General features: G+C 40.7%; 13 protein-coding genes and 1 long non-coding RNA gene across 19 annotated transcripts in view; 7 read left to right on the forward strand and 7 right to left on the reverse strand.

Annotated features, from left to right (window-relative positions):
* Positions 1-2,308, reverse strand: part of LOC143005252 (myosin heavy chain, fast skeletal muscle-like) — an 11,105-nt gene extending 8,797 nt beyond the window's left edge. The window contains exons 1-8 of the mRNA XM_076156525.1: positions 2,293-2,308; positions 2,065-2,104; positions 1,433-1,645; positions 924-1,067; positions 685-841; positions 455-482; positions 231-336; positions 22-114 (exon numbers count right to left, since the gene is read on the reverse strand). Of these exons, the coding sequence (XP_076012640.1) occupies positions 22-114; positions 231-336; positions 455-482; positions 685-841; positions 924-1,067; positions 1,433-1,633 (729 nt within the window). The 5' untranslated portion in view covers positions 1,634-1,645; positions 2,065-2,104; positions 2,293-2,308. The remainder of the gene's footprint in view (positions 1-21; positions 115-230; positions 337-454; positions 483-684; positions 842-923; positions 1,068-1,432; positions 1,646-2,064; positions 2,105-2,292) is intronic.
* Positions 2,309-6,896: 4,588 nt separating this feature from the next.
* LOC143005253 (myosin heavy chain, fast skeletal muscle-like) lies at positions 6,897-19,213 on the reverse strand. Its single transcript, XM_076156526.1, has 39 exons — positions 19,025-19,213; positions 18,779-18,922; positions 18,540-18,696; positions 18,366-18,393; positions 18,160-18,268; positions 17,975-18,067; positions 17,720-17,783; positions 17,544-17,642; positions 17,346-17,449; positions 17,131-17,269; positions 16,820-16,938; positions 16,566-16,715; positions 16,222-16,392; positions 15,825-16,134; positions 15,561-15,625; positions 15,120-15,207; positions 14,808-14,925; positions 14,610-14,733; positions 14,379-14,515; positions 12,876-13,131; positions 12,541-12,783; positions 12,283-12,459; positions 12,044-12,189; positions 11,866-11,956; positions 11,325-11,714; positions 11,106-11,232; positions 10,872-10,990; positions 10,578-10,774; positions 10,295-10,478; positions 10,038-10,203; positions 9,755-9,879; positions 9,202-9,510; positions 8,907-9,110; positions 8,700-8,825; positions 8,347-8,517; positions 7,952-8,056; positions 7,353-7,448; positions 7,091-7,222; positions 6,897-6,917 (listed from the first exon to the last, which is right to left on the reverse strand). The coding sequence occupies exons 1-39, from the start codon at positions 19,208-19,210 to the stop codon at positions 6,897-6,899; spliced, it is 5,790 nt and encodes a 1,929-aa protein (XP_076012641.1). The 5' UTR covers positions 19,211-19,213.
* An 8,215-nt stretch (positions 19,214-27,428) lies between these two features.
* On the forward strand, positions 27,429-38,432 carry LOC143005249 (myosin heavy chain, fast skeletal muscle-like). Its single transcript, XM_076156521.1, has 39 exons — positions 27,429-27,629; positions 27,878-28,021; positions 28,507-28,663; positions 28,814-28,841; positions 28,935-29,043; positions 29,136-29,228; positions 29,425-29,488; positions 29,566-29,664; positions 29,808-29,911; positions 29,992-30,130; positions 30,253-30,371; positions 30,454-30,603; positions 30,742-30,912; positions 31,010-31,313; positions 31,431-31,501; positions 31,616-31,703; positions 31,785-31,902; positions 31,990-32,113; positions 32,209-32,345; positions 32,446-32,701; positions 32,885-33,127; positions 33,209-33,385; positions 33,468-33,613; positions 34,130-34,220; positions 34,338-34,727; positions 34,918-35,044; positions 35,165-35,283; positions 35,394-35,590; positions 35,668-35,851; positions 35,936-36,101; positions 36,363-36,487; positions 36,604-36,912; positions 36,997-37,200; positions 37,305-37,430; positions 37,524-37,694; positions 37,783-37,887; positions 37,978-38,073; positions 38,160-38,291; positions 38,412-38,432. Exons 1-39 carry the CDS (start codon positions 27,429-27,431, stop codon positions 38,430-38,432), a joined length of 5,805 nt encoding a protein of 1,934 aa, XP_076012636.1.
* Positions 38,433-39,676: 1,244 nt separating this feature from the next.
* Positions 39,677-43,666, forward strand: p4htmb (prolyl 4-hydroxylase, transmembrane b). The gene is made up of 9 exons (XM_076156413.1): positions 39,677-40,469; positions 40,628-40,709; positions 41,065-41,255; positions 41,342-41,438; positions 41,786-41,948; positions 42,057-42,242; positions 42,459-42,549; positions 42,704-42,827; positions 43,173-43,666. Exons 1-9 carry the CDS (start codon positions 40,137-40,139, stop codon positions 43,388-43,390), a joined length of 1,485 nt encoding a protein of 494 aa, XP_076012528.1. The 5' UTR covers positions 39,677-40,136; the 3' UTR covers positions 43,391-43,666.
* Positions 43,667-43,996: 330 nt separating this feature from the next.
* Positions 43,997-48,489, reverse strand: slc26a6l1 (solute carrier family 26 member 6, like 1). Its single transcript, XM_076156737.1, has 17 exons — positions 48,379-48,489; positions 48,128-48,303; positions 47,875-48,039; positions 47,536-47,688; positions 47,082-47,164; positions 46,832-46,979; positions 46,651-46,764; positions 46,381-46,458; positions 46,144-46,239; positions 45,944-46,050; positions 45,797-45,866; positions 45,629-45,721; positions 45,414-45,524; positions 44,905-45,333; positions 44,621-44,675; positions 44,376-44,521; positions 43,997-44,237 (listed from the first exon to the last, which is right to left on the reverse strand). The coding sequence occupies exons 1-17, from the start codon at positions 48,485-48,487 to the stop codon at positions 44,211-44,213; spliced, it is 2,160 nt and encodes a 719-aa protein (XP_076012852.1). The 5' UTR covers positions 48,488-48,489; the 3' UTR covers positions 43,997-44,210.
* A 2,621-nt stretch (positions 48,490-51,110) lies between these two features.
* On the forward strand, positions 51,111-53,719 carry kbtbd12 (kelch repeat and BTB (POZ) domain containing 12). The gene is made up of 5 exons (XM_076156884.1): positions 51,111-52,183; positions 52,436-52,706; positions 52,878-53,028; positions 53,257-53,454; positions 53,550-53,719. Exons 1-5 carry the CDS (start codon positions 51,111-51,113, stop codon positions 53,717-53,719), a joined length of 1,863 nt encoding a protein of 620 aa, XP_076012999.1.
* A 3,872-nt stretch (positions 53,720-57,591) lies between these two features.
* cunh1orf159 (chromosome unknown C1orf159 homolog) lies at positions 57,592-61,940 on the forward strand. 2 transcript variants are annotated; one of them, XM_076156901.1, is made up of 9 exons: positions 57,592-57,785; positions 58,142-58,221; positions 58,311-58,395; positions 59,203-59,298; positions 59,391-59,447; positions 59,560-59,694; positions 59,906-59,931; positions 60,099-60,123; positions 60,422-61,940. In XM_076156901.1, exons 2-9 carry the CDS (start codon positions 58,150-58,152, stop codon positions 60,523-60,525), a joined length of 600 nt encoding a protein of 199 aa, XP_076013016.1. In that variant the 5' UTR covers positions 57,592-57,785; positions 58,142-58,149; the 3' UTR covers positions 60,526-61,940. The 2 variants fall into 2 exon arrangements, with proteins under 2 accessions (XP_076013016.1, XP_076013017.1); XM_076156902.1 differs by having other exon boundaries at positions 57,592-57,781.
* A 466-nt stretch (positions 61,941-62,406) lies between these two features.
* perm1b (PPARGC1 and ESRR induced regulator, muscle 1b) lies at positions 62,407-67,303 on the forward strand. The gene is made up of 4 exons (XM_076156758.1): positions 62,407-62,560; positions 63,249-66,307; positions 66,392-66,508; positions 66,632-67,303. Exons 2-4 carry the CDS (start codon positions 63,274-63,276, stop codon positions 66,691-66,693), a joined length of 3,213 nt encoding a protein of 1,070 aa, XP_076012873.1. The 5' UTR covers positions 62,407-62,560; positions 63,249-63,273; the 3' UTR covers positions 66,694-67,303.
* A 129-nt stretch (positions 67,304-67,432) lies between these two features.
* rereb (arginine-glutamic acid dipeptide (RE) repeats b) lies at positions 67,433-77,494 on the reverse strand. Of its 2 annotated transcripts, none has more exons than XM_076156622.1 (17): positions 77,316-77,494; positions 76,446-76,494; positions 75,910-76,034; positions 74,166-74,265; positions 73,955-74,053; positions 73,757-73,837; positions 73,202-73,355; positions 73,002-73,094; positions 72,632-72,828; positions 72,361-72,525; positions 71,934-72,044; positions 70,540-71,675; positions 70,027-70,231; positions 69,240-69,942; positions 69,002-69,136; positions 68,724-68,898; positions 67,433-68,450 (listed from the first exon to the last, which is right to left on the reverse strand). In XM_076156622.1, exons 1-17 carry the CDS (start codon positions 77,339-77,341, stop codon positions 68,417-68,419), a joined length of 3,588 nt encoding a protein of 1,195 aa, XP_076012737.1. In that variant the 5' UTR covers positions 77,342-77,494; the 3' UTR covers positions 67,433-68,416. The 2 variants fall into 2 exon arrangements, with proteins under 2 accessions (XP_076012737.1, XP_076012736.1); XM_076156621.1 differs by having other exon boundaries at positions 71,934-72,047.
* A 940-nt stretch (positions 77,495-78,434) lies between these two features.
* Positions 78,435-84,251, reverse strand: eno1b (enolase 1b, (alpha)). Of its 2 annotated transcripts, none has more exons than XM_076156647.1 (12): positions 84,139-84,251; positions 82,670-82,764; positions 82,403-82,498; positions 81,827-81,882; positions 81,632-81,707; positions 81,385-81,518; positions 81,034-81,256; positions 80,458-80,655; positions 80,046-80,247; positions 79,548-79,656; positions 79,157-79,215; positions 78,435-78,804 (listed from the first exon to the last, which is right to left on the reverse strand). In XM_076156647.1, exons 2-12 carry the CDS (start codon positions 82,752-82,754, stop codon positions 78,738-78,740), a joined length of 1,305 nt encoding a protein of 434 aa, XP_076012762.1. In that variant the 5' UTR covers positions 82,755-82,764; positions 84,139-84,251; the 3' UTR covers positions 78,435-78,737. The 2 variants fall into 2 exon arrangements, with proteins under 2 accessions (XP_076012762.1, XP_076012764.1); XM_076156649.1 differs by lacking the exon at positions 84,139-84,251 and adding an exon at positions 82,945-83,124.
* A 1,994-nt stretch (positions 84,252-86,245) lies between these two features.
* On the reverse strand, positions 86,246-91,991 carry LOC143005460 (sodium- and chloride-dependent GABA transporter 2-like). Of its 2 annotated transcripts, none has more exons than XM_076156875.1 (15): positions 91,886-91,991; positions 90,830-91,022; positions 90,598-90,732; positions 89,973-90,113; positions 89,793-89,874; positions 89,580-89,712; positions 89,348-89,482; positions 89,160-89,263; positions 88,916-89,040; positions 88,722-88,834; positions 88,473-88,610; positions 88,001-88,103; positions 87,740-87,840; positions 87,159-87,329; positions 86,246-86,956 (listed from the first exon to the last, which is right to left on the reverse strand). In XM_076156875.1, the coding sequence occupies exons 1-15, from the start codon at positions 91,976-91,978 to the stop codon at positions 86,795-86,797; spliced, it is 1,929 nt and encodes a 642-aa protein (XP_076012990.1). In that variant the 5' UTR covers positions 91,979-91,991; the 3' UTR covers positions 86,246-86,794. The 2 variants fall into 2 exon arrangements, with proteins under 2 accessions (XP_076012990.1, XP_076012991.1); XM_076156876.1 differs by having other exon boundaries at positions 90,598-90,652; positions 91,886-91,976.
* A 920-nt stretch (positions 91,992-92,911) lies between these two features.
* On the forward strand, positions 92,912-94,685 carry ppil1 (peptidylprolyl isomerase (cyclophilin)-like 1). The gene is made up of 4 exons (XM_076156617.1): positions 92,912-93,131; positions 93,377-93,531; positions 94,101-94,169; positions 94,403-94,685. Exons 1-4 carry the CDS (start codon positions 93,076-93,078, stop codon positions 94,621-94,623), a joined length of 501 nt encoding a protein of 166 aa, XP_076012732.1. The 5' UTR covers positions 92,912-93,075; the 3' UTR covers positions 94,624-94,685.
* A 2,598-nt stretch (positions 94,686-97,283) lies between these two features.
* Positions 97,284-108,153, reverse strand: LOC143005299 (sodium- and chloride-dependent GABA transporter 2-like). 2 transcript variants are annotated; one of them, XM_076156615.1, is made up of 16 exons: positions 107,695-108,153; positions 105,269-105,348; positions 104,617-104,798; positions 104,364-104,498; positions 103,783-103,923; positions 103,082-103,169; positions 102,681-102,813; positions 102,228-102,362; positions 102,007-102,110; positions 101,787-101,911; positions 101,015-101,127; positions 100,750-100,884; positions 100,501-100,603; positions 99,899-99,999; positions 99,544-99,714; positions 97,284-98,442 (listed from the first exon to the last, which is right to left on the reverse strand). In XM_076156615.1, the coding sequence occupies exons 2-16, from the start codon at positions 105,274-105,276 to the stop codon at positions 98,266-98,268; spliced, it is 1,851 nt and encodes a 616-aa protein (XP_076012730.1). In that variant the 5' UTR covers positions 105,277-105,348; positions 107,695-108,153; the 3' UTR covers positions 97,284-98,265. The 2 variants fall into 2 exon arrangements, with proteins under 2 accessions (XP_076012730.1, XP_076012731.1); XM_076156616.1 differs by lacking the exons at positions 97,284-98,442; positions 107,695-108,153 and having other exon boundaries at positions 99,561-99,695; positions 105,269-106,599.
* Positions 104,083-104,739, forward strand: LOC143005301 (uncharacterized). The gene is made up of 3 exons (XR_012964023.1): positions 104,083-104,194; positions 104,336-104,512; positions 104,604-104,739. It is a non-coding gene; the product is annotated as an uncharacterized LOC143005301 (long non-coding RNA).
* Positions 108,154-112,828: the final 4,675 nt, after the last annotated feature.

The raw sequence follows: 112,828 nt of genomic DNA on the forward strand, positions 1-112,828 counted from the left end.
CAGATGAGTGTTACCACTTACAAAGCGGGAAGAGTTGTCATTCCTCACAGTCTTGGCATTACCATAAGCCTCCAGCAGGGGATTGGCTGCAATGATTTGATCCTCCAGTGATCCCTTCATTAAGGAAACAGACACACAGCAAATATTAAAAGTGTGTAAGCAACAGATCACAAACTGACTTACAATATTTACAGCTTTGTGCAAACTTTTCCTTCAAAAAATTATTTTACCTGCATCTTGCCAGAGTCAGCTTTCTTTCCTCCAGCCACTGCGATTGTTGCAAAGTACTGGATGACACGTTTGGTGTTGACAGTCTTTCCTGCACCGGATTCTCCTCTGGAGAGGTAAACAGATCAGTGTTTGTAAGTGTGTATGTTTGTCTGTTTGCTGTTGTGTATGTTGTACAGGCTGATGGCTCATGATGACATCAGTTATTCAAACAGTGTAAACTTACGTGATCAGGATGGACTGATTCTCACGGTCTGTGGAAAATAATTTGTTTGTATTACTTACATGACTGGTTTGTTTTGTGTTCATTTTAGTATCACTCTTGCCAACGCATATGATACACTATGTAATAGAAGGAGTTATGGCCTTAGATGTGTTTCACATACATTCATATATGGTTCCATCTCAGATTGTTCTTGTTTTATCTGTGAAGCTTGTAAACAGTATCTGAAGTACCTGTGAGCATGAACTGATAGGCGTTATCAGAGATGGAGAAGATGTGGGGTGGAGCCTCAATCCTCTTCTTGCCTCTGTATCCTGACACAACCACTGTATCGTACACTGGAAGCCACTTGTAGGGGTTCACAGTGACGCAGAACAACCCAGAGTAGGTCTGTAACACAAACAGATGTTACTCCTCCTCAGTTCACTCTCAACTACTGATGTTGCCATTTGCTTGTTGGGGTCAAACTCACGTAGATCATCCATGCTGCGTAGCGCTCTTTGAGGTTATACAGCACAGAAGGCTCGCTGAGGTGGGTCATCATGGCCATGTCCTCAATCTTATCGTACTTTGGAGGATTCATGGGGTGGATTTCATCCTCTTTCACTGTGAGAGACTGTCAGACAGACAGTGAGCAGGAGTCAAGTTCACAGGATAGATCAATGCAGTGGTGGTGTGTTCTCATTTATACTATATACTACTATAACTATATCCAGTTTTAGGGGTAAAAGACCCCCAGTTTACTTTTCCTTATTACAGAGAAAACTCTGCCCAACATTTTGTTTGGTCCATCACAAGATGCTTTATTTACAACAATGATTTAGAAACAACTTTGTGTTAAATCTTCAATGAGACGAGCACCTAAGTGAGATCACACCAGTGTCACCGTAAGATATCGTGAAGAGCTTGGACATTACATTTCATTCTGAATTCAACATTGAAAAGTGCATGATGCTTTAATTCCAATGTCTTCATTCTCACCTTTCCACAGAGTGTTTCTACAGTGGCTTTACCACCCTCTCTCTTTATCAGTTTCCCCTTGAGGTACATCTCAGCTGGCTCTGTTACAAAGTAAGCTGTTTTAGCATCAAAGGGAGTGGTCTGGGCCTCAATCCTCTCCTTCTCAGGCTTCCGGAGGTAAACGGATGCCGGGCCGAAGCACTCCATCTCTGCGTCCCCCATGATGGCACTTTACTGCAAGTGATAAAACATGAGAGTAATCATTCAGTGTAGTCATTCATTCATGTCAGCATGATGTATGTGCTCATGATTGAAATGTAACAACTGGAGAAGGAAACGCTGTAAATTATAATTTACTCCAGTGTAAAGATTAAAATGAACATCATACTTTTCATAATCATGCAGAGTCAGTGACAGCTTAACTACAAGTAATGTTAAATGTTGCATTCACTCTGTATTATGTTTCTTGATTCAACCTTCCTGATAGAAAGTTCTAGATTTACTGATAACGGAAAAGAAAATAGATAAAGTGACAAGATATGTATTATTTGTAATTAATTGCAAATTGCTATTGTTAGTGACACATCAAATGCACACTGAGCACACAGCCTGCATCGGTTTAAGTGAACACAATGAGAAGTAAAAGAATTTACCTTGATCCTTCCCCTCAGAAGAACAGATGGTGATGCTGGTCTATGAGGAGAGAAATAATTGATTTAATCGCTGTAATCCAAAGTATTCTGATTAAAGATTGAAGTCCTGTCACAAAGCGAAGAGTTTTGTAATCTCTGTCTTGTATCTGGCAGTCCGTGTTCATGCCCTGCATTGTTCATTAAGCTGTTGGCTCTGTCCCTGCTAATAAAAGACTGTTAGTCACTCACCTTGAGTCGATGCCTGTCAGTCCTTGGGGGGCGTACAGCATGGCTTCTTATATACAGAGATCCAAGTCACTCAGCAGATGTGACGCGCTTTATTTGGTCATGCACTTTTATGCCATTTGTCCATTTATTTTTGCCTCAGATCTGACCTCTCTCATCTTTTATCACCAGACAGCACAGCCGGCGTTCATTTATCACAGGTTAAACTCACATCAGTTATAATTCGTTAATCGTTAATTCATAATTGCAAATTTCATTTAGTCTTAAGAATTTAAATGGGAAATAGATTGAAAGACTGTAAGCTGCAGATTAACAATCATTGTTAGCTGTGTCAGACGCTCTTCATTGCTGTCATCACCAGACCAACAAAAAGAGATCAGTATGTCCATAGGGACTGCAGCATATGGAGCGATGATATCTTTGTGTTATTCTAGATTTTACTACAAGGCTCACAACAGAAACCCTTTTAAATTTGAACTTGGACTTGAAATTATATAAATAGATCAAGACACTTTCAATCCAGCATTTTTTTAACCTCGTGTAAATATTGTTCTGGCAGGCATATCGGTTACTGGGGTTCAGACATTGTTTTGGTCTTTGCACTAATCTCCTTAATGCACCACGGCACTGTAGAGGATCCGACTTTAGCCGTGGAGAAGCTCTCATATGTCACTGGTATTTTGTTGCAGAAGCCTGGCAAGTCTTTCCTGTGACAAAGGAGCAAAACAGTTGCTAATCTAAGAACTTGTGGAAATGATGATACCTCATGATAGCAGGAACACCGGCTGAGGTCTGTGATTTATGAAATCCCAAAGTTAATTTGATTTGTTCTCTACCAAGGAAGGACAAAAAAACTGAGTAATATTGGTATTTATAGCTCTGTCATTTCCCTGCCTTCATTAATGTATATGGAAGATGTAAGTTTAGCAACATGCTTGTTACATTTGCATATATATATATATATATATATATAGACAATTGAGGAGGACTTTATTGATCCCAGAGGTCAGTGGTGATCATGTGGCCTATGCACAGAATCGACTACGCTCAGCCCTTTGGAGAACTGAAGGAAAGACCATCAAAATATATTGAGACCAAATTTCATATATTGATAGTCTACATGGGTAATATGCCTGATTTACTTTTAGTTTGGCATATACATTTTTGAAGAAATTGACAACAACAACAACAACAACAACAACACTACTACTACTGCTACTACTACTAATCCTTTGACCAGTCCCTTGACCTCCATTCATTCACATGGCAATGCGGAATTCATGCCAGCACAGCGTCACAGCAGCCTGCCATGAAAGACTCATTAATTAAATCCTAAAGAAAGGTCACTGCACGACTTAGGAATGTATAATTAACACAGGCTGCTAATTACAGGCAGGCTGGAAAATATTTGGATCTGAGCCTAAAATTGAGTTAATGTGATACATTACTAGAGTGATGTCAAGGACACACACACACTGTTGGAGTACCGTGTGACATATTTTGAGTACATCATGCTGTGGGCAATGATTTGAGATTGTATGACTTAAATCAGTGGTGCTCAAACTGCTGTATGAGTACCAGCGGTTGTACTTGAAGGGCTCATTGGTAGTACAGCTGACAGATACATGTCTGCAGAGAATATGATTGAAATCTATGGAAATTCACAAATTAATTAGTTTTAGATTAGATCAGTTTTGGTTCAAATTTGTATTATCTTTATACAATAACACGTGCTTGTGTTACACTGTTAAATTGTTTTTCTGCCATTTTGGAGTGGCCATTTCCTTCCAGACCTTGCCACTGCTTGGCCCCCTGCTGACTTCTGCGAGGATGTGCAGAACGCTACATAACATCTCTGTTTCAATATCTCTTTTCACCTGTGGGAGTCCTCCGGAGGGTGTAATACACTACAGGCTCACATTATCACACTTTACATTCAATAAAAAAAATTCTTGGAGAGCAAATCACATTCATCAACTTATTTTAAAAGTAGTCTTGTTTTCAGACTAATATTTAACATTGTTCGTAACCACTGTGGAATAATCTAAGATCCTTGGCTATATGCAGTATACTGGCTTGATAATAAAGATGGGCTGCTTTCTATTTTTATACATATACTTCACATGTCAGCATCAAGTGACTTTGATTAGGTTTGTGTCATGTGACTGTGAAGGACCCACATCACCTGAAACACATCTACTTTTCACACTTGAAGCAAAACAATACAACTAGAATAGAAAGTATGGATTTGATTGAAACTGTATTGTGAAAAAAATCAGGTCTTAATTCAAGGTCATAAGTGGTGATCATATTCTTGCTGACTGATCTCATATACAGTGTACATTGTGTATACATGACTTCTGTAGGACTCTTTGCAGGGCAGGGAAACAGTGTCAGGTTTCTATAAGTCGTTTGTAGTGACAGACCTCAGTCTACTGTTTCACGCCTGCTGTTGGAATTTTTGTCATATACCTTACATACATAAATGTCTACTGAGTCTAATGTTTGTGACACCGTGATAATACTGACTGATGAAACCAAAGGTGTACATCTTGGGCTTAATCTGGGTGAGAGCTTGAGATCATTTTCCGGACTTGGCTGGGACTGCTTGGCTTCAGCTGGAACAGGACTCCAGTGAGGAAAGATGGGCTACAAATAACTATCAAAACATTTTCTTTGGCAGAAAACTTGCTTAACTCCAACAGATATATCCAAGCCAACTAACATATCAACTCCAAAAAGGAATCTAAATGTTTCGGAAAGGGAAAGTCTCATTCCCATTGAAGAACCTTGTGGAATGACCTAGGATGGCACTGCCGAGCAACTCAGCAATCAGCATTTGAATTTGAATTTGACTGGGTTAAAACTGCAGAGAGTCACAGCAGTATTACGAAGAAATGTCCATAATTTTTGTTAAGTAGACTTCATATGCACTGTAATTGATTTAGTGAAACAAACTGGACTGGACAGTCATCTTTGTTACTTCTTCTTTCCAGGAAATCATGAGCAACAAGAAGCCACTGACACGCTTTTAGTGGGCGTGGCTAAAGAAATACATTGAAATGTCCTCAGTTCAGCACCTTTTCAGGTCACTTTTCACAACACAAGTTGTTCTTCAATTCAGCTTCAGTTTTACTGCAAGAATACTCCTCAGAGTTAAAATGGCTGATTTACCCAAATATGTCCCAGCATATTCATAAAGTCCTGTGATAATATAACCTGTCAGTCAGTGTCCTCAGCTATTCTTTGTAAATTATAGTTTTATAGAATGTTTTGTTTGTGGGACTGTAAACTTAACAAGTCTATATTGTCACATGTGGAGTCTGCAGTGAACAGGTGATTCTCTGTCTCCCAGGTTGTGTGATGCAGACACTTGTGTTGTCTCGCGGGTGCAGATGTATTTTTAAATCCTTTCTTTACATGGTCTTGTTCTCTTGTGCATTCTGACAGATGAACTGAAGACAAGGCCAGCCATGTCGCTTGACCTTCCCTCAAGTCAAGTGTTTGTTCCCCATACGCTCTGAGAAGGGATCATGTTATATGATGTGTGGTAGTTGGCATTCTTTCCTTGTTGAAAGATGACCCTCAACTGGCAAAGATGGGCAGACGACATTGGGAACTAAATACCGAGGACTTGGCACCTCAGAGAACAGGCATATATATTCAATAAAATTTTGATACTGGATCTCTTCTGCTCCACGGTGGGCTTTATTAGGAAGAAATACAAATATAGCCGTCTCCTCAGCTATGTCCTCAGCTCGCCTCAAGTCTTATTGTGGAACAACCTTTGATATAAAACTGTCACATACTTAGAGGTCATAGCCTTTGTCTGCCTGAGGGGAACTGCTATTGACAGCTCTGATTCAATTGAGTATAGGTCAAACACCTCACAAATAAATACAGATGCTTATATCAATGTAAGGTCACAATGTTCAAACGTCATCTTATTGTCATTTCTGCTGATACAATTGTAGTAAGCTGACATATTCGATACTATTATTTTGTTATTGAAACCAAATTTTAGCTCGAAAATGTGATCAAGAAATCTGTGATAGGCCCAATCTGTATATATGATAAATGTATTCTATAATAAAATAAGCAGTGGTAGTTGTTCACTAATGGGTCTATTTTTATAACCTAGTGAGTAACATGAGTTTTGAAGCACACATGAAAACCATAAGGTCACCAGACGGCCCACATCATTAACACCACTACTGGAAGATTTGCACTTATCTTAACCTGGTGAGCTCCTATGTGTTAACAGCCACAAGTTGACAACCAGGTTATTTTAAACAGTGAAAGTACAGAGCTCACATTCAGACTGATTCCTAAAGTCTGCTACTGATTATTCTGTTAGATAATAAAATAAAATATGCACAAAATACGCAAAAACAATCATTATTAATGAATTAAAATCAACCACCATGAACATGTTTTTTTAAATACTTGTTAGATTAGATTGTGTTCTAAATAAAATGAAAACACAAATTTGATGGACACCATGACTGCCAGTTGCTTGCAAATTTATTTCTGGTATCCCAGCAGTTGCGTCAGACAGGGAGATCATATCGTATGATATTGTGACGATTTGTCACTTAGGCCGACGCTCATTCCTCGGCTTCTTTTCCCTTTAAATGAATACAAATGTGACAGTGAGAAGACAGCTGGAAGAGATACGGATCTACATTCAGAGACAACCACTTAGTTCTTGCTTTAGTATAGTAATACTACTACTACTACTACTACTACTAATTATAGCGTATAATCCTTAATGAATGGAAAGAAATGAAATGTCTTGTACCCGGACGATTTCACGGCCCTTTGCCCTCAGCTTGTTGACCTGGGACTCGGCGATGTCGGCCCGCTCCTCTGCTTCCTCCAGCTCATGCTGAACCTTCCTGAACTTGGACAGGTTGGCGTTGGCCTGCTCCTCCTGGGAATGAACATGACCCAAAGAAAGTCATATAATAGATTATTATGTTGTCACCGGTGTTAAAGAAAGTCCAGGTTATGAAACGTTATTATTGGTATGTTGACCAAAATGAGCCACAAAGATCACTCACAGTCTCCTCAGCTTGTCTTTTGTAGGACTTCATCTTCACCTGCAGCTTATCCACCAGGTCCTGAAGCCTGGCAATATTCTTCTTGTCCTCTTCGGTCTACAGGTCATAAACAGTGTAATCTCTTACAGATGGTCACTAAGAACAACACATCGTACCTCCTTTTCCTGCATTTTTTCATTTTTAGTATTTGCAGAATGTCTTAATCCTGCTGATCCTATATGTGTGCAACACATTATGTCATCTGTCATTCATGTTCACCCCTGAGAACGGAATGTCCACAAATTTTGGTTCTCTCCATTTACATTTTCATGGTGAAGACGTGTGAAACATCTCTACGAATGTCAAACATTGCACAACCATAACAAGCACATATGTGTGTTTGTATATTTATAGCTGCTATGGAGGAATGTGTTTGATCTTCTGCTCTGCTCTATGTCACGCTTGCAGTATGTTTATAGTAGAGCCTTCTCATATCATGGTGATTCATGCCCCCTAGGGGTATAAAAACATCTTACATTTAGTTTGTCTTCAGCTGCTCATTGTACGGAGCCGGATTACATCTGATTATTAGTGTGATAGTAACCTGAGCTTCTCTGTACCTGATAAGTCAGCTCCTTCACTCTGCGCTCATATTTGCGAACACCTTTGATTGCCTCAGCGCCACGTCTTTGCTCAGCTTCCACCTCTGATTCCAACTCACGGACCTGAGAGAAAAAGAAATGACATATGTGATCAGTGAAATGAAGAGACTTTCAGGAGCGGTTTGTGTTCACATGGTTATTGTAGCTGCACAGACAAACTGCAGTCCACACTAAATGATCCAAAATAATTGCAAATGAGACAGTGTGACAAAAGGGGAACTGACAACATGATCAGGCGAGGCAAGTGTGCATGAAGTGCATTGAACTGCATGAATGTATTCTCTCTGCAGATATACAAAATGATATTGATTATCTGCTTGTGTTCCTGTAACATAAAGATATTGCAGCCATACCCTGGCCTCCAGTTTCTGGAGCTGCTTCTTGCCGCCCTTCATGGCCAGATTCTCAGCTTCTTCCAGGCGATGCTGCAGGTCCTTCACAGTGACCTCCAGGTTCTTCTTCATTCTCTCCAGATGAGAACTGGTGTCCTGCTCCTTCTTCAGCTCTTCTGCCATCATGGCAGCCTATGCATATACATACACATTAGAGAGGAAACAATCTGAATAATCAAACCCGGACACTCAACTGTCAAAAGCAAGCACAAGAGCTGACGGAAATATGTCCTATATTCCAAATTAGACAAAACAGACATTTTAAAAGCTGGCTTTACTTTCCAGGCTTTAATAGTGCAGGAAAATGTGCTCACATCAGTGATGGCCTTCTTAGCCTTTTCTTCAGCATTTCGTGCTTCCTGAACGCAGTCTTCCACTTCACCTTGGATCTGGACAAGGTCGGCCTCCAACTTCCTCTTGGTGTTGATGAGGTTTGTATTCTAAAAGATTTAGACATATAACATGTTTTAATGTGTTTGCCTTGATTTCTTCATGATTGAAATAAAATATAGGACCGCTACCTGAGAGTGCAGCAGCCCCACTCGCTCGCTGGCATCAACCAGCTCTTGTTCAGCCACTTTGCGGCTTCTGTCTGTCTGCTCCAGAGCAGCTCTCAGCTCCTCAATCTCAGCCATCATCAGGTTGTTCCTGCGCTCCACCATGGCTACCTGCTCCTTCATGTCCGCCTGACCTCTGAGAGCATCATCAAGGTGCAGCTGGGCATCCTGAATTGAGAGAAAAATACACATATATGTAATAATGGACGTATATCTTTATAAGCATAATTATGACACGTATTAAATGTTACTGCTTTACCTTCAGTTGGCCGTGGACGCTCTTCAAGTGTGTCTGGGCTTCAGCAGCCTGGCGGTTGGCGTGACTGAGCTGAATCTCCATCTCATTGAGGTCTCCCTCCATCTTCTTCTTGATTCTTAGGGAATCGTTCCTGCTCCTGATCTCAGCATCCAGAGTGCTCTGCATGGACTCAATCACTCTCTGGCTGTTCCTCTTGATCTGCTCCATCTCCTCATCCTTTTCTGCAATTTTGCGGTCAATTTCATTCTTGACTTGGGTGAGCTCCAGTTGAACACGCATGATCTTGGATTCTTCGTGTTCAAGTGTTGCCTACAGAATGAAAGATCAAAAAGAAAACTAAAAATCAAGTTATTCAAAAGCTGTTTGAATAACTTCTCATATTTGCGTAATGCGTTATGTCATTTTTTACATTTAGGTTTTTCACATTATTTTGAATTAAAAGACTTTGGCATTTCTCAAATGATAAAAACTTCAGGTAATGTTTATTAATATCTTTCTCTGTATTGCTATTAACACATTCATCACCATCTTCTCCTTTGTTTCTGTTAAATACCTCTGCCTCCTCGAGGGCTGTTTGGATTTCGGCCTTCTCAACCTCTGCCGTCTTTTTTCCTTTTTCCAGCTCATGAATTGTCTTTCCTGCCTCACTGATATGTTCTGTCACTTCAGAGATTTCCTCTACATGAAACAAAAACAGAAAAATGTTTAGGGCAGATTCTTTCCTTCAATAATTCCTTTAAATTAACTTGATTATGATATGAAGTGGTGTTTTGTGTGATCTAACACACAAAAAAAGTCCTTTGTTATACAATCACAACCAAGATTGGCTGTCGTACCCTGCAGGTTCTTGTTCTCCCTCTTCAGGGTCTCCATATGGTCTATAGCTTCTTCATAGGAATTCTTTAGCTTAAACATCTCAGTGCTGAGAGAGCGAGCCTCTTTCTGAGCTCCTTCCAGCTCTGCCTGGCTCTCCTCGTACTTCTGTTTCCACTCTGCAAGAACCTGTAAATATACAAAGTGTTTTAGTTTCATATCAGGCATCTGTTGGCTGTCAACACTTTGTTAACCTTGTGTTTATACAAAAATATCTAACCTTGTCAAAGTTCCTTTGCTTCTTGTCGAGGGTAGCAGCCAGAGCATTAGCTCTCTCCACGTCGATCATCAGGTCCTCCACCTCACCCAGCAGTCTCTGTTTAGTCTTTTCCAGAGAGGCACATTTTGCATTCACAGCCTCAATGGACTCCTCAGCATCCTGGAGACGCTGGGTAAGCTTTTTCCTGTAAAAAACAACATTCTAACTTAGTCTCCCTTTATTTTGAACAAGATTTATTTTTGTATAACGGTATTCTTAAATGTAATAATCATTCCATCATTACTTGGCCTCCTCCAGCTCCTCAGTGCGCTGGATGGCATCAGTCTCATATTTGGTTCTCCACTGAGCCACCTCGCTGTTGGCCTTAGACAGTGAACGCTGCAGCTCAGCTTTGGCCTCCTGCTCCTCCTCATACTGCTCTCGCAGCAGGTCACAGTCATGACGAGATGACTGGACAGCATGAGCCAGGGCGTTCTTGGCCTAATAATGACACACAGTGATGTTACAATGTTATGGTTCACAAAAACAAATCAGTCATCCATTGCTAATTAAATCAGAAAAGAGTGTGACACAATACCTTCACTTCCTCCTCAAACTGCCTTTTGAGCTCTTCAATTTGGTGAATGTAAGCCTGTTTGCTCCTGGTCAGCTGTGAAACGAGGGATTCCTTTTCCTCTAACTGACGACTAAATTCCCCTGATTGAAAAGAAGCACATTTCTTCACTATTTCTGGTGAATGATTTGTGAAAATTGCCTCATGAGGCCTTATCCACTGTGTTAGCCTCTATCATGTTTCTTAAGTTACACTCACCATTCTCAGTTGTCAGTCTTGCTCTTTGAACATTAATATCATTTAGCTGACGCATATGCTCCTCACTCTTTGCCTTTAATTCACTCAGCTGATCTTCAAGGGAACGACACATTTTCTCCAGGTTTGCCTACCAACAAAAATCAAACAATGTAGGTCAACAGTTCAACCATTGGTTGTATTGATTATTCATATTTAATCAAAATGAGAATTCATCGTTACTTTTGACTTGGCAACAAATTCCATATTGCTTGCAAGATCATCGATCTCCATCTTGTATTCACTCTTCTCTTTCTCCAGCTTCTGCTTGACACGCTGAAGGTTATCCAGCTGTTCTCCCAGTTCAGCCACGCTGTCAGCTTGCTTCTTTCGCAGAGCTGCAGCGGTGGCCTCATGCTGCAGAGTGGACTCTTCCAGATCACGGCGCATCCTTTGGAACTCAGCCTCGCGCTTCTTGTTCATCTCGATCTGAACAGATGTTGCTCCGCCAGCTTCTTCCAGCCTCTCACTGATCTCCTCAAGTTCCCTGGCGAGATCAGCCCTCTGCTTCTCCACCTTAGCCCGAGCTGCACGCTCAGCCTCGATCTCCTCCTCCAGCTCCTCAATACGAGCCTGTGATTCACAAAGTGTACATAGTCAAATGTGCTGCATGTAAAACTTTACATCATATGCCTGTTATGAGTAATACAAGAATAGATGTGACTTTTGGGACTCTAACCAAAACTATAAAACTATAATCTTTAAACTCGCTTTGACAAGTTACCTGCAGCTCCTTGATTTTCTTCTGGAGCTGAATCCCAATTGCCTGTTCATCTTCTATGTTGCTGAGGAGCTGGTTGTTCTCAAAGTCTCTCCTTTTAGTGGTATAAATAAACAAACTTTACCAACATGGACATTATCAGTGTGGGAATTGTTGAGACAAGACATTTAGTTATACATACTTCTTAAGTTTCTCATCAGATTGCTGCTTGTCATTCTCCAGATCCATTATGGTTTCATGAGAGAGTTTCAGATCTCCTTCAAGCTTCCTTTTAACTCGCTCAAGGTCCATGCGAAGCTTCTTCTCTTGCTCCAGGGAACCTTCAAGCTTTTGCGTAGACATTAAGAATTATTTTTTGTTTTCAGTTTACAAAGAGACCAAGTTCACATTATGTTTATATATATATATGTCATTACATACATCATCCACTTGCTGCTCCAGCTTAGTCTTGGCTTTGGTCAGAGTGTTGACTTTGTCTTCCTCTGCTTGAAGATCATCAAGAACCTGCTGATGGGCCTCCTGGAGGGCTTTCTTCTCCTTGGACAACTTGGCAACAGTCTCATCTTGAGCAGCCAGTTCCTCAACCAGGTTTTTAACCTATGTTGGCCACATTGTTAAAAATATGTTCAAAGAATGCCATCATTCAAGAAATTACGGGATTATGAATCATATACCAACCTTGTTTTCAGTGGCATGTTTCTCCTTCTCCACTTTGGCCAGGGTGAGCTCCAAGTCATCGATGTCTTTCTTTAACTCAGAACACTCATCCTCCAGCTTCCTCTTCTTTGCAGTCAGCTCAGCATTGACCTCCTCCTCGTCCTCCAGTCTCTCAGAGGTCTCTTTGACTTTGGCCTCGAGCTGAATCTTACTCTGGATGAGCCCCTCACACCTTTCCTCTGCATCAGACAAATTCTCACCTTCCTACATTTGCAATTACACAAAGTTGAAGGAAGTTAGTGAGCTGTAAAAAGTCCGGAGCCGTGAAATCGCAATTTCGTCACAGTTCAACGTACGGATTGAATATGTAGCTCCAAGTCGTTCTTCTCCTGTAGGAGCGTCACCATCTTCTCCTCCAGCTCTTTCTTCTTAGCCAGAGCCTTTGCTAGCTCCTCTTTGGTCTTTTCAAAGTCTTCTTTCATTTGGGCCATCTCTTTTTCAGTCTCTGCACTCTTAAGAAGAGGCTTAATCCTGAAGTAAAGCTTCATCCATGGCCACGTTTTGACATTCATGAACGAGCGGATGTTGTACTGGATGGAGTAAATTGCCTCCCTGATGACATAAGACAGAAAATAATGGTTTTCTTGACTATTTTTTCTATAAGGTACAAGATGATAATTAGATAAGACACTTAGCAGGTTAGGTTCAGCTTAAACTATTTCTTACTGCTTGAAAAACTGAAAAAGTAAAGATCTGAGCAGGTGAATATAACCTTGACAATTCATTGGGCCTCCCTAAAGGTTGCAATAGAACTGTTCTAGAGCCTTAATGGAGGGAAATTCACTGAGACAACAACCTTTGCAGTTATGAACCCATAGACTTGTAGGTCAAGGCCTTGTCAAAACCAGAACCGTCTCAACATCTCTGTCTATATGTCTGTGTTCCTGACTTGTAGAGGTCTGAGGTTTTACTAAGCCCAACTCATTCATCGCTTCCTTTAACAGGCCGATGATGATATTAAGCAGCTTCATACACCAATGTTCACTCCAAGGGTTCACTCAGGGCTGTCATAGCAAAAGGACTTTCTCCTAGAGAGGCCCCATTACGTACTGACGCATTCCTTTCTCTTGTTGCTATTTTAAGAGCTCAAAGTAGGTCAGGGAGAAATTAAGACCATCGGAAACACATGTGAAGGTCTCTGCAGGTGTCAAACAGATAATTAGAGAAGTATTTGGCCTTTGTTACTTTCCCCAGTGGCTGCAGTTACCACAGTGCTGGAGGTGGGTGGCAGTAGAAGGCCAAAGTAACACAACGCCGGCACACACTTCATATTATTCATTCTTAGGATTGAACAATCGCAGCACAAGCATCCGGATTTTAAAATAATCAGTGCAATACCGATGAAGATCATCAAAACTTTTGTTGCTGTCCATACATATACTGTTCTCTGCAAGGCAAGAAGCACAGAATCGTATGCTCTCTGGATCTCATTAGGAAAGCAGGCATGTTCTCTTCTTCTACCAGTGCTACAGGGCCTAAACTTAACGGTGATTCACTGAAACTTTGCGCGAAGAACTGCATGAATAATAGAAACTCTGAAGCATCCCCGCATAACCCTGGATATCATCTCAGGCACTGTAACAGTGTGAGTCATCCAGTAAGTGCTGTACTCCCATGTGCAAAAACCAAATCCATTATGCATTTCTTTTCATATTTTCATTTTTCATTTCCTGCATGACCACAAATCAAAGCTTTGGCAATATTGTGACATTCAGATATTAGAAATAACATTTATGTGAGAATAGCAGACATTTTCTAATCTACAGTACATTTATAGATTTAGAAAAGCGAAAATGTACCTTCTCTCCATCATCTTCACAAACTCTCGTCTCATGAGGGAAGCTCTGCAGAGAGCCTGAGTCATGGTCACCAGCTCAACCAGTTTCTCATCTCGCATCTCCTCAAGAACGCCCAGAAGACCAGCTTTGAAGAACACCTATTTAAGGATTTGATAACAATATCTTAATCAAACCATTCCCTCTTTTTGTAGCTTTAAAGTTCTCTTGTAATAATATAATCTGTTGATATACCTTGGTATGGCCGAACCTGTACTGTGATTTGTCCACACTTATGGATTCCAGCAGTTTCTCTGAGGCCTTCTTGTTGTCGATGAATTGCCCCTCGGGGATGACACTAGCATTCAATACTTTGTATCTAAAAAAAAGCAGATAATCATGAATAAACATCATTGTGCTATTCTATCTTTAGCACAGTCAGAGCTCCAGTACCTCTGCTTGAAGTCAGCATAGAGGATTCTGCTGGGGAAACCTTTCCTACAGATCCGGATCCCTTCCAGGACTCCGTTACACCTCAGCTGGTGTATGACCAGGTGGTTCTCCATGAGACCTTTAACAGAAAAAAGAACACACACACACACAAACACACTCAGTGATACAGATGTTCAGCAATGTTGCAGAGATACCGTGTGTGGATGACACCAGCTCCGCATCACTCAGATCCTTTAACAGTGTAAAGTGTTCCATTATTATTCACTGTTTTCAGAACATATGACAGAATGAATACATTTACAGGAAACCTACCAGGTGTTTTTGATTCATTAGGGATTAAACAGCGCACAAAATGTGGATGAGTGCTCCTTAGGTTGGTCATCAACTTTCCTAAATTTTCCTGTGATGGGACAAAACACATAATTTCCATTTGTAATAATATCTCAATTGTTTCATTACATGTCAGGAGGTCTAAATTCATGAGCATGCAGTTTCTATTTGTTTTTAAATAAACATTCAGCAATGATTTCATGCTGCATGAGGATACAATTGTGGAGTGGTGCATTGGCATATGAGAAAATGTTTGTGCATTTTTTCTGATAATCTGAAAGAGGATTTGTGAAGGACAATTTTAATGATACAGCAGAGTTCTATACTAAAGCTTGGCCATGAATGCTTCAGTGAGTCTCTCTAATCAATGTGCAATGCTCGTGTTTCAAAGTATTTTCACATATTTTTAGAACAAAGCTTTACCCTGAAGAGAGCAGACACTGTCTGGAATGAGCCACCCTTCTTCTTGCCTCCGCCTTTCCTTCCACCTTTTGCATCTGTAAAGTGCATTTTCTGTTATTTTCAGTCATAATTTAAATCAATCCCAAATATGACAAATAACCTTTGACACTGGATATGGATTTATTTCTGTTTTTGCTTCTCTACCCTGCTACCCTGCATCTGTTGCTATCTTACTTAAATGATCAACATACAGGCAGTTCAACTCTCAGACAAAATATAGAAAACTTCTACCTTCTCCTGCATGACATGCAAACAGCAAGGCCAACAGCTTCACTGAAGACTTTTGGTAGAGCTGGATCACAGAATCATTCAGGGGGTCTTTGTTCTTGTCTAGCCAGCCACTGACATTATAATCAACAGTGCCAGCATAGTGGACCAGAGCAAAGTGAGCCTCAGCTTTCCCCTTTGCTGGTTTGGGTTTCTCAAAGCTCTTGTTTTTGCCTAGATGCTGGTCATATAGTTTGTTCTTGAAGGTCATGTCTGTTGCCTTGGGGAACATACACTCCTCTTCAAGGATGGATAAGATACCCATTGGCTGTTAATGACAACGCACACAAAGTTACAATTACGAACTGCAATACTGGACTTAAAGTGGTATTTTCGGTTTTGTTAAAAATCCCACCTTCTCAATGAGCTCAATGCAGGCAGCCAGATCCATGCCAAAGTCAATGAACTCCCATTCAATTCCCTCTTTCTTGTACTCTTCTTGCTCCAGGACGAACATGTGGTGGTTGAAAAACTGTTGCAGTTTTTCATTGGTGAAGTTGATGCACAGCTGCTCCAAGCTGTTGAACTTGAGATCAGAAAAGTGATACACTGCTAATTAGATGTATGCATCTTTTTAGTGGCCGATACAATCCATAACTCCATACATTATCAATGAGCATATGGAGTACAGATACATTTTAACCATACAATTTTCAACAATGTTTTAGTCTTCCACACTGCCATGTGCTGTTTACTTACATCAAATATTTCAAACCCAGCAATGTCCAGGACACCAATGAAGAACTGTCTAGGCTGCTTTGTGTCCAACATCTCATTGATTCTGACGACCATCCACAAGAACATTTTCTCGTAGACAGACTTGCTCAGTGCCATGACAGAATTATGCACCTAGATTTAAAGATTCAACACACAGTTTTGGTTATTCAGGATCAATTGTACCAAAATTATTTATTATCAATTCATATTTATACATGTGATTTAATGTTACTTGCCTGTGGCACATTTTGACCTTTAACCACCATTTCATTCCCAACCTTCACTCGTGGGTAACATAGAGCTTTGAGCATATCAGCTGAGTTCAGGCCCATGAGGTATGCGATTTTATCAGCCTCTGACAAAGAAAGATATCATAAAAGTTCAAACACTGATATTATTGCCTTTCTACAAAGCTGGAATACATGGCCGGTGTGGTGTTGTGGATGGTCCAATTGATTCATGAAGAGAGAAATCATCAATGCCACATGTTTTGACAAAAAAATACTGACTCAACTATAAAAATAAGATATTTAATTCCAGAATTTACCCTCATTGCCATCAGGCTCAGCCTGCTCCTCCCGCTGCTTCTGCTTGAACTTCATGTTGCCGTGATGCATCACAGCTCCAGTCAGCTTGTACATGCTTACCTTCTCTTCTGCAGTGAAGCCCAGGATGTCAATGGCAGTCTGTGATTTGAAGAGTGAGTCCAACATGAACATAAACATAAACATGTTGACCAAATTAGGTGAAATTGCCACTCACATCAGTGGCAATGAATTCTTCAATGTCATCGATACTCTTGACAGCTATTTCACCCTGACTGATCATGTGATAGTCGTAAGGATTTTTGGTGATCAGGAGAGCATCTGGAGAAAGAAAATACATACACATACTGTATGATCTGTACACATGGAAATGTAAATAGAATATGTATGATACTGTCATAAAGTTATGACACACCTATCAGCTCAGGTTTGTGGCCTGTCATGAGTTGGTAGAAGATGTGATAACTTCTCTCAGCAGACAGCTGGAAGGTCACACGAGATTTCTCCAGCAGATCTAAAAATCAAGGCAAAAGTGTCTGAGATACGTTCATCTATTTAATCCCTCGAGATATTGACTGGCTGGAAACTTACATGTTTCAATATCTGCTGAAGCCAGCTTTCCAGTTGTTCCAAAATGGATTCTGATGAATTTACCCTGTAATAGAATTAAGCAGTCAGTGTGTGGTTTTCTTTATGATTCACTCTGCTAATGCAAATTCCATATGCATCAATTACAAAATACATACATAATGTGTTACCTTCAACCAACCAATCTTAATACTATAGATGCAAACTGTAAACTGAACTACAACACTGTGGTGGGAACATTTGTGAAGAAATACTTACAAAACGAGACGAGTTGTCGTTCCTCACAGTTTTGGCATTACCATAAGCCTCAAGCAGTGGATTGGCTGCAATGATTTGATCTTCAAGCGATCCCTTAAAAAGACATCACACAACATGGGCTTGCATATTATCATGTAGAGTTTCCTGCATGTACTGTAGTAGTCAACTGTATATACTGTATTTACCTGAATTTTTCCAGAAGTCTCTGCTTTCTTCCCTCCAGCAACTGCAATTGTCGCAAAATACTGGATGACACGTTTGGTGTTAACGGTCTTTCCTGCACCGGATTCTCCACTAGAACACACATAAGTGAAAGACACGTAAGTTGGTATAAAGTAAGTAAGACATAATGTTTAATGGACCTCACGAGTGGTCTCTAGAACTGACTTACGTAATCAAGACTGACTGATTCTCACGATCTGTTGAGAGAATGAAATATAAACACATACACAGTGTTATTACATCATATTTTATATATACCACATTATCAAAAATGTCTGTCCACTGTATATCCAAGTGCACCTATAGCAATCAAGCCATATTAAAACTTATAAATGATTGACACCTTGGAGCATGAACTGATAGGCGTTATCAGAGATGGAGAAGATGTGGGGTGGAGCCTCAATCCTCTTCTTGCCTCTGTATCCTGACACAACCACTGTATCGTACACTGGAAGCCACTTGTAGGGGTTCACAGTGACGCAGAACAACCCAGAGTAGGTCTGTAACACATACAGATGTTACTCCTCCTCAGTTCACTCTCAACTACTGATGTTGCCATTTGCTTGTTGGGGTCAAACTCACGTAGATCATCCATGCTGCGTAGCGCTCTTTGAGGTTATACAGCACAGCAGGCTCACTGAGGTGGGTCATCATGGCCATGTCCTCAATCTTATCAAACTTCGGAGGGTTCATTGGATAGATGTCTTCCTCTTTAACGGTGATGGTCTGCATGTATACAACAAGGAATGTGCAGCAATATGTTTAGCATTATGATGCAGTGATAATTTTTGTTTTTTAATTTGTATTTTATGACAAATGTCCACTTACCTTGCCACCATTAGTTTCAACTGTGGCTTTGCCACCTTCCCTCTTTACAAGTTTCCCCTTCACATACATCTCAGTTGGCTCCGTCACATAATATGCTGTTTTTGCATCAAATGGCAGGTTCTGAGCCTCAATTCTCTCCTTCTCAGGTTTCCTGAGATAAATGGCTGCAGGGCCAAAACAAGCCATGTCTGGTTCCATGGCACCTCTGCTTCAGGTAAAATACAATTGACAACATTCAATCTTTAACATTTGATGGCAAAATAATGAATTTATACATTTGAGGGACCATCATCAGTTCATCAGCGGAATCTTGTTATTAAGCAGTTGCATGAACATCATTTACCTTTTTGATGCCAGCTGATGCAGTTGCTGGGTTGATACTCACTAAAACAACAGAATTCAACTTTTAAAAACAGGCAATTTTCATTAAAGCTGAAATATGTTAGCTTCTGGAGGAGAGTCAAGTTGTCTCATGCAGAGGAAATAAAACGTACAATCTTAGTAACTTAAAAATCTGTCACCCAACAAAGATCAGAAGAATTTCCCAATAAAACAATACGGAGGACTCATCTCACCAAGAATGCACTGATTGTAGTTTTTCACCACACTCCGCTAAAACAGCAAAGGTATGGCAGATGTCTTACCTTTGGCGAGCTGCCCTTCAGTCCAAAGCCTCGAGGTGCCTGGGAGTGCTTCATATATACTCACATCTCTGGTCACAACGCTGCAGCAGCCTTCCTGTTATGGTCATTAAGCTCCACATGGATGGACTGGGGTCTCAGATGGCTCCCCAATACCATCATCACAACTGCTGTCACCGTATACTGAATTATGAAAACAAAGATTAGATGAAACCTGAGACAATAGTGGAAGAAGTTGTCCAAACTAAGCAGCATGGGTGGGATTTAGAATGTGACTTAAGGAATTCCAAAACTTTATCAGGTCTCATTGCTCACTTTTGTTTTTATAAGTGGAATACTAAATGCTAATACTATAAATACTATACTATCTATTATGTGGATTCTATATATCTTGCTGAAAGAAATGGTAATACAAAAGACATAAAGTCTATACACAATAAATCACCATCTGAATGAGAATATGAAAGCCTGGTATGGGATCTCACAGACTTCAGACAGTGACATAGTTCCAAACATATCTTCACAGACAGGGCAAAGTGTTTGGCTTAGGTTAATTTTAATATGCATTATGGTCCATTATCGCACTGTGTTTTCCCTTTCCAAAGGATGACACTAAAGAGGGTGCATTTAAAGAATTCTCTTGTGGTATGATTAGGTTGCAATAATAGGTGGAATTCGATATGTCTGGCCTTTCTTTGTGAACGAGGACCGAAAATAAATATAGCCACCACTTTACTCATTCCCAAGTTCTGACTATTATCATTGTTGACAAATGCCTTGAGCACTTCTGTTAATTCCATGTCAGATGCAACTGAGCATCCTGTTACAAAGCATCTAAGAAAGAATTCCAGGCTGTGAAGTGACTTGTTTCTGATTCAGACCAACACCACCGAAACAAGCGCATAAACTCATCAAGTTCTTTTCAGGTAGCTTCTCTTTCTGGGTAAGTAGAGATCTATAGTTGTTGATGATGTTTGTAAGTTCCTCTGTAGTTTGAAGGATAGTGCATGACACAAGCATAGCTAATTGTTTGGTTCCAGGAAGGGCCTCTAGTGTTGCAAATGTATGTATTGTATAAGGTTTTAAGAAAAATGTGCCACTTAAATGAGCTTGTGTTTGTGGTTAAGAGGAAGAAGACTTGGAAATATGATATTCTTGATTTTAGTTGTACCGTAGCCTATGGGTGCAACAGAATATGTGTGTACTTTGGATATTTTGGGGAGAGCAAAATTCATCACCATTTTCTGCAGAGTTGGGTAGAGCTCTGGTGTAACATTAACTTCACTATAGCAATGTCTAATACTAATAGGGCTTAAATACTGTATCTCAAGATCTCCCTGGGGGCCTTGAATTATGGGCTTTCGATCGCTTGGTTTGCAACACTGCATTTGGCGCATAAACATCAGTAGGATACTTCCCCCAGAAAAACACTTAACAGCTGATATCATTTTTTTATTGTCAAGTCTGAAGGATGATCAAAAATCTTTTTTTAATTCCACAGCAGCTATTATTCCCTTGTGTGCAATAAATAAGTCACCACCGGGGGACTGGGGATTGCAGGCACCTTTACTCTATGCACAGCATGTGTGCGTGCGTGCGTGCGTGCGTGCGTTGAAACTAAGTGTGTTGACGCTGAAATATTTAATGATGATTTTTCTATTGGAAGTAAAAGGTTCATGTAAGGAAACTGCTTCTATTGGTTTCCCCTTAACTTAAGTTTATTGAAATTATTAATTAATGATCAAACTATATACTATATATTCTTTGAATTCTTCAGCAATTAACATCAACATATTATCACTATGTATGAGTTGCATTTTTAGAATGAATTATACACCACATGCCAAAAAAGTACACAACATAATGTATTATACACAACATAATGTTGTGAATGTGCTAATGTGTGGGGTCGCTGAATCTCCTGGCCTGTCTGACTGTGAATGCTTCTTACATAGTGTGATACCTTTAAGTAGGCAGCGGTGTCACTCTTAGCCAAGTGTTTACACAACTGCACTACAAGTTTCTTTGATTTTTAATTGGCTCACAATAACTTAACTTTGCACTTGTGATCTTTTGTAGGGAGAAAAGGCATGAACACACTTCCTGTATTTCATGAAATTCTGGCAAACTAAGATGAGTAACAGTAGAGGGCGAAGTAAGAAACTTGGTGTCTTTACATTCCAGCATGAACTTTAAACTGTCAATACATGCTCTACAGTTGCATTTCAGAGTATCCAGTTGCTGACTGACATGAATCAGGCAAGGGTGCACTGATTGAGTGAAGTATATTGACACAGCTGTTACTGTGTTAAAATCAGCCAAGGATTCTTTTGGTAGCCTATTAGGAAGAAGCATATCGTACATTTAAAAGGGCTTATGGGGTAGGAAGTAAATTGGACTGGGACATAATAAAAATTTAGTGACCTGCCAACTTACTGCATAGTGATTATACTTCATACGTTCTTGATTATACTGCAGACGTACTACAAAATATATTATCTGTTTGTATTGCATATGGCACTCCCCACTGCTTTTCCCTTGCTGATTTCGAAATGTGTAATGTCAGCCATCACATGTAGCTTTGTTTTGTTAAAATACTTTATATATATAATTAAATGTTTGGGGAATTCAGACTAATTTAGAAACTAATTTCTAATTATTCATGTATGTTCTTGTGTATTCCAATTTGTGTTCAACACCAATAGTGAACATTTCTGTGTATTTTCTTTCTTATTTACATACTTAATATGTATTTTGTTCTCCATAGGTATGTGTTTCCCTACAGCGGAGGAGAGAGAGATGAGAAATCAAAACCAAATGTGTCCATGTTACACAAATATTCATTCAACAAGCAATATTTCAAATTACACATGTAAGATCACCAATTATGTTGTTCATTACATTGGCTGTGTGTCAATCATGAACATTTTATTCATACCTCACAAAGAAGATTCTGAAAGTTACAACGTTTATTTTGGTTCACACTATTTATATAATGTACATTTTCTTAGCACACAGCCTGATGGTGTGAACTTATCTTAAAACCTTGTGTTTGTCATTCAAGTTGAGTCCACTTACATCAAATAAATAAAGCATGTTCCTCACATAAATGAAGGAAAGATCTTACAATAGCTTTAAGTCGTTAGATTTGTACCTGCAGCTTTGCTCAGGTTTGTCTTTTATGACTGTGACAGCAGCTGTTCCAACTGACTCAGGCCTCCTATTTTCCATCTTCTTGATGGCTAAACCTCAGTGGAAATTAGCCCCATGGCTTTGAGTAACTGCAAACAAAAAGTTTCAAAACGTTTAAAACTGGGTACATTTAATTTACATTTAGACATTATAAATAGTTTCACATGAACATAATCGCTCAAATTTAAAACCAGAGACACACAATATGGTGTAGAGGTCAAGGTGCAAGGTCTGGTAATCTCCCCAATAAAATGTAGTTTGACAGAAGGGTATTCAAGGTTTAGTCTGGCCATGGAAAGAGGGCATCAATGTGGATAGACTGTAATGTGTTTTAAAAATAAAGGCTCAGGTTAAATGCTTAGTTAAAAATGTAAATGCTGGCCTGACCATGGTGCTGTAGGAAAGGCCCCCGACTCAATAGATTTGTTCGTCAAAGAATGTATACGTACAATACTGCAAAATGTACTGTATGCCTGATTGAGTAAAAACTAAAATCTAAAATGCACTTTTTAAAGCATTAACCTAATCCAATCTTAAACTGAGACATGAGTAGCCAAATAGGAATTTAAAGTTTCAGTTACAAACATTACAATAGTTACAAATGACTGGAAGCAACTCGTAATCCCAGTCAATCACAATTAAAAAACAATATGGATCATGATTTATGAAGTTTATGAAGACATTTAACGAAAATGCTTTTATATTGCAACTGGACCAGTCTACAAAAACCATGCAATATATAAAGTACCAAACAATCAAACTGCAGCAACTACTGTATACGGGACAGTGGTTGTAATTCTTAACTCTCAGACACGTGCCAAGATGGATGACAAGAGGGGCATTGGAACGCAACCCAATACGACTCAACTGCATGAAGTGTGAAGTGTTTGAAATGGTGATGTAATTACTTCAACACAAAGGTCATTTTACGTCTTCAGTGTTGACATAGGCCAACCGCCTGTCATTCCCAGGCAACAATACATTAATGCCCCAGAATCAAAGTTTAAACGGGCAAATATTACATTTTTAATTCAACCTTGAATTCCATGTTCATAAGAAACAGAAATATATTTACACTGCAAAAGGCACGAGCACAGACTGTGAGGTACAGTGATACAAGTCGGAATATTTGGAAACATGAATCATGACTTGTAGACGTGTGAATGCGTCTCACCATATGTTCAGATGGTTGCAATGAGCTGTTGGTTCTCGACTTCTGCCCAATGCATGCTGGGATGAGCTTATCAACACCACCTCACGGCCCTAAATAGGAATATATTGTTTCAAGAACAACAGTGAATGTGAGCCTAAGCAGAAGTATGCATTCAAAGTGCTTCCAACCTGGATCAGACTGATTAAAAACAAATCACTTGCTCTTTAGCACCAGTGGCCTAACTTTCAACTACACTTTATGGAGGTATGATACATTCTATTTAACAAAAATGGGATTGGAATTATTACCTACCTTGTCTATATGATGATATTCAAACAGATTCTATGAGCGGTTTCATTCTATCTCCAGACTCAGTGAAGGTTGGTTAAGTGGTGTGAAGGGGTCAGGCAGTGTAATGTTAGGGCAGCAGATGATGAGGAGAAGAGCAGGCTGTAACATTATCAGCACGTTTGCACAGTTCCAGTGTGAGGCTCCCTCTGGTGTTTATGATATGCTGACTGACACACACTCACAGAGACACACACACACACACGCAAAGACACGGAGACACTTCAGTGTTTACATCTTGACGACATGATTAATCCTAACATAAACAGTAAATGATACATCTATTTAACACATCACATTTATTGTAATACTACATAGCAAATGCACCCGTTTTGCCCTTAACCAGTCATCAGCAATCCCGAGCGACCCTTAAGACCTGTATAGAAATTTAAAAGTAATTTATTCAGTGCAAAAAAAAAAGATGCTAATTATTCCTCAACTTTGAGTCATATCCTGTATGACTAATGCACTGATGGGACAGATCCACTCATCCCTTCCCACCTCCCACCCTCTCACATCCCCACTCATCTCTCTGGAGTTGTACTTATCCAGGAAAGCCTCAAAAACGTAACTTTTTTGTTAATAAAAAGCAAAAAGTTTGACACTCTTTAGATAGAAGACAGAAACATTTGAATTCAATAAAAGTTGACTACATGAGTAAAATTAGATCGATGCATGCAAACATTCATTATATTCATTCTTACATACATTCAAGGAAGCTGAATGGGCAGGTTTTGTTTTATTAATTACATCTATAATTTCTTAAAGGCTCAATATTCAATACCATAACTGACACATATTGTGATACATATTACATTATGAACCACATTGAGTGCAAAATCAATAGTTTAATTGATTACCAGGTCACAACTTCTATACATCACTAAATTATATATTCAAACTCTAGGATTAAATGCAAATCATTAGACAACCAGCATATGTAATGACTAGTGCAGAGTAAACACACATTTCTAGGGTTTTAACTTGAAAATTCAATGACATTGTTGGATCTTAAATAAACTTCATAAAACGTGAAAAATGTTTGAAACACACAGAAAGTAAGCATGCCCACAAAGTTAAATATAGACAATACTGCTACTGTAAATGTAATATCCATGCTCTTTGTGGTCAGTGTGTAGGATTGGAATGTTACTCAGCACTCACCTTGATTTGTTATCCTGCGCACAGTTGTTGCTGCTTGACAAATGAAGAAAGTGACAGACGGAGATCAAAGGCCATAAAAACACAATAAGCCTCTTGAGCATGTGGCATTTGGCTTGAAGATCAACACAAGGCTGCTGCTATATTTGAGTTTTGCCATAATAAGACATAAGATTTCAGAGCAGGTATCGTGTGACACATGTTTATTGAAGACAGGAGCCTATTATATCTCGTGGGTAACCACTTCAGAATTTCTTCTTCTTCTTCTTCACTGTCCTGAGTAGATCGACTTTCCAGTGGCAACAGTGCTGAACGACTGTCTAACCAACACACACACACACACTGCCTGTGTGCCACATTCTTGGCAAAACCGCAGGGGTGCAGTGATATCCTGGACAATATCTACCATCTCATCACAGACAACATGATACACATACGACGAACTAAACAGCTCACAATGGGAAGCTTATAGCAGTGTGAAGGACACAACAAAGTTTGACCGACACAAAGCGCGATTTGTAAAGCTTACGGCTTAAAGGAAGTAAAATTGGAATCCATCACTCAGTCACTCTGCATTTGGAAATTGTCTCAGTCTGCCTTGTGCGTCCCTGAAGAGCCCCTATAAGAGCAGCTGTTGGCACTGTTGTGAGAAATAATCTCTTGGCAATCTTTCCTTTTTTTCAAAGCTCGTTGGCACTCATTTCATTTTTTAACAATTCCTGACGTGTGAGGACTCTGAAACAGAATATCAGTGACATTTTAAAGCCGTCCAATGCATTACACAGTGGCACTGATGTTTCAGACAACATTAAAAAAGACCCATTAGTCAGATCTTTGAACTTTGGGTCTGTAACTACTGAACTTACCTTGCCGAAGGATTGAATCAGTTTCACATCTGGAGTTTATATCAGCATATAGAACAACAAAGCCAAACAATGAGTTAAAAAATAGAATGGAAATCTTTTTAAAATACTGCCCCCTACCTCACAAGTGTGGAAATCAAATGAAGCATCCTTTGTATTTTCAGTGATAACGTAAGGCATTTTCTTCTTCCGAAACAACACAGTTATAAATGTATTAGTTATTGATTGTGATAGTGATAATCTGACAAAAATAAAGAGTAGTTTAAAATAGATTAAAAAACGAAGCTACCATTCCAATTTCCAAATCAAATTCTGAGAGGGTCAAAGATCTGGCCCGGAACATATCACACATGCGGTGTCAATATGACAGCTAGAACTACAAGCATAACAGGAGGCGACATGACCAAATAGAGTGAGACATGTGCAGTGGGCTTCCATATAAAAGGCAGAGCAAACCTCCACCAGGGGACAGGCACCCAGCAAAGGTAAGCATCTCTCCACAGACATACACATGATGCACAGCAGTCTATCAAGACACCATAACTTGTAAAATAAATATGTATATGAATGGCATATTTTTAGTATGTTTGAAAGCCCTACCTACATTTAAAGAAAATAAATCTTATCACAAAAATAAAGTTTGTTACAGTTAGGGCAACATCTTCATTCCTTTTTTCAGCAGTCTGCACTGAAGTCATCCAGAAATACAGTTCTCCTTACCTGCTGATCTTCCAGGTAAACTTGGTGATATATAAATATATACTGTTTAATGTGCGGCTTGAGAAAAAGTCAAGATCAGATTGCGGTTTTGAAAAGCATTGTTTTGTCTTAAGCAAAATGCAGGTGTTACAGTTAGTGAGCTTGTGTAGTTCAAGTCAAGTCAAGAATTAGCAATCTTAATGGTAAGATGTTTATTGACCACAGTTATAGTTATATAGTTATATGGTCTTTATTCTGTCACTACTTATGTATCGACTATATCTAGAAACTTTTTTTTTTAAACTGATGACTATGTTTTGCTTCCTTATTTGCAGTAAAGTGCCATCATGCCGGACCCAGAGATGGAGTGTTTCGGCCCGGCATCCGTTTACCTCCGGAAGCCTGAGAAGGAGAGGATTGAGGCCCAGAACACTCCCTTTGATGCTAAAACAGCTTACTTTGTAACTGAGCCAGCTGAGATGTACCTCAAGGGGAAACTGATAAAGAGAGAGGGTGGTAAAGCCACTGTGGAAACACTCACTGGAAAGGTGAGCATGATCGCACTGCAATTAAAAATGCGATAACACTTTGACTTTGATGATGACAATGCATGTTGGGACATCAAATTAAACTTCTTATGCGCTTTGATGTGGAATTTGGAATAGAGTCCAAATTACACTTTCTACTGCTTCTGTTTCATCATGTGTTTTTCTTTCTGTACACATTCTCATGCACAACTAAGATCTGTCCTTGCACTGTAGCTGAACTCATTTCTGTGCCTTTATCTGTCTGACAGTCTCTCACAGTGAAAGAGGATGAAATCCACCCCATGAATCCTCCAAAGTACGATAAGATTGAGGACATGGCCATGATGACCCACCTCAGCGAGCCTTCTGTGCTGTATAACCTCAAAGAGCGCTACGCAGCATGGATGATCTACGTGAGTTCATTTCTAATGCAGACTCCTTTAGATGCCAATTTCTGATTTGAAAAGCAAGAACCATCATTTAAGATAAAGATGGCCAGATGCCAATCAGTGACGCCCCAGATATTGTGTAAAAAATACAGTATGTCACTGCAGGACATCTGTGATCACTGCTTTGCGATATAGTGGCCGAGGTTAGACCGACAGCTCACTTGACACCCTTGCGTCCAGACTAAATTGCCCTCAGAAATATCATAATGTGATCATTTGATCCAGTAAATGATCAAAAGGCACAAAAAGTATTAACATTTTACAATCATGTAAATCGTGTGAGAGAGCATATGGCCAGGCAGAGCCAAGGACAGAAGCCTTGTTAATGCTTGATGGACACTGAGAATCAGTAAAAGGTTTTTAATGTGGGCAGTTTTGATTTGAGGATCAGGGTCCATATGAAAGACTACAAACAATGCAATAATGAATCCTATTTGACACTGTTACAGACCTACTCTGGGTTGTTCTGCGTCACTGTGAACCCCTACAAGTGGCTTCCAGTATACGATGCAGTGGTTGTGTCAGGATACAGAGGCAAGAAGAGGATTGAGGCTCCACCCCACATCTTCTCCATCTCTGATAACGCCTATCAGTTCATGCTCCAAGGTGTCAATCATTTATAAGCTTTAATACGTCTTGATTACACTGACACTATGTTGGTGAACATACAGTATACAGACATTTTTAATAATGTGGTATATTTAAAATATGATGTAATAACACTGTGTATGTGCTTATATTTCATTCTCTCAACAGATCGTGAGAATCAGTCAATCTTGATTACGTAAGTCAGTTCTAGAGACCACTAGTGAGGACCATTAAACATTATGTCTTACTTACTTTATACCAACTTACGTGTCACTTATGTGTGTTCTAGTGGAGAATCCGGTGCAGGAAAGACCGTCAACACCAAACGTGTCATCCAGTATTTTGCGACAATTGCAGTTGCTGGAGGGAAGAAAGCAGAGACTTCTGGAAAAATTCAGGTAAATACAGTATATACAGTTGACTACTACAGTACATGCAGGAAACTCTACATGATAATATGCAAACCCATGTTGTGTGATGTCATTTTAAGGGATCGCTGGAAGATCAAATCATTGCAGCCAATCCACTGCTTGAGGCTTATGGTAATGCCAAAACTGTGAGGAACGACAACTCGTCTCGTTTTGTAAGTATTTCTCAAGATGTCAAGCTGAACTTTATCTCATTCTGTAGCTGGGTAACAGTTTGCATCTATAGTATTAAGATTGGTTGGTTGAAGGTAACACATTATGTATGTATTTTGAAATTGATGCATATGGAATTTGCATTAGCAGAGTGAATCATAAAGAAAACCACACACTGACAGCTAAATTCTATTACAGGGTAAATTCATCAGAATCCATTTTGGAACATCTGGAAAGCTGGCTTCAGCAGATATTGAAACATGTAAGTTTCCAGCCAGTCATTATTTTGAGGGATTCAATAGATGAACGTATCTCAGTCACTTTTGCCTTGATTTTTAGATCTACTGGAGAAATCTCGTGTGACCTTCCAGCTGTCTGCTGAGAGAAGTTATCACATCTTCTACCAACTCATGACAGGCCACAAACCTGAGCTGATAGGTGTGTCATAACTTTATGACAGTATCCATCTTTATGTGACTACTGAGTCACATAGAGCAACTGCTAATAATTGCTAACCATATTCTATTTCCATTTCCATGTGTACAGATCATACAGTATGTGTATGTATTTTCTGTCTTCAGATGCTCTCCTGATCACCAAAAATCCTTATGACTATCACATGATCAGTCAGGGTGAAATCACTGTGAAGAGTATCGATGACATTGAAGAATTCATTGCCACTGATGTGAGTGTTCACATTTCACAACTGAATTTGTTCAACAAGTTGTGTTTATGTTCATGTTGGACTCACTCTTCAACTCACAGACTGCCATTGACATCCTGGGCTTCAATGCAGAAGAGAAGTTAAGCATGTACAAGCAGACTGGAGCTGTAATGCATCACGGCAACATGAAGTTCAAGCAGAAGCAGCGTGAGGAGCAGGCTGAGCCTGATGGCAATGAGGGTAGGAAAGACAAACAACAGGAGTTTTTGTGTAGTACAGCCATTTCTATCACCTAAAGAAAGGCAAAGGGGTTTAGAATATATTGTGTTTTAATCATTTACCGCTTGTTTTTCTTATTATAGAGGCAGATAAAATTTCCTACCTCATGGGTCTCAACTCTGCTGACTTGCTTAAGGCGCTATGCTACCCCAGAGTGAAGGTCGGAAATGAGTATGTGACCAAAGGTCAAACTGTACCTCAGGTAAAGAAGACAATCTACAAAACGATTCTAATACAAAAGAATGTCCTCTGCCATCCTCATGTCTTACTTCCTTCCTTGTTAGGTTCACAATTCCGTCATGGCTCTGAGCAAGTCTGTCTATGAGAAAATGTTCTTGTGGATGGTCGTCAGAATCAATGAAATGTTGGACACAAAGCAGCCTAGACAGTTCTTCATTGGTGTCCTGGACATTGCTGGGTTTGAAATTTTTGATGTAAGTGTGTTTGGAAACTCTTGTGGCTTCATTAAAGTCATTAAGCATAGCTACAATTACAAGCACAAGTTAAAAAAGCAAGGTGCAGTATAGAGTGTTGGATATGATTGCAAACCCTCCATATCTTATTTTCTTCAGTACAACAGCTTGGAGCAGCTGTGCATCAACTTCACCAATGAAAAACTGCAACAGTTTTTCAACCACCACATGTTCGTCCTGGAGCAAGAAGAGTACAAGAAAGAGGGAATTGAATGGATATTCATTGACTTTGGTATGGATCTGGCTGCCTGCATTGAGCTCATTGAGAAGGTATGCTCTTTCCCATTAAATGGCATATTTTATGAAAACCTAAATTACAGCTTTACTGTACGTTCATGCACTGAACCATTCTGTCATGTCATTTTAGCCGATGGGCATCTTCTCCATCCTTGAAGAGGAGTGTATGTTCCCCAAGGCAACAGACATGACCTTCAAGAACAAACTGCATGATCAGCATCTTGGTAAAAGTGCTCCCTTCCAGAAGCCAAAAGTTGTCAAAGGCAAAGCTGAGGCTCACTTCTCTCTGATGCACTATGCTGGCACTGTGAACTACAACATCACTGGCTGGCTGGACAAGAACAAGGACCCACTGAATGACTCAGTGGTTCAGCTCTATCAGAAGTCTTCAGTCAAACTGCTGGCTCTCCTCTATGCATCACATGCTGCAGAGGGTAGGATTCATATTTCATAGAGCAGAACTGTAGACATGTGTTTATGTATTTCGACATTTACATTTGATTGGAGTAAGGTGGCAGTTTAAGGATTCAAATGTAACCTTCATGTCACAGGTGAGGCCAGTGGAAAAAAAGCTGGTAAGAAGAAGGGTGGGTCTTTCCAGACTGTGTCTGCCCTGTTCAGGGTAAGCAACAGGTTTTCATCCACATTACTACAGTACAGCATGTACACCAACAGTTCAAGGGAAGGGTCTTGTTGCCCCTGAATATCAATCAAGTTCTTCTTTTACACATTTCAGGAGAATCTGGGAAAGCTGATGACTAACCTAAGAAGCACTCACCCCCACTTTGTACGATGTTTGATTCCAAATGAATCAAAGACTCCAGGTGGGCCTGATATCTATATGAATCTGGGTATTTAGTCTGTATGATTACACAATGCAGGACTGAATTGTACATGTCTTGCAGGTCTTATGGAGAACTTCCTGGTCATCCACCAGCTGAGGTGCAACGGTGTGCTGGAAGGGATCAGAATCTGCAGAAAGGGTTTCCCCAGCAGAGTCCTCTACGGTGACTTCAAGCAGAGGTAGCTGATCACTATGATTTATCAACAATTTATTGATAAGCCAAGGATCAGTTATTGATTGAAAAAAATCAATTTCCCTCTGATTAGATACAAAGTATTGAACGCCAGTGTCATCCCTGAGGGGCAATTCATCGACAACAAGAAGGCCTCAGAGAAACTCTTGGGCTCTATTGATATTGACCAGACACAGTACAAATTTGGACACACAAAGGTAATTTTTCTATTATGGACTTTTTAAGTACTAAATCAACATAACAGTAAACTCTGCAATTGCAATTATGTAAACTAATGTGATGGTACACTTAGGTGTTCTTCAAAGCTGGTCTCCTGGGTACTCTAGAGGAGATGCGAGATGAAAAACTTGCTATCCTGGTGACAATGACACAGGCTGTCTGCAGAGGTTTCCTCATGAGGACAGAGTTTGTCAAGATGATGGCGCGGAGGTATACATTAAGATTTATACATGGATTTAATCCTGCACAATGTAAGTGACTACTTGGTTGTGACAAATATTTGTTATTTCTTTAATGTCTGTTACTACAGGGAGGCAATTTACTCCATCCAGTACAACATCCGTTCATTCATGAATGTCAAAACATGGCCATGGATGAAGCTTTATTTCAAAATTAAGCCTCTTCTCAAGAGTGCAGAGACTGAGAAAGAGATGGCACAGATGAAAGAAGACTTTGAAAAAACCAAAGAGGAGCTAGCAAAGGCTTTGGCTAGGAAGAAAGAGCTGGAGGAGAAGATGGTGACGCTCCTACAGGAGAAGAACGACTTGCAGTTACAAATTCAATCTGTAAGAAACAAGAACAGAGACGTTTTACTAAATAACTTTAAAGTCCCCAAAATGTAGGTCTTTAGACATCTTAAAAACTGAAAACTTCATTTGTCTACCTTCAGTATACAGTGTTCATTAAAGTATTAGTATAGTAAGTATTGGGGTTGCGTTAAACCTGCATTCTGCATTTATGACTTTTAGGAAGGTGAAAACCTCAGTGATGCAGAGGAAAGGTGTGAGGGGCTTATTAAAGCAAAGATCCAGCTCGAGGCCAAAGTCAAAGAGACGTCTGAGAGACTGGAGGACGAGGAGGAGGTCAATGCTGAGCTGACTGCAAAGAAGAGGAAGCTGGAGGATGAGTGTTCTGAGTTAAAGAAAGACATCGATGACTTGGAGCTCACCCTGGCCAAAGTGGAGAAGGAGAAACATGCCACTGAAAACAAGGTTGGTATTTGATTCATAATCCCGTAATTTCTTGAATGATGACATTCTTTGAACATATTTTTAACAAAGTGGCCAACATAGGTTAAAAACCTGGTTGAGGAACTGGCTGCTCAAGATGAGACTGTTGCCAAGTTGTCCAAAGAGAAGAAAGCCCTCCAGGAGGCCCATCAGCAGGTTCTTGATGATCTACAAGCAGAGGAAGACAAAGTCAACACTCTGACCAAAGCCAAGACTAAGCTGGAGCAGCAAGTGGATGATGTATGTAATGATATATATATATATAAACATAATGTTAACTTGGTCTGTGAACAAAAAATAATTCTAAATGTCTACTCGAAAGCTTGAAGGTTCTCTGGAGCAAGAAAAGAAGCTTCGCATGGACCTTGAGCGAGCTAAAAGGAAGCTTGAAGGAGATCTGAAACTCTCTCATGAAACCATAATGGATCTGGAGAATGACAAGCAGCAATCTGATGAGAAACTTAAGAAGTGAGTGAGACTGACAGACCCTTTAAACAACTTAGACTAACCCAGTGTCTGAGTGGACAAAATCTCTCCAGAAGGGAGTAACACCACTGACGAGGTGCCCTTGAGCGAGGCACTGTACCCCTAACACTGCTCCACGGGCGCCGTATAATGGCTGCCCTGCACCCCCTCTGTGATGCATGTGTTTGTGTGTGTGTGATATGAGGGGGTGCAAGATAAATTTCAATTACATGCCATTTGCTGTGAATTGCATGCAAAATGACGATAAATAAAGTATCTTAAATCTTAAATCTTAAATCTTAAATAAGATAAGATAAAGAGCTGTATTAATCCAATGGAAATTGTTAAGGATCTCCAGCTAATCAGCAACTCTGCCAAAAACTGTTGCTGAAAAATCTCTTGGTCAGGTAAAATATTAAGTCTTTCAAACCAATTGTGAAAGCTGGATAATCATCACAAATTCATAAGAAGTGACTCCTCGGCATTCATCTTTTTCCTATACATCTTTTCCCTACACAGGAAGGAATTTGAGACAAGTCAACTTCTGAACAGGATCGAAGATGAGCAATCACTTAGTATTCAGCTTCAGAAAAAGATCAAAGAACTTCAGGTTGGTACAACAAATGTAACAAATGTGTCAGCATGTCATTCACGTTGGAGAGCCCAAGAGAGCCCAGGAGAGTTGGTTGTGCACTTCATCTATTGTTTGTAAACTTTTGAATGCCAGGCTCGTATTGAGGAGCTGGAGGAGGAGATCGAGGCTGAGCGTGCAGCTCGAGCTAAGGTGGAGAAGCAGAGGGCTGATCTCTCCAGGGAACTTGAGGAGATCAGCGAGAGGCTGGAAGAAGCTGGCGGAGCAACATCTGTTCAGATTGAGATGAGCAAGAAGCGTGAGGCTGAGTTTCAGAAGCTGCGTCGTGATCTCGAAGAGTCCACTCTGCAGCACGAGGCCACCGCTGCAGCTCTGCGAAAGAAGCAAGCTGACAGCGTGGCTGAGATGGGAGAACAGCTGGATAACCTTCAGCGTGTCAAGCAGAAGCTGGAGAAAGAGAAGAGTGAATACAAGATGGAGATTGATGACCTAACAAGCAATATGGAAGCTGTCGCCAAAGCTAAGGTAATGTTAAATTTTAAATATAAACATGGTCAAAACTATAAAACTCTGCAATGCCAATTAGAGTTGTTTTCTGATAAATCAGTTTAACATGAAAATGTCATGTGCCATAGCAACATATTTATTTGCCTCTGAACCACTAACATTGTGGGCTACATTCCATTTCCTTGGACCAACCCTCTGTTCATTTTAGGGCAATCTTGAGAAAATGTGCCGCTCTCTTGAGGATCAATTAAGCGAGCTGAAGACCAAAAACGAAGAACATGTTCGTCAACTTAATGACACTGTGGTGCAGAGGGCAAGGCTTCAAACAGAGAATGGTGAGAAATTACATTTTTTGTACCTCTTAATGTTATATCAATGTTAAACTCGTAATTAGCATGAGCCAGTAGTTAGATCAGTGGCATTAGACATTGATACATGTTGATATATCTCCAAAGGTGAAATAAGTCGGCAGCTGGAAGAGAAAGAGGCACTTATCTCTCAGTTAACAAGGAGTAAACAGGCTTATACCCAGCAGATTGAAGAGCTGAAGAGGCACTTGGAAGAGGAAATCAAAGTATGTCAGCAATAACATAACAATAAGAAACAGTGTTGTTTAGTTGAATTTCCTACGTTCAAAACTTGAAGATGGCTTTTACATTACAATGTGTGTACTTTCTTTGAAAGTCCAAGAACGCCCTGGCTCATGCTGTCCAGTCATCTCGTCATGACTGTGACCTGCTGCGAGAGCAGTATGAGGAGGAGCAGGAGGCCAAAGCTGAGCTGCAGCGTTCACTGTCTAAGGCCAACAGCGAGGTGGCTCAGTGGAGAACCAAATATGAGACTGATGCCATCCAGCGCACTGAGGAGCTGGAGGAGGCCAAGTAAGTCAAAGTCAATGTGTAGATTAAGTTACATACCAGTAATGTACTCATGTTCCTAAACAACATATTCTTCACAGGAAAAAGCTTGCCCAGCGTCTCCAGGATGCTGAGGAGTCCATTGAGGCTGTGAACGCAAAATGTGCCTCTCTGGAAAAGACTAAACACAGACTGCTGGGTGAGGTGGAGGACCTGATGATCGACGTGGAGAGAGCTAATTCTCTGGCTGCTACCCTCGACAAGAAGCAAAGGAACTTTGACAAGGTTACATTTTCAGTTATGCTTTGTCTAAATAAATGTCCATACAATGAGCAGGAAGAAATACTGATTTCTGCATTGCGATTTCAGGTTCTTGCAGAGTGGAAACAGAAGTACGAGGAGAGCCAGGCAGAGCTGGAAGGAGCTCAGAAAGAGTCCCGCTCTCTCAGCACTGAGATGTTTAAGCTGAAGAATTCATATGAAGAAGCTCTGGACCATCTGGAGACTCTGAAGAGGGAGAACAAGAACCTACAACGTATGCAAAGTTTTGGAAAACCTCATTAAGACAGACAGTGATTTGGTGGTTTGTGATTTGACAGACGTTTATGCATTTTACAACTGATATATAGTAGCATTTTGCAAGGGGCTAATAGGCTTGATGTGTCTAGGTGCACAATTACAATCTAATTTCACCAACATCACCAAAGATGAAGCCATGTTAAATTATGTTAACCAAATGTTAATCAAAATAATATTGGCAATCTACTATCTAAAGTGATTTCTATGTCTCTTATAGAGGAGATCTCAGATCTAACTGAGCAAATTGGTGAGAGTGGTAAGACCATTCATGAACTGGAGAAAGGAAAAAAGACTGTGGAGTGTGAGAAATGCGAACTCCAGACTTCACTCGAGGAGGCAGAGGTACAGTTTTAAATCTCTTACCAAATATTACTTTAAGTAACACTTGATCAACCAATATATTGTTTTGTTTTTGTTTTTGATCCACCAATATATTGTTTTGTTTTTGTTTTTTCAAGGCTACCCTGGAGCACGAGGAATCCAAGATTCTCCGTGTTCACCTGGAACTCACCCAGCTCAAAGGTGAAATTGACAGGAAAATTTCAGAGAAGGATGAGGAGATTGAGCAGATCAAGAGGAACAGCCTGAGAGTGATTGAGTCCATGCAGAGCACTCTGGATTCTGAGATCAGGAGCAGGAACGATGCCCTGAGAATCAAGAAGAAGATGGAGGGAGACCTCAATGAGATGGAGATTCAGCTCAGTCACGCCAACCGCCAGGCTGCTGAAGCCCAGAAACAGCTGAGGAACGTCCAGGGTCACCTTAAGGTACAGCAGCTTTAATTAGGAAACTTCTGCGAGTGAAGTTGAATTCATATGCATTGCTAAAAGTTATTATTATTATTACTTTAGGATACACAACTGCATCTTGATGATGCTATAAGAGGTCAGGATGAGATGAAGGAGCAGGTAGCCATGGTGGAGCGCAGGAACAACCTGATGATGGCTGAGATTGAGGAGCTGAGAGCTGCTCTGGAGCAGTCTGACAGAAGCCGCAAAGTGGCTGAACAGGAGCTGGTTGATGCCAGTGAGCGAGTCGGGCTGCTGCACTCACAGGTAAATAACATGGATCCCCACATCAAGTGAATCACCGGATAGTGTATTTTCAATAGGATATATTGCATATAAAATATTCATACTACCAACTATTATTTCTGCAGAACACCAGCCTTATCAACACAAAGAAGAAGCTAGAGACTGACCTTATTCAGATCCAAGGTGAAGTGGAAGACTCTGTCCAGGAAGCACGTAATGCTGAAGAAAAGGCCAAGAAGGCCATCACTGATGTGAGTAGTGATTTAAAAATAAATCTTTCCTTCTTTAGTCTCAATATATGAACGGACACGATTTGCTGAAGTCCTGTTGCATCCATATTGTAGGCTGCCATGATGGCAGAAGAGCTGAAGAAGGAGCAGGACACCAGTTCTCATCTGGAGAGAATGAAGAAGAACCTGGAGATCACCGTGAAGGACCTACAGCATCGCCTGGATGAAGCTGAGAATCTGGCCATGAAGGGCGGCAAGAAGCAGCTCCAGAAGCTGGAAGCCAGGGTATGTTTAGAGACAATAAGTTATCATACTTTCTGTGAACAGGAACAGTATTTTGCATTTGAAAATCAATGCCATCTTTTTTATTCAGGTTCGCGAATTGGAGGGAGAAGTTGATGCTGAACAGAGGCGTGGTGCTGAGGCCATCAAGGGTGTGAGAAAATATGAGAGAAGAGTAAAGGAGATAACATATCAGGTACATTTATTGTATTATCAATAATAAATCATTTAAAGGGTAAGTTTATTCTTTTCTAGCAACATTCTATAATTTGCTGTTTAAAAACAGGCCGAGGAGGACAAGAAGAACATTGCCAGACTTCAGGATTTGGTGGACAAGCTACAGCTGAAAGTGAAATCCTACAAGAGACAGTCTGAGGACGCTGTGAGTTCACTCGACTCTTATAATTATGGTGATAATGAAAAGGTCGAAGCCCAAAAGTTTTGACTTCACACTGTCTTACACTGCAGGAAGAGCAAGCCAATGGTCACCTGTCCAGGTACAGGAAGGTTCAGCACGAGATGGAGGAAGCTCAGGAGCGAGCCGACATCGCTGAGTCCCAGGTCAACAAGCTGAGGGCAAAGAGTCGGGAGCTTGGCAGGGTAACATAATCCACAGAAATCAACTTTGACGAAAATGTCCTTTTGTGTAAGAATTCACTTTGAAAATGTGTTTCATATTCAGATCTTCTAACTTACTTCATGTTCGCTTTGTAATTCCAGGGCAAGGAGGCAGAGGAGTAACAACTTCACCATCAGACAGCAACAAAGTTGTCATACAATATGACTACTTTGTTACATTGTTTACTTAGCATGTTAACACCAACAATTCAATAAAGCTAGCTAGTGTCCTGCATATAGTGTGTGTGACGACCTTTCATTTCTGTATGACTCCTTCACTGATTTTCTTGAAACTGACGTAAGAAACACTTGCAAATTATTTTTGACAGGTTTAAGACTTTTAAAAGATAAAATTTTAGTTTTCCCAATGCAGAAATACAACACAGTATTCATAATACTATGTTATCTTGAGTTACAAGTAACTGTGGCAGCAGAAGACATTTTATCAGGTAACCACAGCTGCTCTGCTAGCTTAGATCGCTTCACTTAGTCTAGTATTCCCCCAAGAAGTTACACGTCATGCACCTAAATTGTTATAGATAGATGGATAGATATACTTTATAGAGAAGAATCCATCCAGTCATTTATACCAAAAACATGGCTCCCTGGGTATCAAAGACGGGTCTAACTATACAAACAAACGCCTCAGACGCATGGTATCAGTTTGGTATTAGTAATCGATGTGTCCTCATGGCAACCTGACAGAGTCTCAGGGAGGACAGGCTGAGAAACAAGACACACACAGGTTCCAGTAACATGTATCATATGTATCAGTTACTTACATATCATTAACTACCTCCTCTTCTCGATGCATCACCAACAGAGACTATTCAATGCTGTTTTTACATATTTACAATATGCTCATTTTAGTTTGGACTGTAGCGAATTTGAAATGGTGTAAAACCTGGTCCCATACCGCCATCTTGTGGTGATATGTAGTAACACAAAACGCTGTCAAAGAAATACAAACAAAAAATTGATTAGCATTCAATCGCGTCACAATTTCTAAATTAATCATGTGTTGATCATGATTGGCCCCTGTGAAAAAAAACAAAAGTAAAACTTTTTCATTTAAGATGAACATTTAGGACATGGAATGCTTCACTAAATCGGTTGGAAGAGTTGTTTTGTGAAACGTGAGGAATGTTTAGGGCAGACGGGGGTCCTCCCTCTGGTCCTCCCCGTGCCCCTGGGTGTTTTCTCCTGGTTTACTCTGGTGTTCTTCGATCTCAAGCTTCACTGCGGTGCGATGGGCGGCTGTCTGGTTGGATTGAGGATGGTTGGATGTTTTCCAGGGAGGAAGTCGTTATGGTTTTAGGTCAGCAGAGGTCAGCATTGCGCCTGCACTAGCATCTGTCACTGGAATAGCTTGTGGAAATGGTGTGTAAACAGCAGAGTGTCGCGGGTGGCCGAGATGTTTTTGCTCTCTTCTCATCGTTCATCGCTGGTTTTTATGGATGATTAATGTCGGTGTGTGTCGGGTGTATCTGGCAGCTCTTGGAGATGCGTTCAGGAGGCGCAGTGCGTTTCGCTGCTGCCGCTGCTGACTGGAACTGCCGCAGTAAACAAGACTGACCGCGACTACAGCAGCTCTATGTGGGTAAAGACACTGCCGACGGTAGCTTTAACTTCTAAACTCCGTCCTAAATCTTCTTTAAATGTCCAATAACTGCTATGGTGCAGATGAGAAACTGGTCGAGGTGGTCTTTGAGGATCCCTTCTCACCAAGCTGGATGTCTGTCAGTCAACACATGAACTAAATATTATTGTCAGCGACCAGTACACGTGTAATATACCAGATTTATCGCCGTGATTCTTATTTAAAGCATGACTGAAAAGCAGAATAGCGTCGATGCAGAGGAGACCGCTGCGCCCGCCAGACCGACCTTGCGGCTCCGCCAGCCGTCCGAGCGCGCACCCACTAAGAGTAGCGTGTGTTCCCGGTCCTACTTCGTGGTGGTGATGGTGTTTTTTCACATCTACATCATTAATGTCATAGCACTGCTTCTTTACGTGCATTACAACAACGGAGAGGCAGGAGACAGCGGCCGGGACCATGAAGCCCCGAGCAGTAATCCGCGGCTCGCCGAGTCCCACCGACCCCCATCAAAGTCAGAGTTTCTGCGTGATGTTTCCCTCACAAGACTGGAGGGTATACGGGTGAGCTCTCTCTCTCTCTCTACCTCTCCCTGTCTATCCCTCTATTGCTCTCTCTCTCTCTCTCTCTCTCTCTCTCTCTCTCTCTCTCTCTCTCTCTCTCTCTCTCTCTCTCTCTCTCTCTCTCTCACGCAACACAAAATTCTACATTTATTTTCCAGGTTGGACATGTCCAGAAGGTGTCACTGGTGCCAGATAAAGTGCACAAAATGAGGACTTTAAGTATGAAACCTCTGCTGTTTGGTAAGAGTCAGCAAACACACATATGGTACATGATGCTACATCCAACTTTGAACTAGAGTCTGAAGTCATATGAAGTGAACCTCTCTCTCTCTCTCTCTCTGTCTCTTTCTGCCTCTCTCTCCCTCCCCATGTCACTGTCCCAGCTTTACTCTTGCTCAATTAAAGGCTTAATACTGACTAACCAAGGAGCAGAAACAAGAGTACAGCTCTCAGTGCATCAACTTGTTTTCCCCTGAACTGACTTTTGCAGCAAATCTATAAATATTGTTGGAAAAAAAACAATAAATCGTGGTTGTTGTTGGTTTTGTTTTAAATGCCATCATCAGCCTGACTCTGTCTCTGTTTATTTCTGCAGAGATTCCCAACTTCCTTTCAGAGGACGAATGTCGTGTTGTAATGCAGCTTGCGCAACTTAAGGGTCTGATGGAGAGTCAGTTAATGGTGCAAGATGGCCAGGAAGAGCTGGCAAAGGAGCTCAACCTCAGTCCAGAGGAGATCTTCAACCTTCTTGACATCAACAAGGATGGGCAGTTGCAGATGCATGAGGTGTATATCAGTTATTGTAGATTGTGAGCACATTGTGTGACATACAATCAAAAGTGGTCTAACTGATGGTTTCTCTCGCACCACAGATACTGACACATTCTCGAGTGAGGGACGGCATCTGGCTCACACCGGAGAATCTGCGTGAAATCTATGCCGGCCTTCAAGCCGACAAAGATGCTAATGGTGAGAAATTAAGTAAATTCAGTATTTTATTTTTTTAGCCTAGATATCCTCTGAAGTTACAAGGTGTCTTTTTTTGTTCCTGTTCATATTTGCAGGGATAATGATTCAACAAGGCTCCAGTATTGAGTGTTAGATAATGTTGAACAATTTTGAATGAGCTTAATTGTGAGACAGTAAAGCTTATAATGTTGATAACGATTTATTTCAGTGTCATATCTGACTTTACATTCACGGTGCACAAGTTGTATTGGCAACAGTGTTGTTTTGTTTTGTGTTTTGACCTGCATGTGGCTACGTGAGGCTCCAAACAAGCTCTCAGTCTATGCACATTCTTATGTTTCATGCAGGTTTACTGAGTTTAGAAGAGTTTAAGCTTCTAAGCAATGATGCCTTCCAGCGCTTCCTGTTTCAGCGTGGGGTGAAAAGTAGTCAGCTGGTGCGGAACAGCAGACACACCTGGCTGTACCAGGGCAGAGGAGCACACCAGGTCCTCCAAGATATCAAGACCAGGTAACAGGGGACACGCCACCATTACGTCTTTGATACTTACAGTGCTGTCTTGTTTTGCTCAGCTGTGAACTGCTATCGCTCACCTTTCCTTTACCTTTGCCGTCAAAGGGTGACCCGCCTCACTCGGCTCCCTTCTTCAATAGTGGACCTCAGCGAGCCGCTCCAGGTGGTTCGCTATGAGGAGGGTGGCCACTACCATGCCCATCACGACAGCGGCCCGGTCTATCCTGAAACTGCATGCACACACACGCGCCTCGCAGCTAATGCCTCCACTCCTTTTGAGACGTCTTGCAGGTGAGATCACTGAAGTCCAAGCGGATTGGTCTGGATAAACTTTTAATTCATCTGTCCAGTGTGACTACTAAAAAGTGCATTGACATTCCATTGTGACATGTGTAACTTGACATTTTCAACTGGGAATGATTGCTTGCTAATTGTTTGTGTGTGCTTGTGTAGGCATGTGCACTTCATACACGTCTGTGTCATTTTAAATCTGTGTTGCACACTTAGGTACATCACAGTGCTCTTCTACCTGAACTCTGTTGAGGGGGGCGGGGAGACTGCATTCCCTGTAGCAGACAACAGGACCTATGATGAAGTGGTGGGTAGTCGTGTGTGGGTCTGGAGATGTGTACAGAGTATTGTGTACATACTGTGCATGTCTGTTATATCAGTTTTAACTCTGTTGTTCGTCAGGGAGTGCATCGGCCTGATATTAAGCAAGCTGGCTGTCTGAGTTCGATTGTGTGTTTTAGTCTCTGATACAGAATGATGTGGATCTAATGGACACCAGGAGGAACTGTGACAAGAGTAACCTCAGGGTGAAACCTACCAAAGGGACCGCTGTTTTCTGGTACAACTACCTTTCTGACGGAAGAGGTAAACTTTGCAGCACATGCATAATACCACAGTTATTCAAATGATCGCAATATTGAGGTGTAGAATGCACAGTCAAAAGTGGTGTTTCGTGGATTCAAACTCATATCTTGATTGCCGGGAGAGAGCTAGGCTGATACTGCATTTAAAGGTTGATTTCTGATTTCCCAATTGAGGTCATTTGTATTATAAGTAAGGAGAATAAAGCTCTTAACAATGTGGATTTAGGCTAACAGATAATCAGAAGGAGGATAAGGTAGATATGTGAAATTGTTAATGAAATAAAACCAAAATGACCCTTAAACACTTGAAATGAGATGTATGACTTTGATCTCTTTTTGTCTGTAGGTTGGGTGGGGGAGCAGGATGAATACGCTCTGCATGGAGGCTGTATGGTCACTCGTGGCACTAAGTGGGTTGCAAACAAATGGATCAATATTGACCCTGATTATCAGAGACAGGCTCAATACCAACACTTGGTGTCACAGCAGCTTGATGATGAGGATGATGAAGGTCTGACATTGAACCCTGACCTACACCATTCTGACATCCATCAAGACTTGTAACTAAACCAAATACTTAAAAAAAGGACCTCCCTAACCTTCCTCTATCCTGCACAATCTCTCTCCCCTCACTGTGGCCAGTATGTAGAGACAAGTTACATTCAGGGAATGCGGTCACAGCAGGTTTATGCAATGTTAAATTGTTAAGTATTGCTTGGATTTTGAATATTGTTATCCTTTTTTATCTACTGTAATTCCCTATTTAAAGAATGTTGCACTAGAATCTTTCAGCACACAAGAAAGCTTCCATTTGCATGAGTTAATGTCACCTTTTGCAGTTCCTATGAGCAACACTTGCACTTGAAAATTGAAATGGCAGACTGTAAACATTCCCCTTCGACCTTTCTGTGTGTCATTACCAAAAAAGGGCACACAAGCTTTCAGTCTGATGCATGTTGCCTTGACTTTGTTCCTTGAATTCATATGTTTTCTGATTTTGTTCGTGTTTTTATTTACCGAGAACAAATGCACTGTATCATTCCACACTCTTCACACTGGAAATAAACTTTAACGTGTTGTCAGAATTCAGTGTTACATCTTTCTTTTACATAGCTATAACATATTTATATTTTTAGTAAACTACAATAACAATTTATTATATTACCCTACAGTACATTAACACCATATTGAAGGAGGAGTGTAAAAAAATCATGGTAACAATAATTCAAATTTAATTCTGTATTTATTAACTTTAAATTTACTTTAATTATTTTACCCTTATTTACAAGTAGATTCTGTTGTCGGTATGATTAATATTTATACTTTGTGACAATCACATTGTCCGTCTTCTTTGCTGACAGCTTGTTCTCGTTTGCAAAATTCCTCAAAGTTTTGTGTTGCTCTGCATATCCTGAAACAAATAGTTCCATAAAGTAAAGATGGCATATTGCTCATACTTGTTTGGATTGTACAATGTTTTTCTACTTTCACACAGTAGTCAGTTGAGCGCTGGACACTCCAAATTGAGTAAACATTAGAGCAGACGTACCTCTGATGGCTCATATCTAGAGAGAGATGACGCCCCACGGTGGTTCATGCAGTACAGCACAGCGTCGTGAATGGAGGCAAAGAGACGACTCTTTGTTATTGACTCTGAGAAGAAGTCACCGAGCTCTAATTGTTCCACCACAGAAGCTGAGAAGAACATAGTTTACAGGTAGCAGCAGATGAGATAAACCCCTTCAGGAAATGTCAGATTTATAATGTCAACATGATGTGTGGCTCTTCACTTACCTTGACATCCAGCCATGTAGATATCTACGTCTATTTCACTGAAGTCCTGGAAAATCTGTCAATAGAATGAGTAATAAATATTTCTATTGTTTTTTTATGGTTACCTTTTACTCTCTCGTGAAAGGTTAACACTGTTTCATGCTCATGCTTCTCAAATTACACAACTCTGTGTACTGAAGACTCGATAAGCCCTTAAAGATAACAAAACAAAGGTATATAGATATTATATTCAATGATTTAAGTGATCAAGCCATTTTAAAAGATATTTGTCCCGTAATACTTACATTTTTCATAGTCTTGATAGCTACTGTATCAATGAAGTTGGCTGTGGAGAGGTCCAGAACGATGGAGTGAATGTCCCAGGTCCATTTCCCCAGGGATCCCAGGGAGACCCGCTCCAAGTCTCTACTCAGGGTGTCATCACTGCTGGAGCCCAGAGTGGTAGTGTCCCCGTCCTGCAGCTCGGACATCCACCCTATGCTGGTGTTGTCCTGATCTGCGCCTTTCAGGTACTCCCATCTGCACTGGCCGTCTGGTGTTCTGGGTGAGGTCGGCACCACGAAAACGGTTCCATTCTCCCTCTCGCTCCAGGCCTGACCCTCCTCTGCTGCAGCATTCTCGTCCATGCACGTGTCCCTCCAACGACCGGCCTCTTCCTCCACAGAGAACACAGGTGCTCCAGGTAGCGTTGTAGCTGCCCTCTGTGCTCGTATCTGCACAGTGAAAGCGATGCTTCTTACTACTTCTTACCTACTACTGAAATTAGTTATGTTGCACTTTTTCAGCACATTACCTCTCTTTTAGCTTGCCTTCTCGCCCTCCTCTCAGCCCTCCTCTGTCTACGCTTCTGTTTAGCCTCTTGCCTCCTCTTGTAGATAATCATTTTACTGATGTCTAGTCCACTCTTAAAACATGAGACAATGCAACAAATGATCACCTCACAACAATTCGAACCAAAAATTGTGAAATCTGAGAAAGAGAGGATGAGATTATTTGAAGACAACAAACCTTGTCTTTCAGGGCCTCAAGGTAGAGATCAGCATTTGCAAAATAAACTGTAGCAGAGGATCGGAATATTGTAACACCTGGAACTTCTCTTGCCTGCCGAATAGAGAGAGCATATTATCTTTCACACTGTTTTATTAATGGCATTCTCCCTCTTGCAGCCATTTTTACCTCTCTGTGGGTCTCCATGTCCACATAGAGCTCTGTACCTGGAACGTTTCCCAGAACAGAGTATGTTGGCCTGAAGAATAAGACAAAACACACATTTTGGACATTGCTGTGAGTAATGCATGATGCTGAATTGCAGGGGAGCCTTACATCTGAGTCCTGAAGATAACAGTAAGCAAAGCAAAGGCGATGGACGCGGCAAGACCCATATCCAGATTGAACAGCAGCGTTGACACCCAAGTTACCACCCACACCACCTGGGGAGAGCCGCATCAACGTGTTGTAATTATCAGTGGTGACTATTGGAAGGAAGCATAGCGGGATTTATAAATAGCAATTTATCCTCTCACCAGATCAACCTTGCTCCTCCTCCACAGCGTAACAACATCAGAGTGCTGCTTGAACATGCCCTTTAGATTTACAAAGACGATCGCTGCAAGGACCGCCTGAAACAAGTGCACGATTCATCATTCATTATAACGCAATGTTAAAGCTTGATTGTGGAACATAATAAAATACAATCACGTCAAACTAAAAAATGATCAACGTAAACTTCAATGTAAAGGCGTTCAGTGCAGCGACACAACCTTTGGCAGCTCCTGGAACAGTGGCCCCAGCTTCAGTATAGTCACCAAGACAATTACAGCTGAAGCCACTCCAGCCATCTGAGGACACACACAAACAGATAGATCAAGTCCCTGATTCATGCTGTTTTAACAGGAGTAAGCTGTTACCGAAAAGTGGTCGTGATCTTGCTATCGTCCTGGTCTTTCAATACAAAATTATTTAGATTTTAACTTTTTTCAATTTATGTTTCCTGTTGCTAATGTTATACTCGTAGTCAGTTTTCCTCTCACCTGTGTTTTCCCTCCAGTGCTCTCCTGAATGAGACTGCGGGACATGGAGGAGCAGACAGCGTAGCATTGGAAAAAGCCTCCCACTGCATTACTAAGACCAAGAGCCACCAGCTCCTGCATCAGAGAAGTAACAGTTATCTAAGAAACACAGCATGTGGTTACAGTATGGTGGATGTATCACCTGGTTACTGTCCACTTTGTATCCATGTTTCAGGGCAAATGTTTTTCCCAGTGAAATGGATATGGCATATCCTACAATGGCCAGTGCAAAAGCATCGCCGATGACTTCTCCAAACAGGCTCACATCTGGTGTACTGGGAGGGCTTAAACTGGACCACAGTACCAGTTTACACAGCAGAGGACAAGAAGGTTATTAGTTTGTGTCACTCATGTTAACAATATGAGTGACTTTGTGAAATTTGTGAGCTTACCCACTTGGGATTTCTCCAACCACTGAAATAGTATAGTTGCTATTCAACTTGCCAAAAGATGATATCAAGGTGGCTGCTACAATCTGCAGTAATCAGAGACATACGTTTCACAAATACAAACCTCACACACACACAAACACACACACACACACACACACACACACACACACACACACACACACACACACACACACACACAGAGAAATCTCATCCTTGACCACTCAACCATAATCATTAAAAACCTGGTAAATCATGTGCTTGGCGTGGCCCTAATCATTAGCCTTAAAAATGATGTTTTTGCTGTGAAGGTTCCGGAAACATCTGCTGACTGAGCCCTTTGGTTCCACTGAGTGCACTGACTGTGTTTTTTAACTGCTGCTGTATCAGCATCAGCAGTGCAAAAATGTGATAAGATAAAACACCAGAGAGTGTGTGTGTTCTAGTGTGGACTGACTGTGATGAGCTCCACAGGGATTGGCACCGGCAGCTTTGGGCTGAGGAAAGAGTTGAGCTCCTTTGCTGCAATTAGAAACAGCATGGATACAACACTGACCACCAGTGTGGGAGGGTGAGTCCTTGGCAGCAAGGAGCAAACATCCACTAAGGTCTGAGAATGAATAATAATAAAGATGTCAACAGCATGTGGTTACGGACAGGAACATTTGCTTCTACACACAAAGAAACACAACTACACACATACATCACACCTTCACATAACACAAATCACAATGAAAATGGAAATCTTATCATATCAAACCTCACTGAAACAGACACAGAAATCAGTACCACTCACATACACCAGTGACAGCGGACCACTGAAACGTGTGGGTGACACTCCAAAGATATACTTTAACTGGGCCACCACAGCATGGGCAGCTGCAGCTGTTGTGTAAGCCCTCACCAGTGGCTCAGACAAGTACGTCCCAACAAATCCAAACTTCACCAAACCTAGTACCACCTAAACACACAGACAGACAAGTTTTCACAACCTGAAATAACACAATAGGAGAGCATTATTGTCCTGTGGGGGGTTCTGTTTTGCACACCTGAATGAGTCCTCCTAGGACAGTCGTAGCCGCTGCTACCTGCACCCTGTATGAGTCCCTGGCAGTAACGTCCACCTCTTCGGTCAGGTTGGTCCCATTCGTTTTAAGGAAGGCTGCATCAGGAGCCAGTCTCTCCGTCACACTCCCCACCATAATGCTGAGCACAGCAAAGGTACCTGAACACACCGTATGAGTGCTGTGTTATTCCAGAGGTTGTAACGTGAATGGTGCAGTACAATCTGTTTACTTACCAATGGAGATGTGGCGTGATGTTCCAAAAAAGAAGTATATCAATGCTGGATAGAGGGATGTGTAGAGGCCGAATACAGGAGGTAAGGAAGCCAGCAGTGCATATGCCATCCCTGAGGAAAGCAAAGACAGATGTTACAATTCTCCCCAACTGTTTCTTAGGTTTAGGTAACATAAAACAATAATTAATTTGTATTTAATAGTATTTTGCTGGTGTCAGACAATAAACCTAAATCTGTTTTACAGTTTTAACACCTGGAAAGGTTTTGACCTACAAGTTATGAAATACATAAAAACCCACACGACCCCTGTCATACCTTGTGGCAGGTGCATAATGCCCACACTTATGCCAGAGATGAGGTCTGGCATGCCATAGTCCCACACCGAGTATTTAGGCAGCCAATATAATATCGGGAAGCTGCTCACCACACTTTGTTTCAGTTTAGGGACTGTACATCTGGACAGGATTTGTAAGACACAGATAGACATCCAAAGATAAAATCCACAGTCATCTTTAAGCCACAAAATGGAGATATTGTCCATTCAAACAAACGTTGATGATGATCTAACTGAACTACCAAATCAATGATAAAGTTTGCCTTACCTCAGAGAATCTTTCAGACGTTCCGTTAGAGAGCGATGAGCGTCAGAGTAACTTTTTCTCTGCGACACTTCTTCCAGTCTCTGCTCGTCCAGCACGTCCCTCTCCACCCTGAATTTCCCAAGTCTGCATGTTGAAGCCATGGAGGCTGAATGTGTCAAATGTATTTATCCTCTTAATTGCTTTTGAACAAATTACAGGAACGCTTTCTTTCTTCTAATATATAGAATATGAGTATATTATTCCAAAGACTCTTATTGCAGATATGTTTGGGAACTATAGTAAACTGTCTACCTCTTCTCTTCTTATACTCGTCAGAGACTACCTGTACATGTACACCAAAGTCCCTAATGGTTAACCACAGTCAGGATGTTGTGGGTAGAATATTGTGTAGTCTGCTTTTTGTGTCAGTGATAGCTGACCAGGACAACCAAAGGTTGTAATTATGCTCTTAAAGAGGGAGCAGATTAACTTTGTTGAACAGTAATGGAAACATGTTCTGAGAAGGTCACCATTTCCATCCATGCTGTTCCAAACACTAGCAGAAATGAGGCTAATGACCCATGAAATGTCTTGTTAAGATGAAACCACACTAGTTACCCAATGTTCAGTGCTTCACATTGAAGTACAAAATGTGGTGTAAGGTCTGAACATTGCTGACCGCTCCTTTAAGAGTGACGTCATGACATCTGAATCCAAGCTCAGAGTTTTATTTCAGTCATTCCAGAGCTGCAAGCACGTAACAGAGCAAAACATACAGCGAATGAAAATGATCCAAAACAGAGTGTATTACAATAGTAAAAAAGTCACACAATATGGGAAATAAAAGAATTTACAGTATTTGTAGAGGTTACAGCTTTAAATCAAACTTTTACTGGTCTCCCAAACCGCCTGACCTACTTGCTATCTGCCAAAACACAGTCTATTTTTGGGTTAGCAGCTCAGAGGGCCTCGGCAGTTGGGGGGCTACATAGCTTTGTCTGTGGCAATTGCTCAGACTGTTTTTTTACAGTCAACAACGTGAGCAACACATGCAGCCCGATGAAAAACGTGGACATATACTGGTCCTTCTAGGCCAACAACTGCAGTATCAAAGCAAGAGGAGTTAAGGAGTTTGGCAGGACAAATTCTTTAAAGGTACTGCTGCATGATATGGAAGCTACAATGTTAACGCATGCAAAACTATATAAACAGTGGTGTTATTTAGCTTTATATGTGCAGTTTCTAACTCTTTGATCAAAATGTCAGACGAAAGATTTATCCACAGAAATATGAAGACAGTTTATGACAACATGCTGACAGGTTGCAGGATTGACAGGATGCAATTTTATGTCATTTTAATTTAATTTAATTTTGAGGACTCTTTGATCCCCTGAAGATTTGTAACTCATAAGTACTAAGTTCTGTGCATCAAAGAACTGACTTTAAAATTGGGTGATGTGTTGAATGTGAACAAGGAAATCAAATGTACTTTTTTTGCCTAACACTTTTTTAAATCTTTGTTTGAAATAAAGTGCTCCCCACTGTACTGATGCCAACTGTGAAGAGGTTAAGTATAAGATTAGGTTGCGAGCTGGTAAATTGAAAGTATGTATTTTGCAGTCGAAACTGTTATTAAGAAGTTCAACAAAAGCTGTAATATTTTCAATGTGAAACTGATCCTTTATGGTAATAAAATTACTCCTTGATGTCACATTTTGAAAGCAATGGGTAAAACTAATGAATTAAAGAAGGCAGCTATAATGTGAATGTAATTCACTGACATTTTTATTTTTGTTATTTTTTTTAATATCTTAAATGATAAATTATGCACCTTGGCATCCATGTGATTTCCCAATTTGATCTGAAATCTATCCAAAAGCTGAGACTAAAGTGTGAGTCAAAGATTTTGATAAACATGTAAAAAGTTTCCTTTTTTCACTGATGCATTTGTTTATTTATTAAGTGTTGGATTTCTCTATTGGTTGCTGTGGGGTCTTCCCCGAGCATAACCAGCATATTGATATGGGGTGGGTCAACTTTGTTTTTGTTTTTCAGAGACAACCTCCTGACTAGTTGCTTCATAGTGCATACAGAAGCTTTCCCTGTCATTCTCAGTGCATATACTATTGCTGCTTCTTAAAGTGGAACAAAATGGATCCCACAGCTAAACACGGGCTGGTGCTGGTCAAACAGCTGAAGAAGATGAGGGAGAGTGAGCATCTGACAGATGTGGTGCTGGTTGCTGAGGGCATCAGCTTTCCCTGTCACCGGGTTGTTCTTTCTGCATTCAGCCCATACTTCCATGTAATGTTCACATGCGGCCTGCGTGAGTGCAGCAACAGAGAGATTTTCCTGCAAGACACCCCTGCAGACAGCCTGGCTCTGCTCCTGAACTATATGTATTGCTCAGATCTTCCACTCACTAATGATAATGTACAAGGAATCTCAATTGCATCGTTCCTCCTGCAAATGGATGATGTTTTCACTCGTTGCCAACAGCACATGACTGAGAACATGGATGCATCCAACTGCCTTGGTGTGTATTACTTTGCCCGTGACCTTGGTGTAGAGGAACTGGCAGACCATGCTCAACGCTTCCTGCAGCAGCACTTTGTTGAAGTCTGTCATAATGAGGAGGTGCTGGAGCTGGAGGCCCATCAGCTGGGAAAACTCCTAAGTTCTGATGACCTAAATATTTCACGAGAAGAAACCATTTTGGATGTTGCCCTCCGCTGGGTCAATCACATGACGCTGGTGGATGGAGAAGCACGTACTCCGCATCTCCCAGAGCTCCTGAGGAAGATCCGTCTGCCACTGATAAGCACCGACTACCTTAGAGAGACGATAAAGAGAAACACAGCTCTGCTGGCAGATGCTGAATGCCTAGAGATGCTGAACGAAGCCTTGGAGATCACAATGATGCACCCGTCAGCTGCACCACGAAGGCTCAAGCTGCGGTACGGAATGGAGACCACAGATCTGCTGCTCTGTATTGGTAACGACGGTGGTGGGATTAGGTCACGATATGGCAGCTATGCTGAGCGCAGCTTTTGCTATGCCCCGTCCACAGGCCGCACCTACTACATCACTTCACCCCGCTATGGAGACGCTCTGGGCTATGTGTGTGCTGGGGTTGTGACTGAAGGGAATGACATTATAGTGGCAGGAGAGGCAAGTGTGCGCAGAATGGCCCGACAGAAGGACATGAATGTTGAGATTTTCAGGTAAGAAGGATATGATGACAAACTCAAGCAGACAATGTTTCTTAACCAGGTTATATCTATTCCCCACATGAGTTCCATGATTTATTTTCGCCCTAATGTCACACCCAAAGGGCCATTTTGGTCAACCAAAATACCATTCTGATTAGCTCAAGCATTATTCTCATGTTACATTACAGCAGAAACAAACTGTGATAAAGTGATACATGCATTTGCCCCACAAAGATGGTAGCGATTACTGTTTGGGGTTGCCAGGTACAACGTGCAGGCCCAAGGTAGCTGGGAGTGCCTGACGTCAGCAGAATACCGTGATTCTTATGGTCTGGCATCGCTGGGTGAAACTCTATACCTCATTGGTGGGCTGATGAAGCTGAAGAACCAGCACCTCATCACAAACTGCGTGGAGCGATGGTCTCTGCAGGGAGGACCTTGGCGCAGCGCAGCACCCTTGCCTATACCTTTGGCCTATCACAGCGTGGTCAGACTGAAGGATCGACTTTATGTGATTGGCGGTCGAACCCCACAGGTAATGTGAATACATCCACACGCCTGATCAATCTGCTGTGCATTCATTTGACTGTAATTATTCAAAAATGTTCTGTGTAGCAGAGGGACGTTCATGTTCTGTGTGTTCTGCTCTTCTCTGAATGCACCTGCTCTGCTTTGTCATACACCCCAACTCCCCCCAACCCTCCAGTCATACCGGGTGGATGATGAGCCGGACCGTCTTAGTAACCGTCTCCTGGAGTATAACCCAGATACAAATAAGTGGACAGAGCTAGGGCCCATGAAGTACTCCAAATACCGTTGCAGTGCTGTGGCACTCAATGGGGAAATTGTTGTGATGGGTAAGACTTTGTTTCTTGATACAATTTGTTATAGAGTTTAGAGGTGAGGAATTTTATAAGAATAAGAATTGTTTTAATTTGTAAAAATAGAATCGGAATCTTGAATTTAATTTTTGCTTTGATTTGCTGACAGTCAGATATATTTTACATTATAGACCTGAGATGCCCTCGACAATAACAACGGCAATATTAATGCCATTTGTTAATAAACCTCACTTCCGCCCATAGGTGGCATTGGCTGTGAGGGTGGGGACTGTGGCCAATCACGCCGCTGTCTGGATGCTGTGGAGATCTATAACCCAGATGGGGACTACTGGAAGGAAGGGCCCCCTCTCCCGTGTTCACAACTGTCACTGCGCACCTATGCCTCAAACGCAGGAGTGGTGGGAGGCAAGCTTTACGTGTGTGGCTATTATAAAGGAGCAGGTAATGACATCATTTTCACTATGAATAAAAAACGTTTCAAAGATGTTGAGTGTTGATTATTGACCGCAACATTTCTGTTCCTTAAAAACTCCTAGATCGACACGATGATGTAACAAAGGATATCTTGGAACTGGATCCATGGGAGAACCGGTGGACAGTGGTGTCTCGGAATGCTCTGATGCATGATAACTACGATGTCTGCTTGGTGGCAAATCTGAACCCACGGGGGCTCATGTCCCCACCTGGAGACTTAGTGAATCAGTAATACAGCTGTCAAATCACATCAAAGTCTGTGTGGGAAATTAGCTAATGCACTTATTGCTGGGCCAAAGGCACTTGGTATTATACGCAGAAAAGGTCTTAGTGCTCTGCATGAAATAGAACCTGACGTTAATAATTTGCACATTGACATATAAGACGTAGAAACACAATTTGTACATATAGTTTTCTTTCTTTTTTCTATCTTAATGTGCTACAAACACTACCCTGAACCCTGCTGCTGCTGCTGCACCATGTTGAATAGGTGAAATACACAAATTATATATTTCAGTCTCAGCCACAAAGTTGGAAAACTGATACAAATGTTTTATTCAAAGTGATCGTTGTAAGCTTGTGTTTGTCTGTCTTTTCCTAATAAACACGCATCTCAGGCATGTTGTTGAGTATGATTAAAAAAAGTATCAATGATAAATGATCAATGGTGTGGAGGAGTTACCTCAGCTACATGGTAGAGTTGCATGAAGAAGTCTCAATAACAATCAGGTGAGATGTTTTCTCATAAGCCCACCAAATTCCTCGCTAAATTACCATTCTTTTATTGCTATTTTGGCAAGTATGCATTATATCAGGAGGAGGAGGCAGTAGCTCAGTGGGTAGAGCTTCTGCTTGGGAACCGGAGGGTCGCCGGTTCGAGCCCCTGCTGAGGTGCCCCTGAGCAAGGCACCAAACCCTCAATTGCTCCCCCCTCTGCGAAGGGTGGTAATGTAAGTCGCTTTGGATAAAAGCGTCTGCCAAATGCTCGTAATGTAATGTAATATCATGAAATGACAGAAATGATTTATGTTTATTTCCAATGAAATTTAAAGAAGAATCTAAATACAACTATATATTGATTCAAGAATAACATATAAGTTTACATGTTATACAGCAGTCAGCCTCATCAGAAAAAAGATCTGGAATAATGAACACAAATAACAGTGTAGCTACTTTTTGCGAGTCAAAAGAATTCAACAAATGTGTTTCATCATTCAAACTGAAGTGTGATGACTTCAAAACTTACAGGATCAAAAGACTCGTAACCACATTTGACTTTTTGTATTCATGCACAATAAAACTAAAGCTACTGAACTCAGTCCTTTACTCGTCTTCTACAAGGCCCAAGTCAGAATCACAATCAAAACCAAACAGCTGCCAGAGGCCTTTAGGTTTCTCTGTGTTGACTTCAGCTGACAGCTTCTTTAAGATGGGCTGGAATCCTGTGATGCTCACAGAGTTTTCGCTGTCCTCGGACCAGCAGCTGAGAGGAGTGATGAAAGAGCCCACATCATTGCTGGTTCTGCCTTCTTTCCTCTGTACTTTCAGACCATTTGATTTGCTGTGCTTGGTCCCAATACGAAGCTCACTGACAGGAACTGAACTGTGGCAGTTTGAGAGGGGTCGGCTGTTTTTGTCTACGGTGTTGGTCTTACTTGACTGTGAGAGCACCAGTGGCCTTTTATCGCGCCTTCTGGGACCTTGTGTAGTGGATCTCCTCTTTCTGATCAGGCAGCTGGTATCCTGAAGGGTAACTTTAACCACACTGCACTGGCGGCGGCGTGATGAAAGCTGTCTATCTCCCAGCTTCCCTTTCTGCTGCACGGTGGTGACCGGCTGTAACAGCTCCGGTGCGGTCTGGACGGCGCTGTCTGTTACTCCCTCAGGGTTGGGCTTGGGTAAATGCTTTGAGACTAAAGTGTTGAGCAGACCCAGGGCCTCTTGAAGCATGTTCTGCTCTCTTTCCCTTTCCTCTCTCAGAAACGCCAGGTTGTTCTTTATGCTATGCATATTTGAGCCAAGTTCTATCATGCCATCTTCAGTCTAAAAAATACAAATCAAAAACATAACTAACCAGAACAATTACCCGTCATTAAATTCAAACTTCAAATATACTGACCATACCTTATGTACCCTGTCATCCATTTCTTTCAGGGTCTCTGTCTGAGACATCACTTTACTCAGCAAACTCTCAAACTGCTGTAAAACATCACTCTGAAGACTAGCAAGATTATTTTTCACTGTAAAGGACGAATTAAAGAACAGAAAATGAATACAACCCCTTAATGGTTAGTGAGAAAACGTGAGGGACCAATCTTCACAGAGAAGAGAGCACCATCTGCTGGTGGTAAGAAAGTGTGTTGGCTCACTTCCTTTCCATCTGCTCTGCTGTTAGACTAACATTGACATAAATAAACAGTTTTGACAGAGCCGAGTAGGGAACTTACAAGTTAATGCAGAATTGCTTAAGTCTTCAAGAACTGTTTTGCTTTCAGCGGTATTCTTCACTGAGCCACTTATCAACGGTTGCATCTGAAAAAGTTGAGGGACATTTTACTTCTACAAGACATGAATTCTAAAATCAAGAGTAAATAGAATAGAATCACACCTCTCATCACTTACACTAATGAGCATTTCTTGAATCTGTAGGCATTCCTTGGCTAAAAATTCACTGTGAAAGCAAACAGGAAGTGATGCTGAGTGCGTCTTCATTCTGATCTGATGCATCGTGTTCTGTCACAGTACTCCCTATAGAGAATAATACCTCTCAATTTTTTGTTTTGCCCTTCTCTTGTCCTCTTCAAATGAATCCAGTATGCCACCAGCTTTGAATTTGTCCTTACTGTCTCCAAACAGGAGAGGTTTGGAGAGGTAATTGCTTAAAATCTTTGGGTCGCTTCCCTAACAAAACATTACATTTTAAGGTTAAATATGTTTAGGCAGGTTAGAAACAAATTTTTAAATCTAGATCTAATGTCAGTAATATGCAGATATGAATCCGTCAACAAGAACCAAGAACATGAACAGTGTCAGGGGGATAAACCTGCAGTACCTCCTGTGAGCTTTGCTGGGACGTCCTGGAGGATAAGCTCATATCCTGAGATAAACTCTGAGAATTGTCAGGCCAAAACTGAAACTGGGTGTCTGTTAAACTGGAATAACCACTGGTAGCTGCATTCTTGCTGGTGGTTCTGTTCATATGCACATAAACAGAACACATGCTCTTAGATTTATGCAGTGAGACAGAAAGAAGTTTGTAGCTAAAGGTACAAAACAATGTCCCGTCTGTTACCATGTTTACATTACCAATAGCAATCTCACATTTGGAGAGAGGCCACAAGAAGTAGTAGTAGTAGTAGTAGCTAACTACCTGACTCCCATTGGGATGTTCATGACTTCCTTTATGTTCCACACATTAGGATTCATTTCTTTGGATTACCTAATAACAATGAAAGTTAATTCCAATTCAGCATGATGGTAACAAAAATGCTAGCAGGTGAAGCTTGTGTTAGCCAATTAACCTCGTCTTAGCCAAACCAAAGTGGTTTGGTTAAAATGGTCGTGTTAAGCAAAGAGTAGAGAACAGTTGTGTTACCTTGGATACAGTACTTTTCCCCTTAAATTCAATTCCTTACTGACCTGCTAAAATAATACAAGATGCTCAAATTTAAACCTCCCGCCATTTAAACTTAGAACGAGGCTATACTGTGCTGCGTTCAGGCATCATAGTAAACAATGAAATGGGACCTAGAGGGTGCGCTCATGTTGATTTTCCTGCAGTAAATATTGTGGACAATAATCTAGCATATAGTGTAAACGTATACAAAGCATTACGCAAACTAGTAGTAAAAAGTAAACATGTTCACCAGGATATATATGAAAGTAATGACAAGGACTCTTCTTGAAATAAATGTTTTGACGGAAGAGGATAAACACAAATGTGTGGCAACTAAAAGCTGTTAAAATAAATGATATACTTATATGATATTTATGTGTGAATGGCTTGTCAATTGGTTGTTTATTTATGTACGTTAAAGAAGAGTTAAAATATTTCTTCACTGAGAAGTCTTCCTCAGACATTTTATTTTGAAAAGCAAACCCGGAAGTTCTTGTGCCAAACCAAAGCAAGCTGCTGCGTACTATAGCAGGACCATCTTTGACAGAAAGGCTGTGTTATTGATGACAAATCTGACACCAGATGCATGTTCTTCTGCACTGATTCACCCGTGACTGCTCAGACCTTAAACGTCAATAACAACAAAGTGCTGCTGGTCAGCGCGCAGCCTGCTGTTAGGTTGGTAAGTCAACTTTTTGCTGTATAATTCACCAATGTACAGCTGCTGTGTGTGTGTGTGTGTGTGTGTGTGTGTGTGTCTGGCAGCATAAATCACAGGACAGATACAGTCAGAATGATCTCGTTCATGGTGGAGTCGCTACCTGAGGAGTCGCACAATAACTTCCCCGCAGTGGCAGGTGCTAGCTAGCTGCAATCACCTTGGCTCTGTCTCACAACAGATTTTTAACCCATTGTGTACAATTTATATGACAGGTTTTTAAATTACAAACATGATCCCTGCTGGGTAAAACATAGGTATTCAACATGTTGTTTCTTTGGCTAATGCATTTCTAATTCAAGTCTGTTTGATCTCAAAAGGTTCGACTATGGCTCTGTCATTCCTTTTAGTCATGGCTGCTACTGTGATTCTTATCAGACCTGAAACTCCTGTTACTAAGGTAAGAACAATGGATGTAGCACACCCCCAAACAAAGTAAGTTTCAGGATGCGTGGATTTATTTATCTGTGATTACTATTCTGTCTGTAGGCCCTACGTCAGAATTCACTAGAGTGCTGTGGTGATAAACAGAGAGTGAACGCTTCATGCTCTAATGACACTCACTGTGAACCAGGTAAACCAACACCCATCACACAACACAGGAAGTGGTTTGATCATTTGTAACACAATCATAATCATAGGAAACAGATTGGGAAAAGTCAAATGTGTTTGGTTGGGTAAAGTCAAAGTGTGGGATTGATTAATGTATTACCTACTTAAGTGCAAACCTCCCATTAATACAAAGGCAAGCTGGCCTCAGAGATAACTGACCAGTTTGTCTGAATTCAGGTCTGATGATGTCACGTTTACTGTCTGTCAAAAAATAGCTGTTAAAACACAGGTTAGGTAGCAGGAAGCAAAACACTGCTATATCTCCTTTGTAGACTGTGTGGTTGTGGGTTTTGCAATATGCAACAAGACCACACACAATCAGCATTCAGCATTCAGTAATCACTGGACAAGAGAGTGAAAGAGTTATTCTAAACTAAACACAAGCGGTGTTACAATGGATACATCTCTGGAAAGAAACAATGGAGAGACCATCTGAACGAAAGAAAGAAGACATTGTGAATGATCTGAAAAGAGAAAAAACAAGTTTGACAAGTTCAGACTGTAAAAAAAAACCTCTTTAAATGTGACAAACACCTCATGCTGTATTTGGGAGGGACTTCCCAAAGAAACATATGCACTTTTCTTCCATTGCATAGCAAGATAATGTTAAGTGTGCATGTATATGTTATAGTTAATCTATAAGTCTGTATCTGTAAATCTGTAAATCTATACCTTTCATTAAAATTACATTTTTCTGAGCACAATGGCACCAAAGCGTAAAGCTGCCAAATCTGTAAGATGAAACATATCCTTGCTTTTATTCCTTCAGGATGTTTCCTGCACCTCCTTGAGAACAGCAACACAGTTTGCATATTCTGTGACTCAGCCGCTGCAGATGTGGAGAACTTAACCGCATGCACCTACAGTAAGGATCAACCACCATTTACTTCAGATGTGGATTACTGACATTCTTCATGTGACTTTGTATATCGGATTTCCCCTGTTTGTGCTCACCAGACTACACAGTGGAGCGGAAAAATCACACAACAGTGACCACAGTCATTCCTAAAATAGGTAAGATACAACATGCAAAGTCCCAATGGCCTGTTTTGTAGTATTTCACATACATCCACTTGAACTCTGTAGCTTTAAGCAACCATTTTCTGTTTTGTTGTGTTTGGAGCAGGAGGGCCTGGTGTGGCTGCCTCTCTTCTGCTGGGAACTTTGTTAATCAGCCTGTTCCTGATTCTCTCCGTCGCCTCTTTTTTCTACCTCAAACGCTCCAACCGACTCCCGAATATCTTCTATCGACGCAACAAAGGTACAGTAAGCGGCGCTGCACGACTGAGAAGTGCCTGACATCAAACCTTTGTGTGTGTTTGAAGTGCTGAGCTCCCGAGATCCCCCCTGTTCATGGTGTGATCCACCACATCCATTAATCCCTCTCTAATGAAAACATTGGAGGAACAAAGCAGCATGTGTGTTTTGCTGTCAGCAGATGAGTAAATTAAACTTTTTGTCTACTTTCCCAGCTTTCATATTCCAACCGAGTGAGACGGTAAGTCAGTTTTGTTGTTTCTCTCAAATCAATCATTTAAGTCAATACATCTGCAGTCTGCAGAATTTGTTTTAAAACAATATTTGCCTGTAGTTAAGACAATGCAAGTTGTAAAGGTTTGCATCTGTAAGGGATTATTACCAGTGTTTGTTTTTGATTTATTCCAGGCTGTCATGATACCCTCCACATCAGGTAAGAGAAACAAAGCCTTGGTTGTATTCAAAACTGTCCGACCCTGCAGAACAGGTTTGAGGTTCTGTTAAGCTTGTGAGCAATCGAAAAAGCAGATAATCATCAGTCAATGTCGATGAGTGTTGTTCCTGCTGTACCAACCAAATCACGCTCACAAACAGGTTATGGCACAAAAGCTGTTCATAATAGGAACTTCATGATCAAAAGTGCAGGGCTCAAATACACCCCACACACGCTTGCCTCACTCGGACTTTGCTCCTCTCATCCTGTATTCTACTTTATCTTCCTTCCACTGAAGCAAGGAAGACGAGATACGTCAGGAGGGAGCGGCCCTCTGCGACGTCTACGCTGAGTACAGCTACGGTGCCAAACACGTCCGCGACCAAAGAGTATAACGTGTAGGAGGGAGGAGACACAAGATAGGCGGTGCAAGTGGGATGGAAAGCTCAGGAATGTTGTTTGCTTTTCTTATCATGTGTGAAGAGCGCCAGCAACTGCAAAGAAAAGAAAGTCCAGCTAACTCGTGTCAATTCATTTGTCACCGCATCTGCTGCATTATTATCACTTGTTCTGCATTCATAAGGAGTGTGATGATGAAATCATCTCTAATATATAATAACCGACCATCTGACGCCATTTCAAACCAATATGATTGCAGTTTTTGTGTGCAGCACCGTTGTGATGATTGAGAGGACATGAGGGGATTTTCCTTTTTAGGAGGCAGTGATGAATTTCATGTAAGTGTTGTTTGTAGGCTTTTGGGGTCTGATGTGGTGACAGTTTCTATCCTATATAATGTGACAGCTCAAACACTGGATGGACACTATTTTCCTCAGTTAACTATTTTTGGATTTTTACACAATATTTTTTTTGTACTTGTAATCGAGCACTGAGTTTAACTTGTTAGAATCAGGACTATAGAATATATTCTCTGTTTAACAGCATTGGAATTCCTCTTGTGGGCCAGGATGTTTTATTGTGAAAGAGCATAGCGCAGTATTGTTAAGGCGTTTGTATTTATTATGAGTGCTCAGCCAAAATTAATGCGTAGCTAACATGCATTAATTATTATATTCCTTGACATGCCCACTCAGCCATAATAGGAGTAAACATCATTTTAACTAGATCATATTGTTTTCATTAGAGAAATGTGTGACTCATTTTGTTTCATGAAGTAAATATAGATTTTAAACATAGAATAACTGGATGCGAGTGCACTTTATTTTGCCGAGGTCATCGGCTGCTGTCAGAGCTTAACTTGAACTTTAACAGAAGTACTTCTAAGGAGTTTCTTTGTTGTGGTTTGGTTCCATCGTTTTGTGAACTGTAACCTTTGCCAAATGTTGTCTGAAGAAAATTGCTCTGTGCCATTACTGTGCCATAATGAGCTTTACGCCAAGCCAGGAAGAGGTCGATTTGACATATATGTGAGTGATTATTTGTATCTGAATTATATCCAGTGGCCTTTATGTATAACTTTAGAACAAGGCTGGTTAATCATGGCTTACTAGATGATATTTTGTTCTAGAGAGTTTTATATCTTCACATTAGGAATGAAAGAAATAACTTCCATCTTCATGTGGAGGAATTTGAAGTGAGGCATTTACAACCAATTTAAAAAAGCATTTATCATTCCAACAATATTGCCATTTTGCTTCACATTCGCTGTTGTGCAGCCAACCGTAAGTTAAACTACATGTATATATTGTTTTATACAAATGATGTATTGGTTTTGTAATAATGTATGTATTTTGAGTGGCCATGAAGAATGTTCTGAAGATCTGTTGTGTTTACAGGAATAAAGCACCTTTTCTTAATCCCTGTTTGCCTCTATAATGAAATGAGTCATGGTTCTTGTTACACCGGAGGCAGTTGAGCTTAGTTATCTTCATTATAACTTTATCTATTATAGTTAATGTAAATTACTATCAAACAAATATTAGTTTTATATTTTAATAGATTAATATTTAGCTGATTGTTTCCCCTCCTGCTGTTATATAAAGGTTTTTATCTAAGAATTCTGTCTGCTGAGAGACTTGCAATAAACCAAGCTGCACTCATGACATTGACATTAACAACATCAAACATGCCAAGCAATGTCATTACTGTAATACACATGTATAAAATGCCCATTGGGGCTGCAAAGTTTGGCATTGTAGCCTTTGTATGGCTATTATTCGTTATTGTAATTATGTCATTTAGTGTCTCATTGATCTCACTTGACACGTTGAAGTGCTTGTATTTGTGCTTACTGAAATATCACACCTATGCTAATAGAGGGAAGGACGTCTGCACTAGCAGCTACATGTGACTGGGCATACTACTCTATTTATAACAGCTGAATGGCCCCAGTCTGACATAAGCAAGGACATCAGACTGTCCCTGCAGGGACACAAACTGAAACCTTCACACTGAACGTCTTGTCCTTGTGCAACAGGTACGTTTTCATCCCTACACATGCATGTCAAACACGTAAACACAGTAGTTGTGCGTCATGTTGTGGTTTTTCATTTTGGTGTAATGGCTCAGACAACGCTGATATAAAACTTCAACAACACTTTCCGTTAAATTTGGAAACTGATAGAGTTCCTCCACGGGGAGAGTAATGAGAGCATTTCACACTATTACAAAAATGTGTTGATTAAATACTGAACATGGGAGGTGTTTGTACAGTTTTACATAATTAACATGTTAGTTACATTACTTCAATGTTATCACTGCTCTACAGACTTTCCACTTACAAATGCTGCTGCTGGGTGTTTGTTTATCTCTAGCTTAGTTATGCTGTACATTCAGCTGACTGTGACCTACACCGGCCAGCTGAATGTTTCTTATCAGGTCAAATGACTTCAGCAGGTCATGGATTATTTTGGGGTCTGTTATGGAACTTGTGGTCTGGTTTTGCTCAGTTGATGTCCAAATCTTAATGTTCAAGCTTTTGATTACTATGAATTTATATTAAAATTGCATCAGAATGAAATTAATGGTTAATTTATATTAATATATAATATAACCAAGATATCAACAATCCAAGACATTAAGCCACTGATTGTTTCTTGCAGATGAATTAAAGATGCACCCCTCTAACACTGATTTCCTTCATGCTGATTAATTCCTTTTTTCAGATAGACAAGCTTGTTATGCATCCAAATGGATGACTTAGATCACAGCATGCTCGTTGCAGAAAATGACTGGATGCGATTCTTTGAGGAGAGTGAGGAGTGCAGTCTGCTCCAGCCGTCCCTCGCCAGCCTCGATGGTCCAGCCGTCAGAGTTTCAGAGGATTTACAAAACCCAGATTCAGTCTTCAAAACAAACCAGCATGAGGCACAACAGAGCCCAGACAGAGATGAATCTCAAAGCGGTGATGCAGGAGGACACAGCTGGATGGATTCCACAAATCAATCACGAGGATTAGAGGATATTACCATAGAAACCAAAGAGGTCAGTGTTGTTAGGAATCATGTGGCACAGACGGACTCAGAAATATGTCTGGATGATCCTGGAGATAATGAAGCCATGCACGTTGAGAATGCAGAACAGATCACAGAAACAACCAATGACCGTATTACATGTGCGCAGCCAACGGAAGCAACAAATGGCAAGTTTTCAGCCGAGTTGGAAAAAGGAGGAGAACATGTGCAAACAGAGAGTGGACCCTTAAATCTCAAACCTGTACAGGATCCTGATCCACTTTCTTGCCGCCAAGCAGGAATGAATGTGAAGGTTACACACACTACAGAGAGCACGGAGGATACTAGCTGCGTGACCACAAGGCCAGAGAAAGAGCGCTGGTTTGTGACTATCAATGACAATCCGGTACGAAATCGGAGACAAGCTCCATCTGTGAGAAAAAAACGAAGACAAAAAATCCTTCATAAGGACAAGCGCGTGTGTGGCCGTGAGCAGGAGCCTCAAGGTCAACACAGCTCAGGGTCAGAGATAAATAACATTAAAGATGAATCGGAGGGCGAGAATGACAATGAATACAGCACAAAGTCAGACCAAAACATGCTTCAAAACTCAGCGGAGCAACCAAATGATGAAATAAGTCTTGAGAACATACAAAGCGAACTCATCTCAGACTCAATGCAAATGCACATCACACCCTTGCCTTGTGGTGAAACAGAGATTGCGGCACAACAATTGGAAATGTCTCAATCCCTAAATGTAGAGAGCAACGAGTCAAGATTAGACGGAAACAAATGTGAGCCACAGAACTCGGTGGAACAGCCAGAAAAGCCAACAGATCCCATGACATCTACACTACGTGACACGTTCCCTCTCCTTCGAGACATGTCTGATGAGTTTGAAGACAGTGTTGAGTTCTTCTCCGCTCATAGTTACGATTCTGAAACTTACCTCTCAGCTGCTGAATCAATGGACGAACTGCACCAACTGTATTTAAAGTGTTCTATATCAAACGACAAACTATTCGATTTAACTGACAGCACTGATGCCGACAACATCCCGGGCACAGAAATGCATTCTGGCGATACACACAAAGAGAATTTTAACAGTGGTGAACCAGCTGCCTCAGATTGTGATGGCTATGAAAGCATCGCTGACATGGTGTTTGTTAATCCATCTGCTGGACGAGGAACAAATAAAACACCAGAAGACAACCCTGCATGTCAGCCACCCTGCGACTCCGATCACGTGCCTGAACTTCAAACACACAACTCACCAACGGGATGTGGAATTTCACCCTCCGATTGCCTAGAAGAAGAACAGCTTAAACTTCCTGTTTTAACAGTAACACCTTGCTCTGAGGTTGACGGACCTGAAAAATACGCCGAAGCTCTGGATCCTGCTCGACCTGTGTTTGCAATATCTGCCTTTTGGGATGAGATGGAAAAACTGACAATAAAAGACATTTTGCAGCTTAGAATGGGTACGAGTCCCTCAACCACTGAAGCACAGAGAATACAAGGAACAGCAAAAGTAAATGTAGATGTCACAGATGCTAAAGCAGACCACAGCTCTTTGTTGGACACCGTGGAGTATGATTTAGCTGATGGTAGTCTGATGGACACATCCGATGCTGCCGACTCGGACTATTTCACTCAGCCTGACGATTCCAAACCGGATCGCTCAAGCTGTGACTTTTCCACCTCCTCAGATTGTGAAGAAGAATACTTGCAGTTTATTGGTGCCAGCAGGAATCCAAGTCCTGACCCCCAAAACAAAAAACAACAAGGCCAAAGCACAAATGACTTCTCAGTGAAGGACACACAGGAGGAGTGCTTAACTGTGTCTCTGGAGGAAATTACACAGCCGCGTTTTGACAATCAAGCCACACACACCCCAGTTTCAAACAATCTCTCGTGGCCAAGACGGATATCAAAGTCCCAAAGTATGCAGAATGTAAGAGCGCTCAACTCTCATCATCTTCAAGAAGAATTTCAGTTGAAGTCCAATGCTGAGGACAGCCTGTTTCTTAGGAACTGTCCATCTCTGGAGGAAAACACAACTTTTATAGTTAGTGACAGCCCAGGAGCACTAACAGATGTTTCCATTCTGACCAGCATAGAAATAGTAAATGAACACAACACAATAACCTTTCCAGACATGCTTGAATGCCTCCTCTCAGAGGACGAGGTAGAGAATAACTGCAGGCCTGTCATGGTCTATGACCCAAGAGAGATCTCAGTGTACGACTTCACTTTCTGCACGCCCATGCATGAAATGCTAGTTAGCAGTGAAGGGAAACCCATCCCCATCTTCTCTTGTTCTCATCCTACTGTCAGAGATCTCACATTCCCAGAAGTGGACTACCTTTTTTTGCCACAAAACATGTCTGCCGAAACAGACACAGTATCCCGAAATAACATAGTTGCTTGCTCTCACCTCCACGCCAATGACTTTGCGTCTTCAGTAGCAGCAGCAGTGGCGGCAGCATCAAATGGACCTCACTACGAGACACACTGGGCGAGAAGCTGGAATGGTTTCCTCTCCATGAGGAACATACGCTTCCACAACACAGGTAGCATGTGGCGCCGTAGGTCTCCTGGTTGGGTTTTTCCAGTCGGGACTGAGAGAACACACATCATCAACAGAGCGGTTCCTGCCATTACTCTGTTCAGTGAGGGACGGGTCCAGTCAAATCCTTCTCAGATTTTTAGAGAGCTAGCAGTGGAGCAGAGCATTCTGGAAACAATACAGACGACCTTCTACTTAACAAGTACGTTTGAATCCTCATATTGATATCAATAATCTGCAGTGAATTGAAATATAATCTTTTTGTGTCGGTTTACGTTGCTTGCAGAGCGAGAGGGTCTCTTCTCCACACTGAAGCAGTCAGATATGTGCTTAGTCTGCATTGCGGTTGCATCATGGGTACTAAGATCCACTGACCTCGAGGGTGCTGATGGCTGGAAAGCAGGTATGCAACATCTGCCACTGATACAGTATTTCTCTAATGTGATGAGTAAAACTATTGAATATCCACAGTGTAACTTGGTGATTTGACAGCGATTCTTAAAACCTGTTTTCAAATCTTGTTTAGCCCTGCTGGCAAATGTGAGCGCACTCTCGGCCATCCAGTACCTGCGGCAGTATTTGAAGTAGGCTCCTGAACCACGACATTCACAGTACCAATGAGTCATTTCCAAAACAAATCACTTGGGTCCATCCATCAATGAGTTCCATGTAATGTAATATCATGTAATGTATATCTACTAGAAAGTTAGGACCTGGTTTCCCAATATTAAGTTACATACAAGTAGTTTGGCTTAGTGAAAGACCTTTGCAGTCTGTAGCTAGTTGAACTCGTAGAAGGTATTTTTGGAAACACAAACTATTTGAGCTGCGTTTAGAGTTCTGGCCTGAACATGCGTTTGCTGTTTATATAGTTGCAGTCAAGACACGTTGTAATAGGGCAATAGTTCGCAATGTTGCTTGCTTTGATGTGCCGGTGCCGGTTTGTGTGGACGCCTGAAAAGTGAAAAGCCTGAGGAGAAACTGAAGCTGGAGCTGTTGGTCTGAGTTATGTGAATGTAGACAGTATGTGAATGCTTGCATAGTGAAGTGAGGGAAGCTTTGTCCAAATCGTCATGTCAACTGTATTTTCTACACAGGAAATGATTGCTGCCAGAATATTTAAATGAGGTACCAATGATATCCCATATTGGCATAATGGACTTTGTCTTAGTGCAATATTTGATGTTAATGCAATAAAAATGTATACTCCACTCTCTTCTCTATTCAAATTGATGGGTTGGGAGCAGAAAACAACACAAACATGAACGCTTTTCTTTCCACAGTAACTCACATGAGCTCTACGTATACAACACAAGCTTCAAGGAGATCAAGGTGTCATTGTAGATGTATTTATTGAAATAAATATGCAATGTATACACTTCCATATTATGTCACATAAATATTGGATTTTGAAGCAGTTCTTTTAAAAATTCATTACTTTTAGTTTCTGTTCAAATCTCCACTAATCAAAACACTGTGGACACGTGTTCTAATACAACTTTCTGTTTGGGGGTGACAAAGATTACAGTCAAAATAACAATTATCTCACTTAATAATACTATATAATGTTTTTTTAGCTCAGGATTTGTTGTTATTGTGCCAAATCTAGGGTTGAGTGTTCACATCTACGGCTATATTAAGAGTCATTCATATAGAATATTGTGAACATGTAATATTTACAGTCTCAAAAATGGATGAGTAAAAGCTTAGGTTATACTGTGAAAAGATATCTTGATATATAAAACTTTAGGATTTAGACAAATATTTAGAAGATTTAGAATAAAACTGGCCCCTACTATGATTTCAAAGTGGAAACACAACAATGCAACTTGCTACTCTAGTTTGGTGAAAACTGAAGACAGAGTCATGCTAAACTGTCAGTCATTCAAACACTGATTTAAATGTCATTCTGTACAAGGAAATCATTTAGAAACCATGGGAACAGTTAAGTCTGTCTGCTTTCACAGCCGTTATGAGAGACACGTTTGTTTTTGCTCATTTCTATCACTGCTTATCAAATCGCTTAATGTGTGTGAGAAAAAGCTGCCACACTAAATCTTACATACCGTGAGTGAGCGAGTACTTGATAACAACGGCGAGACAAACTCTTCAATGGATATGAAAAATTGCCGGCAGACTTTGACGATCCCATTAAGTGCTTAACAAGGAATGCACATAAAGATCACAAAGATTTTTTCTAAAATATATTAAAACAATAATGACACAAATATCCTCTTACAGTTTTAGAAAGTACACAGTATTCTAGTTATTAGGTATAGTATAGGGTTTGAGGGCATGCACCACCTGCAACTCACGATGGCTTGTCACCTTCTTTCTTCAGACGGCTTTGGAAAGCAGAAATAAACAGAAATAAAGACTGTGTTGCTGGCTGTCTGACACCTTTTACAGTTGAGTTCAACCAACCATTATAGACTAATAATGGTCACATTGGCTTCACAATGAAATAACTAAATGGAATGTAAATATTGTATAGTACTTTTATCTAAGACACTCCCACCTTGAACCTCACTGCCTCCAAACTACACTATTTTCATGACTATTCACTTGGTACTAGACAATATAATCCAAGATCATGTATTTAAGTCGAAACACCTTACCTGTAATAATCCTCTTGCCCTGGTAGAGGGCCTCCATGTAGATGATGGCCATGCAGCCACTGCTGCTCCATGGCCATTCTCTGCAACTCTGCAGACTGAGCATGCATGGCTTGGAGCTGATGAGCAGCAGACATCTGTGGAATCGGCCCCTGCAGCTCCCGTGGATATGCACCTCCTATGAAATTTGCATATGTCAAATCAGATCATACTGCTTTAGAAGGACTCAGGCAGGAATCAAGACCTGGGTGGTGTGTATACTTCAAGGTAAGATTACAAACCAAACAGTGGATGGCGTAGCATTTCATGATCATGAGGAAGCTCATTGAGTAAAGGATTGGGAATCGGGCCAGGGAAGGGGAACCGGGCCAAACGTGGTCCTGCTGACAAAGGATCCAAAGGATGAGGGCCGGGGCCTATAATAGGAAAGAGGACATATATGCACATTTACTTAACGCTACTAGAACAAAATACAATCACTGCATGACAAGTCAACTTCTCAAAGTCCATGAGCCCTACCCTGACCGAGGGGATCCTGTTGGTGAAGGTGGAGGTGAGAGTGAATGTGAGAGTGCTGGTGATGATGCGGCGTCACATTGAGCATCTGCAGCCTGGCAGCAGGGTCAGTCGCCACAGAAGCCATCCTCTCCGCATGAAGCCGTTCTGCAGTGAGTCGCTCGGCATAGGTCAGCTCTGGGCGCAGTTGGGGTCCTGCCAGCGCCATCCTCTCTCGCTCGAGATGGTTAAGCCCATGGTGTAAAGGTCCAAAATGATGCGGAGGCCCAGGTATATGGGGTAGACTAAGCGCCCCGTGACGGGCAAAGTGCTCCATGTGATTAGCTGAAGGGTGCATGGTTTCCATCTCTGGGGGCTTGACCTCAAAGCCGGGCTTCATCCTCTCTCGTAGTTCCCGCTCTCTTAGATTCCTGAGCTCACGCTCTCTCAGACTGGGTTCAGCACTGTACAGACCGGGCATGTGATAGGCCAGCAATGGGTCCCCAGGGCTCAGCGATACATAGAATGGGTGGTTGCGGTTGGAGGGGGACATGACATGAGGTCGGGCATATTCACTCAGGGTGCGCAGGGCAGGTGTGTCAGGCCCAATGTAGGGGGGCACAGCAGCTACAGTGGTTTGCTGCTGTTCAAAGGAGGAACGCATGTGACCCTGACCTGACATCTGGACCTCAATCATCCGACTGTCATGGGAGGAGGTAGAGGCTCTCTGTAAGCAAAGTAAGCAAACTTATTCATATGCTTGATGACAGAATGTTTTTCTTTACATGATGATAATGAATGGCAAACTCACAGCATTCCTGTCAGCCTCCCTCTCTCGCTCTCTCTCTCTGTCCTTCTCCCTTTCACGTTCTTGCCGAGCACTCAGCTCAGCCTCTCGGCGACATTTTTCCACGGCCTCTTCCCGCTTCTTGGCCAGCTTGGAAGATGAAAGTGGCGTGAAGAACAGATCTGTTCTAGCACAGGAGTTGTAGCCACGATCCAAGTGTTTGATGAACCTGATAGAAATAAGTGTATGTATGAGAATGATGCTTGAATGAATGAATAAGCTTCACTTTAAACATCACAACACAATGCTTTGCAAGTGCTGTTGACAGGTGCTATGTGTATAATAGCTTTTCAACATTGCCCAAGAAGATGTCACTCAGAACCTGTATTCATCCTTGACTTTCATTTACATTTTGTTTTGAATACCTATGAACAGCAATTCTGGTGGTTATGGTAACATTTTACTCACCGACTCCACAGCTGTGAGGTGTCAAACCCTAATTAAGTAAGCAAAGTAATAATGTCTTCTAACACATACCGTGCAGACTGGCTGGCATGGCTTGCCATGTTAACAATGGTGGGCTCTGGTGAGGGGCTCCTGGGTGGAGATGGTGGGCTTTCAGCTTCCTCCAACTCATCCATTGGCTCTTCTTTAATGTGAATATGTGGCACTCCTGCAGTGGTGCAAGGCGAAGGCCTCAGAGAGAGAGGTGGGAACGAAGGCTGGAGGCTGGGGACAGGGCCAACGGTGGATGCAGTAACAGACGTGAGAGGGTGTGAGCCTGCACCAACAGAATGGGAAGAATGTATACTTCTTCCAGGGTGGTTTTGCACCTGAGAGATTACTGGAGGTTGGGTGGGGAGAGACTGCATGGGCAGAGACTGGGCCATGAGCTGTAGAGGTGGTGGTGGGGCACCTGGAGGGTACTGGTTGGGCAGTGAGGCCAGGGGTTTTAATGCTGGGGGAGGGGGCAGATTGGAGGGCATCTGGGGGAAAGGTGTAGCAGGCTGGTGCTGAAGCTGCTTGTGGGAAGGTGGAATTGGGGTGGTTGGAGGAGGCTTGATTTGGGGGCCAGATGAAAGAGGCTGGGGGAGCTGGGACTCTCTATAAAAGGGACGCTGGGAGGCCTGAAGTGGTGGGCCATGTGGCTGCACAAGAGGCGGTGCAGAAACAGAAGTAAGAGAAGGTGGGACCTGAAAGGCAGGCGCAAGAGGAGAGTCCTGCCCTAATGTTGGGGGGAGGAGTGGTGGACCAGAAGGGGTGTGAGGGGGGGGCTGTGGTCGGTTCTGTGGACCTGCCGTGGCGGCTGGCTGACCAGAAGCTGGTTGAGGTGGGTCTGGAGAAGGAGGAGCGGGGCTCTGGGCAGGATCAGCAGAGGAAGTGCATTGAGGTGGTTGGGGAGTGATGGAGTGGCCTTGAGCGGGGAGGGCCTGCGGGACAGCTGCGTCTGCAGGAGGGGCGCCAGACTCTGATGTGATGCCATTGGGCTGGGCAGATGAGTCAGAGTCACTCTCGTTGCCTTGTTGGGGGCTGGGGATGCTGGGAGATGAGCTGCGGTTGTCCTGATCGATGTCTTTGGTGTCACTGCTGCCATCATCCTGAGCACTGCGGCTTTCTGATGAGCTTTCCTCCTCTGCCTCGGCCTCTCCCTCTGACCGAGATCCCTGGGGATCCTGGAGGAACAAATAAAAACCTGGATCAGGTTGTATTTCACAGCCAAGTTATTTTCAATCTACAGCTTTTTTGTTTGGGCTAAACTAATTTCCTATAAAACGCTTTGCTGTATTTTGTCATTGAAAGACTGATACATTTTAATGACAAATGTTTTTGTGCACAAAATTGACCGATGTTTGCTGTCTCAGCAACTGCCAGAAACTATTACACATTACAGCCTAGGAGAGGTATCTCTACAGTACAAGCTGCTCTCTTACCTGTGTCTTAGGCCTTTTGGGTGTAATTTTGTCAGGCTCATCCGGCTCCTGAGCAGGGCTCTCCCTCACACGTTTTGTTACCTTCGGTGACGTTAATTCTTCTTTAATCCTCTGCTGACACAACACAAAATTACACATCTTTATACGTTTACTGACACTGACATTATCACTGACACAAACCACTGATTGTCAGTGTTACTCAAATCTGTCCATGGCAGCATTAGTAATAAATGAAAGATTGCCTTTAAGTGATGCAATGGCAATTTTACAAAATTTCCTGGAAACACTATCTGCACATGTATTGCTGCAGGCCAAGTGTTTTCATAGCTTCACTGTTAATCTTGTCCATCTAGAATCTTTGTGTCTCTCTTACAGGTCCCATAAGCTTTACAAAGTCCCACATTGGTCTGACATAAAATGTGTTTACCTTGTTTGACTTCTTTGTCGAGTCATTCTTACTGTCAGTGGACGACGTTCTTGAAACGTTAGACATGGTACTTGCGCCGCTCGGGGAGGGCTGGCTACTTGACTGCTGATCCTCTCTGGTCGGGGAGCCTGTGAGCCTCTTGTGCCCACTTCTTAAAGATGACAGCTGTATCACAAATAGTCAACAAATATTAATAATAACATTATGAATTGCCAGGGATTATATCATAGTTTGAAATGTTCGGCAATCATAAGAGGAGCCACAGGCTTACAGTTGCTCTGCTTCGCCGTGTCCTCATGCCATGCTTGCCATGGCTCCCCTCATCTTCCTCTTTAACTGGTTTAAACGTAAATGAAGCCCCTGTAGATTTCCGACTAGGAGGTAGACAGCCGTGCTTGTTTTCATATGTGCGACAGGTTGTGCACAGCAAGAGGTTGCCTCTTCCCCCTTGTTGCCAATCCTTGGAGCCTGTTAGAATAAAAATAGCGTTTCCAAAGTCAAGGTTTTAAATTGCAACATTGAAGGCTCCATAATTTCACGGTTGCCTTGTATATTTTTCAGGAGCACTTTCAGTTCAAAATTCACACATTCAGGTCAGGTTCATAGCCTTCACAGAAATCTAAAAAATGTCATGTACTCACTCGTTGTACCACAATGGCTGCAGGTTGCACTCTTGATATCCTGCTCACTGTCTTCACTGTCAATATCTTCATCGCTTGCAGAACTCAGATCCACTGCAAAGAAAAAGATCTACTTAGATGAAGAACCGCCTATTAATGACTAAGCTGAGGGAGCTACTTTTGGCAGCATAGTAAAATGTGTGACAGCAAGGAGCCCTCACTTGAGTGTGATCGGGATGGGGTGTTCACTGGAGCTGCAGCAGAGCGAGTCTTTGCTTTGCGAGAAGATGGCTGACGACGTTGTTGTCGATACGCCCTTGTTCCTGCAGCCTCAGGAGTTTTCTTCCAGTGGTAATAGAAGGTGATCAGTTCTCCCTGGTGATGAGAACAGATTTATGAGATCAGATTTCATTTAGAATACGTTATAAACGTCTGCATGTCTTATAAATGGTTCTGTAAAAAAAAAGACAAATGGGCAACAATACAGAGATTTTGCAACTTTTTTATGGCACAAATGAGTCATGTAGCATCTGTTCATGCTTACTAAGAGACCTACTGAGGTTTAGATCCTACAAAGGAAAAGAGAAGTGGCATTACTTAAAACTGCATGTTTGGGTTTATATATTTTGTATTTAGAGTGTTCCTATTCAAGACAGCAAAAATATGAAAGGAGGGAAAGGATAACCATTCTAATAGTGTTGAGTGTTGAGTTGAATTGAGTGTCCCGGACTGAATTTGCATTAAATGTAAGAAATATACCAAAAAGGTTTAATTACAGTCTTTTTGCTGGGCAGAAAGTCTTTCCGAATGCGGAAGAAATTCTTTCCATATTGTCTCAGGCCTTTGATGAACCGCTTCTGTTGAGAAAAAGGAGGGAGAGGGTGGATAAAGATCAATTAGAATCAGTTGTGAGACAAAAAGCTTTTGTGCAGCTGGCATTATTCCTATAATGGCAGAAACAAAAGGTGCCTCACCACATCATCCTCCGACCAACACTTCTCAATGAGCTTAGGAAGAGGCTTCTTAACCAGACGCTGGAGAGCTTTTGCAGCATCATAATGACTTGCATGTAACTGAAATTATAAAAACATACAAAGATGTTTCTCTTAATTTGCAGTCCAGTAACAGGTTTCACTTGATTTTTCACTGGATGATGTTGATTATAAATCAAGCTGTGCTTCACACCATGTTGAGAGCATTGAGTGTTGTATCATCACGAGATGCTGCTAAACATCCATCCTCCGTGGATCCACCATCACACATCCCTGCAAAGGCTGCCATGCTCCTTTGAAAACAAAACAGAACACTGATTTCAGTTGAACGGAAGTCAATAAATTACAGAGTATATTAACTTGAGAATTGAAAGTTTAACCAAGATGATAACTGTGCTTCTGTCATTCGCCAACTTCTCTGCACTTCAAAACACTTTAAACTACAAATGCTGACAGTAGAAATGTTTTTCCTGGAGCCCTGAAAAAACCCATAGAACCACCACTCTTCCATCAACACTGAGCAACTGGACAATGGAAAAAGAATCCTTTGTGGAGTGAACGTCTCATTTCAAAGGATATATGACCTTTATCCTAATCTTTATCATTTAACACACAGCCTGGTGCAACAACTGGCACGACACACATGGGATAATTATTGTGATTAAATTGTTTTGCAACCAGCTCTGAAATTAGCCGAGCCACACCTGACATTTCACAGCCTTTCAAAGACTGCACTGGTTTTGTTCTTGCCTGTGCTTCCCTTGTTGGTTTCATTATCTTGTGATTACAAACAGGGATGAGATACACTCAATCCATTATGAGTCATAGAACAGCTTGGCATATAGCAGAGATCATTTCTTGCAGTTGCTCCACTCCCATGAACAATTACAACCAGGAAATACGATACTTAGGGACAGGAAAGACACAGGCAGGCATTAGCAAATTAAGATTACTTGGTCTCAATATATCATATAATATTCTGTGCCCTTGAAATTCAAACATTCTTGTTTTTATCATATGAGTCTGGTGAGGACACTCCAAAATCTGGACCACTTCTTTCACAGCTAAAAAGAATAGTTTATATTAACCTGATGAAGAAAACGGACTTGCAAGAAAATGTGCTTCTGAATTGCTCAGTGTAATGCCTTTGCTTACTGGAGAGATTTTGCTACCCAGGAGTCTTTCATTTGCAATAAGGAGGGGGCAGGCAACTTTTCTGTGCTGGTCAGGTGGGAACTCTGCTCAGAGGAGTACTGCTGAAGCTCAATGTTCTGCCAACCTGCCTGCTGTGTGACTTTACCAGGCCAATGAAACAACCTGACTGTGGTAAATCGTGGAGGTAAGGGTGTTTTCTTAATGATTTTGATTCTAAAGACACATACAGTTCATATCTTAATAGTAACACTATTTGGTCTAAACAATACAGTAACAGGGGCATAGTGAGAATAACTGATGATATTATATTGCAATTAGACATGAATACTATACTGGTGCATTTCTTATGCATTAAAATAAACACTTTTGATATACCAAACAATTTACGAAACAAAGTTGTGATATAGTTGTCACTATATAGTTTGTTCATGAAGTATGATTTACAAATTCATTAACTTTTATAGATGTTATACATTTTATAAAGATTTCTCTAAAATGGAATGTATGACATTTAAATCATTCCGCAAACAAACACGTAGATGTATGCTATTGGCTCCTTTTATAGCATCGTAGTAAAATCTGTCAGCACATCTGGAGAACTATTACAACACTATTATAATTCACACATATATGTTTTGTGGTGAGAGAAAAATAATAAAACAACGCAAATTATTCAGTCCACCACATTGCAATACTCTTTGGAGGTACAGGGTAAGGTTCTCACGGTGCATTCAATTTTAGTTTACCTTGGTAAGTCTGACTAACGGAGTGCAAACACCAACCTGGCAGCTCTGAGGTACATGAGAAGGTCACAGTCATTCACTCCAGGCGTCCACATGAGCTCCTCGCTCTCTGTCTGAGTCTGTAAACCGGGTGCAGACCGAGGCTGCAACTCTGGGAGCTTAGCCTGCAGTGAAACCAAAGACAAAAAGCCCACAAACACTCATTATTCAACAATCCCCAATGACAGCAACTACATGTTCTGCTAGCATTTTCATTAAATGTGGTACAGCCAGAAGTTTAATGGTGTCTTCAAACTTAGTTCAATTTACCCGACGGACCAACTCAGACCGATTTGTTCTTTTAAACACATATGTATAAATGCTCCAAACATGCTAAAATAAAGTTTAAATTCAATGCATTAACCGAATACACTCGTTTTTTCACAATAACAGATGCATTCCGTCATGTTATGTCGAAATCAATTCATAAAAACCTATTGGTAAAGAACTACCGTACTTGCAATGTTTTAGTGCATTTCTTACTATGCCATTTTTTCACACCATGAAAAAAGTATTTAATTTGGAAAAGGTTGTACCTGATGACTTGGTCCCACTCTGATCTCGCCCTGGGTGCTGTTCAGGCTCCTGAAAAATTATAACAGTTATAATTAATATCGAAATAAGGGTAATTCTTCACCTTACGTCTGCATCTATCACAACGTGAAAAAAAGCAGCCTACACATATCAATATGTGGTTGATTTCAGACTCGGCAGTTGATCAGACAGTAGATGCCGGATGTGTATGTGTGGCTGTAATAAGAACATTCGTAAACGTGCACGGAGATTTTGGTGGCAGAATAACAAACATCCCGCCCCTCCATCACTACTAGCCAATCTCAGCTGTCACCTACTAGCGATTCCTTACATTACATAAATGAAACCCGAGAGCCAATCAATCATACATGAGCTCTAATTTTACGGTCACTTTTACAAGAACAGTGTGTGCTAATGCTACTCGGGAGCTCCAAACAGGTTGACAGCGACTGGCTCCGTCACAATAATAATATCAGCTTTAGCTAGCGTATAACATGTCGTACACATAACCTACATAAATACAGGGCAGCGACCCGTGTCAAACCCGGAGGGAATCTCCGAGTTAAACACACAGTGCATGGGGTACTCTTATAAAACAATTCCAACATGTCGGAAACACGTAAAAAAAAAAAAAACGTTACTATGCAATTTGACTAACAGGAGCTCGCTAGCTGTACTGCTGCTAACGACAATATCATTACGCTGTTATTTGGCTAGCTTGTTAGCCACACACCAACTTCGTGACCACTGACAACCCGAGTATTTCACACAGGCGGTTAGCAAAGTAGCGACACAAACAGCAACACAAGCGTCTAACGTGCAGTAAATAGAGCTTAAATGTAAATGTTAAGTTGGTGATAAGGTTAAGTTACCTCCGCGGGCTGAACAGGTCGTCCATGTCGGATGTTTGGATGTGGCTTGTTGACACTACGCAGCGCAGTGGGCGACACACACACACACACACGCACGCACACACACACACACACTAACACACACACACACACAAACTATGCGAATCCCCTATTACATGGCTATTCAAAATGGAGGCGGTGTAGCGAGGGAGTCAGTCTATTTTTTTTCCCAGTGTGGTGACCTCAGCAAGCACAGCCGGCAGCCTGTAAACTTGGTGTACAGGACTGAGCATGTGCCGAGGATTAACACCACCAAAACCCGACTGATGCTGCCGCTGGCTGCACAAGTGGGCCATAATAAGTGGGCACAACCACGACAGGAGACATTATATGAACCATAACGCCCGACTACATTATCCTAAGTGTCAGAAAATACATTATCTCCATGATCAGCTCGTATTTACATGTCATCCCACTGGTTCCCCTTCGTTTTCCTGTTTATAACCAGAGCAGTGTTCGCCTTCACACTCATTTTCTCCAACTAAAATACAAATTAAAATATATAACGCGTGATTGCTGAGCATGTCATTGAAAATGTGCCTGCGTCATACAAGCATAGTAACTATATGAAACATGTAGCCGTGTATGTTAAGTAATGATTGTATGCGTTCTCTGCCTAAATCTGTGGGAAATAATATTAAATCCACATGCTAAATGGACTTGACAATCACAGCATCTCTGTGGTTTCAATTGGAATGTTTCGGGCGCCTCCTGTTGGCCAAAACAAATGTAGCTGCAAAATTAAAGGGCTACAGTGATTTTAATTTGAATAAACACGATACACAAATGTCTAATGTCCTCAAGAATAATTGCGTTTTTCCAAAGTATAGTTTTATTTAATATAAACCCTGAAAGTTGCACTACTTAAAAAAACATTTAATAGACAAAACTACAGATTAGGTCCTGTGAAAGCCTGTTTGTAATTGTCAATGACTTGGGGTGTAATAAAAGTTTCCATGACAACCAAGTGTCAACATGTTGTCAAGACATTTTCCAAAGTACTTTTTCTTTCTTTTTTGACTTTAAAAAAAGTGTAATGAGTGCAGAGGACAATGAAATATGACAAATAGCCACAACACATTTTGTTACAGAGAAATCTTTATTTACCGTCCAAATACAACGTTTGTGCTTCCAATTGCTCAGTGCTGTAAATATATATTATTTGAGTTGTCATCAGGCCTATTATCCACTCCACATTAAATATATTGCAGCATAGGACTTGATAGTAAAGTGTTAGAATTACAGTAAATATAGTTGCTCTCTATATCTATTTTAATATTAGTCTGAGTTGAACGTTTCCCCCCCACCCGCAAATAGTATCACTGCATTGTTATGAATGTGTGTATGTTGCTGCAGTTGTTTCCCCAGTTTGTGCTTCACTCTTCAAACCATTGGGTTTCTGAAGTTTTTTCCAGCAAAGCGAGCCTTGTCTCCCAACTCTTCTTCAATCCTGCATTAAAGAGATGCACAGTTAGTTTACACATGTTTACATCAATTGGGTCTTTTTACACTGTGTTTAACTATATCATTGATTTCATTTAAACTGCTGCATTAATACTTAAGCCCATAAAGAGGAGATAAAGATGATGCAGTTTGATTGACTTTGAAAGAGCACTTACCAACTTAATAGCTGACCAAAGTGTAAAACTCATTGGAACATTGTGATATTTGGGGATATACAGAAAGCTTGTCTTCAGCAGGAAGAAACTGGTTCTAACGTACCTATCGTTATTTTACAAAGTAAGCAATAGGAAGCTGACAACACAACACTGTAAAAATTACCATATTTACAGAACTCTTACCTAAGAATCTGGTTGTACTTGGCCAAACGCTCTGAGCGACAGGGTGCGCCAGTCTTGATCTGAAAGAGTTACAGGCGATTAAAGCAAATGAATAAACACAAAACTAAACGGTTCTTAATTAAATATATTCAGACTTTTGTTTCATTTATTTCAACCAAAGCCATTTCAGTGTTTTCATGAACCTACATGTTGAGGTGACCTCTACATTTATGTACAGGTGATGTCATTATAATACATTTTTGATTCTAAATTTTGGTTCAACAACACATTCTCTGCTCTACTTCTGTTCTTAAAAAATACCAATTATGTGCAGATGCAGGTGCACTTTCAGCCATACATTTCCTAAAACAGATACTCTTACACAACAAACATTTGTAATATTGATAAGTACCTGTCCAGTGCATAAGCCAACCACCAAATCTGCAATGAAGGTGTCCTCGGTTTCACCAGAGCGATGGCTGACCATCACGCCCCATCCATTCTTCTGTGCCATTTTACACCTGGAAAAGGGGGAAGTATTACCTCTCCAGGTCACGTCATGGTATAAATCAGTTGGGGGGCAAGAGAGAAATTTGTTGAAAGCAGAAATGCTGTTATACAGTAAAAGTTACACAGTATTACACCTTAAGCCTTTTAATAATTTCACTGTTAAGGTGATCAGTCACTTTATTAATTATGTTGTTTTGAGTTATGAATATATGTGTGTGTGTGTGTGTGTGTGTGTGTGTGTGTGTGTGTGTGTGTGTGTGTGTGTGTGTGTGTGTGTGTGTGTGTGTGTGTAATTAGGGGGGGCGCCAAGATTTTCTTATCTACAAAAGGGGGGCCCTGCAGAAAAAGTTTCGGAACCACTGGTATAAATGATGATATTCAACTAAAACCGCTGACTTACGCTTGCATAGACTCAGTTACAGAGCCAATCTGATTGACTTTAAGCAGCAGACAGTTGCAGGCCTTTTCATCCACAGCCTTGGCGATGCGTTTTGGGTTGGTCACGGTGAGATCGTCTCCAACAACCTGGATGTCTGTGCTGCCTGTGAAGTTGGACCAGGCTGCCCAGTCATCCTGGTCAAAGGGATCCTCAATGGACAACACTGTGAATGACAAAATAGGGTTCTATAAAACAGATGCTTCAGTTTTGATCATTGTAACATGCGACCAAAGAATGCTACTGAAACATATATGCCACTTAACCTATGCTAAAAATGGATATCACTCTCTGTGTCTGCATTGCCACTGTCTTTCATACTACCACACCACATAGTATGTCGAGCTATGAAAAAGAGAGAATGTTTGGCACTTACCAGGATAATCCTTAACAAAGCTCTTGTAGAGATCAGCCAGCTCATCTGGGCTGATGTAACGACTGGGGTCATCGGGAGACTTGAAGTCCAGGTCGTATTTGCCTCCCTTGTAAAATTCAGAGGCTGCCACATCCATGCCAATCACAATCTTATCGGTGTATCCTGCTTTGGCTATGGACTCCTTCAGCAACTCCAGAGCTGCAGGCAAGCATTGAACATGAACAAAATGAGACAGAGAACAATTGACCATGTGGGATTATCTTCTCTCATACACCATGGAAGTGTTTAGCATAGATAACACAAAATAGATGGAAGTTGATAAGTGTGTTTTGTGTCAGAGACTACTGAAATTTGCAAGCATTATAAAACAAAAATGTCTTATTATATCGAAACAGTTGGCTGATGTTACCGTTCGACTTTTAAGATTGAAATTTGAATATTGGGTGAAATGCACTTCAAATTAACACTCTGCAAAATGTGTTTCAGAAGGAATCACAATGCTGTATTAATCAATTAATGTTACAGTTGCATAATTAATATAAAATAGAATAAAATAACAGTGGTCTTCTTGTATACCTTCCTTATTCTCCAGGATGTTTGGAGCAAAACCTCCCTCATCGCCAACATTGGTGGCGTCCTGGCCGTACTTCTTCTTGATGACGTTCTTGAGATTGTGGTAGACCTCGGCTCCAATGCGCATGGCCTCTTTGAAGGTGCTGGCACCGACGGGAAGGATCATGAACTCCTGCATGGCAAGTTTGTTTCCTGCATGAGAGCCACCATTTATCACATTGAAGGCCTGGTGGGGGGAAACAATGAGAAGAACTGTTAGCTGTAGTGGCTGAATTGAATGAAGTTTAAAAGCAAATAACAAAAAAAACAAGCACACACGCAACTGGCACAATTGTTTAGGACACAAAGTCTCACCGGCACGGGCAAGATGACCTCTGCGTTTCCTGCAAGATCAGCAATATGACGATACAAGGGGACTCCTTTCTCTGCTGCCCCAGCTTTGCAAACAGCCAGGGACACGCCCAGAATGGCATTGGCTCCATATTTGGCTGATTTAAGACAACATTATAAAGCAAATTCAATTTTGCAATCAACACAAAAGCTTCACAGAATTATAAAATTACCAGAGATACACAAACAGAGTATAGTTATTCTCACTTACATTTGTTCTCTGTGCCATCCATGTCGATCATCATTTGATCAATTTTCTCTTGCTCAACCACGGACAGACTCTTGTCCTGAGGACAGGATAACAGGTAGGGAATCATTGATGAGCAGTATGCAAATAGAGAAAAATGTCAATGTCAAAGCTCATTTCGGGAAAAACAAAATACACAAGACAAATTGAATTAATTACTTTCACGAGTGCAGGTCCAAGAGATGAATTGATGTGCTCCACCGCCTTCGAGACTCCTGCAACAGAGAAATGAGTGTGATATGAATAACACAGCATATGGGGGAAATCATGTATTAATCCATGCAACTGACAATACCTAAGAGTGCATGCAAGTGTAACGGGTGTGGAAGAGAAGACATTTATTTAGCTGACCAACATCTCACTACTGTTTGCGCACTCCTTTCTATTGCATATATAAACATGCCTATGCAGGTAATTTCAGTCCAGTCAGTTAATCCACAGGCTGCAGTAATAAGTGGCACGCATGCTTTACAGAAAAGCCACCATGCGTTCAAACATATTAAATAATGAGTTTAATCGTTATTTCAGTGGAAATTGCTCAACCATTTTTCAATCAGCTATTAAGTATGCAGGACAGGTGATGGAAACTCACTAAGCCTTTCACATCTGGCAAAGAGGAAGAAAGATAATAGAAAGTAAGAATGACACAGGAAGAGCAGATAAAAGTTGTTTGCCTTGAAAAAAGAATCAGACAAGACACGAAGCCTATAACTAGTCAATATAAACTCTACAAACCTTTCCCAAGGTAGCGTGAGTTGTCATTATCCCTGAGCTCCAAGGCCTCGTAGATACCAGTAGATGCACCACTTGGTACAGCTGCTCTAAACAAACCTGGTATAGGTAAAAAGCAGCAGAAAGAGAACAGTTATGACACAACTCATGTAATTATATGCCAATGAAAAGTAAAACTGGAAAAAACATGACATCAATCACCATACTCAACCTACCTGGCATAGTTATGGGCAAAAACTAAATTATTTGTTGTCGTAAATGGAAGCTTACCTTTGTCAGTGAAAAGGTCGACCTCTACAGTGGGGTTTCCACGGGAATCAAAGATCTCCCGGGCATGAATCTTTTGAATGGACATGGCGAAGAACCTTGAAATGAAACACAGCAATGGACTTTGTCACTGTGAGCGGATCCTCTGTAAAATACACCAGCATGCACTGTTATCTGTGGCAAGTCATATATTATACAGAAAGGTTGTCTCAACAGCAGAGTAGACACTTTTGGTTGAATATCAGGTGTGCCTTTGCTCTTTCGTCCTGAAGGCTTACCTACTAAAATATCCTATCTTCAAGCTTAGCAGTGCTAACAAGCATGCTACTGTCCTAACTGGATTAGGAAAGCTTTCCTTATCTGATTAATCACATGACAACTAGAATGTAGAACAAGAACAAGTTGATGCATCAGTTTCAGCGAGGTAAAGTGGTTACAGATGAACAGCACTTCTCATGTTAACGTTATTACAACAGCATTCAGTCAAAGCAAACTGATGTCATGTGAAGATCTTACTATTAATCCCTCCCCCTTTGGCGGCCATATAATCTAGCAACAAACCAATAAAAAGCCTTTTCTGTGATGCATGCCATATAAGGAACAATACGGAAATAGCAAATCCTGTTGCAACATGTAGTACTGCACAACATGCATGCCTGGTGCAGACGCACGTACTCACATGCAAACCAGATTCACTCATGAAGTCAAATTCAAATTGACAGCAATAGTGTTTAGATATCATGAGAAAAGTTTGACTTTTAATGAGTGTGAGCAAAAAGCGTGGACACGTCATTGACAAACAATGTAGTAGTATTGAGTAATACTTTGCTGAGTCATAAAATGTATAGTTATATATTACATTTGTATAATTTTAGTGTTACATGACCGGGCACACTGAATTTCCTACCTAAGCAGAGCTGCAAATATTCTCATTATCAGTGAATCTATTAATTATTTCAGATTAGATTCAGATTTCAGATTATAATTAATTTTATTTTCAGTTTTTTACATTTTGAAAATTTAATCAATACTCTTACTACCACGATTACATTTATAAAATGACACGAATTTTTTTTAACAATTTCACAAATTCATAGAGCCCCAAATGTCTTCAAAATGCAATTAAAAATCATAAGGGCATTTAATTCTCATTCATGTCACACAGCAAAATGCAGGAAATAAGCACGTATGGAGACGAACTATAACCTTCTATTTCTGATCCACTATTCACTTTCTATTTGTTTACTAATGAACGGATTTCAACAGAACTCTTGACTTTTTGTGAATTCGGTGATGATTAAAGTCTTAAAGTCTATCTGTTCTGCGGCTAACATTAGCTGCACGCAGTAGCAAGGCAGCGGCTAACTTTAGATGATAAAACCCTCAGTAGAGGATCTAAGAGACAAAGTGCCTATAAAGAAGAGAATAGAATAAAACAAACTAATACACAAAACCACTCCGGGTAACAGTACCTGGGTGCAAAACGCAGACAAGTGAGGAAGGTCAGTGCGGCTGGAATGAACGCAGGTCACAGAAGAGAGGAAGCGCTCACTGTTGACAACTCCTCAGTAAGGGAAGTCGCTATTGGCTGTCCAAATAGTAGCGAGAAGTCGCCAAGTGACGTCAGCACTCAATTTGCATAATTGACAGAACGTCATGAATAACGTCATGGGGGATCCAAAAAGTGAGTGGTGGCCATTAAAATAGGCCATCACTCATTAGAATAACTTTAATTTAATGAAAAGACGTGGAGTGGTGAGAGATTCATTGTAGTGTGACCGTGAAGAAACACTTTAATTTAAATTATCTATCTATCTATCTATCTATCTACATCCCACTCTGTGAGCTAGAGCGGGGTCAGCGGTGGCTCTGTGCACATGCGATACATTTGAAGTCTGGACGGACGCGGAGTGTGTGTGTCTGTGTCTGTGTCTGTCTGTCTCCTCTCTGCTCTGACTGCAGCTGGAACTTCTGCGCGTGGCTACCACTATACAGGGGCTCACGGCAACACCCGCTGCCCGTTGTGGACAGTAACTGCAGAACGATACGTCAGAGTCTCAAAAACACCAGAAGTCTAAAAAATAGTCGCCAGGAGGATTTGGAAAGTCGCTACATTTAGCGAGAGTCGCTGATTGGCAACACTGAAAGGAAGCGCTTCCTCCTACTCGTGTCACGCTCGCTGCTGCTCCTACATGTCATACATGGGTATGACATACCCATGGATAGCTTTGAAATGACTAGTCAGGTCGATTACTTCAGTAATACTCACAGTAATGGGAAATAAAATGATTCGCCGATGTTCGTAAACTAGATTAGAAAGTTTCACATTGAATTTTAATGAACTGTACATGGGCAATATGTCGATTTAACCAGCTGAGGGAGGTATCTTGTCTTATCTTATGTATGTATGTACTGTATGAGCACCCTTCCTCCAATTGCCTTCGACCCATACACAGTATACATATACAGTCATGTAAACTCACTCACTCACTCACACTGTGCAATTATTAAAGAAAAGATATAGCAAGCCTTTGACATGACTGTGAATACAGTCATAGGACAATTTGGAGATAAGTTTTTTATACAGAAAGAGGGGGAAACAGAGAGAGATAGAGAAAAGGAAAGACGGTTGTATCATTATTATTAGTGTTGTTGTTTTTTTTCAAGGACCCTGAGGTAAAATAGGCAATATGAAGTACAAATACTTTGAAACAGAAAACAGCAGGAATCCACGGCCGCTGAAGGTTGTGAGATCATGGCACAGTAGTGTGGACGCAGAGTCCAGGATGGCATCAGTGTTGTTGATGCGATGATCTCATAGGAACAGTTTCACAGAAAGATGAGAAACAGCAGTGGAGTTAGATAATGATGGTGATAGATAATCCATCTATCCGTTAGATAATCCATACATTATCACCGCTTATCCACGAGCGGGTCGCAGGGTCGCTGGAGCCAATTCCAGCTGTCAACAGACGAGAGCGGGGTCCATCAGATATAGTTGAGCCGATTTATTTGTATTTGCATTTCCAGCATGGCTTAGAATGAGCATGGTTCCTAGTTCGATTCACACTGAACACCTTCTTCTGATGTGTGCAGTTGCTTACATAGCATGACCTAGCCATCAGTGTGTGAATGGGTGAATGTAAAACTTTGCCTAAAAGTGCCATATGAAGTACAGACCATTTATAGTAGCGGGACACAAACAGAATCATGTCACAGTTGACACACTACTTTGAAAAGACGTTAGGCAACATCACAAAACAAGGTCCATTCCTTTCCAAAGATGAACCATTTGCATCATGGTGATGAAGAAGGGACCATCACTAAGTGACAGTAAGATGTGGATGGAGCAGTTTAAACAGGCACCAAGAAGACAAAAACATACAGTATTACAAGTCGACTGTGGCTGTTGGAAAGTAAAGTAAAACCTTTGCAGAATGCAGATTAGATAGGTAGGTAGGTAGGTAGGTAGGTAGGTAGGTAGTTAGGTAGGTAGGTAGGTAGGTAGATAGGTAGATAGGTAGATAGGTAGATAGGTAGATATATATATATGAATGATGACTCATCTTTTCTGTTGAAGTTCCGGAACCATTTTATTTCTGGGAGATTTGTGTAATAATCACAACAACCATCAGCACATGGCTGTAATTAGTACAAATTACATATTTTCATACAAAACATCTTGCATACATAGGATTGTGTACATAATGTGCACAATTTACCATCAAAGGCGAGATGGTTTTCTTTAAAAAATGGAAAACGTGCATATTCTGCAGTTTGTGTAACAATGACAAAATAACAAAAATGTATGTTACGATTCAGAATTATGTAAACAGGTTTGGTAAAGCATAGAGTGCAAAGTTGCGGAGGTATGACACTTACTGTACCTACTGTACAGTAGGTACAGTAAGTGTCACAGTAAGTGTCAGTAAGTGCCTACTGTACAGTAGGCACTTACTGAAGGTTTGATCATCTTCATGTTTACTGATGCTGCATGCACTGGGATACATTGCAATCAGTCTTTCCTGGTGTTTACAACATGCAGTGTAGATTTTGTCACATTATTGACTGATACTGAATATTTAAGTCACCAGGGCCTTCAATCAAATGTCTTCATTTCTGTGTCCTTCATATAAATAAAAATGGTGTCTGTGGGTGGTTATCTATGGAATTCTCAGTCATTCGCAATGTGTGGAAGCTTGTGAAACTCTGAAATGCTTCTTCATTAATTTCCTTCTTGGCTGTTGCACTGGGCAAGTCTTTAGCTGGAGTGCAAAGCACCTTCAGTCTCTGAAAGGAAAGAGCAAGGAGAAACATTCCATTAATCTATCCCAATCTCATCTCAATCTAATCTATAACAATCAAGCTGGACTGTCATCAAGTATTATCCTACTACATCTATACCTTGAGTAGAGTCATTTTTACTCTATATTATTCATTCTATTCCTGTAGGTTTTCCTGCTCTTCATACAGTTAAAGTGTGTGACCATACCTGTGTCAATGTTCCAGGTGTGACACTCAGAGCGTACAGCATCCACAGAGGCACCATGAGAGTTGAAGAGAGGGTGAAGAACCCTCCTAACATGTAGCCCCACCACGGGTATTCATATGTGTTGTTGAATTTGAGTGGGGTATATTTGACCAAGGAAAAGAGAAATATGCACTAAATGAAGAAACGTAGAGACAGAAACAGAAACAGAAACAGAAAATGAGACAAACGTGGCCATATTTTCAGACACTGATAATTCCAGAGATAGAAAGAACTGTGAGTTGTTGGTGGTTTATAAATCTTATTTGGGTGGATAAACCATGCACTCAAAGTTTGTCATTTGAAATTATATGTGGGAAAAAAAGGAAAATTAAGAATACTATAAACACATCGTACACTACTTGATGTATGATTTTACATATACATTAAATGTTTATGTTAAGTATGGCATATGTAAAGTAATGACAAAGCCAATGTTATAAGGTTCCACACTCAACTAACAATAGTTCTATGTACTATTCCTTACATTTATTTGTGTAAGTCATTGTATACAGAACTTTTTTTGAAAACATTTACAAACTTACAGTGCAGACAGCTGGTGTGAAGAACTTCCAACAATATTTCATCAAAGGCCATGGCCGATATCCAATCATGTCCTCTATATTACCATATAGACGATCTGCACCTGAAGAAAAAAAGTCCTGTTTAGCATCACACAGCTACTTTGTATCACCAAGCATACGCATGAGGATATGCATATTCTTGGTGAGCTACATGATTTTGGCATTGAGAATTAGTGTTTTATATAACTGTCAGCTTTTAAGTTTAAAAAAAGTGCTTCTTACCATAGACCCATCCAATGCAAATAGACTGGATAATGGCAAAAAACATCAGTGTCATTCCACTGCAAGCATAGTAGTCAAACAACAGGAAAACATAAAGCCCCCCCTGAAAATAAGGAGAAAATTAATCATTGATATACTTATATACTGTATGTCTGTGCTCATCAGATCTACATCTAATATTCAATATACCTTCCGAAATCTAATCATGTGTTGTGTAAGAATGAATAGCTAAGAAAAGGCTCAGCCTAACTAAGGAGATAAATATGATCTTTTCGGGTAGATGTTTTTCACTAGACGCATTTGTCTCTCTTTCATACCAATAAGGTATTGCATGTATTTCTGCACGTTTTTTGTACTAGAGGTGAATCTTTTCAATCTCCACTGTACTGTAACTGTTGCACCGCAGTTTCCCTCGTGATAAGTAAAGTTTTATCTTATCTTATCTTATCTTAGGAGCTGACTTGCCACTGACCTCTGTCACCATCAGAAGGCCAATGAAGAAACTTCCCACACTAATGGCAAGAAGAAGGAGTTTACGTCGACAATCCACTTGAAAGAAGGAAGGATACATATCGGATATTGTTGTGACCAAAGCCTCCTGACATACGAACTATAAGATGAAAGATAAAAGATATTTGTATTAATCAAAATGTACAGTTATTAATTTTAGAAATCACATCAAAATCATATTTTACCAAACAGAATGGTTATGCAGACTCACCTCACTATCTAAGCCTAAAAATATGATCATAATAAAGAAGAAGACAGCCCAGAGCTGAGGAAGTGGCATTTTGGCCACAGCACGAGGATAAGCAATGAATGCCAGGCCTGGACCTGCAAATCGCACATTGATGACATTGTTAATAATTACCTCAAGTCACATTTCTGCAATAATGCTTTTTCAGCCATTCATACCTGATTCGGCCACCATGGAGATATCCACGCCTTGCTCCTGTGCCATGAAGCCAAGCACAGAAAAGATAGCAAAGCCAGCAATAAAGCTGGTTAAACTGTTTAATAGGCACAAGTATATGCAGTCTCTGTAAATAGAAGATCAAAAAATTAGCTAACCTGTACTTGGAGCAAAACAGCGGTGAGTACTTTAAAAAAAAAGTAGAACAAAAAGTAGTAAAATCGAGTAAGAGAAAGATACAAAAACCTGTAGCAGTTGTTGTTGTACTTGTTGTAGCTCCCCAGCGCCGTCAAAACGCCTGTGCAAACTCCATAGGAGTAGAAGATTTGGCTACCAGCATCCATCCATACCTGAAGATGTTGTAAGAGTTTCTGTTAACTTACATTCAAATTGTTCTAATGATGATTGAGCATAATCTGCATTTGTTGCAGTACCTCTGGATCAGAAAGGCGAGATGGATCTGGGTAGAGGTAGAATTTGATTCCATCTTTGGCCCCGGGTAAAGTAAGGCCTCGAATCAGCAACACCAACAGCATCACATAAGGAAATGTAGCAGTGAAATAAACCACCTAAGAGAAAATCAATATGCCATATTTAATTATTTATTTGCTTTTACATAAATGTATCAAATCAGATAGAGAACAGGGCATGATGTTTCTCCTGTACCTTTCCTGTGGACTTGACTCCTTTCCAGACACAAAAGTAACACATTATCCAGGTGAGGAGTAAACATAGGGACAAATCCCAACGGACAGTGCCGATTTCCTCAATTCCACTTGACAAGCCCAGGATTCTCCTCCTATGACAACATGTATTTAGGAATATGCAGAAAGTACTCAATTCCTGGTATTACATGATGCTCTATTTTACTCTACTCACTCCCAGAATTCCACAACTGAAGATGTAGCTCCAATGAGTTGCTGACGGGACGTTTGATTTGGACCATGTTCAAAACAGGCATCTGAAATTATGAAGAATAGTGTTGATAGTTGGAAGTGATTTACAATGTAAATCTAATGCAAAGTTGTATGTGTCAGAGTGAAAACAAAATATGTGTACCTGTGTTCCAATAGTTGTGACAGTTTGCCCATGGGAGCACAGAAGTGAAGCAAAAAAACAAGTAGAGAACCGCCCAAGCCAGTATGATTATGTAGTACACTCCAGTGTACAAAACAACCACCTGGCTTCCATAGCCTAAACCTGATAAGAGATTGAAGCAATGAAACACCAATACAGTCTAAACAGTGCCAGTGTGACACTTCCTACCAGCTGTCACATTTCCCAAAATAGAAAACAAGATGCCATCTACTGATCATGAAACTAAAACATAACTTGTCAGACTTGTTAAACCTGTAATGATAGGGCTGTATATCTAAATAGATTCATGTTCAGATCATCATTCAGTTCATCGATCCAAGAAGCATCAAGATTCACCCTGCATTGATGGGACATTGGCATGTAAAGGCTCCAATGTCTGGACTCCCAAATGCTTCCCCAGAAAGTCTTTAGGGTCATGTTCTTCAAGGATCATTCCAGTGATGTTTGTTTTCAATTTAAATTGTGCAGGAGCTTTACCCTAAATATCAACAATTATCCATTCCCCTACAAAATGCATGCACATGGAATGGAGGTTCTGTTAAAAATAAATGGTTGGCTATTGTGGCTTTTTTTCTTTTCTTTTTACCTTCAAAGAGAGGGCATATCTTTCTCCAACATGTTACTCCACCCTGACTGGTGTACTGGCCCAAAGATGTTTCCAACAAGAAGAGTGGAATGCCGCAAGCGAGCAGGAACAAAACATAAGGAATGAAGAAAACCCCTTTAAAATGTTAAAAACATAGTTGAAAATTGATTATACTGCAATAAAGCTGGTGGTGAGAATCTGTTTATAAAGCTGTATATTCATTTTGGTTTACCTCCTCCATTTTTGTAGCAAAGGTACGGGAACCTCCAGACATTTCCCAGACCAACAACATGTCCTGCTGTTGCCAGGATGAATTCCATTTTATTGCCCCATTGGGCTCTCTGCTGAGGTTTGGGCTCATGGTGCTCCGAACTTGTCCCCAAGTTCATCAGATTCATTGTCCCCATTTTATCTGTGGCCAAATCCTATGCAAAGATTGAATCGATTAGTGACAAAAATGATAACGTAAATCTGTTGTAAGTGATACTAAATTTGTCATCTTCATTGTTAGGCATATCACCATGCAGTTATTAAGGCAAAAATAAGATGGCACTAACATGGATATTGAATTATTTCTTCATTATTATCTAACATGATGCAGGATGATAAAATAAACAATTTCCTACTACTATAATTGCAGGGCAGTTTGACTGTTTGTTTGTCCCAAATTGTACCAAATTGCAACATGCACCTATAATCGCCTCCAAAATTGGCCAAAAATGTTAGTTCGGGGGTTCTGAATTTGCATATGGTGCTCTCATTTCATTTACTCAAACACTAGATCATTGAGGATTATTATTTGTATTTGTCCCTTGCACAGGGTACTTGTGGTTAGGCATGGGGAGGAAGGAGGGACAGGGTAGGGTCAGGGGTGAAATACTGGAGAAGATGTTATGGGAGGGTCAGAAAGAATAGGTAGAAATGCCCAAATCTATACAGTCCTTTTCCATGAAGTATATATTGAGTGTGCCACAAAGCTCCATACTGAGCACTTTATTATTCAGATATCTTGATATCAAGTTACACCCAAAACATTGTTTTTGGAAAGGTGTCGAAATTGTCTTTATATTTTTTAATTTAAGGTTTACTCTGTTTTGTTTTTGCTCTTATTATGTCGATTGCACCAATTACCTCTTCTTATTCTGATTCTGATTGTTAATCCCCATTACTATAATAACGCCACACCATATATAGATATACAATATCTGTATTTATAACTTCAGAAACATATGAACAATGTTTTACCCATTGTAACAGAGCTTAAATTTATAGAAAATGTGCGCTTTACCTTGAGTTTGTTTCCTCTTTCAAAATCCAGCCAACTTGCAAGACCGTTTTGAATGAGTGCTCCATTCTGAGGCGTGGCTACTGAGACTGACATAACCAGTCCTCTACTGAAACCAAAACACACACACACACACAAACACACAGATGAGAGGGGAGGGGCAAATGACCATCAGTGTCATCTGTCATCTTGTTCCCAAAGTACATTTGGGAAAAGTATGAAAATAGGAAAAAAGCATTTGACCCATTTCTATATGTCAAGAAATCTGGAACTAAGATCATTTAACTGTTCAAAACTATTCTGCATCTAGTATCTGACATCATTAGATTCTTCACAATAATACCCTGTAGTTGTGTTATATAGTACTGGTTTCAGAGCTTTATTGTGCTGTAATTCAGTTTTTTGTTGAATTCCTCAACATTAGTAATAGTAGTCAGATAATCTCCCCTTCAAACCTTATGTGCATTGTCTCAGACAGGTTTTTCCTCTCTTCCTACCTGTATCACCTTACATCAGGAGGAACAGTCACAGTACATACTGACAAACTTTCTCTCAGTACAGCCAGTGCCATGAAATAGCTTTACCTGCTATGCATCTATCTATTCATGGAACATACAGAACAAATATCATGACACCCCCGAGAGCAGTACAAATGAAAATACTCCTATTACTCCCCCCCTTTATTGTGGGAAGTGCTGCAGGTAGACACACCTCTGATAGTATCAGACAAGAGAGGCTGAAAATACCATTTCTGTGTTATGTCACCAGACTGGCCACTTCTCCTGCATTTGACCTGACAGTGTACATACAGTTATGGGACATTTTGGAGTTGGTTTTTGTTACAGGTACAACTGTACTAATACGGTATTAATTTATGTTAAGGATGTGAAGTATAACTCCTCTGACTAGTATTCTAGAGGATTGTGGAATCTAATGCATTTCTGCGAATATATTTGCATCATTAATGGTGTAATTTGCAGTATTCATCCACATTTCCTAACACCGTTGTAAATATTTCTCTCCAGCAGAGGGCAGTCACGCGTCGCTGCCGTCCTCCTCCAACACGCGGAGGAAGCGCCGAAGAAAATTCCCTCTGAATTTAGATGAATGAACGCGCCAGTCTGCTAAATCAATAACTTTTTGTCGAAACAGATTTGTGTAGAGATCACTGAAGGTAACTGTGTGGACTGATAATGTCGGGGATTCCTCCAGATTCGTGGCAGCCGCCTGTAGTGGCTTTGGAAACGACGTAAGTGCGTCACAAACACAAACCATGCTAGTTGAAGCTAGTTAGCTTAGCTGCCTGGTGATGGTGTTATTCTCCGGAGGGCATTAACAATGAAAGTCTCACTTAAGTACAGCAGGGAATTTCACTAAGGGTGTGTCATTCTGTGGCATACATGATGATTTTGCTCGGGTGCTTTTGAGAAACACGCGAAGTCACAGGCCATCCTTCGTTTGCCGTTAACTTGATAAATGTGTCGTGTTTTGCAGTATGGGGACCGTTGTGGTGGAGCTGTACTGGAGCCACGCACCAAAGACCTGCAAGAACTTCGCTGAGTTGTGCAGAAGAGGCTATTACAACGGCACCAGGTTCCACCGGATCATTAAAGACTTCATGGTGCAAGGAGGAGATCCTACAGGGACAGGTGGGTGCTGCTGTGTGGATTAGTTTATGGATCACCTTGATGTACATGTAAGTTCAAGGATTGTCCACTAGATGTCACTAGATGTCAGGAAATTAGATTAGATTAGATTCAGTTTTATTGTCATTGCATGTCACAGGTACAAGCAACAAAATGCAGATGTGGCTTGAGCTGGCATTTAAACAACACACAGATCACAGAGACTGTCAATCACAGACATCAGATAAAGAGGGTCAGATAGAATGACTTAAACAGGTAACATATCAAGGTAAAAGTATCATAGTCCAAGATAGCGAAACATGTACAATATAGGTGGATATATTTTTCATAATGCTCAGGTCTCATAACTCTTGATACTTAAACTACATGAAAGATATTTTGACTGCAAAATACCCTCTACTCAAATAAATATAATTAAAATTATGTTTGAGTATTCTTTTCTTCTTTTTTTATAACGACCCCACTTGACAGTAAACCTGCAGCTTTGTGATCTTACATGTGACAGTACAGGCAACTGGTTTGATAAGTTGCAGAAAGTCAGCAGTTTCCTTACCTTTTGCATTCTCTCCTAGGTCGAGGTGGTGCCTCCATATTTGGAAAACAATTTGAAGATGAGCTGAACCCAGAACTGAAATTCACAGGTAATCACAATCACATGTTCATCTGTAGCCCCTTAGGTGGCTGGTGTTTAAAATAACTAAAATGGATTAAAATTCCTAAATATAAGAATATATTAGATGTGATCAGATTTGCCTGGTACCATTTTTGGCTTGAAATCTGATTTTAAAATAGGTCAGCATGGAACTATTGACTGCTGAATTTCATTATGTGTGTGTTATGTGATAGTTATTTTGTGTGTGTTTGTGTGTTTAAGGTGCTGGCATCCTGGCGATGGCCAATGCGGGACCAGACACCAATGGAAGCCAGTTCTTTCTCTCCCTGGGCCCGACTCAGTGGCTGGATGGAAAGCACAGTATATTTGGACGAGTGCACCAAGGCATCGGAGTGCTGAACCGTATTGGAATGGTGGAGACGAACGCCCAGGACCGGCCTGCTGATGATATTAAGATAGTTAGAGCAAATGTACCCAATTAAAAAGAAATCCATTATTTTTTTACATTTCTAAAAAAATTAAATGTTCACTTATTGTCTCACTGTCTGTGCATTTACTGCAGCTTATTGTCAATTAATTCACTCAACCATCTTCTCCTGTGATTTCACTGAGCCTCACTGAGTTTTAGATTTTATATTTTAGTATTGAATCATGTCCAACCTGTCGACTAGACTAGAAGAAACATCAATAACTTTTTGAGACAAACGTGACTGAAAACATAAGCTCCTTGGTGGAGGTATAAATCAATTCTGCAAAAAACACTGCAAATCAGAGTGGAGACACGGAGCCCGCAGCACTTAGAGATAGAGGGCAATACTCAATCATATCCTATAGAATTTCACAGAAGCATTCAGCACCTTGGACAGAGCTAAGCATGCTATATGAATAATAAAAGCCAGAGATGGAATTACAATTAGTATGATTCTACTGTAATAATACTAAACAACCACAAAATGCCCATCAAAACATTTTATATCATAAATCCATCCCAAAATCGAAACAAAAAAAACAGTTTAATGAAACCATACACGCCTGCCACATTGCCTCCCACATTCTTTAACATTTGAGGAAGGCACAAGTAAAGTAGGAACGTATGTTATCACGTTTTGATTGTGATTTGTAAGTATTTAAGTGCAGGGGTGACATTTTTGTTACAGTAAAATAATGCATTAAGCATTTTCCCTGCTAAACTAATTATTAAACTAATAATAGTTGCAGTTCAAAGCTATAACTTAACTTACACTACTCACAAAAATTTAGGGATATTCAGCTTTCGGGTGAAATTTCAGGATGAACCTAAAATGCACTATAACCTTTACAGGTGAACTTAATGTGACCTCTAAACTTTTGAATGTACATGTCCAACTGTTCAATGTTTCAGTGCTTTTGCACAACTTGCTGTTCTCTAACAAGGAGCTTAACTATAAAATTCACAACAGGTGTTTGATCCATGAATCGACCAATAAATGTCCTGGTTCAATCAGAATTGGTATTTAATCAGTCCTCCTCATCATGCTGTTCACATTTTGACATCATGAGAGCAAGACGACACCTAACAACTGATCAACAGTACCTCCCCATTGCGAGGCTTCAAACAGGATGTTCTCAGACAGAAGTGGCCACTGAGTTTAGAGTGTCACAGAGTGTCATCAGCAGGTTGCAACAGAGATAGAGAGACTGGAAGAGTCACAGAAAGGCATAGAAGTGGACGTCCTTTGGCCACATCCCACGCTGATGACCGCTTCATTGTGAACAGTGCCCTGCGGAACCGGATGATGAACGCCACTCAACTCCAGGCGCATCTAAGGGTGGTGAGAGGCACCCAAGTGTCACGTCAGACCATTCGAAACCGTTTACATCAGCGTGGTCTGTGTGCTAGACGACCTGCAAGGGTACCTGACCACACCACCAGGCACAGGCGTCATCGTCTGGCATGGGCCAGGGAACATTTATGCTGGACGAGGGACCAGTGGGCCTCAGTGCTGTTCTCTGATGAAAGTCGATTCACCTTGAGCAGAAATGATGGCCGCCAAAGATGTTGGAGACGTCAAGGAGAGCGCTATGCATCAGCCACTGTTGTCACCAGACGACCCTTTGGTGGTGGTGGTGTTACAGTGTGGGCAGGTGTCTCTAGTCAATACAGAACTGCCCTACACTTTGTGAATGGTACAGTGACAAGCCTATAAATGTGCCTGGAGTTGAGTGGCATTCATCATCTGGTCACTTCCATCTGAGAACATCCTGTTTGAAGCCTCGCAATGGGGAGGTACTGTTGATCAGTTGTTAGGTGTCGTCTTGCTCTCATGATGTCAAAATGTGAACAGCATGATGAGGAGGACTGATTAAATACCAATTCTGATTGACCCAGGACATTTATTGGTCGATTCATGGATCAAACACCTGTTGTGAATTTTATCGTTAAGCTCCTTGTTAGAGAACAGCTAGAAGTTATGCAAAAAGCACTGAAACATTGAACAGTTGGACATGTGCATTCAAAAGTTTAGAGAAGGTCACATTAAGTTCACCTGTAAAGGTTATAGTGCATTTTAGGTTCATCCTGAAATTTCACCCGAAAGCTGAATATCCCTAACTTTTTGTGAGTAGTGTAATTGAAACAGTTTCCATCAGGCACTGTCTGAGTAAATGAAGTAGAGGTTTGGGAGGTTACTGGGAGCTAATAATGAGCTAAAATACTTACTAATATCACCATTCCTGTGGCACACACATGGGAACCTCCACATCCATGTCCAATAAGACCATAAGCCACAGTCGCCTCTTTTTTTGGCCCAGCGACCTCGCTCTTCTAATGACTTTACGTGATGCCATACTGCTCATTGATGGCCGGTTGAATGGACGCTGTCTGGCACAGATCCTTGACCTGCGGATGTCGAGTAAAATATATTTTGCTGGCATACACATCCCAAACCAGAGAGGCGAGTATTCAGTTTGACCAACGTCTCTAGGACACGGCCAAGTCTGATGACGGATGGACTTAGTTTCCCAAAGTAAAGCACATTAACATTCAGAAATTATTTATTTAATGGTAATTAAATTGTGCTTTTCTTCCCAGGTAATTTCTGTTAAAGCGTGCTTTGGTTAGAGGCATAGAAATATATGATATGTAGGTTTTTGTACATGCACATATTAACTAAATGGAAGCAAAAAGACACATTGATTACATCTACATTTATTGTGTCAGGGCCCTGAGTGAGCTGTTGTAAGTGGGGTTGTTTTAGTGTGTGTTCATGCTCAGTATGTACTGTAAGTAATAGAACATTTCAGTTGAGACCTTTCTAAGGTGTATACAGTATATATCTATGTTTGAATAATGTTTTTTTTAAAAGTATGAAACAAAAAAAAAGCAATTCCTCTGACATCAACTAAGTAACTTACAACAAAGCTTACAACTTCAATTCATTTGATCACATTGTCAGAACAAGAAACTTCCTAAGAACACAGTAGTAGGTGGTAATATTTTGAAACAAAAGAACTACCTGGGTCAGGAATGTACTCTCAGGAGCAAAATGTGTGCATGTTAAGAAAAGGCAACATGAAATTAGCAAAAAACTTTGTTCATTGCATTGAATTGAGCTTTGACCATAATCCGCCTTAAAATGTTTGTCATGTGACTTTGTCCTGTGAGTGTTTGTTGCATGTTAACGGTAGAAGATTGCTCTTCTTACTTGCATGCTTCAACAAGGGAATCATTTCTTTCCAACCACATCAACTAAATAAGTCCTGATTGGTGCATATAAAGTTGTACAGAGTAGTAAAATTGAATCTTAAATGTATGAAAGTTTGCGGGACTGATTTTGCTGTTATTCTAACAGTTAAGTGCCATTCTTAAATTAAAAACAAGAGAAGTATGTATACAATCCTGAGACATATGAATGTCTCTAAAATGTCTTAGCTTAGAAATGTTGCATACAAATCTCCCTCAAAGTAGCTACAAATGATTTGTATTTCGTTAATATATTTTACCAAACATAGAAAAAACAAACTGATTAGAAAAGACAATTTTAAACAGACACAAAAATCTCTCTCCTTTTGTGCAAGTTGTAGCTCTTAGGCTGCAATTGTGCTTGATGCATACTTTGTGAAGCCCGGTGTTAGAACACCAGGTTTTAAATATTCTTGGAAACTCTCTCGTGCATCTCCGTGTCAGCTGTGCCGCCTGTCTGCTTCCTTGCTTCAGTGATGACAGGGGCAGCAGCAGTGCCGACTGTTGTCAAAGGGACTTGCTCGGAGGTTTGTTTGATGCAGCGGGTGTTGTTTTCAGCCTGGCAGAGTTGTCTCAGGTTCTGTGAAGACATCAAATCAGTTCACAATAGTCAAAACCTTAAAAGTAGAAGATTTAGAAAGGTAGAATTAGTTTCAGAATTTATACTGCATTGCTTTAATGGCCAGCAGTTAGGTTTGGTGGTCTAGAGTGGAGGTCACTACTGTGCTAGTAATATATTCATTAGTTCGAACATATTTCAAATAATTTCTAAAAGTGTTATGTTAATGTTTTAGTAATTTTATGCAAGTGCTGACCTGTGCAGTAGATCAGCATATAGACCAAGCCTCTGCAAAGAATGTCTGGCCGACTGGTATCTACATTTAATGGGTTCTTCCCTAGATCATGTCCTATCTCCCCAACAAGTCAGATTTCAATTCATTTGTGTATACTATGGAATGATCTGTCAAACAACGTGCGGGAAAAGAGTCCGAGACCGCCAGCTGGCACGATTACAAAAGTCAAGTCAAAGTCAAGTCAATTTGATTTGTATCGCACAATATCACATACAAAGTGCTTTACAGACCCACAACATCAGGCAATTTCCCGACCCAGCCCAAAGCTCTCTAGGAAGACGAGGAAAAACTTCAGAGAAAACCATAATGTATGAGGGGAAAAAAAGAAGAAACCTGGGGAGAGGCAAATCCAAGAGAGATTACCCGCCACGAATGGCTGGGTGTGCAATAGGAACTTCTAGTGGGATTAAACAAAGGGCCAAAAAATGCATGCAAAGCAGTACACACAAACAATCTTGCATTAGGGAGTAGCATGCAAAACAGAGATGAGCAGAGAGAAAAAGAGAGCGTGAGAGCAAGAGAGCGAGAGAGAGAGAGAGAGAGAGAGAGAGAGAGAGAGAGAGAATGATAAAAGCATACAGTGCAGTCCGATTATTGGGAGTCTCTCTCCTGGGGCAGCAGTTCATGTAGGTAGTTGGGGGAAGAGTTCAGGTATGCGGGAAAGCTGATGCTTAAGCAGTTAATTTTAAAAGGATTTCATGCTCATGCCTTTTACTGATGCCCACACACACAATGATCATCAACAAAGCCCATACTAGCCGATACTATCATTTTTTAGATAGTAAGTTCACTTTTGGTAGTATTCCTTTTCTTTAAGAAATACTTACGTCCCATATCTTCCCTTTCATTTGGGAGGCTTTAAAGATCATCCACAGAGGAACCACGAGAACACAGAACAGTCCAAGGCACCAGCCCAAAGCATAAGCCCAGTCCGGGTAGATGTAGGTTTTGTTGAACTTGAGAGGCTGATATCTCACCACTGAAGATATGAAGGTGCCCTAGCCGGGGAACAAAGGATTATTAATATTTTGTGTCATTACAAACTGCAAAAAGACACCACAAATATTATAATGTACTGAGTTATTTATGTTTATTTCCTCTTCTAAACAGAACATAGTAAGTAACCTTTGCCATCTAACTGAAGGACATTCAGTATAAGCTGAACTACGGTGCCTCACTCACCATGCAAACTGAAGGGGTAACATAACGCCAGCAAAACTTCATGAGTGGCCCGGGACGATAACCTATCATATCCTCAATGTTGTCACAGAGACGGTCTGCACCTGTGAAAATGGGAAATGAAACACTAATTTAGGTTTTTAAAATAGATTATGTACATTAAAGGTTGTCTATTATGTACAAGCAGCACTTTTATTGATTGTGACGCTTTAGTCTGGTATATTAAATATATATACCAGACTATATATATATATATATATATATATATATATAAACATGATGCAATTCAATTACTTCAGATGGTTGTTAAAAAGTCACAATTTTAAGCCGATTTCATTGAATTACTTTTACTTTACAGTGATACTAATAAAGCTTCTTAACTTCGACCATCCTTGATGTCTAACACTAAACTGTTACAGAGCTGGCCATGTAGGTATAAGAGAAATAAAGATATAATATTAATGTCATTTTAATCAACTGTTGATCACGAAACAAACAACTAAAGAAAAATAATAATAGTCAAGCCACTTGCAACATGCATAATAAGAAAAGGAAACTGTCTTCTATTTACTTTCCATGCTTTTAAGATGAGCACAAAGACTCACCATATATCCATCCAATGGCTAATGACTGAAAAACTGAGAGAAGAAGAAGATTGTTGCCACTACAGACATAATGGTCAAAAAGTTGAAGGAAATACAGCCCCCCCTAGAAGAACAAAGAGGAGTCATGGTTACTGCATGAAGTGTAAACATATGCTGTTTAAATCAGAGCTAATTCAGGAATACAGCACTCAACCAATCAGACAGTACTAAACATTAAACACATTGGTTACTGCAAATCAAAGTTCTCACCTGTGTGACAAGAAGGAGGCCAAGCAAGAAGCAAACGGTGCACAGACAAAGCAGCAGCAGCTCCCGCCGATAACCTCGCCGAACAGTGGGGAACATGTCCGTCACTGAAGTCATCAGGCATTCCAGACTGACAAACTGTGAGGGGCACAAATACTTTACAGTAACCAATCAAATATTGACGATTCTGAAACTAATGGTGCAATTTAAAATGTTTTCAAATCATACAGGACAAGGTGCAGCTAATTACAAACACTTTTCATCTCACCTGAGTATCTGCACCCAGCAAGATGACCATCACGAAGAAACACACAGCCCATAACTGAGGTAGAGGCATCATGGCTACTGCCCGAGGATAGGCGATAAATGCCAAGCCAGGTCCTATATTTAGGCACATATTCACTCTGTGTTAATGCCACTTTCATCCTGCCATTTAATTCTGAAGTTTTAGGAAAAAACATGATCCATCAAGCAGTTCTTACTTTAACAGGCTTTCACTTTAATAGCCTGTTAATTGTCTCTTTGAAATAGAGCAAAGAGAGCGCTGCATGCTGATGGAAAGGTGTTGAGCTTAGCCACATTACAGCACAGTACACTAAGAGCTATTGGAGCTCTTAGTGCTCAAGAAGAGCTATTGGTCCCGTTAAATACTACATGTTTTCCATTTGTTACCCAATATGTTTTATGACTGTTTTATCTGCATTAATCTGATTACTTCCCTTTATTCATCACTGACTTGATCCCAAGCTCAGCCTGCCCTCTCCCAGAGCTGCTGACACACCAAGTTTACTCACTATACATTACAATACGAGCTTTCGGCAGACGCTTTTTATCCAAAGCGACTTACATTACATTACCACCCTTTGCAGAGCAATTGAGGGTTCGGTGCCTTGCTCAGGGGCACCTCGGCAGGGGCTCGAACCAGCGACCCTCCGGTTCCCAAGCGGAAGCACTACCCACTGAGCCACTGCCTCCCATATCCTTCCCATACATGCACGAGTAAATAAGGGCGTAACTAAAGGATGTAGTTATGTTCTCACCAGAAGCAGCCACCTCAGATATCGGCAGTCCTTGCTCATAGGACATAAAGCCCAAGACAGAAAAGATTGCAAACCCTGCGACAAAGCTGGAGCAACCATTCACCAAACACAGAATAAAGGTGTCCCTGAGGAAAACATCAAATATAGACCAACTTTAGGACTCTTTGGTAATTTAAGACATTGACAAGAACATTGTAGATCTAACTATATTAGTACGTACTTATAACAGTCATTATTGTACTGATTGTAACTGCCCAGCGATGTCAAAGTCCCCTGACAAATTCCAAAAGAGAACAGCACTTGTGCGCCTGCGTCCATCCACACCTCAACACATGTAAGGGAGACAAAGACAAATTAGGAAACTGAAAACATTGAACCGCAAAATAATGTATCATACATAAAGTAATGCACGGGTTTTGATTTATTTGCTTGAATATTTACTTGAGGATCCATCAACCTTTTGGGGTCAGGATACAGGTAGAAGGAGAGGCCATTAATCGCTCCTGGTAAAGAGAGTCCACGAACCAACAGAACCAGCAACATCACATACGGGAAGGTGGCAGTAAAGTAAACCACCTGTTGACAAAGAACAATTTGTTGGTTTTGCGCTTTTAATAATCAATCAATTTAAGCCACCACTAATAATTGGAAACCAAATTTTAAAAACAACAGAAATTTTTCATCCATTCAGAGCCTGGAGTGTCGCTGTGTACATGTACTTATACTTCAGCGTCACTTTGAAGGCCTGCAACAAAGTTTAAATATCACAAACAACAAATCTAATCTTTATGAATCTCACTTAAGTCTTATAAAGTGACAAAATAGTGTGGGTCAGTGGTTCTCAAACATTTTGAACAAACAAATTCCCATGTTTAACTGAAGCTACCTATCTACCTTTCCTGTGGATTTCACTCCTTTCCAGACACAGAAGTAGCACAGAATCCAAGCCAGTAAGAGACATAAAACCAACTCCCACCGCAGGCTGCCGATTTCATCAATTCCTTGAGATAAACCCAGTACCCGTCTCCTGAAAATGACACAAATTACAAAAACAAAAGCTGTTAAACTCAGTGATTCAATGATAATGCATATGATCAGTATGATCCAGAGAGTCAGATGTTTCTAATTAATCATATGATGTGGCTACAACATGGTACAGCTTGTTTTATAGGCTGTCGATTGCAAGAAAAAGAACAAATGCATTTTCAGTCCACAAATGCATTTTCAGTCCATAACCCTGTACAGCCTTTACAGTATGACTAGACACAACCTAACACAACGTGAATTACACTCACTCCCAGAATTCTGTTGCAGGCGTTGTTGCATTTGCCAGTGCCGTCCCATTGAGTGACATGTTCCTTTTACCAAATTCAACACATGCATCTAAGAGAAAAATATTTTAATTGCAGCAAAATGTGTGTAGAAGAAAATAATTTAAAGCAAAATTCATGTTAATCGTGTTCAGACATGATGGCTGAACACAATGAACACATACAACACAGAGATTCCCTTTGTTCATGTTCCCCACACCACCTGTCCTTGTGTTTCCCATGTCGATTACTTTTGGCCCTGCGTGCCTTGAATTATAGTTTGCTTTGTTTTGGACTTCTCATGCCCTGAGGCTTAAATGTGCCTGTTATTTGTCTTCTATCGTGCTATCGTGACTTTTGAATTGGGATAATAAAGACTGCTCCTGAACATTATTGTTGTAATTGCAGGCAATTTAGTCCCCGCCCCTGCACTCTACTAGTTTCCTCAGGCATCATCTGTGTTCCTCTGTGCTTTACTATTGTTATTCAAAGATAAGGTTTTCTCAATTTCCAAGAATTTTAAACTTTCTAAAATGATGGTTTCACTGCAGTCGTTCATTAACTTATCTGTACTCTCTTACCGCATTTACGTAAGGAGCTAATCACTAAAGTACACAGTTAGAGACAGGAATACAAACATAGATGTCTCCTGTATGTACACAAGTCATGTCTGAGTGTATGTCTACCTGTATTCCAGGTGTTCTTGCAGCTGGCCCATGGAACCTCAGCTCTGAACGAATAGAACAGATAGAAGAAGGCCCATGCCTGGATGACGATGTATGACACCGCAGCATATGCAATCACAATCTGGGTGGCATAACCGATTCCTGAGTAGAGACAGACACAGTGTGAAATGACATCGCAGCACATTTAAAGCCTGTATTCTTGAAAACGCTGTCTGTTGCAGTGCCAGCTGGGTTGGTTGATCATGTGATCAAGCTTGTTTATTGCACATTGGGGAGTGTTATCATGTTGCCCATTTTTCTCAGGCGACCCAACTGTGACATGTCTGATAACAACTGCTGACAGACGGCTGGCCTGGACATACAACATCTTCAATTATTGAATGTTTTCAAAATGATTCATGTGGATTTCTGAGTAAGTTCAGAAAGGTGGTTTGCATTAGTGCCAATATCTATATCTTAGTGATCTTTGGTCATCATTATTTCATGTTGACATGCACTTTTATGTGGCTACTTTAGAAGGTTGACTGTGTTGTTTGGTTTGTTGATTCTCTAGGATGGATGGACCCTGTCAGATGACTCGCCTTCAAAGAGGGGGCAGAAATGTCTCCAACAGGTGATACATCCCTGAGACGTGTACTGGCCCATGGCAGACTCCAGAAGGAACATTGGGATTCCACAGGATAGCAGAAACAGAACATATGGGATCAGAAATGCTCCTGAGAAGAACAAGGTACAGGTCTCAGATTATAGAAGCTTTAAGCAAAAATACTTTGCACAGACTTGAATTTTGAGGATTGGCATGTTGGTTTTTTGCATTCTAGGAACTTTGTTTACCGCCTCCATTTTTGTAGCAAAGATAGGGGAACCTCCAGAGGTTTCCCAGCCCGACCAACGTTCCTGCCACAGCCAGCAGAAACTCAAACCTGCTGGCCCACTGGCCACGTTCCAGCAGCTGACTCTTCTTGGCCACGCCTTTATCATGACCAGACACATGGCTGCTCCCTGTGAGGCCTTGCCTTTTTTTTACACACAGTCACTAGATTTAATCAATGCAAATGAATTATCTGGAAATATTGTATGGCTGAAGTTAACATTGGTTTAAGCCTTAATACTTCATTTCTTAATAGTTAAAATTACAAATTACAAATTACAAATACAAACAGTACATTTTCATTTTTGAGAAGCTACAATTACTTAAATATGCAGTCTGTACCTTTAAGCAAAATAAAAAAATGTGTGAATTTAAATGATTAATTATAAAATATTATAATATATTATTTATTAAAACTGTTATGAATAAACTTGACAGTAGGATGGCAGTCAGAGTAATTGATCACTCAGTCAGTTATTTCAGTATTTCATAATTTACTACTGCAGAAGAATGCATTGATTCTCTGCAGAATTACAGGGAGGGGCACACATTTTAGGATTAAAACAATGCGTTTACCAAACCTGTGTGAAATATGTGCACATGTTCAGTACTTACTTGTCCATCAGGACGATCCCTCACCCAGTAGCTGTTTATGGCAACAAAAAACAACGAGGAGTATTCCTTCAGCAGGAGCTCTACAAAAAAAAGATGTCAGGAGTTGATTAAGAAACAGCAAGAAAGAAAGGTCTGATTGTTTTCTCTGGTCTTTTCATGGCCAAGTGGTCTGCTCATGAAATGGTTTGGCTTTGTCAAGGCTGCCTGGTGTGTAAACTTCCCCTCTGTGTTTTTCCACTGCGACATTTAGTAGGTTGGGTTTCAAACCACACTGTTGTTAAATGCTAAACCAACTCAGCTGACAATACTTTGCTATATCAACACATTGCAGATGGGCTTAATTGATTTACCCGCTGAAAATATGCAGTCGTCTGTAAATTCCAGCACTCATTTTATTCCGCAAACAAATCATTTAAATTGTCAAAAGCGACTGTTTTAATAGCCATCACCCCTGGTATTGTTTATGACAGAGCTCACCATGTCCCACCGCAAAGCCAGGGAAGTTTGTAACACATCCTCTTTTTAGTGAACAGAAAGATGTTCCCACCACATCAAAGCCACAGGATGCGGTTTTCTCCAACTATACCCACCACACCAATAAATCTTTAAGCAGTTGTATATGTTAACAGCAGACATGACTGAGTCTAGTATGGTCCTGTATTCAAGGTAACTAATTGCTTCGTGGACAAAATCCAAGAATAACCTGTTGGTGCAGTTCTCTGTAATAAAAACTAGAGCAGGAACTCCCTTAAAGCAACTGCAGAGCTGTATCTACAACTGAAGACTTCAATCAATCCAACCTGACCTCAATACAAATGATACATCTGCATACCAGGACACAAATTAGAGCTCAATTTAAACCAGTAAAAGAGCAAATATCTCCTTGTGGCTGTTCTGTTCTGTTTTGGTTTCTTCATTGTTTCCTCTGTTTTCAGCTCCAGCTCCTGGCTGAACCCTGTGCTCCCTACATAAGAAAGCCACTGTTTCCACTTCCGCCTTTGCAGGGATTTGGTATTTTGGCTCCATCAAAATTGAGCAACCTTTTATTGTGGTTTCATTATTATGTTGCGGCCTTTGAGCCAGCCACCCCATAACAATAGGGGATCATCTGGGATCTGGGACCATGCCTGAATTTCAGATCAGTTAAAGGTCACTTGCGTGTTGCCACTTTTCATACCGCGCCTATCAAACACTCCTAAACAACACCATGATGACATTCTGCAGGTGGATTAAAACTCTTATCGACTCCAACCTGGATTTAGAGCTCCTGTCACAGACAGGATAAGAGATGCCTGCATAGATTAGATGTTTACGCATTATTGTCACATTAAGACAGGCAAGACTGGCAACTTTTATGAAAAAAGATAAAAAAAAACACTCCCAAATCTCAATGAATGTAACAAGATCCATGAAAGAAGCTCTGATATGTGATGAGTGATATTTCCATGATGTCATGAGGGGCGGTTCTCAATCCCAACCTGAAAAACAACTTGAAAATAGTCTGGTGTTTGTTGGCATATCATGTTCTACCGTCTACCACCATTAGCTCACATTACAACATCCATGCTGGTCTAAGAAATAGAGACTGATCATGCTCAGATTGTCTCAGTGACCAGTTAAAGTATTTTCCGTAGCCTTTTCTGCGTTCAGGAGACATGCGACGACAGCGACAACACAATTCTCTTGACTGTTCCAAATAGGATAAGCAAAAAGCTCTGCTGGGTTTCTTCCAAATATTCAAATGCTCTGAACTTCAGTCCTCTTCATGGAAATGTATCGTGCGGAGAGAAGAAAATGAGGGCTATACATGAAAATGGGTTCAGAGACTTTGCCTGTGCATGATGGCAAATGACTCCAGGTTGATGTTAATGAGTTTGAAGGGACTGCCTCTCTTTAGTCGAGGAATGTTGCATGTGAACATACTGTACTCTGAGTATGTTTAAAAGTTGTATTATTCCGTCAACAACCAGCTTTTCTAAAAAAATTGCATATATCTCAGCAGTTGAGCTGTACAATCTGTTAGGTCTCTTTGTCTTCGACATCACCATCCACCACCAGTCACTTCACGTAAGTGAAAGTAATGCACAGATGTGTGCATTAGGTAAACAATGGCTTTCAAAATTAAAGCCTCCATCATAGCCGTGGCAGAATTAAACACAACATACTGTACTGTATCTCAAATCATGCATGTACCTTCGAACCACGTCCCTTTCACATCAGTCATAAATTCTCTGTACTATAAAATTATTTCAAAATGTATGGGACTTGATAGGTTTGATAATATGATTTGTTTGATTTAGGATAAATCAAACAAATCGAGCTTTGGCGGAAGTATTTATCTTTAAACCAATATACAAACGCTTTAATAGATAGATCATAGATAAAATCCTCCAGCTTTACACTGATGAGTGTAGCGGTGTGTGTACCTGCTTCACCGTAGCGGATCCTGAGGACACACCCGGGCGTGGAGCGGAGATCCCCGGTGATGTGATGCTCCAAAAAGCAAAGGATGTCCAAGACTCAGCCGCTCTTTCACCGTTACGCCAGTAGATAATGAAGTTTCCACAGTTCCGTCAAGCACCGTTTGTTACTTACAGTGCCCAAACTTTACACCACTGGATCGAGCTGTTTGATCCGCCACTTGACACTTTATCATCTCTTCTGTCAGTGATGTCAGACCAAAACTCAACGCTGATGATACAGCGACGGTGCTGGAAATGCGGCGAAGCTTCCTGTTTAAAAACTGCAATTACCAGATCCGGTTTGAAACAGCGACCACGTGATCGGCATCATTAGTGGCGCATAATTTAATTCTGCTGTCCAGATCCAAACCCGAGGAAACTTGCTGAAACTTCCGACTGATTACTTGTCCTGTGTATTAACAATGATACAGTCACACAGTAGGTTCATGCTAAGGGCGTGTTTGATACACCGGGGACGAATGTAGACGCTGTGTGTGTGGTCTCCTCCTCATCAGCATTACATGCAATTGAGCACAAACGCGTTGTTGTAGGTGCAAAACCCAGTTGTGCAACTTTTTTAAGCTCTACCACACCAAACCAATCTCATCATTCACTGTGAAGTGAAGAGAAGAACAAAGAGAAAATGATAATTTCAAAAATAAACAAAGCTGTTTATTTTACTCACTCACTCGGTGTGACAGACGTGTGTATCAATGTAACCGATCTGATAACAGGTGTATCAAACATGCCCTCAACAGACGCTCGGTACCCAAAGGCTGGAAGACGCTCCACCTCTCATCCTAAAGGCTTCTTCAGTTCTGACAGACTGGTTGGGATTCCCAGGATTACATCTCTGTGGAGTTGTTGTCAGGGTCGTTGATACTCCTGATTAGTCCTCCTGGTTGTTGTGATGAACGTTGTTAGAGTGATTGGAGTCCCCTGTTGACAGGTGTGGACGATGACGACATTTGTTGGGGGTTCTACTTTGTGCTGTAACAATGTTCATTGGAGGCTGAGTGGTTGTTTAGTCTCCTGGGTAGAGATAACAGAACATCATTGTATGTGGGTGATAGGTGGTGTGGTAGACCTCCACTTATCACCATGTACAATGCTGTTGTGGTGGCCGAACCCGGAATCAGAACCACATGGCAGTGGACGTTAACTATTATATTAACATTTAGTCATTTGGCACTTTTATTCAAACAAGGCGACATACCACATGTAAGATTTCAATACAACACTGGCAAAGATCAGAAAAAGGTCAGAGGTAATTATGACGTATAATAATGTGTCGCTTTTAAAACCAAATAACTTGTTGGAAAAAACAATATAGAATGCAGTAAAAGTTGGTTCATGTTGTGTTTGTTTGGGACATCATAGTCTGTTCATGTGTGTTTATCCTTAACCCTGTGGCACCGGACAGCTTATCTCAGGTTTCATGTGGTTACTCACCTCAGGCTGGGGCAGGAGTACAGCGCATTACACAAAGGTATAGTCATGTTTGGTGTCACTACAACACAATTGGTAAAATGATCCACAATGATGTCAATGAAACCCACTCACTCAGAGAAGACCCTACTCGGTTCCCCAGTGGTCCTCAGGGTCACATGTTGGCTTTGTCTGGTCTTGGTATTTAAGAGGTATTGCAGTATAGGTTCTTCCTCTTTGAACTAGTGTATTATTACAACCAGAGACATTTTGTTTGGACTTGGCAGAGGTATGTGCTCCCTTTTAGGAAAGAGATGATGGACAGTATTCTGATAGCTCATTATGTGTCCTACAGCATTATGCCATGGTTTCAAGTTGGAGACCATGTTGAATTATACATACTAACAGGATGGGACTTATAGTATTAGTATAATAAAACTACAACATTTGGCCAGTTAGGTTTTACAACTGCCTGTAGATTTCCCGTCAGTGCCATTGTACTTGAAGTACACCTGTCATATGTTTGCTCAACAATGTCAGCCTGTCACAGAAATATCCCTAAAGAAACAAGAAATTTGAGAGGGTTGAATTTCATGAGGTCAGGTGGAAATCCGACACGTTCACCATTCTTGCTACAGTGCTTTCATCAGGTTGACTGACATTTTTGTTTTGCATTAGAAGTGTGAGTATATGTGCAATATGTGGTTTCAATAGACAGCAGTTGTGGAACTTAAATCCCACTTGCCCCAGATGTTCTACGTGTACAATTTCATAACAATTGAGCTAAGGTTGTGGAAAACACACTCTAAAACGAGCGTAACAACAGTTACAGGAGGAGCAGTAATGTTCACAATCTGCTGCAAACCCCTGCAGCTACAGAGGACCCCTGTGTTCTCTGTGTTCACATTTAAACTGCTTAAATACACAAGCATGACTACACGCTCAAAGGGAGGGAAGCAGAAAAAAATATTAAGTAATTCATCATTTCACTTCCAGGAAAGCAGGAAACATGTCTGTTTATCCTGTGTTAGGTTGTTCAGCTGCAGACACAGCAGCATGCCCCCAAGCCAAAGCCAATACACTCTTTGAACGACTTACTCAACATTTAATTGTAAAGATACTTTACTTAAGGGTACAAACAAAGCATTTCCCTACCAGATTTACAGTCAATATGATAGATACTTACAAACAAAGCTCTACATTTGTAGCTGTTGTGATTGTTGAGCAACTCATGCTTGTATATTACATAAAAATAGCTTAAGTAAGTGACAGTGTACATGTTCCCTACAGGGGTGTGTGTTTGCTCGAGTGCATTTATTGATTCAGTGAGGCTAAGGAATGACAAAGCTGACACTGTTTAGTGCGCAGTAAAGTATTTTCAGAATTGAATTTTAATATTGGAATTACATTTATTTGTACACTTTGGACCACACTCTATAATTAATAAAATTCACCAGATGTCAGCCTTCTTTGTTTTTGGGACAGGGTGGGATGGGGAGGAGTGCAGGAAACATACAAGGCGTCTTTGTGGAATGACTTTATAAAGGACATGACCCAAGTGTTTCTCTCCACAGTCTCATAAACTTGCTTTTCATATTCATGTCTAATGTCTGCATGATAACACACTCATTGCATACTCACTTATAGGCTGTGGATGGACATACAAATACAAACGTACAACAAATATTTGAGGAAACGTTTCAAATGAGAAACTGAGAAGAAACAACAAGTTACAACAGGAGTGAGTGACTGCGGTCTCACTCCATGAGTCAGAGAACCCGGAATTCCTTGTAAGTCCCAGATTCATGCCCAAGCACATTTGGCACTCAATTCAACTGATAGAATCATCACAAAATTAGGCCAATAAAACTTAAGACATTAACAAATCTGTCACAAAAAAGTGTCCAGATCAGATCCCACACATACAGTATATACCACCATGGCGATTTACACCCTCATTCCAGACAAAGCAGTTCAAAGAAACACAATAATAAATAAATAATTACAGTTTTCTGACACTTTTCATTATTTGACAAAGATCTACCTTTAAAGCACAGACAGAGACAATGTGTCATTTTCAATTATGCTGTTCTGTGAGTGACATTTTGGAGAAATGTAAAGAATCCTTTAAATGATAATGTAGATTATGGACTGATGAAGTTGAGCTCTATTGTGCAGACCTATATGTTATTATAGACCTATTGAATAAGTTAACAAATATTCATATTTATTACCATATTCATCCATAGCTTTTTTTGTTGCTGTCATGACTGAATTCTTATCCTCTGATTTACCTAAACTGTGTATTTGTCACATACATGAAAGTAAAAAGAGAAAAGGAAACATATTTCACAGTCTTAATAAGCACTATGGGAGGAAATGGCAACTGATGACAATCAGATCCTGGGGTGCATTACAGTCACATGACAGTCACAAGAAGAACTGAACTGCTTTTTTCTTCACTACATCATGATTCAATACCAAATATCACTTCATTCATATCAATTTGGGCTATTTTACTGCGTCTTCTAAATGTCTGAACAGATTGCTCATGTGTTGTTTACCTATTTACATCCCATGTCATCTCAACATGTAGCTATTTAGGATTTGTTGTATTCTGACTTCTAAAACACACTTTTCAAAGAGCGTGGCGTAAAATTATTGACAGTTGGCACATTGTAAATTACACACCTCGAACTCACCAAACTTGTTTCTAATTCAAAATCTAACGGCGTAGCTTTCTCAGCACGCCACCCTCAAACACAGCAGTAAAAACGTTTCTTTTTCGTAAAAATGAAAGGCACAGTGACAAATCTGACAAAAATGGACGACAAATATGTCTGTTATGTTTGCACGGTAAAGACAGAGCGGGCCCTTCAATACAGGAGTTGATTTGTGATGGTGTCGCATCTTTGCTTTACACCATAATTCCTCACCATAAACCAGGACATTCATTTGGTGTGTGCGCCTGAACACTAAAGATATGCGCTATTCACAATGAGTCATAACACGGGAGAGCACATGAGCGGTTACATATTGTACAGTTGAAAGCAACGCTTTAAAATATGTATTTATTTTGATTATTGATCAAGTCCTTAAACACAGCAATACGTGGTAATGAGGTGGTGATGTGGTGATCATTTTAACCGTTTGGGTAGATGCTGCTGAGGTTACTAAGAGTTAACGAAGACGTCTGTAATTAAGAAAAGGCAAACATGGATACATCATTTAAAAAAAAAATGTCCATAAAACCACATGTAACAATAAATCTGAGACATTTGTTGAACAATTTGCTGATTCGTGTGTGTGAAACATTGCCACTGGTCTGAAAAGTTTCATACAGCAAATTAAAGTTGATGTAAGTATTGGCAATGGTCACCTACTGTATGGCACTGTTAACATGAGTTTAAGCATACACAGTGTCTGACAATCAAAAAAACAGGCAAGAAATTTTTTTTTTTACTTTCATAGCTTAAATCGCACTATGAAGGTCGAAAAGTAAATATAGCACTTGAAAGAATAAGACCGCTGATTCACAGAAGAACAGGCGAGTAAATACATTAAGCCCACAGCTCTATAGACTACTATTTAAATGTCACACTTCACACATTGGTCTGAAAACTTGATTTAGATTGACAAAAACAATAATTCAACTATTATTGCAAAATGT

The sequence above is a fragment of the Genypterus blacodes genome, unplaced genomic scaffold, assembly GCF_046128005.1.
Source record: "Genypterus blacodes isolate CSIRO-AG114 ecotype Tasmania unplaced genomic scaffold, CSIRO-AGI_Gbla_v1 ptg000070l_1, whole genome shotgun sequence".
NCBI classification, from domain to species: domain Eukaryota; kingdom Metazoa; phylum Chordata; class Actinopteri; order Ophidiiformes; family Ophidiidae; genus Genypterus; species Genypterus blacodes.

What these genes read in the sequence shown, in the direction of transcription:
- LOC143005253 (XM_076156526.1), bottom strand. Translation starts at nt 19,210, where the DNA reads ATGGCTTGTTTTGGCCCTGCAGCCATTTATCTCAGGAAACCTGAGAAG. An exon ending in CTATCAGTTCATGCTCCAAG is followed by an intron (nt 18,394 to 18,539) that starts GTGTCAATCATT and finishes TTCTCTCAACAG; the next exon opens with ATCGTGAGAATCAGTCAGTC. An exon ending in GTGAAGATGATGGAGAGAAG is followed by an intron (nt 13,132 to 14,378) that starts GTACATTTTCGC and finishes TTATGTCATCAG; the next exon opens with GGAGGCAATTTACTCCATCC.
- eno1b (XM_076156647.1), bottom strand. Translation starts at nt 82,754, where the DNA reads ATGTCCATTCAAAAGATTCATGCCCGGGAGATCTTTGATTCCCGTGGA. An exon ending in CGACCTTTTCACTGACAAAG is followed by an intron (nt 82,499 to 82,669) that starts GTAAGCTTCCAT and finishes TACCTATACCAG; the next exon opens with GTTTGTTTAGAGCAGCTGTA. An exon ending in AAGTACAACCAGATTCTTAG is followed by an intron (nt 78,805 to 79,156) that starts GTAAGAGTTCTG and finishes TCTTTAATGCAG; the next exon opens with GATTGAAGAAGAGTTGGGAG.
- cunh1orf159 (XM_076156901.1), top strand. Translation starts at nt 58,150, where the DNA reads ATGGCTCTGTCATTCCTTTTAGTCATGGCTGCTACTGTGATTCTTATC. An exon ending in TGACACTCACTGTGAACCAG is followed by an intron (nt 58,396 to 59,202) that starts GTAAACCAACAC and finishes TTATTCCTTCAG; the next exon opens with GATGTTTCCTGCACCTCCTT. An exon ending in CATGATACCCTCCACATCAG is followed by an intron (nt 60,124 to 60,421) that starts GTAAGAGAAACA and finishes CTTCCACTGAAG; the next exon opens with CAAGGAAGACGAGATACGTC.
- ppil1 (XM_076156617.1), top strand. Translation starts at nt 93,076, where the DNA reads ATGTCGGGGATTCCTCCAGATTCGTGGCAGCCGCCTGTAGTGGCTTTG. An exon ending in GTAGTGGCTTTGGAAACGAC is followed by an intron (nt 93,132 to 93,376) that starts GTAAGTGCGTCA and finishes CGTGTTTTGCAG; the next exon opens with TATGGGGACCGTTGTGGTGG. An exon ending in AGGAGATCCTACAGGGACAG is followed by an intron (nt 93,532 to 94,100) that starts GTGGGTGCTGCT and finishes ATTCTCTCCTAG; the next exon opens with GTCGAGGTGGTGCCTCCATA.
- p4htmb (XM_076156413.1), top strand. Translation starts at nt 40,137, where the DNA reads ATGACTGAAAAGCAGAATAGCGTCGATGCAGAGGAGACCGCTGCGCCC. An exon ending in AGCCGACAAAGATGCTAATG is followed by an intron (nt 41,439 to 41,785) that starts GTGAGAAATTAA and finishes TGTTTCATGCAG; the next exon opens with GTTTACTGAGTTTAGAAGAG. An exon ending in ACAGGACCTATGATGAAGTG is followed by an intron (nt 42,550 to 42,703) that starts GTGGGTAGTCGT and finishes TGTGTGTTTTAG; the next exon opens with TCTCTGATACAGAATGATGT.
- perm1b (XM_076156758.1), top strand. Translation starts at nt 63,274, where the DNA reads ATGGATGACTTAGATCACAGCATGCTCGTTGCAGAAAATGACTGGATG. An exon ending in GACGACCTTCTACTTAACAA is followed by an intron (nt 66,308 to 66,391) that starts GTACGTTTGAAT and finishes CGTTGCTTGCAG; the next exon opens with AGCGAGAGGGTCTCTTCTCC. An exon ending in TGCTGATGGCTGGAAAGCAG is followed by an intron (nt 66,509 to 66,631) that starts GTATGCAACATC and finishes AATCTTGTTTAG; the next exon opens with CCCTGCTGGCAAATGTGAGC.
- LOC143005249 (XM_076156521.1), top strand. Translation starts at nt 27,429, where the DNA reads ATGCCGGACCCAGAGATGGAGTGTTTCGGCCCGGCATCCGTTTACCTC. An exon ending in ACGCAGCATGGATGATCTAC is followed by an intron (nt 28,022 to 28,506) that starts GTGAGTTCATTT and finishes ACACTGTTACAG; the next exon opens with ACCTACTCTGGGTTGTTCTG. An exon ending in AGAGTCGGGAGCTTGGCAGG is followed by an intron (nt 38,292 to 38,411) that starts GTAACATAATCC and finishes TTGTAATTCCAG; the next exon opens with GGCAAGGAGGCAGAGGAGTA.
- slc26a6l1 (XM_076156737.1), bottom strand. Translation starts at nt 48,487, where the DNA reads ATGGCATATGCACTGCTGGCTTCCTTACCTCCTGTATTCGGCCTCTAC. An exon ending in TCCTAGGAGGACTCATTCAG is followed by an intron (nt 48,040 to 48,127) that starts GTGTGCAAAACA and finishes CTGTGTGTTTAG; the next exon opens with GTGGTACTAGGTTTGGTGAA. An exon ending in GCACTGGAGGGAAAACACAG is followed by an intron (nt 46,459 to 46,650) that starts GTGAGAGGAAAA and finishes GTGTGTCCTCAG; the next exon opens with ATGGCTGGAGTGGCTTCAGC.
- kbtbd12 (XM_076156884.1), top strand. Translation starts at nt 51,111, where the DNA reads ATGGATCCCACAGCTAAACACGGGCTGGTGCTGGTCAAACAGCTGAAG. An exon ending in TGGGGAAATTGTTGTGATGG is followed by an intron (nt 53,029 to 53,256) that starts GTAAGACTTTGT and finishes TTCCGCCCATAG; the next exon opens with GTGGCATTGGCTGTGAGGGT. An exon ending in TGGCTATTATAAAGGAGCAG is followed by an intron (nt 53,455 to 53,549) that starts GTAATGACATCA and finishes AAAAACTCCTAG; the next exon opens with ATCGACACGATGATGTAACA.
- LOC143005299 (XM_076156615.1), bottom strand. An exon ending in AAAGGTTGATGGATCCTCAA is followed by an intron (nt 102,111 to 102,227) that starts GTAAATATTCAA and finishes ACATGTGTTGAG; the next exon opens with GTGTGGATGGACGCAGGCGC. An exon ending in TACAATAATGACTGTTATAA is followed by an intron (nt 101,912 to 102,006) that starts GTACGTACTAAT and finishes TGTTTTCCTCAG; the next exon opens with GGACACCTTTATTCTGTGTT.
- rereb (XM_076156621.1), bottom strand. Translation starts at nt 77,341, where the DNA reads ATGGACGACCTGTTCAGCCCGCGGAG. An exon ending in CCCATCCCGATCACACTCAA is followed by an intron (nt 73,095 to 73,201) that starts GTGAGGGCTCCT and finishes TTTTCTTTGCAG; the next exon opens with TGGATCTGAGTTCTGCAAGC. An exon ending in GGGCAAGAGGATTATTACAG is followed by an intron (nt 68,451 to 68,723) that starts GTAAGGTGTTTC and finishes TGCTTTCCAAAG; the next exon opens with CCGTCTGAAGAAAGAAGGTG.
- LOC143005460 (XM_076156875.1), bottom strand. Translation starts at nt 91,978, where the DNA reads ATGTCAGTCTCAGTAGCCACGCCTCAGAATGGAGCACTCATTCAAAAC. An exon ending in GATATGCCCTCTCTTTGAAG is followed by an intron (nt 90,114 to 90,597) that starts GTAAAAAGAAAA and finishes ATCTCTTATCAG; the next exon opens with GTTTAGGCTATGGAAGCCAG. An exon ending in GAGTCAAGTCCACAGGAAAG is followed by an intron (nt 89,483 to 89,579) that starts GTACAGGAGAAA and finishes ATTTTCTCTTAG; the next exon opens with GTGGTTTATTTCACTGCTAC.